The sequence below is a fragment of the Dermacentor silvarum genome, chromosome 11 (genome assembly GCF_013339745.2).
Source record: "Dermacentor silvarum isolate Dsil-2018 chromosome 11, BIME_Dsil_1.4, whole genome shotgun sequence".
NCBI lineage: Eukaryota > Metazoa > Arthropoda > Arachnida > Ixodida > Ixodidae > Dermacentor > Dermacentor silvarum.
Window position 1 is genome coordinate 14,101,171 of NC_051164.1, and position 121,575 is coordinate 14,222,745.

Below are 121,575 nucleotides of genomic sequence, written 5' to 3' on the forward strand. Positions count from 1 at the left end.
CTCTCTTCAATAGGGAACCCTTGATACTTATGGTATCACCAGACCCCCCTTAAACTTGGTAAACAGTTACCTTCTTAACCAGAGGTCGTTACCGGTAGCTCTTATTCAAACACCAAGATTACTAATCAATGTGTTCCTCAGGACCACATTGTAGGTCACCTACTCTTCATCATTTATATAAATCACCTCCCTGACGTCGTAAGTGCTGGACGTCGCGCGTTACATGCTGGCGACACTACGGTATCTTGCAGTGACAAAACGGTTTCCTCTCTAACAACGAAACAAAACTGTCTACTGAATGAAGTTGCTAACTGGTGCCTGTAGTCCCAAATGCGAAGGTTACAAAGTATAGGCCTATATCTATTCTCTCTTCAATAGGGAACCCTTGATACTTATGGTATCACCAGACCCCCCTTAAACTTGGTAAACAGTTACCTTCTTAACCAACAATAGGAGGTCGTCACCGGTGGCTCTTATTCAAACACCAAGATTACTAATCAATGTGTTCCTCAGGAGCACATTGCAGGTCGGCTATTCTTCATCATTTATATAATAGAAACTTTAATAGAAACTTCATTGTAATGGAAAATATATTAAGGAGGGGTGGTCGGCGCCTCTCAGTTCAGGGCCCCACTGGCCTCTGCCACCTGCCTGACCTGGATAATTAAAGACTTTTGTCTTACCAGGTCGGAGCGGGCGAGCTGTGCCTCCCACTGCTCCATTGTGTCACTGGTATTTGGTCTATGAGGGCGCTTAGCGCACCCCCAAGTTACATGAATTACTGTAGGTATGCCACCTCACCAAAGACAGTTGGCCCTATAACGAGTGGGATACATGGCGTTTAGCAATTTTAAATAGGGGAATACCCCAGTCTGTATTTACGCCAATCGGCGGCCTCTTCCCCTTTAAGTTGTGGGTGAGGCGGCGGGTATTTTCTGCGGACTCCGCGCTAATGAGCAAGCATGTCTGGCATTTAAATTGGTAGGATTTTGTGAGGGATAGTGCGACTGGTTGGGGTCAGAAGAGGACGCCGTCGCTCGGTTAGTAAAACGTCGAGCTAACGCGTTAGCCTTTTCGTTCCCCTGTACCCCCGCGTGGCTCGAGCACCAGAGTAGGCTATGACGGTGGTTGAAGGATTTGGGGATTATCGCGACGCTAGCCGCAGTCACGTGCCCCTTAAGAAACATGCGACACGTCTCCTGCGAGTCCGTGACAACGACCGAGCCCCTTTGCGAATGCTCCGCATGAGCGAGTGCGATCGCCACTGCTAATATTTCGGCCGAGGTGGGGGATCCCGCCGTGGCCGATGCGGTTATTTGCTGCTGGCAGATCACGTTCACGACTGCCAGTGCGTACCTCCTTTGATAGCGCTGCCCGGTCGCCTCTGTGTACACAGCTGTGTCCGTGTAGTACGTGTTGTACCTATGGTTATTAGAGTACGTTGATTGAATGTGTTGTGCGCGTGCTTTGCGCCTTTCTTTGTTGTACTCGGGATGCATATTCTTCGGGATTGGGGCTACTGTAATTTTGGATCTCTCCGAAGGATGGAGAGGTACGGCCTGTTCGGTGAGATACATGGGGGATGCTGGGATATTGAGTCTAGCCAATATTGCTCTACCAGTTTTTGTGAAGCTGAGGCGTTCCCTCTGTCGCATCAGAGTGGCCTGCCTCAGTTCTTCGAAAGTATTGTGCACTCCCAAAGCTAACATGCGCTCCGTGGAAGTACATTTAGGCAGGCCCAGAGCAGCTTTGAAAGCGGTTCGGATTATTGTGTTGGCCTGCCTTTCCTCCTCCCTGTTCAGGATTTGGTACGGTAAGCCATACGTGATTCGACTAACCACTAAGGCCTGTACGAGCCTTAGGGTATCGTCTTCTCGCATTCCTACTTTTCGATACGTCACGCGACGTATCATTTGAGCTATGTTGTGGGTTGTGGATTTTAGGGTTTTGAGCGTCTGTACTGCTCTCCCGTCGCTCTGCAGCCACAAACCCAGGACTCGCATCGTGGGTACCTCTCGGACTGATTGGCCCTCAACTACGATGTTAATGGATCCTCTGGATTTGTAGCCTTTCAGGTGTATCCGGATGACTTCAGATTTTTCGGGCGCGCACTTCAGGCCGCTCCATCTGGAAAATTTCTCTACCGCTAATACTGCGCTTTGGAGCGTATATTCCTTATCCCCTAGTGAACATCTGCTCGTCCACAGCGTGATGTCGTCCGCGTAGAGCGTGTAACCTAGGTCGGGTATCCGATCCAGATCGCGCGCGAGACGACACATCGCCATGTTGAAGAGCAGAGGAGATATCGCTCTTTGAGGTGTTCCTTTGTTAGGCATTTTAAATAAACCCGATGTGATTTGGCCAATACTGATGCTCGCCTCACGGTTGGAAAGAAATGCTCTTAAGTAATTGTATGTGCGCTCACCACAACGCGCGAGTTCGAGTTCCTCCAATATTGCGGCGTGAGAGACGTTGTCGAAGGCTCCTTTGAGGTCTAGTGCTAGGACTAATCTCTCGTCGCCGTACGGTATATTAGTTAGAAGTTCGTCTCTAAGTAGGAGGAACGCATCCTGGCAAGATAAACCCGTACGAAATCCTATCATGGAGTCCGGGAACCAGCTCCGCTCTTCCAGGTATCGCTGCAATCTGCTATGGATCACTCTTTCATAGAGCTTACCCAGGCAGGACGTGAGCGATACCGGCCGGAGCGTATCGATCCAGGGATTCTTTTTTGGTTTGGGGATCATGATTATTTTAGCCAATTTCCACTCTTGGGGCAAGTCTCCCTTGACCCAGCACTCGCTATGAAAAACCTTTGTTATTTTCGCTAGGGCTACCGAATCCATGTTTCGAATCATTGAATTTGTGATCGAGTCTGGGCCCGGTGCCGAGTTTTTAACTGCTGATTGTGCCGCCTCATACATTATATAAATCACCTCCCTGACGTCGTAAGTGCTGGACGTCGCGTGTTATATGCTGGCGACACTGCGGTATCTTGCAGTGACAAAACGGTTCCCTCTCTAACAACAAAACAAAACTGTCTACTGAATGAAGTTGCTAACTGGTGCCTGTAGTCCCAAAGGCGCTTATTGTTCTAGTTTGCCGCGTTTACCTCACTCAGGTTTTTCTCTTTCCTTCTTTTTGTACCAACTTGTTTTTTTTTAAATACGAAATCGTCAACTACCTTCTAAAACAAACTTAATTATATTCAGTTCCTTTCAAAAGCCAATATTTATTCCGGTAGTTCTGGCGCTACATTCCAATATAACCTCTGCTTGTGATTCTGTCTCATTTCTTGGAGTGCGTTTAGACGTACACCCATGAGAAAAAGTATACAGACCACAGGGTCGCCAAAAAAACTGAATTTCCTCATAATTAACATGCATAAACAGAAATTTACGAGTACACTGGAAACTTCGCAATGCCAAGTTTGGACTGCAGTCCTCAATTTCAAGTTGCATTCGCAGGTAGTTGAAAAAATCTGCTTTATCACGCAATCCCTGGTCCGTATACTTTTGCTCACGGGTGTACGTCTTAATTTTGATTCGCATGTGATCGACCTCAAGAAAAAAACTGCTTTTGGTATTCTTGCATTAATTAAAGCTAGGCCATATTTTTCTACTAATGCATTGTCATCTATTTTCCCTTCATCCACAGTCATTTAAACTGCGGTATAGCTACTTGCGAAAACACATATCAATCGCATATTTCACGGCCTAGCACATCCAGAACCAAGCAATCAGTATCATTGCTTTCAGTCCTCATCTGTCTAATGCTATTGCAGTATTTAGAATACAACAATCTTTGCCTTAGGAAGTTAAATCAATTTAATTGTACCTATTTGTTGGTTTTTTTAATAAAAAACCGTCAACTACCTCTCGAACTTCTCAACAGCGACTTATTAGAAAACACTAACCATACACGTTTCGCGTCAGAAGGAGGTTTATTATTAAGACGAGTTCGCACTAATTACGGAATAAAAACATTGTCATTTACAGCTATCTCATTATGGAACTATTTGCCACCACCTTTAAACATTTAAAAAAGCTCTGAAATTTTTCCTTACTGTCCTCTTTATCTTCCCATTATGGCCAGCCCTTATTGCCTTGCATTATTATGTGGAATTTTTCGTTCAATTCATTCATTGCTGTGTTATTTTATAGCCAAGTTTTTGCTGCATTTTGTTATAGCTACTGCTTCATAAGCGTTACTTTATGTAACTTTATGTACTTTATTCCTTGTATTTTTCATCATGGGTCCCCCTACAATATTCCTACTATGAGACCCTAGCCTGTAAAATGATTTTTCATGATCTGTACCGTTACTGCTACGCTAACAATAAACAAATTTTGAAATTTTGTAACGATATTTCAAGTATGTGTAACGGCATAATGCATTTTTACTCGCCGTCAAGGAAAATGCAAAAGAAGTCAAATTTCGCAGTGTGGTTTAGTTCGGAGCCATCAAAATTTAAATTTTTAAGACAGGTGTACCACGAGCGTTATACCGGAGCCAACATTTGGAAAGCAATTATCACGTCTCCTAAATTTATGTGCTTGTAGCAGTATTAATTGAGGTCCATCGAGAAGTTCTGGTATCGACGGGCAGCAGACGGCAAAAGCTGACGAAATGACAGCAGGTAGATTTGCCTATTGCACAATTATGCAACTAAATCTGGTTTGGCAAGAAAAATCTACGGGACAAACGACCTATTGCCACAGTTCAGGTGTTAATTTTGAGCAAATCTCGATGAACAAGATAGGTTCGAGGTCATCACACTAAAACGCTGAGGCCAAGCTTCAAGAAATCTTCATAGCTTATCGTGATAAAACCATCCCGATCAGTATCGTAGCTCTTGAAGGCATTCGTGATGGTCTGCAGAGTGATGCAACAAAGGATGTAGTCATCAAAGTTGATGGATCCTTTCTTTTCACGGTCGTACTTCCTGAGCAGAAGATCCACTGTTTCTACGCTCAGGCGGTAGCCAAAGCTGGTGAGCGCGTCACGAAGCTCATTCCTGTCGATGGAGCCCGAGCGGTCCTTGTCGAAGTCTTGGAAGCACCGGAGCCAGTCGTTGATGTATTTCCACAAAGACACGAACTCGTCGAAGCTCACCGTGCCCGTACGGCTGCGGTCGAAGATGTTTATCATCATGCGTACCGTTTCAGGGTTGAAGGGCTTCCAGCTGCCGTTGGACAGGCATTGCTGCAGCTCGACGCCGTCTACGCGACCACTGCGGTCCTTGTCGACTTCGTAGAAAATCTGGCGCAGGTAGTTGTCGTCCGATCTTTGCGGCTGTCTTTCGGGCGAGCCATACGAACTGCGCGACATCGGTGCCTGCCGAATAAAATGTGTTGTAGTGATGTCCCACTCTTTCGAGATTCAGAGACGAGTCATTCAGGAAGCCTCGGCGCGGGAGAAAAGAACGGAGACCGATAGACTTGCACAGCGGTCAATTTCCCATGTCAGGCACCGAACGAGCCCACCAAATATGATGGTAATGATGATGACTTGACCTGGCGTATCCCCACTGCTAGGCAAAGACCAATAATCAGGCTTTGCTAGCAAAAGAGAAGATCAATGATAATATACTGACTATAACAGAAACAAAGGAATGCGTAAAATGACACGGAGCCTAGGGGCCGTATATGCCCTGCTCCCCCCCCCCCCTCCCCTTACGTGACTCCTGTAGATCCATAAGATGCAGCAGCAGTGTTACAAACAAGAGGCTACGGACCATCATTCATCGTCACTTAGGACGACACTGGGACCATAGCCGGATATTGGCATCGCAAGGACAACGTTCAATGAAGTACAATATGTTTTAGAGGCGAAGCTCCTTAGGGGGTGGGTCTGTCCCTCCTCTGTAGTATGTAGTAGTAGTAGTAGTCGTCGTCGTAGTAGTAGTCGTCGTAGTAGGTAGCCACGTCTACTTTTATGAGAAAAAAATTTCCGAAAGTTGTGTCCGTAGCGGAATCGAACGAGGGACCCCTCGCTTCTGAACGCGCGGCGCTAACCACTACGCCACGAAGCTTTTTTTTTTTTTTCTTTTTTTTTTTACGCCACGAAGCGCACATGTACACACGCACCACGATGGCAATAAATACCCAACATTAACGAAAGACTGCGCGTTTCTAACGCGTTTGTGCTAGCGCGTTACGGCCCGTGTAAGAAGCTGGTGTAAGACGCTGTGGCCTCTCCGCCTTACCCCCGTATTCATAAACGCTTATGGCGTCGGCAAACGCGGCGAACGTTCCGGCATGTGTAAACGGCTGCCTAAGACGCTGTGGCCTCTTCCCCTTAGAGTACTGCACGTTTCTAACGCGTTTGTGCTAGCGTCCCCTTAAGCGGGAGATGGTGCAATTATAATGAAAGGCGCTGTTATAAAATAGGAATGACGTCACATATGGCGCGTTTCATTGGTGGAAGTGAATCGTTCGATTTAGGACTGGGCGAATTACACGGAAGATTCACGGTTTACCGATGATTCCCTCCGGAGTTTCGCCCACTCATCATCATTCACCCCGTGGATATGCGGTGTTTTTTTTTTTTTTTTTTTGTAGCGAAAGCTACACTGGCCGCATTCTCGCCGTTTCGCTGTGGCCGGTGGCAGCACCGCGAGCTGAGCCGTTGCCTAGCAACCACCGCAGCTGGCAGCGTTTCTTTTTTTCTCTATGGTCTGACCACCCCGCGACGCCTTACCGGCGTCTGGCCACGCCGCAAGCGGCGTCCCACACGCGTCTGTCGCCCGGCGACTGCTTCACTGGAGAGGGTCCGGAATGCCAAGCGCGCGAAGCTAGCGTCGGAGGCTGAGGAACAGGTAGCCGTTCGGCTCGGAAAACGCTTGGACTTGTCGGCTTATAATACAACTTAGCGGGGAAGAGGCCGCCGATTGGCGCAAGATACAGACCGGGGTATTCCCCCATCTAAAACTGCAAAACGCCATGTATCCCACCCGCTATAGGGCCACATGCCCTTGGTGCGGTGGCATACCTACATTAATACATGTAACCTGGGAGTGTACTAAGCACCCTCATAGCTCATCTAATAATATCACAATGGAGCAGTGGGAGGCACAGCTCGCCCGTTCCGACTTGGCAGGACAAAAGTCCTTAATTAGCCAGGTCAGGCAGGCGGCAGAGGCCAGTGGGGCCCTGGACTGAGGGGCTCCTACCACCGCTCCTTAAAATATTTACCAGCCAAATAAAGTTTCTATATATATATACATATATTCCTGGCTTATATCGATGACTGTATACCTAAGTATAGTAATTACAGCTAAATCAAAGGCTAATCAAGTGAAAGCAAGACTTAACTTGGCTAAACCAAGCTTACGCTTTGCATATCCAGGGTTAGCTGAGCTTTATGAATTAGAGTTTTCTTATGAATTGGAGGCTACAAAATTTATTGCTGAAGTGCTATACTCCTGTACAAATTGTCATTCTACGTGTTATTTTTTTTTATCACGGACACTTCGTTGACGTACTTTACTGTTGTAATACCGAGCTTCTATTTTGATAACTGCTGTTCAAATTATGTGTTTACCCGTTTTCTATGACTGACACTTTATTGATGTATTTTACTGCTGTAACACCCAGTTTGTATCTTTGATAACCTATTGTTGTAACACCGAAATTCTCTTTGTGATGCCTTAAAACCCACCCTGTAACGGCCTTATGGCCGACAGTATCGTAAATAAAAAAAAAAACCGCAGCCAATTTTTTCGTTATTACAGACATGGTATCAGAAATCTTGGACAGTTTTAAGCTTCAATTTGCGTTCTTTCTTGGTTTTTGTTCTTGTTTCTCGTCTTGAATATGCTCGCGCGTGTGCATGCTGAAGCATCATTTTTAAAGCCAAGCGTTCCTTGCTTCCTTGGACAGGTTTCACAAGCCTGCTTAATTGGCTACTGTTGGGTAGATCGCCAACTTGGCAGATATATTTCTGGAACAAAGATGGTATATTCGCCGAATAAAAACACCAGCGAATGGCCTTATAATAATCTTACATGGCGACCCAGTGTGCGCACATGTGGTCCGCGTAGCAAAATAAATAAATAAATAAAATAACTTCCTACATGAAAAATGAACACAATATGTCGGCTCATAGTAATCTCTAAAGCACACCAATCACTTATTGTAACTATTTATTACATTAAGCATTTATTTCCATTTTCCTTTATTTCCTTTGAATTAGCCACGCAGTATGTGCCCCTGGATGGGTGCGCGTTCGCTGCCAATCCCCCATAATGGGCATGTTTCACTGTGACACAAGCGGTATAGTGCCGGTATACAATATACTGGCTATATATAGTGTGCCGACCGCGGCCTCCCGGGCAGCAGAGCACGTAATGAATGTCGGTGGCAGTGGCGCACCGACGGGGGGGGGGGGAGGGGGGGGGGGGTTGTAAACCCCCCTCTGAGGCCGACCTAACCGCCCCCCCACCCCCCTTTTGTTTGACTTCTTTTCTTTCCTTGCGCATTTGAGTACTGCAACTAAGATGTAAGACGCGCAATCGTCTGCACACTCGCAAAGAGCGCATTTTTTGACAATTTCCCGGGAAGCACTTGAAATTAGTGCTGTTTAGATGGTAATGGCAAACTGTCAACCCCCTGTTAAGCTGATGTATATCAGCTTAACACTGTTTCAAGTGTCGAACCTTCGGTGGTTCAATGCAGGAAACCTTCGTTTTCTAGTCCAGCTCGTTGCAACGTAGGATTTTTTGAAGTACTTATTCGGTGACTTTATTCTAATAAAGAAAAAGAATGCCTAATTTATACTGACCTGTAAAGCTGGCTATATGAAGGGCGTTATTTTCTTTTTTTAAGAGAATGCAGATTTTTTATGAAAATGAGCGCAGCGAACGTGGTGATTTTGCAGCCGAGTTCCTGTCGAGGCGGACATCACCATCATCAGCCTATATTTATGTATATTTTTTATGGGTGCTTCAGGGACAGTTGTATAAATGGCAAATTTGGAGGCAATGACATTTTCTTTTAAATGACATCTTTTAAAGATCTTGAAAATCGCACCTAATCCGAGATATTCAAGAAGTGTGGGGCGAAGTTTGATAGTATGCCGCGGCAAACCCAGATCCGGCCCACAGCCGCACATGCTTGCCAGGCAAAGCGTGTGTGACGCATCAGTAGCTGCCGCGATTGGCCGACACGTTCGGTTTCCTATACTTCGTCGCGCTTATCTTCACGGGGCCTTTCGGTCTGATGTGATAGCGGGGCCGGCTTTCCTGCCCTCCCACGGCGCTCGATTTCGATATTGCCTGGATTTACCCTTGAAATTTGGCGATAAATATCTGGAATGAGGTGCGACATTGAATATTTTATTAAAAAAGGAGGGTGCGTTAAAATGTGATTGCCTTCATATGCGCCATTTAAACAACTGTCCTTAAGACATTAATGAAGAAGTTAATTAATAAAAGTTTGTTAATTAGTCTTCTGAATTACGTTATTAGGGGCAAAGTAGTCCGCCTAGGCTAGGAACTCGTCTACAAAGTTCGCTGCAGTTATAATAATAATAATAATAATAATAATAATAATAATAATAATAATAATAATAATAATAATAATAATAATAATAATACCTTGTATATTTCCACCGATGATGGAGGAGACTGCGGGCAAAAGACGCTTGACAAACAAGCAACTTGACTGAAGTCCACAGCCACCTCTACAAAGCAGGCAGCAATAGCATACATATTCAGAATACAAAAGATTCAGGTTAATGCACTTTCACATGAAACAGTCGCAGAAGTTAAATATGAAAAAAAGGGCAAGATAATACTCTTTATTTCTTATGTCAGCAAGGATTGATGAAATGTTCGCGTAGTGTTCGTACACAAGTTGTCTGTAAATAAATATCTGAATTATAAAATAAATTAAAAAGGGTTGGCAGTGTGTATCATGTTTCTCTGCTAAGAATAATTTGCCCACGCAGTGACCACATTCAACTGTTCTGCGTAACGAGTGGCTTATGAATGTGCGTTTTTACTGAGATTAAATAAATCATAAAAGCACTTTAAATTTTCCTTTACCTCCCGTTTTAACGCTAGACTTACATGGAGGTATAGCCTCTTTAAGAAAAATCTATATTGTCGATAAAAGCACCCGGTATACGACTATACATTTGACAATCCACTCACCATTGTATCGCATGCCATGATGCCATTTCCGTCGTGCAACAAGAAAAAAGTTATAGCTCTTGACAGCGAGCTGCTTGATGAGGGATTCGGCCTCATCACGATCAAGTTGTGAGGACTTGTTTTGACTTCTCTCTTCCTCCCAGGTACACTGTGGCTACCGCTGATTGTCGTTCAGACAAAAGCTTTTCTAACAATACCATTTTAACAATGAAAAGGCTAGCGAAGTTATTCATTTAGGCTTCACAAATAGCGTTAGCTACAGATTCTGCTCGAAGATATGGCACTTTCATCCAAGCGACCGGAATAGAGAGGCAGCAGAGCGGGTGGCGACTTTCACTAGTGGTTTGCGGGCGCTGCGCTCCATTATTTTGCGCACTTGCTGCTTCAGAGCTATAGCGTGGGTCTTCAGGTACAGCAGCATTCTGGTGGACACCACACCCTACGAGGCTCCCCGATTCGGCACTCTCAACGGCTGAGCACAGCTCGGAGGCAACTGACTCGGCACCCTTGCGCCGCTTTGCTGGAAGCTCTTGTTCGCGCAGATTTCTTGTTTTAACAGCGGAGCTCTACTTAGTCTACCCTTCGCCGTCCGGCGGCGTTACGCAGGTCACGTGGCCAGGAGATGACAGCCGCGTCGGGGGAGGGCCGGTCACGTGACCAGCAGAGGATGAGAGGTGCGCTGAGGGGAGGAGGCGACCAATGAGAGGCCGCGCTGCGCGCGAGGAAGAGAGGCGACGGGTATAAGAGAAGGTGTTTCTGCGCGGCGCGCCCTATCGGGTAACGAACGCGCATCGCACTATGGGGCGACCACGAGAAGTGCGTACTCCCGAGGAAGAGGCTGCCTATCGCGAGCATCCTTTTACCTTTTGTACGTCCATTTTATATGTGGCATAAATGAAATGGACAGCTTTTCTATAAGTTGCTTCCAGTTCTTGGACATCTTTCTTCCAGAAGGGATCTCAAATAACGCTAACATACTCGAGCTGAGGTCTTCACTTGCTTCTGACGAAGAAAGCATAGCTTTTAGGATGCAGTGGAGCAAATTTTGGTGATGTAGATAGACCACTTGAGGCGATGAGACTACTTCAAATGAACTTGCGCCAATGGGCAATCCTGCAGTCCGAAAGATAAGTCAAGCAGATTTTGTTTTCTTGTTATCTGCAGAAATAGAAATTTATCGGCAGGTAAGCTCATACACCACTCAGTGATACGACACGGATTAGCCTGCTAACATGTATGATCATTACCGTTGAAACAATCTTGAAAACAATGTATATCAGCAAATGATCTTAAGCGAATAGCAGAAGTGTCCACAGGCGTGGTATCGTTAATTACCGTCGATTAGAAAAAAGATGGGACCAAGGATGCTCCAGTGAGGCACTTCAGAAGTAACGAGAAGAACCACAGAGCAGCGTGTTTTAACCTAAATAAATTTGTTGCGTTATGTTTTCTGGAACGTCCGTGTTGTGAAGCTTACAGAACAATTACCTATGAGAAACGCGGTCAAAAGCCTCACTGAAATCTAAAAATACTGCGTCGATATGTGCTCCATTGTCAAGCGCCAAGGCCAATACGTGAACCATTGTGGCTGAGTGATAGTCCACAGATCCTTTCTGAATCTGCTGTAAAAGTGTAGTTAACTTTTTCTCCAAGGAAGCGGAGTAATGTCATGTGAACTGACGTGCTTACAGAGCACGTCGATTCAAAAGCGTACAAGTGGTGGAAGTAAGTGAGATCGGTCGGTAGCTTGAAACGTCTAAGCGACTTGGTGACTTGAAAAGAAGTACGACTTCTACAATTTGTCAATAATTCCAAAGAAGGCGTTTCGTCAAAGTTAAGAGTTGAATCAAGATATGTGCGAGTGGTTCAGCCTTGAGGTGTGAAAAGCGTTGGGTATTTTATTGGGTCCAACCAATGTATTAGGTTTTAATATTAAGAATCATTGCGTAGACGGGCCTTGAAAGGGTATAAAATTTGAAGGTATCACTTCAGAGGAGTTAATGTGAATTTTATGTTCCGGTCCGAGTTTGAGAATATCGAGCTAAAGGAATGATTGAAATGTTTGGTTACGACGGAAGTGTCCTCAATGAGGTAGCCGTTCAAAGATATGTGGTCTACTTTATTGCTATTCTCATAGAGGTAGGGCGAAACCTTTTGCGCATCATGTTTTACTAAGGCAGGGAGGAAGAAAACAAAGTAATTAGAGAGAGAGAGAGAGTAGATTTTAATGAAGAGAAGGGAGGAGAGGTCGGCCTGGAGAGCGTGTCTCTAGCCTGCTACTCCTCACTGGGGTAAGGGGAAGTGGGAGATACAGAGAGAGGTAGGTGACAGGTGACTATGATATCGTACAATGAGCTACTATTTACACACGTTGTCCAATACGCGGTTGTGCACTTTTCACACACTACACGCAGGAGTAGTGTTGTCCACACAGAATGTCATCCCACAAACACATTTCGCGCACTACACACTGCACAGTTCCTAGAGACGACCGTCTAAGCCCGTCTCACACATAAAGTTCAAAAGTGATCGTATGGTGCGCTGGGCATGATCAACGCTTCTCCATGCGCCTAAAACCTTGGCTTCCGAAAAGGGGCGGGAGTCCAAACAGTCAACACTACGTTTTAGTGTCCTTCGCTCGGTCGCATATTGAGGGCACACGCAAAGTATGTGTTCTATTGTCTCGGGAGTGTGACAGACGCTACAAGCAGGGTCCCGTTCTCGTCCAATCGTGTATGCATCTCACGATGACTGTAGGCTTTAATGCGATTAGCACTCAAGAAATGTAGTGACACACTGTTTCGCTGACGTCACGTTTATATAAAATTTGTAGTGGTCATTCTGAGTCTTCCGTTGCTTCGCCTTTATGCGACACACACTGTCTTAATATCGGCCAACTTTGGTATGCCATTGGCTTGACAAGGTCGCACATGAGCATGATGGCATGTCAATGACTTTATGACGCCGATGCACTGACAACGATGACAAAGTAATTAGCTTTCGCTTTACTTAATTTAAGTGCTAAATGAGTGTTAAGCGATTGCGAGCTGTTACGTTAGTTGCGCTTTTGAAGGCGTTTCCGTTTACGGTGTAAATGAATGATCTCTCTTATCATCCACGGGTTATTTTTGTTAGTACGAATACTCCTAACAGAAACAAAGTGTCTTATACAGACAGTAACAGTTGTTTTCAACATAACCCAGAGTGAGTAAAGGTGGGTGAAATTACCCGCCCCTGTGGCTCAGTCAGCTAAGGCGTTGCGCTGCTGAACACGAGATCACGGGATCGAATGCCGACCGCGGCGGCCGCATATCGATGGAGGCGCCATGCAAAAACGTTTTTGTGCTTGCGTTGTAGGGCACGTTAAAGAACCCGAGGTGATGGATTATGAACCCGAGGTGGGTGATTATGAGGCACTAAGGCGTGCCTCATAAGGCGTGCCTCATAATTATAACTGGTTTTGGCACGTAAAACCACAGAAAGAAGAAGAAGAGCGCAGAAAAACGAGAGGACAAAAACGTCCGATGTGTTTCAAATGAACATTCAAATGAACAAATTTCAGAGAATAATTCTCGTTTAGTATGAATATTATTGAGATCGGCATTCTTAGAAAACTTCACGCGCATTTCGGTATGATGACTGTTTCTAACCTCTTAAACACCAACTTGGACCGCTGTCTATGTGCCACTGTGTATGCTCCACGGGGTATGAGCATCTGCGCATAAATCCGAATAGGCTGTTTTGGTTTAGAACACTTGTGGCATTGGGTGTCCGTAACTGGGAACGTGCTACTGGTTTTCACATCAACTTGCGATAATGGTTATGTGCCACTCTTTCACCCCAACCTGGGTCATTGGGTATGTCATACTGGGTATGTGCGAAACTCTTCAAAAAAAATTACGACAGAATGCATCTCACGATGACTGTAGGCTTTAATGCGATTAGCACTCAAGAAATGTAGTGACACACTGTTTCGCTGACGTCACGTTTATATAAAATTTGTAGTGGTCATTCTGAGTCTTCCGTTGCTTCGCCTTTATGCGACACACACTGTCTTAATATCGGCCAACTTTGGTATGCCATTGGCTTCGACAAGGTCGCACATGAGCATGATGGCATGACAATGACTTTATGACGCCGATGCACTGACAACGATGTAATGACGAAGAAGGAATGGCATCGATGAGACGACAAATGCCGTATTACGGTGGTGGCATGAACACATCCAGATGAAAATTCCTAAATAATGGCTATGGCATAACGACGAGAACGCAACATCGACGGCATAAGGAGAACTGAACTGCGACGAGGGTATCACCACAACCATTTCACGAAGCAGGAATGGTGACAATGGTGGGGCCACGACGGGTTTACGACGGATGCATGACAACGACCGTCTGACAATGACGCAAAGATCACGACGGCATGATAACAGCGACATCATGACGACGGTAAGACAGCGAATGCATAACAACGACGTAATGGCTACGTTGAGATGACGACATTTAGAGGACAATGAAATGACAACGAGTGTACGACGACGATGGTGTAACGACTACTGCATCACTAAGAATGGATGACGACGACGGCGCGTTGACAACGGCACGACGACAGTCGGATGTCGAAGCTAGAGTGACAGTCATAGAGCAACCACGATGGCATCCCCACGACGGCATCGCCACTAATGTCTGACGACTGTTGGACGACAATAGCGGGACGACGACTGCATGAGAAGAGTCGGATGACAAAGCTAGAATGAGGATGATGGAAGGACCTCGACTTGCACCACAACCAGCAGCAGATATGTCATAAAGTATTGTCACATTGTAGTGACAATGAAGATCACAGTAGCAAAACTGAATAACGAAACGAACTATTTATTGGGATGAACCTGTGCCCACAACTCAAGTAGCACTCAAAGCACAACCATAACGGCGAGCGTAGTCGGTGATTATTGAAATCTGAACTGCGGGCGAAGCGCGTCGGCTTTCATACATGAATCGTAGAAGTTCGCTGGTGCCCGCGTGCCTTCCAGAGAGCACTACACAATTCGTGTCGTGCATAACAATCAGGTTACACAAGGTTTGGTGACAAGAGACAAACCATCGATAGCATTAGAGAAACTTCCGATACATGCAGGCGCGTCCTGCGCCGAGCGAAAACGCCTAACATTTGTTAGCCGGTGAAATGCAGTCCCATTCTTCTTCTTTCTAGGGCTTTACGTGCAAAACCAGTTCTGGTTATGAGGCACGCCGTAGTGGAGGGCTCAGGATTAATTTTGACCACCTGGGGTTCTTTAACGTGCACTACAACGCAAGCACACAGGCGTTTTTACATTTAGCCTCCATCGAAATGCGGCCGCCGCGGCCGGGATTCGAAAATGCAGTCCCAGAGAAACTGATAAGCACAGGTGTCAACGCCCCCTCTCAAGAAACATTGTCCCCACGCTACAAACATGAGCGCAAGAAACTAAAGCCACATGCTGTGAAGAAAAATAACAAAGTTCTAGATTTAGTTAGCGCTGGTAGAAAGCCTTAAGCCGCGCAACATGGTCAATTTCCGGCCGTGCTGCGCGCAACATGGTCAATTTCCGGCTGTGATTGCGAAATGCAGTCTGGTATGACCTCATAATTAAGTGTGCCAATAGGTCGGATGATATTGGATGGTCCGAAACAGCGTCGCAAATGTTTTTTGCTAAGTGTTCGTCAGCGTATTGGGGTCCAAACCAAAACACGGTCGCCAGTCTGGTATTCCACGTAGCGTCGTCGAAGATTGTAAAGTCGGCTGTCCGTCTTCTGCTGGTTCTTGATGCAGAGGCGGGCGAGCTGTCGGGCTACTTCGGCGCGCTGGAGATAGGCGGCGACGTCGAGATTCCTTCGTCTGTGACGTGCGGCAGCATGGCGTCGAGAGTCGTCGTAGGGTTCCTGCTGTAAACCAGCTTGAACGGCGTGATTTCCGTTGTTTCTTGCACCACCGTGGAATAAGCGAGATTGCGTATGGAAGGACCACATCCCAGGTCTTGGGTTCGACGTACATGACCATGTTCGACGTAAAATAAGACCCTTGCCGAACATGTCGGCAAGGGTCTTATTCAGGCGCTGTGTAAGTCAATTCTTCTGCGAGTGGTTGGCGGTTGTCCTGCGGTGAATTGTCTGGTTGTATTGCAGGATGACTTGAGTAAGCTCCACCGTAAAAGGAGTTCTTTTGTCGGGGATCAGTACTACTGGGGCACCATGTCGTCACAGGATGCTCTCGATGAAGAATTTTGCCACTTTGGCCGCAGTACCTTTTGGTAAGGCTTTCGTTTCGGCGTAGCGGGTACCGTAGTCGGTAGCCACGACAATCCACTTATTCCCGTATGCTGCATCAGAAATGGCCCCAACACGTTCACTCTGATCTGCTGGAATGGTCTGCAAGGTGGCTCAATTGGCTGCAGCAATCCCGCTGGCCTTGTTTGTGGTCTATTGCGTCGCTGGCAGTCTCGGCATGTCCTGACGTAGTGGGCAACGTCGGCTATCAGGCGCGGCCAGTAATACTTTTCTTGCATCCTGGATAGCGCACAGGAGAATAAGAGGTGCCCAGCGCTCAGATCACCATGTAGGGCGTACAGAACCTCTAGACGCAGTGCTGAGGGCACAGGAAGAATGTAGTTGGCACGGACTGGTGAGAAATTCTTAATGAGTATGTCGTTTTGTAGGAAAAACGAAGACAATCCTCGCCTAAATGGCCTAGGGGCAACGTTGGTGTTGCCATCGAAGTACTCGACGAGGTAGTTTACCTCCGAGTCGGCTCGTTGCTTTTCAGGGAAGTCTTCCGGCGCATATTGTTCACAGAAAAGCGTCTCCATCCTCATAGTCTTGCGGAGGCCGGTGAATAGGAACGCGTGATAGACAGATGACATCAGAGTGTTTCCGCGCTGACTTGTAGACGACAGGTGATGTCAAATTCCTGGGCTGTGTGACTCTATCGTGCGAGGCGCCCCGAACCTCCCAGCCCAACCGAATTCCCAAGCGAAATTTCCCAGCCAAGACAAGGCATGGGGGCCGCTTACGACTTTGAAGAGCCTGCCGTATAGGTAAGGGTGGAATTTTAGCGAGCCCAAATGATGGCAAGACATTTTTTTTCTGTCGTAGAATAGCTGGCTTCCGCTTTCGACAGCGACCAACTAGCATAAGGAATGGCCCTTTCAAATCAGTCTAGCTACTCTAGCGCTGAGGTCTAGGCTACTTGCGTCGGTGTGGATTTCGGTGTCGGCGTCTACATCGGAGTGGGAGAGTACTGGCAGTGACTGCAGGCATTGTTTAAGCTCTTCGAATTCTTCGATTGGCCGCGTTTCCCACTTGAACTCGACGTCGGACTTAGTGAGATATGTCAATGGCTCGGCGATGCCTGAAAAGTCTTTGACGAAGAGCCTGTATTAGGCACACAGGCCAAGGAATCTGCGCGCTTCCTTCTGGTCGGCTGGCTGTGGAAAGTCAGTGATGGCAGATGTCTTCGGCGGATCAGGCCGGGCTTCAGATTTGCTGATGATGTGGCCCAGGAACAGGCTCGTCCTAAGCAAAGCGACACTTTTCCGGCTTCTGATTGAGCCCTGACGACTAATGGCCTCTAGTACTTTCCCAAGCCGCCTAAGGTGATCGTCGAAATTCCTGGCGAAGACAACAACGTCATCCAAGTAGAAGAGACCAGTATTACACTTCAACCGTGTCAACACCGTGTCGACCACGCGCTGGAACGTTGCAGGTGCTGAACACAGTTCGAATGGTTTGACCACCTTGAACTCGTAGAGGCCGTCCGGCGTAATGAATGCCGTCTTCTCGCGATCCGTCTCGTCGGCATCTAATTGCCAGAAGCTAGTCTTGAAATCGATCGATATGAAGTACTTAACGTTGTAGAGCCAGTACGATGCATCATCTATCCATGAGAGCGGGTCCTTCGTCGCGATCTTGTTCAGCCGACGATATTCCACGCAGAAACGCAGGGTTCCGTCCTTTTTCTTGACCGAGACTTCAGGAGACGCTCTTGGAAGGCTGGATGATTTCGTCGTGTAGCATTTCATCGACTTAATGCTTTATGGCGTCTCGTTCTCACCTCGAAACTCGTTGCGGGCTCTGACGGAGTGGCCGAGCGCATTCTTCGGTTATTATGCGATGCTTTGCAACTAGTGTTTGTCGAATCCTCGATGACATCGAAAAGCAATATTTGCACCATCGGGGGAGATTTTTGAGCTGTTGCTGCTTATTAATGGGGAAACTGTGATTCATATACCAAAGCCTGGTTCGGGAACTATGGCCGTCGAGGTAGACGCGCCAGAATCCAAGAGGACAGACGCATTCCTGCTTTTCACAATTTCCTCGATGTAAGCAATTGTTGTGCCCTGGCGGAGGTGATTGCAGTCCTGGCTGAAGTTTGGCAACATTATTTTCGCTTTTCCTCCATGCAGTCGAGCCATTCCTGATCCGGCGCAAATTTCGTGGTCTACCGGTAGATGTTGGTCGCCCTCGACGACGCCTTCTACGTCAGCCAGCGTTTTAATGCCGACAGAAACAAGCATACAGCAGCGAGGCGGGACGCTGAATAGATCTTCGAGCACACTGAAGGTGACTCAGAGAACTCTCTGGTGGTATCGCTTCGTCTTCGGATAGCGTTATCGACTTGGACTTCAGGTCTATGATCGCGCATTATTAGTTCAGGAAGTCCATGGTGAGAATTACGTCTCACGAGCACTGTTGAAGAATAACGAATGTCGCAGGCTAAGCGCGGTCATGAGCCGTATATCTTGCCTTGCAGATTCTTGTCGGTGCTATCAGGTGTTCTCCAGCTGTCCGGATTTGAGGACCTTCCCATGCAGTCCTAACTTTCTTCAAATGGGCGGAGAAGGGTCCACTTATGATGGAGTAGTCGGCTCCTGTGTCCAAAACCGATGACAGCGTGGCCGTCAAGAAGCACGTCGCGGTTGGTGGTTCTTGTTCGTGATGTCGCTTCACGGCTGTGTCGCGTCGCGCCGTTATCTGACGCCGCGCCATTATAAATGTAAACACTTGTATAATAAATGTATCATCCATAATTTACACACTCATCAGTAGAAATATTGCTAATCGCATTAACGTTGCCAATCATCTACAACGTATCAATGAGCCACCAATATTCCAATAATATATTACGAATATTATATCTTTATATATTCTTCCAACTTACAAAATTTCATTTTAACTTTCCTTTTTTTTTCAAACTTACCGCCAGATTCATGCCTTACACCCCGTAGTGGATTGTGCCATATTGCCGGAGACTAACGCACCAACCAACTGCAGGAGGACAAGAAAGAAGAAGCCCAAACATGACAATGATTGCAATGATTGTTTTGAGGCAACAACAACAACAAGAACAACAACAACAACAACAATGATTGCAGTCCCGATGGTCTACTTGCTCTTGAAGCTCCTGCTGTCCACTCTGTTGTGCCAGGACGGCCAAAAGGCACCCCCGCTGACCCGTCGAGCTGCGGTCCGGCTTTCAGCACTTCGGAAGCTGGGGCCCTTGGACCCTGTCTGTGACCAGCGGGGTCGCGAGCGCAAATTTTGTCAGCGGGAACTCCGGGCGTCCTGGGAACCAGAAGCAGGCGGCGTTCGAGGCGAGTCTCACCCTAAGTGCGGTAGCCTCACGGGATCTCTCAACTCTCCGGGGAGGCGTGCAGGGGGCAACGAATCCTTCTCTTCCACGGCTGATCTGGCCATCAAGGGTGAGGCACTAATCGACTCCTCGCCGATTTGTGCAAAGGCAAGTGTTTCACATATTTCACAACGCGAAAGTTTCGATGGTGTAGCACACTTCCAGAATGCGCACCATAAGATTCACGAGACACACGTTACATCTTTCCTCTATGAAGCTATGAACCTGTTACATATACCCATTACCTATTTCTCCTCCTTTGCGGGGAACTAATTCAAATTGAATTTATTTTAATTGAATATCCACTTAGAACAAATTTTGAGGATGACACGTTTCAAGACATATAACTCCCAAAGTTTGAGCGGAAATGCACTGGTGTTCCAGTCCGTTTCGAGCCTCCATGCATAAAACAGCACTTTTATAAAGGCTCAACTGGGACAATTGCACATTTTTACAAGTTTGACTGTGCCTATCTCAAAAGGGTGCTAGTTCCAACATGTATTTCAATATGTGTGCCCAAGTAATTAGTTGAAATGCTAACTTTTGAATTTTCAGTTAGTTGATTACGCGTATTGATTTCTAGTGTGTGTAAAGTATACCTCTTCCAGTATTCTATCTCCATAAGTAGATTTGTGCGAAGTGCCACGGGCGATTTCTGAAAAAATGTCGCAGTTTCGCCCCGAAAGGTGAAGCATCGATTGCGATAGCAAATTAGTAGAGAGCTATTCGGAGTAGGGATAGTAGTTTTATCGGCTGCATAAAGTTGGACACATTGGCTTACTAACTGAATTAACAATCGTGGTGTCAGCGCACACAAGCAAACATGAATAGATCACGCTGAATGACCGCAGCAAAGGACTGCAAAAACGCTGGCAGCAAGCGCAGGTTCGCGCGGTCTATCGCTTCAACGGAAACTGAGCGGCGAATGCACAGCGCATACAAAGGTCAGCGCCGTGTGGAGTTAAGAGACGGTGCGGGCGACCGCCGGGCAGAGAAGAAGTTGTTGGCAGAGGAGAAGCTGCCCCCCCCCCTACCCCCTCTTCTCGTTTCTTGCTTTCGCGTGGGAGATTGAGTGGCAAGATACGCCTTTGTTGCCGGAGCACAGCCCCGCCTCCCTCCCTCCCATACCCCCACGGCCTTTCGCGTTTGCTTTCCGCCGAGCGTTCGCCCTCCGTGATAGCGCGCGTCCCCCGCGCGCTTTCGCTCGCGCATACGGCGCGCGGCAACGATTTTATCGCCTTTGGAATCTATACGGAACCTCACGGCGACGGCGACGGCAGAAATCCGGTTGAAGTGTCCATATAATTGCTATCGCAATAAATGTTACAGTGATGTTTCATTTCGTGAACGCGGGGGACGCGCATGCTATAACGCACACGAAGCTAACGGCCCTCGGTGCGCCTGGACACCTAAACTTTTCGCATCGCACATCGCTTTCAAGCTAGGGCTCGAAGACGGCGCGCTTCCTCACCGCTTTCCTTGCTTGCAAGCGCTAGATTGAGCCGCCTTTGTCGGCGCACCATTGCACGCTTTCACTCACCCATACAGCATACGGCGCGCGGGGACGATGTTATCACGAGACGAACCCTGTACGTTCATTCCGCACACAGCACCTGTAGCAACTGCCACAGGGGGTCAACACGGTGCGCATCCGCCGACGCTTGGATTTTTACAGTCAAGCTGTAAAATTCCGTCCGCCGGCGGCGGACGTCGTCCGCGAATAACCCGTGAACTGGCTTGTTGGCGCCCCTCAGCGGAACCGCGCGAACGCGCTCATGCCACTGCTCACGCGTTCGTCGTCATCGTCTCCTTGCACAGCTGGCTCTAGTGCCACTCATCATTCCAGCGTAGAATTTGACTACTCTTGTGTCGTCGTAACGGCGAGGCCGCGTTTACAGCGGTATGAGCCATTGCTTAGCGATGGCTCATACCGAGTCATTCGTTGTCTTACTTGATGAAAAATTTTAAAAACAGAGGTGAAACGCGAATGTGTGTGCGTCCCTACCGTCACGATGACCCTCAATAACGACAATGAGTATGTTCGTACCTTTGCTCAAAATTCGGTTTCACCTCCGTGTCGCGCCCTAAACAGCTTCGCTGGTCATCCACCTTCACACAGTTGAATGGCTCATGATTTTTTTCGCCTTTCCCGCTTCATTCAATGCCACCTAGACTTTCCTCTAGGTTAACATCATATTTGTAGCCCAAAAACTCGAAAAGAAAACAGTGATAAGGACGAGGGGACATGAAAGACGTGCACTTGTCTTTCCTTTCCTCTCGTCGCTATCACGGATCTTTTATGTTCGAGTTTCTGCGCTACAAAGATCATGTTAAGCAAGACATAAACTCACCCGAGAAGAAGTTTTTCTGAAGTACATTTCCTCTAGGTGGCGTTGCTTTGCCGCACGCTCAGCGCGCTCCTTCGTGCTTTTCCCGGCACATGATTCTCTTCCCCACCTTCAGGTGCCTTCCTCCTCCAGCGCTCACTTCCTTAGCGGCTACAAACATCCCATCGTCGAGTTCACTGGCGGGCCACTTACGCTTCTGCGTAACATTTTGTTAACTTTTGAATAAAACACCTTGTATATACACTACACGCGTGTTTGCGCCGTAGGTGCTGTTGCCGTGTTGTCTCACTACTGAGGTGCACGTACGGTTCACCCCATCGAGGGTTAGATTGTACTCACATGACATTTGAATGAAGGTCCTAGACCTTCATTCAAATCCGAAGACAGCTAAGCACTTCTTGAGTTCAATGTCCAATTGAACACCGCTGAGCGGTTCTTGGAGTTAGGAAGTCCTCGCGGGCAAGCGAGCGCGTTGAGAGCCTAGAGGCGCTGGTTAAGGCCAGAGGATAAGACACTCGGCTTCCGAGCGTAGCGTCGAAGGTTCGCAACTCACTATCGCCAATGTATTTTCTTTCGAATTTAGTCTGTTTTTTATAGGCTAATTTCTTTACAGCGCTTACCGAGGCAAAAAGTTAGAACACAGGCGAGAGCTTGCGCGGACAAGCTACGCACGGATAACACTGGCTTCCGATAGCGACGGTGATGTGGCTTGGCGGCGATGCCCTCTCCCCTCACGCAACACCTGCAGCGCCAGCGCGGCAGCAGATGTTCCGTTTCGCCCGCTCTGCTCCGTCGAGGCCAGCACGTAACGTGGCGTCGCAGCCAGTGGTAATTTAGATGCGTTTCGCTGTACGGACGGCAGCTTTTAGGGGCGAAGCTCCTTTGGGTGTGGGTCTGTCCCTCCTCTGTAGTAGTAGTAGTAGTTAGCCACGTCTACTTTTATGAGAAAAAAAATTCCGAGAATTGTGTCCGTAGCGGAATCGAACCAGGGACCCCTCGCTTCTGAACGCGTGGCGCTAACCACTACGCCACGAAGCGCACATGGACAGACGCACCACGATGGCAATAAATACCCAACATTAACGAAAGACTGCGCGTTTCTAACGCGTTTGTGCTAGCGCGTTACGGCCCGTGTAAGAAGCTGGTGTAAGACGCTGTGGCCTCTCCGCCTTACCCCCGTATTCATAAACGCTGATGGCGCCGGCAAACGCGGTGCACGTTCCCGCATGTGTAAACGGCTGCGTAAGACGCTATGGCCTCTTCCCCTTAGAGTACTGCACGTTTCTAACGCGTTCGTGCTAGCGTCCCCTTAAGCGGGAGATGGTGCAATTATAATGAACGGCGCTGTTATAAAATAGGAATTACGTCACATATGGCGCGTGTCATTGATGGAAGTCAATCGTTCGATTTAGTGCGGCGAGACTGGGCGAATTACACGGAAGATTCACGGTTTACCGATGATTCCCTCCGGAGCTTCGCCCACTCATCATCATTCACCCGTGGATATGCGGTGTTTTTTCGCTCAATGACCCATTGATGATTTCGCATCAAAATTGTTTCATGCCTCACAGCACCCTAAATGATTTAATAAGACAGCTTTTCCACAGCTACTTTCGGCGATTTCAGGATGCAGTATTTCGTCACATGAGAGTACAACATTGCGACGTTTTGAAACTCGCTACGACACGCTCGTCGTCCGATATGCTGCTACAGCGGCCCTCACAATGAGTAGCAGCATACGATGTGATCGAGCGAGCTTGAGCGAGTGTCAAAACATCGCAATGTCCTGCTTTCACGTGACCACATTCTGCTTTATGACGTTACAGAACAATATCCTCCTGGGTAACGAAACCGAAAATAACTATAGAAAAGGTAATATAATTAGGGGTTTGCGAATATTCGAACCTTTCGAATAACTAATCGAGTATTGTTCCATATGATTCGGTCTTCGATTCGAATAGTAACTATTCGTAAATTCAAATATTTTAATAGCGGATCTGTTTAAGCCGCAGGTTGGCCCGAATAGCGTAGACCAGAAACTGCGCCTGGCGATGACGTCACCGCGCGTTGTCTAGCAACCACTTGGCACACCTGCGCCACCACTCCACTACGCCGCGCCGAGCTGCTACGACCGCGAACCTGCTCCGTGTAGCACGTCACTTCGCTTCGCCCAGCAACCACATGTGCCTCGCTTCGTATAGACACGTCAATGCTTCGCCAGGCCGCGTCTTGAAGCGCGTCCTGCGGCCAAGCGAGAATCTGGGCGTTGGCGGCGAGCCGATCCGGAATACCGTGCCGAAGCGGCAGCCGAGAAGAGGCGTCGTCGAGTCGACGGTCCCGAGTTTCGAGAACGAGAACGCGAGAGTCGGCGTTTGAGTATCCATGCCGTCGGAATAAGCTAGGTCGATGACAAGCTCCGCTCTTTTCTCCAGCCTCGCACCACTCGTGCAAGCTGCACTTATTTTTTTCGGATACCTTTCGAATATTTCAAAACGTCAATTGCACCCAATTAAACATAAAATTGAAAGAAAAAACAGGAGGAACACGGTAGCATTGAAAGAACCATGAGTACTTGTCAGGCTTCCCTGCAACTGCAACTTTCTTTTTAAAGCGAATGCTACATGTATTTATCATCATCATCATCATCATCATCATCATCATCACCATCATCATAATCAACCTATATTTATGTCCACTGCAGGACGAAGGCCTCTCCCTGTGATCTCCAATTATCCCGGTCTTGCGCTAGCTGATTCCAACTTGCGCCTGCAAATTTCCTAACTTCATCACCCCACCTAGTTTTCTGCCGTCCTCGACTGCGCTTCCCTTATCTGGGTATCCATTCAGTAACTCTAATGATCCACCGGTTATCCATCCTACGCATTACATGGCCTGCCCAACTCCATTTTTTCCGCGTAATGTCAACTAGAATATCGGCTATCCCCGTTTGTTCTCTGATCCACACCGCTCTCTTCCTGTCTCTTAACGTTAGGCCTAACATTTTTCGGTCCATCGCTTCTTTGTGCCGTCCTTTACTTGTGCTCGATATATATATATATATATATATATATATATATAGGGTATGTCCGAAAAGTAATGTCAGTGAGTCAGTGAGTCAAATAAACAAAAATGTTATTAATCAGATCAGTACAACATATTAAAATGTTTCGAAATAGGCTCCTCTTTCGTCGATACATCGCTTCCAGCGAGATTTCCAGGCATCGAAGGCGTCACGTGAGGCCTCCTCCGGAATGTCCTTTAGAGCCTTGGTGCAAGCCTCTTTGACTTCGTAAACTGTCCCGAAATGATGTCTTTTCATGGGAGTTTTCAAGCGCCATTGGTAGACGACGTTCTGAGAAACAATTATCACCAAAGGCCGTCTTTATCATAGGAAATATTTCCACTGCGGACTTACGGAGTTTCACACAAGACTTGAAGGTAATCCTTTGGTCCAACGAGCACTGCATTGGGGCTTGCACGGGAAAAAAAGGAGATTCACGGAAAATCCTGTCCTTACTTTCCAGATGGTAGCAGACGATAGAGCAACCACGCGTGCGTAAGCTACTTCCCCCTCCACCAATCCCTACCGGTCCTAGCGCGCTGTGACGTGTAGTCGCTTGATAATGTAATCGCTTACATTACTTTGCGGAGAAACCTATATATATATATATATGGGGAGGTCAAACAAAACAGCGTCTGATATTCGCCTGTCCGCAGAACAGTCGCATTTGCACCCGAAAGGCGAAGCATCAATTGCGATAGCAAATTAGTAGAGTGCTATTGGGAGTAAGGATAGTAGTTTTATCGGCCGTATGAACAAAATTGGACACATTCGCTTACTCACGGAATTAACAAGCATGGTGTCAGTGCGCACAGGGGATCATGAATAGATTGCACTTGGTGACCGCAGACAACCACTGCCAAAACGCTGGCGTGAGCAAGCGCGGCTGGAGTAGCGAGCGAAGGTTCGTGCGGTCTATCGCTTCAAGGGAAACTGAGCGGCGAAAGCACAGTGCATACAAAGGTAGGAGCCGTGTGCAGATCGATTTCAAGATACGGTACGCGCGACCACCCGCACCCGCGGAAAGTACAAATACTCAGTTGTTGGCAGTGTAGAAGCCGCACCCCCTCCCTCCCACACTGGCTTCCGGCTTCCCTCCTTTCACGTGCGAGATTGAGTCGCCAGTTTCCCTTGCGCCAGGTCGCAAAATACGCAGTTATTGCCGCAGCACAACGTCACCTCCCCTCCCTCCCTCCATCCCATCTCCCCACGGCCTTTCCCGCGACGACAGACGTGGCGTCTGCTCTCCGCCGTGCGTTCACTCACCGTGAAAGTGGCAAAGCGTGCTTTCACTCCCACATACTGCGTACGGCGCATGGCGACGATTTTATCGCCCTTGTACTTTATACGGAACCTCTCGGTGACAGCCACGCTGATGGCAGAAATCCGAATTGAGTGTCCATATAATTTCTATCGCAATAAAAACTATCATCATTACCATTGGCTCGAGGGTTGTCGTCTTCTTCCGCAGCTGGCTCGTTGGCACCCCCCGAGTTGCGCTCGTGCTCGGCAGATGCTCCTGCCACCGCCCCCGCGCACGTCGTCGTCGCCGTCTTGCACAGCTGGCTGCTTTGCCGCTCATAATTCCAGCGTAGAATTTCACTTTTCTTCTGTCGTCGTAAGGAGGAGGCAGTGTTTACGAGGTTATGAGCCATTGCTTAAGGGGGGATGAGTCATTCGTTCTCTTACGTGACGGACATATTTAGTTTGAAGCCATTTAATTTCGAAGAATCGCAAGTGGCAATGGCCGGCGAATGCTGCTAACCACGCCGCCGAGCAAATTCGAGGCATCGAATGGAAGCGACAACGACGGACGGCGGGCGTCGTTCTCCCCGTCGCAGCTGAACGTGTGTAACCTCATAATTGAGAAATGCTTTAATGAACCGTCGGGATTAACCCAGTGATAAATACCGGGGCCGCACGTTTCAGCTTCGCTGGTTAAGCATCTTCACGGAGTGGAAGCGCCGACGAATTTTTACCGCGAAGCTCTCATAGGCTAGGTTCCAGGAGCTCGCGTCCGGCAACGGAAGTAGATAGATAGACCGGAAGTAGATCAACAATTTTGGCTCCATGTGCGTGGCGGTTTCCCGCTAGATGGGCCGTAGCACAGGTGTATGATGATGGATTAGCCACTGTTAAACCCCTCACCACCACCGATGCCTCTTTCACGAGTGTCGCGATGGTCGGCGGCGGCACGTCCCATCAATCGTTGTGCCCCCTTTTCTCGTGAAGTATAGATCGCGCTAGCACTGTTATCAGCAGTTTCCCTTTGGATTCCCTTTTGGACGGATGCTCGTTTAACCACATCTTCTAGGATCCTGACGTCTGGATCCTGACGATGCCGTGCAGTGTGCCACGGCTACGAGCGCTGTGGCTCAAAGGCTAGTCTATCCCGATGGGATGTACTTGGCGCAGCAAACGCACTTCTTGGCCGTCACGCCATGCGAAAACAAGCCGATGGTGTCCTTGCTCTTTGATGAGCATGCCGAAGACGCTAAATATTATAGTATATAAATTCACTATGGAAATATTCACTACAGCAGACCTATCATAGTCACACCTTCGCTAGCTTCCATCTTCACAGTAGTGGAAGGGCTCTGAATTTTTTCTCCCCCTCCGCCTCCGTGCGCCACTGCCGAGACGAGCGCCATCTTGATGGTGTTCTTGCAATGCTCCACAAGGCCTTACACATCAAGCCTTTGCCGAAGAATATGCATCCGATACATCATGAGGAACGCAGGAAGGCAAGAGCCAGAGCTTCACGTACTAAGTATGGGAAATACAACGTGGCAGACTATGTAGACATCGCGGAGTATAAGGACAACGATGCATTTGTGATTGCGGTGGTGGACGGGCGGGGACGCTCGGTTGCCTCTGGATAGGTCAAAATCCGCTCCTCAGAAACTGCAGAGAAAGGGGTGATAGCGCTAGATATAACTAATACTGAATCTGGCCTGATTCTCAGCGATTCAAAAAGAGCCATCCGAAATTTGGTGAGAGGCTGAACATGTCACTTCGGCACGATTGCTGTATCAGGCCACGAGGCGAGGGACTAGAGAGGTGGAAATTGTCTGGGTACCGCACACTCTGAGAATTCTGGAACGAGGTGGCTCACATGAATGCTGGAGGTTTCGTCAGCCGAGCAGGTGAGCCGGTCGTTCCAGGGAGATCCACGAGAGATGGGCTGTTGTCCTTTCACGACATTACGAGCCATTAAAAACTGCAGCGGAGTATTTATCCGTCCCCGGACAAGCAGTTGACCAAGGCGCAGGATTGCATCTGGAGAAGATTGAAGCCTAGGTCTCTCCCCAATCCATACGTTTTGAGTAAGATATACCTGGAGGAGATTAAGCCGGTATGCAGGTGGTGCCAGAAACTGGCAACCTATGACCACATCATATGGGAAGATATATCCACATCCCGAGCATAGATATACCACATCCCGAGCATAGTGCCGCCACCGGCGGTTATTATGCGTGATCTCGAGCAGTGGGAGGCCGTGTTCACCAGCGCAGACGCGGTCGTCCAGACCAGCGTCGTGGAGTGGGCCACCCAGGTCGCCGTCAACTATGGGCTGGTGGCCATCTAACGTGGAATCGTCCGCCCACATGCTTTTTGACAAAATAAAGTTTTCTCCGTCCATCCATGCAAGGAACCGACCAGGGCGCGCCCTGATTGAATGGTAGAAATGCTGGAGAAGGGGCTTGTGTTTGACTTTCCGCGTAACTGAAATATGTTTTCTCGTAAAGTCAAATTACAGTCCGACGCTACCATGTATGTAGGTTGTGTTTAAGTTGTGCTTTACGATTTCTCTGATGCATTTCACTTTGAATTAGTTCAATTAGTTCACTAGAGCCTCTGCGCTACGCGGAAGGCCTGCGTGGTCGGTGTGGTTCGGTTTCTCGGCCGCGGACGCCGACGCCAACGCTGACGCCGGATTTTCTGCGAAATGGGGCTCTATCGCGTTAAAATACCGCAAATTTCCGGCCCCGCGGGTGTAGTACAGACATAACACGGGGACCTTAACGCTGTCGCGTTAAAACATGAGCGCTTGCGTAGTAGAGCAGGCTACGTCGCTTAGGCAGCCATAGTTTACAGGCTATACAACGATCATTCTCGCTCTCTGAGGAGCCTGTGCATGCGAATAAACTACTTGTTTGCTCCTACTTCGCGCCATTTGTGCTTCTAATAAACAACATACGCTTCATAACGCACTATGTAACGAGAAAAACTTGCTTCCTTTAAAATATTAGGAGGTGAACGTCGCTTAATTTATAGTAATTGTGATAAAAGATGTTCGTTATTTGAAAACTATCCAATACTCGCCTCAATTCGATTCACTTCTGGCACTATTCTATTCGTATTATTCCGTCTCGGAAATCGCAATTCGCACGCCCCTAATTATGATTAATTATTAAGGAGCTGTGTGGCATGAACGAATGTTTTATGGATTTTTGAGGCACCGGACGTTCACTTAAACCAATAAACAGACTCAAAAATATATTGTCAATACCCTTTTAAGGTATCTGGAGAGGCAAGAGAAGCGCAGGTACGTTTGCCTGCAAAAACCGCGAAAACAAGTGTACGCACCCTCACGCTCCATTCAATCAGCTGTGAAATGTAACTCTGACACTTTAAATAATTGGTAGTTCTTTTTTTCTATTATGCAGTGTGTTCAGTGACAAATCGGTAGTCCTGTAACCAGATGTTTTTACTGTAGTACATATGACTCCCTTTAATTCGACTTCGGCTAATTTGACTTTATACTTAATTCGAACACACTACATTGTCCCAGCGAAAAGTCATACATTGCTATGGAAGGAAAAATCGTTTACGTCGAAGTCAACATCATGCCACTGAGACCAACTGCATCCACACCGAACCACACGGCACCTCATCAGGCACGTAGTGGTTACTATAAGCGTGTAAACAAGAAATTCAACCGATGATGCTACCGCCTACCTTGGCGTGAAGTTGTTTTTTTATTTGAATATGAATCTGAAACGTGAAACTGAATTTCAGCACGGGGCTGTGAACTAGTCAACGCTCTTCTAAAAGCAGTTTTTTTTTCTCAGTCATTTTATCTGCGTCTAAGCACGCCGTAAATAAATTTCGATTTGATTTGCCTCTCAAATGGAGCCAGGGCAGCCTTCTACCTTTTAATGCTGGCATGAGCATTGTGTTCACAAACACTAGCGTCCCCGATGAGCAGCTGCGTGCATAGCACACTGTGGTGCATGCAGTGGTCTCAGCGCTAAATACGCTGACGGTCTTCTTCCTGCTTCATTTTGTACACCATTAATATGCGACGCCTACAACGCCGGTGATGGCGCTGCTCACAACTTCAGCATAAAGTCCCTATACTTCAGCACAGAGACGTTTGAAGTATTGGTGGGAAAAATGCAGGGAAAATAGTGATACGACCGGATCCGTAACATATATGGGCAACCAGCGCTGAAACTTCACGTGCCAGCAGCAGCGCCATAACACACACCCTAGCGACCGCTAGAAACAGTTTTCAGCTGCACATGCTGCGATTTCGCGTTATCAATTCCACCGCTCATCTTGAGGTAGATGTTACCAGATTTTGGCCTGACTGGGAACCGGCCTGATAGAACGTATGAGCGCATGCGCTTTGTCCACCGCGTATCAGGTAGGGCCGTATGGCCAGAACTTGGCTCGATGCATAGAACGAAAGCAAACGTTGATACAGGCGGGCGTCTGCTATCATCCAAAATGTGGTACCATTTTCATGGTCTCCCTATCGGATGGGGTCAGCATATTTCAGCTGCACACCCAACCTGCCGTAGCGCCTCCTGTGACGTCTACAGCCTCTTGCATGGCGCTTTCCACTTGCCCTTCGCTACCACCGGTGCACCAGATCGTTATGTCGTCGGCGTAGATGGTGTATTTGATACCTCCAACCTGGGCCAGCTTCTTCGATAGGCCGACCATGCACATGTTGAAGAGAGTGGGCGAAATTACCGAGCCTTGCAGCGTGCCCCGTGGGCCCAGGAGCACCTCGTCGGAGACAAATTCGCCGATCCGCCGCTTCGCTTTCCTCCCCGTCAGGAACGAACGTAGTTATACAGCCTGGGGCCCAGCTCGAGGTCCGCGATGGAAGCCAGGATGTATTCGTGGAGAACGTTGTCAATTGCTTTCTCGAGGTCGAGTCCGAGCAGGGCCCTGGTGTCCCTGGTACTGCCGTCGATGATGTGATATTTGATCATCTTCATGGCGTCCTGCGTCGAGAGGCCGGCGCGGAAACCAATCATGTTGTGAGCATATATACGTTGTCATCGATATATCTGCTTAGTCTGTTGAAGACGACATGCTCCGCCACCTTCCCTACGCAGGACGTGAGAGAGATGGGTCGGAGATTGTCCACGTTCGGAGCCTTGCCGGGTTTGGGGATCAGGACGGTGTTGGCGGTCCTCCAGTTCTCTGGGACACTGCCATTTCTTTACGTCCCGTTGATCTTCTCGGTGAGGTATCCGATTGAACGGTCGTCAACGTTCCGCAGCAACTTGTTGGGGATGCCGTCGGGACCCGGCGCAGACTTGCCGTTGAGTGCAAAAATGGCTTGCCTGATTTCCGCCACGGTGAAGTCTTCGTCCAATTCCGGACGGGCCGGGCCGAGGTAGTCGGGAAACCCGACTTCCTCGTCTCCGGGCTTTACGGGCAGATACTTCCCCATGAGCTTGGCTACCAACTCGTCCCCGGAACAGGATCTGGTACCTTCGTGCAGGGCTCTGGCGAGCGTGTGTCTCTGGTTGGATCTGGTGCTGCCCTCGTTGAGGAGATGTTTGAGCATGCCCCACGTCTTGCCGTTGCGCATCTGCCCGTCGATCGAGTCGCAGACCTCGTCCCATTGCTGCTTGCCGAGGGTCTGACAGTGATCTTCGATGGCCTTGGTGAGCTCGGAGATCTTTTTCCTCAATCTTGGGTTTAACCTTTGTCCCTTCCATCGGAGGAGCAGCGCCTGCTTAGCCTCGATAAGATGGGCTAGCCTGATGTCCATCTTCTCTACCTCCAGGTCGGTGACGATCTTCTTGGTGGACAACTCCGCGTCACTCTTTATTCTCTCGCACCAGTCTTCCAGGTTTTGGGGATGGCTGCGCTTTAGTTGCCGTGGAAATTGCGAAAATGGTCGCAGTCTGTGATGGTGAAGCGGGTGTGGAGCACGTAATGGTCGCTACCGAACTCCATTGCGGTGTTACTCCACTCGGCTACCGCGACGTTCTTCCCGAACGCCAGATCGGGGGTGGTGTCCCGGCTCACCGAGTTGCCGATTCTGGTCGGGAACGCCTTGTCCGTGATGAACGTGAGGTCCATTTCGTTGGCGTCATGCCACAGACCCCGGCCCTAGCTCGTGTCGTAGATGTAGCCCCACAGTCCGTACGGGGCGTTGAAGTCGCCGACGACGACCAGGGGATGGGTGCCAGCCAGGTCAACGGACTTCTTAAATATCGTCTTGAACTGCTCTCGAGAGCCCCTGGGATTGCTGTAGATGTTGAGTATAAACACCCTGTTTTGCCGCTGGTTGCGTTGTCTCGTGATGAGCAGAACCTCCGCCATGACGTATTCGACCTTGCAACTCGGCAGCTTCAAATCGTTAGAAGTGTGTAAGCTTCTTGTCAATTAACGTGCATACTCCCCGACAACCGGGTTGACCGGAGACGGCCCGATAACCGGGAAGGGATGCTGCGGACACTAGGATTTCCTGTAATGCTATTACCTGTGGTTTGTTAGCTAGCGATCTAAAATATTGCTGCAATGGAGCCCTCTCATTGGAGTATCCCCTGCAGTTCCATTGCCAAATTCTGAACGCTTCTTTCGAACTATCAATGATTAGACACATTTTCCGTACTACCTGCTGTAAGCAAAGCCGCACGTAAAAAGTTCCCCCCAGTATGATGCGTCGATGTGCTCGTAGCCCTCATTATAGTCGACGACGCGTTCGGATCAACGACCTGCATCGGAGTTGTGGACATAGTACTTGGGATCACCAGGTGCTCGAGGGCGTCGATGCAATCGGCCAGCGCGCCTAGGCCTCTCTTCGGGTCTCCTAGGGCGACCTGCACCTGTGCTAAGCCTTGATGTGACTGCTGCACGCTCGTAGTGAGCGTGGCCAACATGCCCTTGATCTCATTTGTTTGCGAAACTGATTCTTCCTTACTGGAAACTGCCCTGTCCTTGGAGGCCCCGGCCGAGTCGCTGACCGGAACCGATACTTCGATGGCGGTCCGCGCCGACGCTTTGACCAAATCACTCTGACTGATTACCAATTTCTTAATCTCCGTCATTTCGCTAGCCATCCTTCTCACCGTTTCTTTTAAGTCTGCGTTTTCCTTCTGAAGGCGCGCTATCTCGGCGTCCCTAGCTAACTCTGGGAGCGGGTCGCGTGGGCCCCAGGAGAGTCCCGCTTCGCCGCCGCCACGAACCCTATCGGCCCAGGATAGGGTCGACTTACACTTCATCTGCTGGCCGACACTGGAACCGGACCGGGCCCTTGAGATTGAGCGGCTCCCGGAGCGGCGCCTGGAGCGGCGCCTGGATCTGCCCCTGGATCCCGATCTGCCCATGGACCTGGATCTTCCCCGGACGGGCACCAGGAACGCCCGGGTTGTAACCGGCGGAGAGGGAGGGGTTCCTGGATCTGCAGCTTCCGCGGGCCATGGAGCGACCGGCGATCTTCGGTAGCTGTCGCTCGCTCTTGGCGAAGGCCGGAGACTTGCGTCTATTGGCTCGGGATCGCTCCCCGCGCCTGCGTCTGACTAGGTACGGCATCTGGTACCTCTGCTTCCACTCCTTGGCGGCGGTGAAGTGTCGGCCACCGCACAGCCTGCACTTGGGGTTGCACTTGTGTTGTTCGCCGGGGTTGGCGACGCCGCATCCCTTACACACGGCTTAATCTGGAGAGGGGCAGACGTCTGCTCGATGCCCGAGGCGGCCACGTACAGGAGTAGCATACCTCCACTTGCTTTCGATATAAGGTACACTTGAAGATCGTACCACCATACGAGACGTCGTTTCGCACCTTCTAGCCGTCGAAGACCACAACCACGGTGCCCGTGCTCTTGATTCGTTTGGACCCCAAGGCGAGCGGGTTCTTCGAGTTAACAATCTTGCGGTCGAGCTCCTCCGGGCCATCACAGGGTGCGATGCCGCGGATGACACCCTTGCACGTGGAGTGGGGCGCCGCTTCGTACGCGTTGACGTCGTGCTGCTGACCGCCAACGGCGATGCACTCGACCCTGCCGTAGCGGGTCACGTTCTCTCTGCTGGGGGTGCTGACGACCATGATGTTTTGTTGAAAATTCGGGCACATCGTGCCCGAGTCCCGCTTTGCCGGGTCGATGCCGACCGCGTTCCTTATGGCCTCTGTCACAGCTATCGGGCCCACCTTGCTGATGTTCAGAGCTCACATCGGCCTGACGATGATCTTCGCGTCTTCTTTGGGCAGCGGAGGCATCCTTCCACCCCGAATAATCTTGGCTTTCGCCCTGCCACGGTCTCGACGACCCTTGGCGGCCAAGCTGTCGTTTGGCTTAGCGCCAGTTAAAATGCCACCAACTCGCTCAACGGGCACCAATTTGGCTCCGGAGCGCCTGACAGCAACTGTTTGCCATCCGGAATCCTTGGAAAACTCTTCGGGAGTCAGAAGCTCCCCTTCCACTTCAGTTTCCATGATTGCACAGTCTTAGACTATCCGCACAGGCGAGAAAAGAGGCGGGCGTTGCATCAGCACCTCGCCGCGCTAGCCCAAACACGGCACGCGTTAGCTTCGCAGCGGCGTGGTCCGGGCGAAAAAGGGCGATAAAATCGCAAAAAAGCCACCCACCTCCAAAAATTGGGTTTCGACGTGATTGCCACAACTTTACATGTCCGTAGGCATCAAAATCGTCGACCTAGAGAGAGAGAGAGAGAGAATAACTTTATTGAGAATGCCTGCAGAGTCGATTAGGCTCCCTCCACGCAGGGAGGACGAGCTTTCATCGCGACGCGGCCGCTACGTCAGTCTCGTGCGTTATGCTCCTCGAGGTCTTGCTCCCTCGCTACTTCCGCGGGTCCGAGAGGGCCGCCGCCCCCTTCCTGGGGGTGCCGCCCCCATATCCTCGGTTTCGCTAGGTCGCTGCCTTCCTAAAGCTGCCGAGACCTGCTGGACGGCCTTGAGTTGTGTCTCTTGATCGTAGATCCTCGTTGCAGCCTCTAGCTGCGGCGGGATCGTCGCCTTCTCACTGGCTTCTCTCGGATTTACACCACAGTCCCAAATTATGTGAGCCGCGGTAGCTCTCTCCTTCGCACACAGTCTACACACGTCACTCGTGTACACACTCGGACACACGTGCTTAGCTAGCACCGGGGTGAGCAGGGACCCTGTCTGTAATTGTCTGTATAACACTGCCTCCTTCCGGGTAAGCCCCGGGTGAGGTGGGGGCATAGTCTGTCTGTTCAGTCTGTACCATTTCACTATTTCATTGAAGGTGGTCATCTTGTCCTTGGCACTGTACCGCGACCAACACTCCGAGTCAGCCGTGTTTGCAGCCGCGCGGTTGGTTAGTCCTCGCGCGGCCGCGTTGGCCGTCTCGTTGTGGTTCGCGTTCCCGCGTTCCGACACGTCACTGCTCATGTGGGCCGGAAACCGCTTGATCACAGCAGCACTTTTGCGCCCGATGTCTTCGACCTTGCGCAGTATGCGCGCGGCCTCACTACATACCATACCGTTGGCATAGTTCTTCACTGCCGTTCTAGAGTCACACAGCACTGTAGTGCATCCGGGGTCGGAGACGGCCAAGGCGATAGCCACCTCCTCCGCTTGGTGCGCTTCTCGAGTCCGGACGTTCGCTGTGGTCTTCGTTGCACCCGTCAGTGCTCCGACGACCACAGCCGCGTATGCGTCGCTGCTGCCTCGATACTCCGCCGCGTCCACGTAGACGGCGCCTTCTTCTCTGGCGTGGAGGTCCACGAGAGCCCTGGCCCTCGCCAACCTCCGCTCCTTGTTGTGCTCGGGGTTGACGTTCTTCGGGATCGGGCAGACCCTGAGCTTTCTATTGATGCTATCCGGTATCGGTATGTTGTTCTGCTGCTTGCCTTCCCTCGGCTCGAGGCCAAGGTCCCGCAGTACGTGTCTTCCGGTTCTCGTTTCAGAGAGACGTTCGAGTTGCGCCGTTCTATGTGCCTCGGCCATTTCGTCCAGCGTGTTGTGGACTCCCAGCGCCATGAATTTTTCGGTGCTCGTGCTCCCGAGGAGACCGAGTGCCGCCTTATACGCCTTGCGTATGGTGGCGTCTATCTTGTTACGTTCACTCGGCCTCCAGTTGTGGAAGGCCGCGACGTACGTTATGTGGCTAACTGCAAAGGATTGAACGAGCCTAGTCAGGCTCTCCTCCTTCATGCCCGCTCTTCTGTTAGACACCCTCTTGATGAGTCTCATTGCCGCGGCCGCTTTGCCCGCGAGCTTGTTCACCGTTTCACCGTTGACTCGATTTCGCTCGATGAGCAGCCCGAGCACTCGAATCTTTTCGACCTAGGCACAAATTAAATCACCGAAATCATTTAAGAAGCGGGAGCCGGTCTTCGCACGTCCGCACTCCCCGCCGCTCCCTCACATGTGTGGTCACACAAACAACGCCCCCAACTGTTGTCGACGGCGGCGGCGATTTGCCCGCGTTCGCACCGAACGCGCGCGGCGTTGGTGACGTCTTTATGAAGAAAGTACCAACCTTTGCCGTTCACCCTACGGCGGTGTACCGTAGCAAGCATGAAACCATGGTTCCTGTGTTAACTAAATAAATGAAAACCACCGGATCATATATCTTTCTCATTCTTTAATAGTTAAAATAACCAATTACACCATCACATCTTAATAGCCCAAATTGGAAATACATAATTCCCACCTAGTACAGCTTCGCTGGTCTTCCATCTCCATCCCAGTGGAAGGGCTGACAGTTCTTTTTATTGGGCGAACCTGTGCCTACAAAAGCAAGTTGCACTCGAAGCACAACGAAAGCAGCGAACACAGTCGGCTATCGTCGAATTCTGATCAGCGGCGAAACGCGTCGGCTCTTATACATGAGTCATCGAAGGTTCGAAAGGAATCGCTGGTGCCCGCGTGTCTTCGAGAAAGTACTAGACAACTCATACAATCGTATTACGTCGCTCATACAATCATATTACATAAACGTCTGTGACAGCAGATAACGGATAAAAGCATCGATAACGTTCGAGAAACTTCCGATACAAGGAGGCACGTCCTGCGCCGAGCGATAACGTGTAACATTTTTTTGCCGGTGAAAAGCGATCACCGGTGAAAGATAAACAAGTACACGTGTCGCCATCTGCCTATTTATCTATCTTTCTATCTATCTAGCCGCCTACGTCTTGGTGCTCTCCTGGTCGTTTCGTTAACTTGCTATGTACCAAAATTGGCATAATATGACAAGAGTGCATGCCAAACCTAAATGATATGTCATGACACGAATGTAACAACATGCGTGTCATGTAGGTCATGAAGCAACTGTCTACGTCTTGGGGCTCTCACGGGTCAAAAAAAAGACAAAGTGCCAAAGGATTGAGAGTAAATGATGGTAATTGATTGAAGTATGATTATGATAGTGTCACGCCGCACAAGGAAGAGAATAGAAGAAGAAGTGGCGCGAGGTTTTTCGGGCATCGGCTGTTTCGGACCGTCCCATGTCTTCTCGGCCCCTTTCAGTGTAAATAAATCCATTCTACATCCTTCACAAGTGGTGGAGTTGCGGGGTACTGGACGCCCTGGACCACCCAGTTCTACCAGATCTTCGCAGAAGCAGACGCCTGGCCGGACTACCACCAGAGCAAACGAGCATGGCCGACGCCCAAGCAGGCCGGTCAATGAACACCGCCGAAGAGGGCATCGATCAAGTCAGCCTGAGACCAAGGCAACCGAGCTACTGGACGCCGGAACCACGCATATTCTCCGGTAAAACAGATGAATACGTGGATGACTGGCTGAGGCACTATGAAATAGTAAGCCGCCATAACGGGTGAGCGAGCACGTCCGCGCAGCTTGTGAACGTTGCATTTTTTCTCGCCGGTACCGCTCTTCTGTGGTTTGACAATCATGAACATGTGCTGACTACTTGGGAAACTTTTGTCCAGGAACTGAAAGCCTGCTTTGGCGACTCGAACTCCAAAAAGAAGAAAGCGGAACACACGCTCTCGCGCAGAGCGCAATTGCCTGGCGAAACGTGTACAACGTACATTGAAGAAATAATAAAGCTATGCGGAATTGTCAACGCGAATATGTCCGATGAAGACAAAGTGGGACATCTGTTAAAAGGCATCGCCGAAGACGTGTACAATTTTCTAATCACTAAAAAAAACCCGGACACTCCTTCCGCATTCCGGCAGCAATGTCGCGCGTTCGAAGCTCTCAAGACCCGCAGGATCTTACCGAAGTTCGGGCGTTTGGACAACGTAACCACAGTTGCAAATATGAACGTCGCTGCCTGCGAGGACATCGCCTCGATCGTGCGTCGAGTGGTTCAAGATGAGCTAGCACGACTTCAGGCAGTAGACGCTGGTTATCAGTGCGCGTTTGACGAGTGCTTTCCCGATACACCGCCATCCTGGTCGCGAGCACGTCGCATTGAGCGCCGACCGCCATCAGAAGAACCACGCTTAAACAACACGAGCTTTCGGTCCCTCCCGGCGAATCTCAGTCGCCGCCAGTCCTCACCAATCCGTCGTGATACTGCGGAGTACTACCCAACATCTCGACGTGTTCGTGCAGAATACTCGATGCTACGACATGCTCTTGCGGAATCATACCCGGCGCCACGCGTACCTGCTCCATTTAGTTCCAACCGCGACCTCCCTGTTTGCTACGCCTGCGGTTCCCGAGGACATATTGCGCGCTATTGTCGCCGCCGCCCGCAGCCAGCGCCACGTTTTTCGGCGTACCCAGCTCGTGAGCACGAAGACGCGTCTGCGCAATTCGGAGTCCATTCTTTGCGACAACAGTGGTCATACCAATCGCGCGATGAGTCCCCTGTCTCCGAGCGCAGCCTTACACCGCCACTGACCCGACTGCACCGTTGGCCATCCCCGCGCCGTCGTCGGTCGCCTTCCCCGCCGCAGCTGGGAAACGAGCTGGTGCGGCCGATGGAGGTGCGGTCGCGGGACGGTCAGACTCGCCAATTCCTGCGTCTGTTGTGATGCTGAAGAACAAGGTGTGTGTATGTATAGACGGTGTACAAACTACTGCTCTTGTCGATACTGGTGCCGCTATTTCTGTTATGAGCCTCCGCTTCAAAAAGCGCTTAGGACAGAAAGTTATGTTCACGTGTATCGCAAAGAAACTTTTCGTGGAGTTGGAGGTGAAATGTTGCGCCCTGTTGGTGTTTGTTCGGTTTTGGTTGCGATTGGTGGACAGAGTTTTAGAGCCGAGTTCACTGTGTTGCTCCACGCAACTCATGATGTTATTTTAGGCATAGATGCAGTGCTACCCTTGACTGCGGGACCAGAGAGATTTTATTACGGAGCACGTTACCAAGCGCCATACTTGATGATTTGCAGACTGATCAAGCCGACGTGTTTTCGCTGTCTCAAGACGTGTTCCTGCCTGGTCGCACAGCCATGTTTGTTCCGTGTGTTCTTCACGTGTCCGGATGGGATCATGCAGCGGTCTTGTCGAGCCAGACCACAACAACGCGCTTAAGAAGAATGTGTTGGTTCCCCGATCTATTGTTCAAGCCATCGACGGGCGCGGTTTCTTGTGGACAGTCAACGCTTCTATTGAGCCTGTTGCCCTGCCTGCCGGACTTAAATTGGGAACATTTGAGGAGCAAGTCACAATTGATGTGCGAACAGTTGCAGTGTCTTCAGACATCCGTCGTCCATTGCCGTACTATTCGGAGGACTTGCGACGTATGATCAACAAGTCGTTGCCGTCTTCCGAGCAAGATGTACTCTTACAAGTACTTGCCTGCCACACGTCGGTCTTTGATATTTGCTCAAGGCGAGCGTTCTCGGATGTTGCCGGAATCCCGCATGCACCATCGCATAAACACTGCGCAAGCGACTCGGATACGCCAGAAACCCTATCGCGTATCTCCAACGGAAAGAAAAGTGATCGCCGAACAGGTCGAAGACATGCTGCAGAAAGGCGTTATTCAGGAGTCTTGCAGTCCTTGGGCAGCTCCTGTTATACTAGTGAAAAAGAAAGACAACTCCTGGAGATTTTGTGTCGATTACCGCCGCCTGAATGCCGTCACAAAGAAAGACGTGTATCCCTTACCGCGAATCGACGATGCTGTAGACTGCCTTCACTCCACCTCGTACTTTTCGTCGGTTGACCTCCGGTCCGGATACTGGCAGATACCGATGCCAGTATCCAGTCTGACAGAGAAAAGACCGCTTTTGTGACGCCTGACGGACTCTTTGAGTTCAACGTCATGCCGTTTGGCTTATGTAATGCCCCAGCAACCTTCGAGCGGTTTATGGACTCCATCCACCGCGGTCTCAAATGGGAGATCTGCATGTGTTATTTTAGACGACGTGATTATTTTCGGCCGAACATTCCACGAGCACAACCAGTGGCTCGGCGTTGTTTTGGACTGCATCCAACAGGCTGGCCTTATTTTAAACTCTTAAGAAGTGCCATTTTGGTGAGCGTCAAGCCCTTGGGCTGGGATATCTCGTCGACAAGGACGGTATACGGCCAGATCCCCAAAAGATTTCTGCTGTTCGCAACTTTATGCAGCCGAAGACAGTGAAAGACCTCAGAAGTTTCCTGGGCCTTTGTTCTTATTTTCGCACGTTTATTAAAGACTTCGCCCAGCTTGCTTGTCCCCTGACTAACCTGCTTCGCAAGGACACTCCCTACGTATGGTCCACTCAGTGCGAGGCTGCCTTCGAGCAGCTCAAGTTTTTGCTCACCTCTGGGCCACTTCTCCGCCATTTCGATCCGAAGGCGGTCACCGAACTGCACACCGATGCAAGTGGTGTGGGCGTTGGTGCTGTGCTCGCCCAGTTTCACGACGCTCGCCAACACGTCGTTGCCTACGCAAGTCGTACTCTGACGAAAGCAGAGAGAAATTATACAATCACGGAACTGGAATGTGTTGCTGTAGTTTTCGCCATCCACAAGTTCAGACCATATTTATACTGCCGCCATTTTAAGATTGTTACCGACCATCATTCTCTCTGCTGGTTCGTTGGACTGCGTGACCCAGCTGGCCGGTTGGCTCGGCGGGCCTTGCGGCTCCAAGAATACAACTTTTCCGTTGCTTACAAGCGTGGTCGGTGCCGCATAAATGCCGACTGCTTATTTCGTCTTCCCTCTCAGAGCAACGGCACTGATGATGACGATTTCGACGACTACTTAACTACCATCTCATCCAACTTTCCTGACTTCGCCGTCTTCCAGAACGAACAACAGCGCGACCCTTCACTAAAACCGATTATTGATGCGACTCACCGATCCGAACGGCATACGCCATTTGTGGTTCAGGACGGTCTGCTCTACCACAAGAATTATTCTAACAATGGGGCTCCACTGCTCCTCGTCGTCCCAGAATGCCTGCGCCTTGTGGTACTTCGGGCCATGCACGACGACCTTACATCCGGGCACCTTGGATTCGCTCGAACGCTCCATCGCCTCCGACAACGTTTCTATTGGCCTCAATCGTGGAAGACAACCAAGCAGTATGTCGCCAGCTGTGATGTATGCCAACGCCACATACAACCGACTACAGCTTCTGCAGGAACGCTGCAACCAGTTAGACCGCCGACTTCACCTTTTGAGAAAGTGGGTATAGATTTACTCGGTCCCTTCCCCAAGTCTTCCACCAGCTGCCGCTGAATCATCGTGTGCGTGGATTATTTAACACGGTATGTTGAAATAATGGCACTTCTCGCAGCTACAGCAGCCGATGTTTCGGGGTTTCTTCTGCATTCGATTATCCTCCGCCACGGGGCCCCCTGTGTGCTGATAAGTGATCGCGGCCGGCAGTTCACCGCTGACGTCGTGGAAGAGTTACTACGCCTTTGTGGAACACAATATCGCCATTCTACGCCTTATCATCCGCAAACCAATGGTCTAACCGAGCGCACCAATCGTACACTCGTCAACATGCTTTCGATGTATGTCTCAGCGGATCATAAGAACTGGGATGCCGTATTACCCTTCATCACGTATGCATTTAACACAGCCAAACATGAAGTCACACGATACGCACCTTTCTTTCTCCCCTACGCTCGCCATCCTCAAAGTTTTCTCGACACCATACTTCCTCTTTCACCCAACGAAGATGCTTCTGTCGCGCAGATACTGTGTCGTGCCGAAGAAGCACGCCGACTTGCCCGGCTCAGAACTCTATCGTCGCATGCTCATGCTCAGGCTCGCTACGACGCACAACACTTGCCCGTCAGATTTGCCACCGGTGACTTCGTGTGGCTGTGGACACCGGTTCGGAAAAGGGGACTTTCCCAAAAGCTTCTTGCCAAGTATTCGGGCCCGTTCGTCATTCTGCGATGCTTGAGTGAAGTGACCTACGTCATCGCTAAACTGACGGCTGATAACCGCCGTTCACGCAAGACGCAAGTCGTGCACGTCGCACGGATGAAGCCGTACCATGAACGCGAACTCTGACTCGCTCGATGAGCTTCGTCTAACCCGGAGGAAAATGTCACGCCGCACAGGAAGAGAATAGAAGAAGCAGAAGTGGCGCGAGGGTTTTCGGGTATCGGCTGTTTCGGACGTTCCCATGTCTTCTCGGCCCCTTTCATTGTAAATAAATCCATTCTACATCCGTCACAATAGTAACGATAATGATAGTAGAATATAATAATGAATCAATAATGACCATGACTGCAAAAATGACAATGACTCAGCGAGAAAAGTTTAACACTCAAAAACCGCTAAAATGGGTTCTGGTGTAAAGGAAACATTAAAGGATGATGGCAGAAGTCATAGTCATGAGATTTACTAACCAAAAAAAGTCACAGGCCTGCGCGGCACGCGCAGCACAGTCACAGCGTAAGCTGGTGGAGCGGCTCAAGAGTAGCTCCAATTCGGGCACTACGCACGACAGGGTCTTCGCGGCAATCTCGTTACCTCGTTTTGTCGAGAACGATCTGAACGGTCCGCCCGGCGTCGACGGCGAGCTGCGGCTTGTAATGTTCTATGCACAGCAGTCTGCTGAGCCCGATCAAGCCTTACAACTGCAACTTACATGCAGAGCACGCTGCGTTTGCAGGCACCTTAACTAGATGGCGCCACCGTACTGGCGGAGGCTGGCGATCGCTTTTTTTTATTGCGCGCCTCGTCTGATTCGCATCCCGTCGTCTGCGCCTATGCACGCTGCGTTTTCAGGCGCCTTACCTAGGTGGCGCCACCATACTGGCGGAGGCTCGGGTCGTCTGCGCCTGCGCGTCTGCCTAGGGAGCATTTATAGGGCATTTTCCGCTGCCCGATCGCAAGCGTTTGCGTCGCTCAGTGGTAGATAGAGTATCTGGCTCCCAGGCAGCGGGCGCCGGTTCGATCCCGGCGAGAACCGGGTACTTTTTTCGCATATCCGGCGATAGCGGTTACGGCGGCGGATGCCATCGGCGGCAGACACCATCGCGAACCGATACGGTTCTTGGAAGGAGCCCATAACAGCTTACGCTGTAAAATGACAATGACTCAGCGGGAAACATTAACCCTCAAAAACCACTGAAATGGGTTCGGTGATGGGTAATAAGTGAAGGAAACACTGAAGGATGGTGGTAGAAGCCATAATCCGGAGCATGACTCAGCAAAAAAAAAAAGGTTGCACACGCAACCGTTGGCTTCGGCTGCGGTCGGACGATTTGTGGCAACTCCGTGCAGTTACAGAATGTAACTCAAATGCAGTTCCAATCCAGCTCAAATCCTGCTCAAATCCAGCGCTTGTGTAGTTCTAATCGAGCTCAAAACAGGCTCAAAGCAAGTACACAATTGATCAAAACCGGCTCAAAATAAACACGATTCAGAATAATTCAAAACACGGGAATATTGAAGCATTAGGCGCATTAATTAGCATAAACACGTTAAAATTGGTTCCGAAACGCCAGACTGGTACCAGCGTAGCGCAAGAGAGGGCTCCACCGACTCACAAGCGCTCGATTGCTCCTCCCTCCAGCGCTACTCCAGCACCGGCGCCTCACTGCTTCGCACTTCCCCCGGGTTCACGTTAGTGAAGCTGCATTACCACGATTTGAACTACACAAGCGCAAGATTTTTGTCAAATTCCGCTGCACGTTTCTTGTGGATATACGCCGAAATGTACTCATTCTTGTGCAGGGATATTTCCATTCATTTCGATGCCATGTACTGTACATGCAAGCATATTTGTGACTATTGCGTTCACTGTTCTCATGGCACTCAGCAGCCGCAGCTTCTCTGGAACCTTGCTTGGTTCGGAATCAAAGAAGTCCTAATGTTCTTGCGAACATTCGGCGGCACGGATCAAAACTACGCTTGTACGTTTTGAAGAGTTTAGTTTTCTCTCAGCCTAAATGCAAATTCATATTAACATCAGTTCAACTGTCCTGTAACGAGAGCATTTCTGCATTTTACATGTATTTGAATGGGGGAATCGGAGTTAGCCCTGAGCACTGCTTTTTCTCAACTGCGGTTATCCAAATTGCCATCGTCTTACCACAGGACCAGCTCCCACACTGCGACAAGGATTTCCTGGACGCTGGAGTGAGGCTGACGATGGACGAAGACTGCCTGAACGGACCGCAGAGGCTAGTCGCCGATGGACTGATGACCCAGAAGGAATGTGAAGTGCTGATAAAATTTGGCGTGAGTGTTCCTTTTTCCTAATGAACATATTTCCACCACCAACCTGCTTACGTGCTTTAGACTAAAAGAGACGCACGATTTACGAGATTAAACTCTTGAGAGCAATACTAAACTGGAACTCGTGTGTGTAAGCAATTTATGAATTTTTAGCAGTATTTGCGGTTCTATTAATAATCAAGCAACGCTTGAATTTTCATTGATTTTGCTAAATCATTTGATTCCCTTTGCCACAAGCTACTAGTTCTGAAACTGAGCTTGCTCAACATTGACCATCATGTCAATAAATGAAGCTTTATTTTTCATTGAACAATGAAAGAGGGGGAAAAAAAGCCGTAAAGAAACGTCTTGAAAACGTTCAACCCCCTGACCTCCACTCTCAACCCCCTGTCTCTAAATGGATCGAGTCCTTTCTAACCGCACGCCGTTCGTAACATCTAACGATAAGAAATCACTTTCGAAGAATGTTGCATCTGGCATGCCGCAAGATTTGGTATTGGGGCCCGTACTGTTTCTTATCCATATTAGCGACCTCACAAATGGTATCTCCTCAAGAAAAAAAAAGTGTTTGGCGGATGACTGCGTTATCTATATCAGAAATTTAACTCACTCAGATCGTCTTGCGCTCCAAGGTGGCCTGAATGAACTTTCTTTTTAGCGCGACTCTTGGTTAGTGAAACTTGAAAACGTTACTGTAAATGGATGAGAGTTTCACGTTGTATTTAAAACAATGAGCCTTGCATGTACTTTCTCAACAACGCTAGCTTAACGCATGTCAACACTTAAAATATCTCGGCGTTTATATCTTTCACAATCTTTCCTTGCAGACTCATATTGATTATGTAATCAGTAACGCTAACCTTTGGTCTTTGATACCTTCTGCGGAATTTTCCCCTTGTGCCCATTAAGCTGAAACTAATCTTATACAAAACACTCGACAATCCAAACTTCAGTATGCGTCATCTTAGACCCACATAATAGCACGCACATTCTTAACCTCGAATTAAGCCATTCGAAATCACGCTGATCGCTTAATATTATACAACTAGTTCCGCACTGCTACTGTTAGTCGAATGAAAGTAAATCTGCGCCTGTCTAACTGTTCCCTGCGCCTCAAAATCCCACGTCTTTGTCTTTTTCATTAAATTTATCGTTTTATCGCACGCTTACATGATTGTCTTTGCTTGCCTCCACCGTACATGTCACTTCGCAGTGACGATCAGTTCAAGATCGGCTTGCGGAACAGTCACACCAACGTGACATTTAATTCCTTCGTTCCAAAACCTAGCGCTAACTGGAACTGCCTCCTAGCCTCCATCACCTCTATAAGCAATGCCGATGACTTCAAAGCTGCTGTTTCTAAGTATTTCATGTATGGTTATTATTGTTTAGTAACGTGTTTGGGTGTGCACTTTGCTGTCTGTTATAAATTTATGTACTTTTGTAAAACCCACTGCTCTCTGAAATGCTACGGCCTTGAGAGTGAATAAATGAATAAAATTAAATGAAATACATAACTAGGGAACTGATGACATCCAGCCTTTAAGATATTAACCTAACATTCAGTATATTTGCGAGATAAGGCCTAATACGCAGTTAATACAAGCTAATACAACGAATAGTCTTATGATAAGCGCTACAGTGACTGTGTGTGCATGAACGCGGCATGTGAGCTCCTGTGTGCGCTTTTGTTTGTGTGTGTAGGGGGGGGGGGGGGGGGGGCGTGTGTAGGGACGTCTGTGTGTGCATGTGTGGACGTGTGTGTGTGCGTATGTCTGTGTGGAGGCCGTGTGCGTTCGTGTGCGCGTGTTGGCGTCTGTGCGTTTGTGCTGGTGGGTGTGTTTGCTTGGGTGTTCGGCGTCTGTGTGTGCATGTGTGGACGTGTGTGTGTGTGCGTATGTCTGTGTGGAGGCCGTGTGCGTTCGTGTGCGCGTGTTGGCGTCTGTGCGTTTGTGCTGGTGGGTGTGTTTGCTTGGGTGTTCGGTCTCTTGCTTGAGCGCGAGTGGGTGCATGTGTTGGAAGCCATCAATTTTTAGTGCTGACTGCACCTCATAATTTATTGTTTATTTTAGTGCACACTATATGAACAATAAAATAACATATATGTGACACCTACAGGGCTTATAGCACACGCGCTCATCGTTGAATCACAGGATCAGGCAGTGAAACAGGTCGAAGTATAGAAGCACGTAGGAAAAATACCACGATTTTACTGCTGTTTCGGCTGGGGACCAGCCTGTCCAGCACGTCAACCAGTGAAGCACGATTAAATCATTTATGGAAAGATTGGATAGTTAGAATTGCCCCACACAAGGCACCACTGGTAATAAAATGACCTCCAGCACCTGTCGAAAGATTGCCGCAGTGCTACAGTTGAAGTTGAACTGCCGAGGGTGGGCCGAGCCCCTCCTTGCAGAATATCCTGACTTTAAGCACTGAACACGTGAATACGTCAGCGCTCCAATCATCATCATCATCATCAGCCTATATATATGTCCACTGCAGGACAAAGGCCTCTCCCTGCGATCTCCAATTACCCCTGTCTTGCGCTAGCGTATTCCAACTTGCGCATGCGAATTTTCTAACTTCATCATCCCACCTGGTTTTCTGCCGTCCTTGACTGCGCTTCCCTTCTCTCGGTATCTATTCTGTAACCCTAATGGTCCCCCGGTTATCCATCCTACGCATTACATATGGCCTGCCCAGCTCCATTTCTTCCGCTTAATGTCAACTAGAATATCAGCTATCCCCGTTTGTTCTCTGATCCACACCGCTCTCTTCCTGTCTCTTAACGTTATTCCTAAGATTTTTCGTTCCATCGCTCTTTGGGCGGTCCTTAACTTGTTCTCGAGCTTCTCTGTTAACCTCCAAGTTTCTGCCCCATATTTTAGCACCGGTAGAGTGTTATCCGGTAGAACTATCGCACAATGGTCACGAACGATTAGTTGCCCCTTATTGGAGCGCTGGTCATTCTACCAGCGCTCCAATAAGGGGCAATTAATCGTTCGTGACCATTGTGCGATAGTTTCATAGTCGAAAGTTTACAAGGAACATTACTTTTTCAACGGCAAAAAAATCGGTTACCAGAGAAGCCCGAAACTATATGAATCTTTATTCGGTCTCATATCCATAAGACATCACTACGGAAGCTACGCAGGCAGTGAATTCATGTAGGTTTCACTCCACGCCTCTGGCAGTGCGGTTGTTTGCGATCTGCAACGCTTTCCATGGAAACAATATATTAACAATATTAACAATAGGAAATATTACCACTGCAACTTGTAAACTTTCGGTAACGTCAAATCACGTATTCTTTGTGCAACTTTGTCTTTAAAGTAAGCGACGCACTATGGCTTGGTCGCGAGCGCAAGCAGTCCGCTGAGGCCGTTGATCACTAATACGTGCCTCCCCGCTATTTCGGTGGTAAATAGGTTGACATGTGCGACGGCTTCCATGAAATAATTGCGGCATATTTGACCGGCAGAAACTAATGAGACTCCATCTTATGTAGGATGGCATAACGCAAAGTTACTTCTTTCTTCCATGTACGATGCAATATATTCTTTGATCCACAATGCGAGCAGTGAGAGAAATGTCACTACCCTTCCTAGCGTTATCGGCTATACAGGGTGTTTCAGCGAACACTTTCACAATTTATTTAAGGTTTCCTATGGCAGATAGCCGAATTTTAGTTAATGAGCTGGTCTACTCGAAGAGGCGGACATTACGTGCACAAAAAATTTAAATACATAATCGGCTAATTAACAAAAAATTCACTAATTAGGTTTTTAAGTAATTACCTGATGGCCCATATTGTAATTTACAAATTGTAGCCGTGGAGTTCGCAAGGCGGATCCACTTAGATTTATTTCTCAAGATGACACCAGTTTCGAGACATTATTTCCCAAACTTTGCGGATAAATGCATTGGCGTTCCAGTTAATCTTGTGCTTCAATGCATGCAGCGATGTTTTGTTAAGAACCTAACTGGAACGCCAATGCATTTCTCCGCAAAGTTCGGGAATTAATATCTCGAAACTGGTGTCATCCCGAGAATTCGTTCCAAGTTTATCCGCCTTGCAAACTCCACGGCTACAATTTGTAAATTGCAATATGGGCCATCAGGTAATTAGTTAAAAACTTACTTAGTGAATTTCTGTTAATTATTCGATTATGCATTTCAATTTCTTGTGCAAGTAATGTACGCCTCTTCGAGTAGAGCAGCTCATGAACTAGAATTGTGCTATCTGAATTGTGCTATCTGCTGGGAAATTTTGAGAATGTGCAATGTGAGGATAGAGAGTTCGCGTCGGTAACGGTGTACAACGCCTGCCGTGAAAACGTTATCAAGTCAAACGGTCTTGATAAAGTTAGTCTCGATGAAGACTTGCGGAAGGCATCTACTGCCAAAATCCTAAGTAAGATGACATTCAAAGCGGATTGTCATCAAGCTCTCTACCACGAATGGGAGCACAGTAAATGCTGCGCTGATAGCCTTAATGGCGAATGTTCTGGTTGGTGCTGGTTCGAGCATCATACAGAACAACAGGCAACCTTTAAGGATTTTTGAAAGTGTTCGCTGAAACACCCTGTATGTATGAAACGCAGGATAAACTAGGCACACACTAAACCAGCAAAGTCATATAATAATGTATCCTGTACAGTGACGAAAACTTTCTTTGTGGTAGCAGAGAATGCTCTTTTTGTGGCCAAAATCTTAGGTAGCAACAGATAAAGTTGAATGTTAGCATTTTTGCTAGAGTCAGAAGATTAACTCCAAATAAAACAACAAGTGAATCGCCGCCTACCTGATTCCATGGAGAACTGATGTGCAGTGCCTTTGAACGTATTTTGAGTCAACTGTGGCTGATTTTATATCAGGATTCGTACCTGTGAGAGAAAAACGAGGGAGAAAAGCAAATCCGTGGCAGCAGTTCATGAAAATTTTAGTGAGCGATCGTCTACATTTCGCGGTTACGTCCAGCGTACGGAAGGAGTCGGTCTTAGGACAGGCACTATTTCAACATATATCAATGATATAGCCGTGAATATTAACTCTTCGATTTAACTACGTCGGTTTGCAGGTAACTGTCTAATTTTCTGTCGAATAAAAAACGCCAGCGACTAAACTGTATTGAATGGGGACTTGTACAGCATTAATGATTTGTGTGTCATGGGACATGCAAATTAATTTTATGAAGTCTGCTTGCATGACCATATCAAATAAAAATAGCTCACTTTTTTATTTCACATATTAAGACGTACAAAAGCAATCAAGTACCTTGGTCTAACAATAACAAGTGATTTCAAAAGAAAAGTACCAATAACAAAAGTTGCATGTTGTCCTTTTTGTTAGAAATTTAAACAAAGCACGATAGTTACCCCCCTGATGTCTCATTGTTTTGTGATGTGTTGCCTAGATTGCACTTCCAAAAAACTTTCGTACTGAACTGTCCGTGTTAGTACTGTACCTTCTTTCTTTTAGTTTTGTTCTCTATGATATACTTGGCGTTGCTTTCTGGTCTTGATTTAATTGCCGTATTTGCCTGCATTATGAATATTTTTGTTATTTCCTAATCAACCGCCTCCCCTATGCAATGCCCTTCCGGGCCTTTAGGGTCTTTAGGGTATACCTGGACCTGATAGTATACCAAATGCATTCCTTCGCAGATACGCTAGCTGGATGGCCAAGTACTTATTAATAATTTTTAACAAATCACTGTCCTCAGGCGCCCTCCCTAAGGATTGGAAAACATCTAAAATAAAACCAATCCATAAATCAGGAAGCAAAACAGAACCCTCTAACTTCAGGCCAATCTCACTAACATCTACAGTCTGTAAACTACTGGAACACATTATATTAAAGCACATAACCAAACATCTTGAACAGGAACAAATACTAACAGCTTGTCAGCATGGTTTTCGCAGAGGAGTTTCCACGGTCACACAACTCATTGAGCTTGTTCACGATGTATCATCAAGCATTGATCAACAGAAACAAATAGACCTAATCTTTCTAGATTTTTCAAAAGCTTTCGATCGCGTAACACATAAGAAATTAATTTATAAACTCGAACTTACCTTGGGAAAAGGACCTATTCTCGATTGGGTCAAAGACTATCTTACTAATCGCACACAATTTGTAGAAGTAAATCAGCAACATTCAATTAAAAGAAGGGTCATATCCGGTGTTCCACAAGGAAGTGTTCTCGCTCCAGTTTTATTTCTTATATACACTAATGACCTACCATTTAATATTTCTGTCAATGTTAAACTTTTTGCTGACGATTGTGTTCTGTATCAGGTAATTAATTCGTATAAGGATCATCTAGCTTTGAATGAGGCTTTATCATTAGTACACAAATGGTGTAACGAATGGCAAATGACTTTGAACATTAAGAAATCGGCTACACTATCAATTACGAGGAAAAAACACAGATCAGAATTCAACTACACTATAAATAACGCCACACTTAACACAGTGAAGGAGTACAAGTACCTTGGCTTGACATTAACACACGACTTTAGGTGGGAACGCCATGTTAACAACGTTACCTCTACCGCACAAAAAAAATTGTTCTTTCTAAACAGACGTCTCAGACTAGCACCCCCAAACACAAAGCTACTAGCATATAACACATTTGTCAGATCAGTATTAGAATATGCTAATGTCGTTTGGTTTCCTTTCACTAAAGAACTCATTAACAAACTGGAAGCAGTTCAAAGGAAGGCACTAAGATGTATTTACAATAAATATAAGTTAACAGACTCACCCACAGAATTGCTAAAACAGGCCGGTATTCTTACCTTACAAAACCGAGCAAAGCTTGCGTGGTTTAAAATGATGTACCAACTTATTCATAACGAAATAAAAATAGACAGCTCAAAATACTTATCCACAACACAAACCCGACCCACCCGACATAAACACACTCTAACATTAAACGAACACCCAATTCATACGGAAAGTCATAAGCATTCCTTTTTCCTTTAATGACGCGTGAATGGAACAAGCTGGACCCTACCATTACAAACAGCCCAACCTTATCTGCTTTTTTAACATTAGTCGAAAACAAATTGCATGCTTCACAATTCTGACCTACATGTGTTACCATTAATTTCTGTGCCATTTATTCTATTTTATTGTATATAATATTCAAATTTATTTATAGATTATCACCTCTTGTGTAAACCTAATATTAATACCTTGTACTTTGTCATAGCTGAGTTCCTTTGTTTATTTATGCTAACTTTTACCTCTTTACCAGTTGTTTATTATAAAGTATTTTGCCTTGTATTATTCTGTTATTACTAACTACCATTCCTTACCGCTTATAATTGTTATCCTATTTCATTACCTCTTGCTATTCCAAAGCATATGCAATGTATATGTTGTAATTAATGCTACGATTTCGTTCACCTTTGACAATTGTCTCCCTTTCTCTGTACTCCTCGTTCATTTTTTAATACGATTTATTTGCTTTGTTATTTCTGCCAACCTTACTGTTTGTCTTTGCTAATTGTCAATATATTGTATGTAAACTAAATATTGTATTAATTGTTATCGTAATATTGTAAGACAACTATGTACATGCCCTTCTGTTATGATCCCTGATGGGATCGACAGTATTAATAAATAAATAAATAAATAAATAAATAAATAAATAAATAAATAAATAAATAAATAAATAAATAAATGAATGAAAAAGATTTAAACCGGCCTGTAGCGAACGTTTGTGGATCGGCGCAGAGAAAGCTTGGCTTGTTAAAAACAAACTTGATGTATGCCAGCTCCTACGTAAAACTAAATCCATATTTGGCAACTGTTCGCCCTAGCCTGGAGTACGCGTGTATGGCCTGGAATCCTTACGATCCCTACCTTATCGATAAGTGAGAGAGAGTACAACTTATTCCGGTAAAGTTCGTCTTCTCCTGCTACAAGAGAACTCATTCTGGTATAGGCTTAGTTCATCGAACGAACCTTCCGACACTTCCGACGCGTACGAATATTGCTAGGTGAAAATTTCTATTTCAATTGTATACGAGAAACCTAAACGTGGATCCCAGGCGATATGTGCGACCTCCCGGCAGAGTATCCCCCCGAATAAATCATAATTATGCCTTAATGCCTTCTTCATACAGAGTTGACATCTTTAAACATTCTTTCTTAGTAATGACCATTGCTGATTGGAATAAACTTAACTAAGAGGTGTTTGCAACTGCTGATTCTGTTGATTCTTTTGACAGAAATTTTCAAATGCTTTTTCACTGACTTTTGAATGTAAATGCGTATTGTACTTTCTTAACAAACTGTCTGTAACTAGCAATAATTATTTGTGTACATGCCATTTTTTTACTTTTTATCCCCACCCTGTAACAGCCCGGAAAGTGCTAACAGTATGGAGAAATAAATAAATAAACAAATAAATTAGTTCAGATGGCCTACGGTAACAACTAATTCACTTTGCATGACTACATCATTCTATAGTCATCTTTTGGTCTGTGCATTAGCTCGTAATTAGTCGCGTGCTACGTCTGACTTGGTTTTGCCAATCAGATACCATTTTTTGCCGCTGACAGCAGTCCTTTAAGTCTCCCTCCCTTTGCCACGGGCTCTACCTTCATTTCTTCTCTTTTTTTCATGCAGTGACCACAAGTATAAGCACTACAAAAGTGTGTAACTCGGCTGCAAACATGCCCATCTCAAGAATGTGCGCCCTCCAGTCGTAGCCATATTTCACAGCTGCGTTGTTTTGAACATATCCAAATGCAAGCATAAAATGCATCGTTTGCAATATTATTCAAGTACCTGACTCCACTAGGTTGCGTTTCAATGAAAGTTTAGCGTTCTATTCAGTTTTGTTCAAATATTTCTTCTACATACCCCGGCCCAATTCATGGTTTCTACCAGAAGTGGTATAGAAGCACTCAGAAACGCATACAAAGTACGAAATGAGCATACAATGGGAAAACATAGGTAAACGCAAAACAACATTTGTGTAACTGACAGAATATATGTGAAGCGGATGTTCCTTTTTAGGGTGACGCGATCATTATTAAACCACATTCTATTCTTGAAAGTGTTTGTACACAGTGCCCCATTTATTTGCAGGCGGCCGGATTTCATGGCAACGGTCATTACGATAATCCCCACCCGATGACTAATAAGGAACTTTTTGCTGGCTTTCGCACGATGGACCTCACGGGGGTACGTCCTAAAAAAAAAATCGCAAGCGCTTCAACGTGCGCGACAATGTTCACTTTCTTGCAGGAGAGTTACACAACACATTTGTATTTAACCGTGTTTCTTGTGCTAAGTGCCGCAAGGAGAGGGAGCACAGGTGTAGACCGACGCAGGCACGTTGGACAGAACATGACTTAACAAAGCGTCGAGCGTGATTCAGGCTGTCGAACCAAAAAACCACCTGCTCTGTCTGGGTTCAAGGCTCCGATTTTGTTCCAGTTAAGCTCCTGTTTAGAGAAACAAAACTATATAACGACTCGCGAATCGGATCAACACAGCAAACATTATCCTGTCCTACGGCGAAATGCTGCAGAGTGCTATCGACTTGTCTGCATGGCGCATGTGCAGGCTTTGTCAGGAACGCGGAACAAATAAGCTTTTTGGCATGTGCGAGTGAAAACTGCATTTTTTACAGCGAAACTGTTTATGGCTAGGTTTCTGTGCATTTTGTGTGTGCGTATGCAAAAATGTGGGCCAATCCTGAGGATTGTGGACAAATGGCCCATTCGCAATGGCACATACCCCTGTGGACTCCGGGTGGTGGGCTCCGGGACCTGTAAGGCGCCCTTTAACTACCCTTGTCACACCTGAGACCCAAACAAGTCCAGGTATAAGGGTAACAACAGATCGGATCTTAGCCCAAAAGGCCCACCTGGGTCGGCCATTTCTAGGTTCGCACCGCCCTCTCTTTGTCGGCGTTCCAGTCGCTTGCGTGCCTAGTTTCCTACCGCTCTTCCGGGGTGGCGGCACGTCGCGCGTGTGTGGAAGACAAGGTGTCGTTCTCCATTTTGAATTTCACTTCTCTTCTCCAGTCGTAATGGGGAGGCCGCGTGTAGTGCGCACTGCCGGTAGAGACTGCATTCTCGTCTCTTCCTCGGTTGCTCTTTGTAAGCGCGTTGCTCCTCGGGAGTCCGGACTATACGTGGCCTCTTCATTCTGTGTCACCTCTATGTCGTGTGCTAAACAGCTTCGCTGGTCGTCAAACTTCACAGAGTGGAGTGGCTCATGATTTTGTAATCGTTTTTTTACTTGAATTTCAAAAATAAATTATGGGGTTTTACGTCCCAAAACCGCGATCTGATTATGAGGCACGCCGTAGTGGGGGACTCTGGAATAATTTGGACCATCTGGGGTTCTATAACGTGCACCTATGTCTAAGTACACGGGCGTTTTCGCATTTCGCCCCCATCGAAATGCGGCCTGCCGTGGCCGGGACTCGATCCCGCGACCTCGTGCTTAGCAGCCCAACACCATAGCCACTAAGCAACCACGGCGGGTTACTTGAATTTCATTGAAGTTTAATGCTGTACAGCTACAACAGCCATACACTACAACATCATGAATTTAAGCAGTGTTCTCGCTCATTGACAGGTGTTTTTAATAAAGTTGTTCCTCCTCCTCGCAAGAGTGTGCGGCTGTATCGGGAGTTTTTCATGTTCCTCTACAACTTTCTCATTGACACTTCGATAATTAGGACAGTACTTCTCGAGTTAGATAATTAATTACAAATTATTAAATCTCAGTAACGAAAAAATTACTGGTGGCTACTCCACTGTACTGGAATCAATACGCACTAGGTTGGCTTCGCGTAACGCCGTTCCTCTTTTTTTTTTAAATCGTGCTGCGTGATAGCTGGGACACCCTGCATATCTTGTACATGCAGCAAAATTTGCACAAACTGCGGTGGCACATAGGAGGTTCTCTCTTCCGCAGCGGCTGTCGAGGTTTATTTGACTGTGCGAGGTTCTTTGTACAATTCGGAAATAAGGTGGGAACCCTTTTATCGAGCTCCGCGTAATTATGCCGTCGATATCGTATCCTCTGAAAAATGGATGGCGCAGACATGGTCTGTAGGCATTAGAGTTCGGTTTCTCAAATTTGTACGGCGCCACTGCTCTAGACGACCGCTGTCGGACGGCGCTATGAATAAAGGCACACGCTCCACGCAAGTCCGGTAGCCAGAATTGCAGTTCGGAACGAAGCACTTTCTAGCCATTTCAAACGCCCCTCAGAAGGGCGCTGCCACCTTTGTCGAGGGCCCGTGGCGACAATACCCAAGCATAAGCTCATGAAACGTACGCGAACAAACATCAATTGCGATAGCAAATTAGTAGAGAGCTATTCTGAGTAGGGATAGTAGTTTTATCGGCTGCATAAACTTGGACACATTTGGACTAACTGAATTAGCAAGCGTAGTGTCAGCGCGCACAAGCAAACAAGAATAGATCACACCGAATGACCGCAGACAACGACTGTTAAAACGCTGGCAGCAAGCGCAGCCGCTGCAGCGGGCGAATTGTTCGCGCGGTCAATCGCTTCAATGGAAACTGAGCGGCGAATGCACAGCGCATACAAAGGTCAGACGGCGCGGGTGACCGCCAGCGCCGGGCAAAGTGCAGAGGAGTTGTGCAGAGGAGTGTGATGTGTAGTGCGCGATGGTGTTATGTGTGGTGCGCGACGCGGTGCGGTGGTTGGAGACAACGAGCACACGACAAGTAGTGCGCGCGCCGAGGCGAATTCCATGCTGTTGGAAAACGACGACGCCGAAGACCGTCCGGGGCGTGAACACGCGGCGCAAGAAACAAAACAAAGAAAAAGGCATCCAATCGCAAAGTACCATGGAGCTTCAAGCAGCCAATGAACGAATGACAAATCGGCCAGTGCGACAGAAAAAGCGAGCCGCGCTGGCAGTAGGGGGGAAGAGTTCCAGAAGCGGCACCAGGAGAAGGTCGGCCACCGGAACGGGGGTTGAAGACGGCCATCGGTTTCCGGACCCGAGCCACCAGGACTTCATCCGGCCGGGGCCTCCTGCCAACCCATTCCTGGGCGTCGCTACTCCATCCGTTTGGGAACTCCTGCCCGAGGCCGGTGAGCGTCTGCGCCCGTGGGCAGAACGTGAGCTGTCGGGCTACGAGCCCGAGTGCCACAACCAGCTGCCCGGCCAGAACGCCACCGCCGTCTGCCCGTGCTGCCAAACCGCCTGTCTCCTCCCTCCGAGCCGGAGCTGCCACGCTCTGGCAGCCTGTACGACGGTCCGATACAGCGACCTTTTGGTGAGACCAGCACTGCTTCTCTCGTCGTCTTGTCTCCGCTGCTCTGCGTCGAGACTATAGTACGCACACACGCCTGCTTCGTGTCCTAACTTGCTGTCCGAACGTTTTGTGCCGTGATAGTCGTTTTAAGTGTTTGTTTTTATGCGTTAATTTTCGTTTCAGTTTTATAAAAGTTTGTGTGTTTTTCAACAAACAGCTTTGTCCTCGATTGGATTCTGGGAGGCTTCGCCTCAGAGAACCGTCAGAAAATATTAGACAAAAAAACCTGTCATTACAAGGAGAAGTTGTTGGTAGAGGAGAAGCTGCTCCCCCCCCTCCCTCCCGCGCTGCCTTCCCGCTTTCTTGCTTTCGCGTGGGAGATTGAGTGGCCAGTTCTCCTTGCGTCCGGTTGCAAGATAAGCATTTGGTGAAGCAGCACAGCGTCGCCCCGCCCTCCCTCCCTCCCATACCCCCACGACCTTTCGCGCGACGGTCCCGTTTGCTTTCCGCCGTGCGCGCGCGTCCTCCGTGCGCTTTCACTCGCGCATACGGCGCGCGGCGACGGTTTTATTGCCCTTGGAATCTATACGGAACCTCACGGCGACGGCGACGACGACGGTGACGACGACGGCAGAAATCCGGTTGAAGTGTCCACATAATTGCTATCGCAATAAAAGCGTGCTTTCAAAACAGCGCGGCCGCGCATGCAAGCAGAAAGATGAAGCAGCCGCAGCACACGCCTTGCCACCGAGTCTGGGACCGCATTCCCCAGCGCCCTCTACAACGGCGCTGACCGAGCTGTAACCGAGCCCAACATAATCTGGACGCGAGTGGGCGGCGCTATCGCGCGCGTTGTTTCGCGCGCGTTGTGTGAGTGTCAGCACCTCTCGTGCTTATTCTTACACTGTGGTATCTTGCAGCCAGGCGCAAGGAGAACTGGCGATGCAATCTCCCACGCGAAAGGAGGAAAGCGGGAAGGCAGCAGCGGGAGCGGGAGTGCGCGGATTCTACTCTGCCAGGAACTGCGTACTTTGCGCGGCTGAGGGCTGTCGCGCGCACCATATCTTGTAAGCGATCTCCACACGGCTCTGACCTTTGTATGCGCTTTGCTTTCGCCGCTCAGTTTCCGTTGAAGCGATAGACCGCACGAACCTTCGCTCGCTGCGGCGGCCGTGCTTGTTCACGCCAGCGTTCTCACAGTGGTTGTCTGAGGTCATCAAGTGTGATCTATTCATGTTTGCTTGCGTGCGCTGACACCATGCTTGTTAATTCAGTTAGTAAGCGAATGTGTCCAAGTTTACGCAGCCGATAAAACTACTATCCTCACTCCGTATATAGCTATCTACTAATATGCTGTCGCAATGGATGCTTCGCCTTTTGGGCATAACTGCGACCTTTTTTTTTATAAGCATGTACAGTGACCCGCATTGTTGCACGCCTCGGTGGCTCAGTCAGCAAGGGCGTTGCGCTACTGAGCATAACATCGCGGGATTGAACCCCGGCCACGGCGGCCGCATTTGGACGTAGGCGAAAAGCAAAAATGCCCGTGTGCTTGCGTTATAGCGCAGTGTTTGTCACACACCCCGTGAACGAGGCGCCAACGCCGGGCCTAATTTCAAAGCCGACTTACAGCTTCCGAAAATAACCCCACGAAAGCAAGGACTATTATTAAAAGGCCAGCGAACGCCGGTTATGGTCCAAAGACCGAGTCAGAGCCCAGAGTTGTCAAAACACAATAAAATATGTTCTTGAAACAGGGCAGTTTCATACACACGTGCACACTTCGGCCAGAGACATCACAATACAATTCAGATGGGTGTCAACAAAACACTGGAAGATAATTATCGACAAGCACTAAGACTCCAACACGTAATGTACAGAATGAATAGGAACACAGTGTCCAATCGTATTCACCGGTGTCGGTCTTGAGCCGGTCGATCACGGCGTAGCTCGAGGCAAATCTCAAAGAAGGAACTTCTTCCGGTTAACTTGCCGGGGAATCCCCATCCGCACACGTTCGGTCTTCACGTCACATCTTTTCACCGGCGCGGTCGGATCCCCCTTCCGATTCCCGCACGGCTCTCTTATAGCCTTCGCCGGCACTTCTCGAACCTTCCTATTGGAGTTGTGATCCTGTAGCATGAACGAAGCCTGGGAATCTTCTAGTCAATTCTCGCATCTTCAGCCGCGGCCGTCGAAGCGTCGATGAGGAGGGTGGTGACTCATCCGTTGGCGCGCGCTCGGGCTTCTCCGTCTCTCTCTCTCAACTTGCCGTTGGTGTCGGGGTCGGAGAGGGTGTTTCGGAGCTCTCTCTTTCTTTCGTTACCGTCGGCATCGTGTATCTCGTCGTAGCTTCTAGACTCCATTGATCGCGTCGGCTGTCTGTGGCGTATGCGCTCTCCCTCCCTCAGACGAAGCTGCCGCGGGGCCGTCTTGTTTCCTTCGTGCTTAGATTATGCGCTTATTTGTGACAACGTTAAAGAACCCCAGGTGGTCAAAATTAATCCGCAGCCCTCAACAACGGCGTTCCTTATAATCAAACAGGTTTTGGCACGTATAACCCCAGAAAGAAGAAGACCACCCGCATTTTGAACTTTACCATACGAGCGTCGATCACGTGCCATTTTAGCGGCTTACGACGGTGATAATCAGCGAGACCAGCAAAAGTACACATAGGCGCATAAAGCCCTCTCCAGTGCAACAATCGTCTTCGAGGCAGTTCTTTTCAGGATGGCGCACGCTCATTTCGTAGTGTGCTGGCGTGATATAGGTAAAATGCGGTAGGCTGTACACCGTCTAACAGTGCGTTAACATTTCGTGCACGACGACACTGAATGTAATAAAATAAAAAGGAACAGCAGGTTCTAAATGCTTGTAGTAGAGTGTGTAGCGCTCACTGAAAGAGCTAAGGGCAATAGTACAGCGCCGCGCACAGTTTTGAAGGAATGCAAACGTGACGAGATTGATCGAACAATATATTTATTTCTCGAAATCGAAACAACGAATTCACAGGATGCCTAGAACGAGCGATGCTTATTTAACGGATGGTCAGTGTTGGGCATAAGTGACCTCTCCCGTGTGTCGAGGAATTCGATCGTCTGCACTACAACTGTGATCCTGCTAAACAAGAATCATTCAGACGAGCCTCTGTTTGCATCATCCTTTCTCGCCGGTAGACTGCAAGCATTGTTGCCTCCCACAAAAGGTATTCGAACAAAACGAATATTCGGCAACCTCGAATAGTGAATTCTGAAATCGAGACTGCCAGATTCGTATTCGAATTTATAATATTCACACAAACCTGGTAAAAAATGTGTTTTCTAAGAAGTGTAAGTACACGAATTTTAGGCGCAAATTCTCATGGGCACAACCAAATTGCCGTAAGGTATTTGTCTTCACAAATTTGACATTTCAAATTGTAGACATACAGTGCAGACTTCGAAAACATTCGTCGGGATATATATTGAAACATGAAACGCATTAATAAGTCTAGCATGCTAGCATAGCGGCCGCAGAGGAATTAGAAGCGACCATTTTGAAGTGAAAGGAGCAATCTAATCTCGAGCATATATCCAAAGTGCGTTATTTTTATGCATCTCTATTTCTACAAGTCAGTTATAAAAATGAGTATATAACGAACATGCAGCGCGATCAAGCGTGCAGTTTAAAGTATCTCGTAGAAGAATAAACATTAACTGAAAAGAGAAAAGAGCTCCATCCTTGAGGATGTTCCCCAGCGTCGAGATGCTGATGAGGCGAACAGCGGCTGCGCGGTTCATTGCTGTGCCTCTTTTTTTTTTTCGGTACACTCGTTTCTTGCACACTTGTTCGAAGCACGATGCGCACCGCTCAGATAAACGTTTCGCATTGCCTCCATTACCACGATTCTAGAGATAGCGTTATTGAAAATTAGCTATCGAAAAGGAGCCTTAACGAAGTTTGTTTTTTCAACAACTTGCAGTTTACAAATGAATTCCACAGATACGAAAAAAATGCTTGTGTGCTTATCAAATTAAGAGTTATTTAGTGGTAATACAAGTGTGTTCATGGGGCAGTCCTATAGCCTTGCACGCCTTGACAGCCGCCTAGTTATTTTCAAGTGAAGCTTGTATTGCCTCACAAGTGTCGGTGCCGTCAGCTGTTGCAGCTGTGACAAAAAAAAAGAACGTCTCACGCAAGTGACCGAAAACTGCGGGAAAGGCCAAGAATAGACCACTGGTGAAACACGTGAGTCGCCCCGTAACACGTGACAGAAGTACCTAATAAGGAGCGGGCGCGCACCGGAGGAAGGGAAAGGAAATAAAAAGGGCTCGCGGGCGTTGCGTCGGCCCTCTGTCGACGAGAAACGCCGTCAACTTATCCGGGAGCAGGCTCGCTCTCGCCGTGCCAACCCTGTGTTCAAGGCAGCCCAAGGCCAGGCTCGGTTACAGCGGCAGGCAGCGGAACCCACGCTAAAAACCCGTCTTACCGAAGCCCATCGTCAACGATGGGCAGCGAACCCCGAGGCCAAAGAACGCCACACCCAGTTTTGAGGGTACAAGCTTCGCGCGCCCCCCTGTTCCGGTAGGGGAAGGCCGCCGAATTTTGTATTTTGCTTCGAATAATTGAGTAATTTGAGTAATTCACATTATATTACATAGATAACAACTCCCAACATCTACAGCGGAACCTGGATATATCGAACCCACATATAACGAATTATTGTGTATAATGAGCAGCAGTAAAATCCCCTTGAAAACTTTTGTATAACATTTTTATTTTACATATTGAATTACCTAATATCGAATTTTATTATGGACACTTCAACCAGATCTCTGCCGTCGGCGTCGTCGTCGCCGTCGCCGTGAGGTTCCGTATAGATTCCAAGGGCGGTAAAATCGTCGCCGCGCGCTGTATGCGCGAGCGAAAGCGAGCGGGGGACGCGCGCTATCACGGAGAGCGAACGCACGACGGAAAGCAAACGCGACCGTCGCGCGAGAGGCCGTGGGGGTATGGGAGGGAGGGAGGCGGGCGACGCGATGCTGCGGCACCAAATGCTTATCTTGCAACAGGCCGCAAGGGGAACTGGCCACTCCCACGCGAAGGCAAGAAAACGGGAATGGCAGCGCGGGAGGGCGGCAGCTTCTACGCTGCCAACAACTGCGTTTGTACTTTGCCTGCTTCTGGCGGTCGACCGCACCGTCTCTTATTTCCACACCGCTCTGACGCTTGTATGCGCTGTGCATTCGCCGCTCAGTTTCCGTTTAAGCGATAGACCCCACGAACCTTCGCCCACTGCGGCGGCTGCGCTTGCTGCCAGCGTTCTGACAGTTGTTTTCTGCGGTCATTCAGTGTGATCTATTCATTGAGCGAAGGTATGAAGTAACAGCGCGTAATGAACAAGGACGAGAAAGGAACGAAGACCACAGGACAAGCGCTGACTGCCAACTGAATGTTTATTGCAAGAAAACCAGCCTTTCTTATACATACTCAAAATACATGCGCACATCAAACACTCGCTAATCACAATGCCAATCTTTCTTTCAAGAAGTTTATTTCTTTCTCCGATAGTAGGATAGAAGGCGAACTGACACAATTGTCACCTTCGATGCTGATGAAAAAGGCCTCTAAAATTTCTCATTCCTTCTTAGATTTTCCTTTTCCTATAAATTTCGTTTGATTAAACATCGGAGCGCATGCATGTTTTTTTACAATGGTCAGCTAAATGGCTACCATATCCGTTCTTTACATTGTTGCAGTGTTGTCGAGCACCATCATTGAAACATTGTCCGGTTTGACCTATGTAAACTTTTCCACAATTCAAGGGAATCTGATACACTACGTTACTTGTGCAATCAGACAAAAATCGGGTTTTGTGATTGACAGTGCAAGTGGGGGGCCTGTATCTTGGTTTCATGCGTGCACAAATCGAAGACAGCTTGCAAGGGGCGTTGAAAAGCAAGTTGACATTATGCCTGTTTGAAACTTTCTTAAGGTTGTGTGATAGCTTGTGCACGTACGGAACAACGTGCACTGGTCTCCTGTCTTGATTGTTGTCTTTATTGCCTGGTTCTGTTTTTGCTCTCTGCAAGATTGTCTCACACACAGATGTGATGACATGTTGGGGAAAGCCTGCATCTCTTAACCTTGCCAGCTGACTCATCAGGCTACGCTCACATTCGTGCACGCACGACTTATTTAATGCTGCCTTGATACACGTGGTGGCTATGCCCCTCTTAATTAGTTTTGTCTGTGCGCTCTCATATGGCAACAAGGTTTTCTTGGATCTAGGCTGATAAGTCCAGCATATATGCTTACTTGATGAAAAGTATAGGTTAATGTCAAGGAATTGAATTCTGTTATTGATCGGCAACTCGTGCGTGAACTTGAGTCCTCCCGAAGATTTGATGAAAATGTCTAGAATGTTATTAACTTGGTGCAGTGAACGGGTGCAATCGCTGTTCTTCATAACAACTAGGTAATCGTCAACGTACCTGAACACTTGTGTTACAGGCGTGTCTACTAACTTATCGGCGATAGCATTGTCAAGAGATGATAAAAATATGTCACATAAAATCGGAGCTATGGCTGAACCACGTTAAGAGATGCAGGCTTTCCCCAACATGTCATCACATCTGTGTGTGAGACAATCTTGCAGAGAGCAAAAATAGAACCAGGCAATAAAGACAACAATCAAGACAGGAGACCAGTGCACGTTGTTCCGTACGTGCACAAGCTATCACACAACCTTAAGAAAGTTTCAAACAGGCATAATGTCAACTTGCTTTTCAACGCCCCTTGCAAGCTGTCTTCGATTTCTGCACGCATGAAACCAAGATACAGGCCCCCCACTTGCACTGTCAATCACAAAACCCGATTTTTGTCTGATTGCACAAGTAACGTAGTGTATCAGATTCCCTTGAATTGTGGAAAAGTTTACATAGGTCAAACCGGACAATGTTTCAATGATCGTGCTCGACAACACTGCAACAATGTAAAGAACGGATATGGTAGCCATTTAGCTGACCATTGTAAAAAACATGCCTGCGCTCCGATGTTTAATCAAACGAAATTTATAGGAAAAGGAAAATCTAAGAAGGAAAGAGAAATTTTAGAGGCCTTTTTCATCAGCATCGAAGGTGACAATTGTGTCAGTTCGCCTTCTCTTCTACTATCGGAGAAAGAAATAAACTTCTTGAAAGAAAGATTGGCGTTGTGATTAGCGAGTGTTTGATGTGCGCATGTATTTTGAGTATGTATAAGAAAGGCTGGTTTTCTTGCAATAAACATTCAGTTGGCAGTCAGCGCTTGTCCTGTGGTCTTCGTTCCTTTCTCGTCCTTGTTCATTACGCGCTGTTACTTCATACCTTCGCTCAACTATGAACCAACTAGCCCTCATCAAGTTGTTACTGATCTATTCATGTTTGCTTGTGCACGCTGACACCACGCTTGTTATTTCAGTTAGTAAGCGAATGTGTCCAAGTTTATGCAGCCGATAAAACTACTATCCCTACTCCGAATAGCTCTCTACTAATTTGCTGTCGCAATTGATGCTTCGCCTTTCGGGCGAAAGAGCGACTTTTCTTTTTAGCGATCCCCTTCAGATTCGTTAAATGCTGGTTCGACTGTAGTCCTTCAGAACGAAATAAGCCAGCAAGTCACATTTCGCTCAGTATTCTGCTTTTAAAAAAAAGCAGATAATGGCATTGGTGCTGCTGAATGAAGCAGAAGGATAGTTTATGCAAAACACCGCTGCGATATTCCCTACTCAACTGCACTCAACTGCCTCGCTAGCTGAACGATCCCAGCGCCGGATCTCTCTGGTAAGTGTGGAAGAAACTCAAAGGTGCAAGGACCTCCTTCGCCAGCAATCTAACTTTCTAAAAACGTCCCTTTAACAGTTGGAGAGAATCCTAACTGCACTGCCAATGCATATTTAGCCAATTTCGTAAACAGGTAACTCCAATTTTGACGGCGGGGCTAGCCTTAATTATATTTCGAATCGGGTATGACTTCGCTGCTGTTCAGCTTATATTTCGTTGCAACCTTCATTTTGAAGTAAATATCATCATCATCATCATCATCATCATCACCATCATCATCATCATCATCACCATCATCATCATCATCATCATCATCATCATCATCATCAGCCTATATTTTATGTCCACTGCAGGACGAAGGCCTCTCCCTGCGATCTCCAATTACCCCTGTCTTGCGCTAGCGTATTCAAACTTGCGCCTGCAAATTTCCTAACTTCATCCTCCCTACTGGTTTTCTGCCGACCTCGACTGCGCTTCCCTTCTCTTGGTATCCATTCTGTAACCCTAATGGTCCACCAGTTATCCATCCTACGCATTACATGGCCCGCCCAGCTCCATTTCTTCCGCTTAATGTCAACTAGAATATCGGCTATCCCCGTTTGTTCTCTGATCCACACCGCTCTCTTCCTGTCTCTTAACGCTTAACGTTAGTCCTAAGATTTTTCGTTCCATCGCTCTTTGTGTGGTCCTTAACTTGTTCTCGAGTTTCTTTGTTAACCTCCAAGTTTCTGCCCCATATGTTAGCACCGGTAGAATGCAATGATTGTACACTTTTCTTTTCAACGACAGTGGTAAGCTCCCAGTCAGGATTTGGTAATGCCTGGCGTATGCACTCCAACCCAATTTTATTCTTCTGTAAATTTCTTTCTCGCGATCAGGGTCCCCTGTGAGTAATTGACCTAGATAAACGTACTCCTTTACAGACTCTAGAGGCTGACTGGCGATCCTGAATTCTTGTTCCCTTGCCAGGCTATCGAACATTATCTTTGTCTTCTGCATATTCATCTTCAGCCCAATTCTTACACTTTCTCGATTAAGGTCCTCAATTATTTGTTGTAATTCGTCTCCATTGTTGCTGAATAGGACAATGTCATCTGCAAACCGAAGGTTGCTGAGATATTCGCCGTTGACCCTCCCTCCTAAGCCTTCCCAGTCTAAGAGCTTAAATACTTCTTCTAAGCATGCAGTGAATAGCATTGGAGAGATTGTGTCTCCTTGCCTGACCCCTTTCTTGATAGGTAACTTTCTACTTTTCTTGTGGAGAACCAAGGTAGCTGTGGAATCCTTGTAGATGTTTGCTAAGATATTCACGTATGCCTCCTGTACTCCTTGATTACGCAATGCCTCTATAACTGCTGGTATCTCTACTGAATCAAATGCCTTTTCATAATCTATGAAAGCCATGTAGAGAGGTTGATTGTACTCCGCAGATTTCTCGATTAACTGATTTATGACATGGATATGATCCATCGTAGAATATCCCTTCCTGAAGCCAGCCTGTTCTCTTGGTTGGCTGAAGTCAAGTGTTGCCCGTATTCTATTGGAAATTATCTTGGTGAATATTTTATACAATACTGAAAGCAAGCTAATGGGTCTATAATTCTTCAGTTCTTTAACGTCTCCCTTCTTATGGATTAGTATAATGTTGGCGTTCTTCCAGCTCTCTGGTACACATGAAGTTGTGAGGCATTGCGTATAAAAGGGCCGCAAGCTTTTCAAGCATGATATCTCCTCCATCTTTGATTAAATCTACTTTTATTCCATCTTCTCCAGCAGCTTTTCCCCTTGTCATGTCTTTCAAGGCCCTTCTAATCTCAGCGCTAGTTATAGAAGGAGCCTCTGTATCCGTTTCATCACTATTTTGAATGAAAGTAGCTTGGCTGTTTTGGGCACTGTACAGGTCAGTATAGAATTCTTCCGCTGCTTTTACTATGTCATCGAAATTGCTGATGATATTACCATGCTTATCTTTCAGTGCATACATCTTGCCTTGTCCTATGCCAAGCTTTCTTCTTACTGATTTAATACTGCGTCCATATTTTACGGCTTCCTCAATCTTTCCCACGTTATAATTTCGAATATCCCTTACTTTTTCTTGTTGATTAGTTTTGACAGTTCAGCGAATTCTATCTGATCTCTTGAGTTGGACATTTTCATCTTCTGTCGTTTCTTTATTAGTTCCTTTGTTTCTTGGGAAAGCTTACCTACTGGTTGCCTTGGTGCCCTACCTCCCACTTCAATTGCTGCTTCTGAGATCAACCTAGTTACGGTTTCATTCATTACCTCTATGTTGTCTTTATCTTCCTTTTCTAAAGCTGCATATTTGTTTGCAAGCACCAGCCTGAATTGGTCTGCTTTTACCCTTACTGCCTCTAGGTTGGCCTGTTTCCTCTTGACTAATTTCTCTCTCTCTCTCTCTCTTCAAATTGAGAGAAATCCTAGACCTCACTAACCTATGGTCACTGCATTTAACCTTACCTAAAACTTCTACATCCTGCACTATGCTTGGATCGGCAGAGAGTATGAAATCTATTTCATTCCTTGTTTCTCCATTAGGGCTTTTCCAGGTCCACTTCCTGTTGCTGCGCTTCCTGAAGAAGGTATTCATTATTCGGAGCCTATTCCTTTCCGAGAATTCTACTAACATCTCTCCTCTTGAATTCTTAGAATCGATGCCGTAGTTGCCAATTGCTTGCTCACCAACCTGCTTTTTCCACACTTTTGCATTGAAGTCGCCCATGACTATAGTATACTGAGTTTGCACCTTTCTCATTGCTAGTTCAACATCTTCATAAAACTGTTCTATTTCTTCATCATCGTGACTAGAGGTTGGGGCATAGGCTTGTACTACCTTCATTTTGTACCTCCTATTCAGCTTTATTATTGCGATATGGACACTCAAAAGCAGATTTCTGCCGTCGGCGTCGCCGTCGCCGTTGCCGTCGCCGTCGCCGTGAGGTTCCGTATGACGTCAATGAAGATGAAATCGTCGCCGCGCGCCGAACGCTGTATGTGCGAGTGAAAGGGCGCGAGGGGCGCGCGCTTTCACGGGGAGTGAGCGCACGGCGGAGAACAAACGCGCGTTCTGCGCCGTGCTCGCTTAAGGGCTGCAGAAGTAGGCGTCTCTTTCCTCCTTTACAATCACCATATATGTAGAGCAAACGCGCCTTCTTCCGACGCGCGAGAGTCCGTGGGGGAGGGGGGGAGGGAAGGGAGGCGGCGTTTAGCTGCGGCACCAAGTGCCTATTTATATCAGAGGCTCCGGCAGCAGTCACCAACGCCGCACGCATTTTGAGCGAACGCGGGCAAAACGCCGACGGCGTCGACAACAGTTGTGCGTGTTGCCGGTGCTGCTGCATGTCCAAGTTTATACACCTGATAAAGCTACTATTATTGCGATAGCAATTATATGGACACTCAAAAGCAGATTTCTGCCGTCGGCGTCGCCGTCGCCGTCGGCGTCGCCGTCGCCGTCGCCGTGAGGTTCCGTATGACGTCATTTGGAGATGAAATCGTCGCCGCGCGCCGAACGCTGTATGTGCGAGTGAAAGGGCGCGAGGGGCGCGTCTTTCACGGGGAGTGAACGCACGGCGGAGAACAAACGCGCGTTCTGCGCCGTGCTCGCTTAAGGGCTGCAGAAGTAGGCGTCGCTTTTCTCCTTTACAATCACCATATATGTAGAGCAAACGCGCCTTCTTCGGACGCGCGAGAGGCCGTGGGGGAGGGGGAGGGAAGGGAGGCGACGTTTAGCTGCGGCACCAAGTGCCTATTTATATCAGAGGCTCCAGCAACAGTCACCAACGCCGCACGCATTTTGAGCTAACGCGGGCAAAACGCCGATGGCGTCGACAACAGTTCTGCGTGTTGTTGCTACCAAAGCCGCTCACCTTACTTCGTATGACATTGCTGTGTTGCTATCGCATTCATTGCTTCGCCCTTAGGGCGAAACTGTGACATTTCATTACTGCGTATAGCTCTCTACAAATTTGCTATCGCAATTGACGCTTCGCCTTTCAGGTGAAACTGCGACAACTTTTTACGACGACTGCTACCGTCTCAGTAATGCTGTAGAATTCATCAATGTTGCCCGCTATGTCGTTATGCACTAGAAATCCTACCCCGGATTCTTTCTTATCTGGAAGACCTCTGTAACAAAGGACGTGGCCGTTAGTCAGCACTGTGTAAGCCTCACCAGTTCTTCTAACCTCACTAAGGCCAATAATATCCCAGGAAATGCCTGATAATTCTTCAAATAGTCGTGCTAAGCTAGCCTCACTCGAGAGGGTGCGCGTGTTGAACGTTGCCAGGTTCAGTTTCCATTGGCGGCCTGTCTTGACCCAGAGATTCTTAGCACCCTCTGCCGGTCTGACCGCCGCCTTGGTCAGGTGCTCCGCAGCCACTGGGAACTGAGGGCCATGGGTATATTGTCGGAGTCATGAGGGAGATAGTGGCTGAATACTGCACCAGGGAGGCCAATTCCTGTTCTGGTGAGGGGGTGCCTTTTTTTGATGAAGCTTAGTGGGCCTTCCTAGTTTGGTTGCACCTGAACTAGTATAGTCCCACCAGCTTTCGGCAATATATTTTTTTTTTCTTGCCGGTGTCAGGCACCACTCCATGCCTGAAGATGTGGTGGACTGGAGTAGGATTCGAACTTACGACCTTCAGATTTGAAGCCTGGTATTCTACCTCTGCTCCACGCAACCGCTCTTATATATATAATATATAAATCAGGAATGGGTAATTATTTCTTCTTAGGCAACCTGTGAATTGGGATTTGTCAAGCAGTTTTTGCTCATGTTTGGAGGTAACCCAACCGAATAGGTCAAGATGCGCTATGCACTTGGTGGCATTTTTTAAAAATCTGTTCAATCGGAAGAATTCACGCAGAAAGTCATCTAATAGTTGTCTAACCATGTGTAAGTATTGTGCTACTTGCTCATCTCCACGCAGCCGGATGTCATTATCAATGTTAAGAAACTTGATCCGACCAGTATAAACCCTTATCAACCTTTATCCGTCGCTCTCAACTTTATCCGACTAGATTCAATTCTTATCAAATCTCATCGTTTGTTGCAACCTTATCGGAGTCGATCCGAGCGTTATAAACCCTTTTATTGGTCGGTACCAAGCTTATCACAATTGATCCGGTCTTTATCAACCCTGATCTGTTCTTATCAACCTTATCGGACACGATATTACCCTTATCAACACTTATCGGGCCTTATCTACCTTACCTTAAAGCCCTTATCGCTCTGTAGCACTTTATCCATCTACGTCGAACCATTATCAAACGTGATGACACCAATATAACCGCTCATCACTGCTTATCATCCTTATGAACTCATTGACCGTTTATCTGTCAGTATTGCGCTACGCGGAGCGCATGAGCCTTCAGAGATCGGTGGCATTTTGGTAGGTGAAGGAACGCCCCAACAGAAGGTGCATCACGCGACCACCGAAACGCATTACGGATGCGACGTGTTAGGCATGACCGCTTTAAAAAATCGGAATTTTCCTAATTTCTGCAATGCTCCAAGTCGGCTCTACATGTGGTCCTGTAGATGGCTTTTATTACAGCATTACCAAAACTTTCAAGAAAGCCTTCATAGAAAATGTTCTCCTTTGACATTTGTTTTGTAGCGGCCGGTACAGCACATTCATATGGTTCAGATGTATTCACCTTCGGCAAGCGTAGGTGTTTAGCCCAGCGGGTAAGACGCACGGCTTCTGAGCGTAGGTTCGCAGGCTCCCCACCGCCAAGTTTTGTCTTTCAAATTTATTTTCTTTCCTACATTAATTTCTTTATAGTGATTCGTCTTACGAGACAGACGTACGGACGCACGAACGGGTTTCCTCGTTGGATAAGCGTAGAAATGCTTACGTATTTCTGCGCTTTCTTCCCGACTAAGCGCAGAAACTAAGCGCAAATCTTTCTTCACAACTAAGCGCCCGTTTGCACTACTGAGGTATACTTCAGCAGTGCAAACGGGCGCTTATAGTTATGAAGTACGGCTCCCGCGTTACCCCGATTTTACAGTGTAAGCTGTTATCGGCTCATTCTCATAGCCCCTTCGTTTGCAATGGTGTCCGCCGCCGACGCAGGTGACCGTAACCGCTTTCGCCGAAAATGAGAAACAATTCGCAGTTTCGTCCTGAAGACGAAGCATCGATTGCGATATCAAATTAGCAGAGAGCTATAGGAAGCAAGAATAGTAGTTCAGTCGGCCGTATGAAGTTGTAAACATTCTCTTACTAACTAGATAGACAGGCACGGTGTCGCGCGCGCACAGGTAAACATGAACACATCTCGCTCGATGAGCGCGGAAACTCGCTGTGAAAACGCCGGAGTGAGAAAGCGCGCTAGCAGCAACGGGCAAATTGACCTCCGCGCTGAGTCTTGTCTCGCTTCAAACGCGAACTATAAACGTCGAAAGCACAGCGCATACGAAGCTACCGGCACTCGGCGCCTGCACTTTGTCCCCATCGCAGATCGCTTTGTAGATAAGGCCCGCACGGGCGCGCACGTCGCCCACATCGCAGATCGCTTTTAAGGTACGGCGGCCACGCGGCCCCGCTGTGAGCAGCAGCCGACGGAGCAGAACGCAACCCCCCTCCCTTTTGCGCCGCCTCGGCCCCGTGCCTCGCGCGCGCAATAAGACCGCGCCCTTCCGACCTGCCTTCCTCCCTCGCGTGATGTACATTGAGCCGCGATTATTGCACCAGGTAAAGCGCCATGTCGCAGATGCACAGGTAACGCAGATAACAGTACAAGGCAGTTAGAGAAGGTTTGAAAAAAATAACTCCATCTCCCTCTAAAGGGAACCGTGTGTGGATGCGGAGCAGCGGGGAGATGGTTTCGCGGCAGCGGCCCGAGCGCTCATCGCGGCGCTGCATAGGAGAGAGAATAGAGTGTTTTAGTTGAGCGTCTTTACGGTCCGCTCCGCTCCGAGCTGCCCCACTAAGCCACAGCGGAGCGGCGGGCGATTTTCACGTTTTAGTTGTGCGTTTAGGGTAGCGGAGCGGACCTTTCGTAGTTACAGCGCCCTCTGGCCAAATTCAGCGCAGTGAAACAAAATAAAAAAACCGTTTGGTCACTTATACAAAGTAAGACAACTACATATAACTTATTTGTTCATGAAGTATCTAGACGGGTGCTTGTGATGCGTGACCGGTCCATTTTATCGAGTGGAAAATGAAGCGTCGACTTGGTGAACGCCACGTGATAACCAGCGAGTTTGCATTTCGAGTCCAATCCAATCCTTTCTGACGCCAATGCGCTGGCGACGTTTTGGGTAGGTGTGCTGTTCACTTTATTTCCTTAAAAAACAGTTGGAGGTGTATTACGTAAGTTATTCGTGCTCGCACGACTAGTGCTTCGATTCAAGGTGCTTCGATGCACGCGCCAGAGAGGGCGCGTGCATCGACCACACTCGCTAGCGGAAGACGGCAGCAACGCTCCGCGCTCCGCTTAGGCAGATTGTAAGCGGACCGTGTTTCTCGCTCCGCTAGCCCGCTAGCGGCTAAGTGGAGGGCGCATGCGCATTCGTGCATCCGCTCCGCTCAGCAGCTAAGCGGAGCGTAAAAGCGCTAAACTAACTCTCTAATGACGCGCGCGCGCTCCGTCATTTTCTTACCGCGGAACTACCGTGGCGCCCCCAGCGGAGTATGCAGCTGTCGCACCACCTGTCGGCCGCGCCGCTCCGGATTCCTAGAGGGAATGGGGGAGCGTAGGAGAGGAGAGAGAGGGGGAGGGGACGCGCATGCGCTGGGGTGTGTGGGACGCGGGCGCCGCTCTGTAGAATATTCCTAGAGGAGAGAAAGGGGGCGCGTAGGAGAGGAGAGAGAGGGGAGGGGACGCGTATGCGCTGTGGGGGTGTGGGACGCCGCGGGAGGGACGGACAAAGCCGCCGGCAAGAAATGCTTCGCATTTAAAAAGATGTTTAAGGAGCTGTATACAAGAATGCTAGAAAAATATATGGTTAGGGACACAACCTCATTAAATCAAGCTGGATAGCTGTCTATCAATCATCATCATCATCATCATTAACATCGTATCCGCCCACTTGTCTTCCGATGTGAGATACGTGCCGTGTAGCGTCTTTACGCTGCAGTAGCAAATTATTGTACCAGGTGGTTGCCGTGTAGCAGTTGCATAGGTAGCGTTTCAAGGTAGATAGAGAACTCTTGAGGAAGAAAAGAAGATTATGGAGATGTATAAATATTGAAATAATGAAAAACATGTATGGCATACCTGATTAATTCAAGCGGGCTAGGTGACTGTCACCGTTCCGTTTAAAGGAAATGTCATTATATGATAGTCATCATCATTAGCATCGTATCATGTCATTTGACACGATACGTAGCGTAGCTAGGAAAAGTACAAAATTTGCTTTGCAGTTCGGTAATATTCCACCATGTGTCCCGACATGTAGCTGCTGCATGTAACAGTTGCATGCTACATGGAGCTCGACCTGGTTAACTCAAGCAGGCTAGGTGACTGTTTCTCACCACCCCGTTTCGAAGATGCCAATAAACCATCAGCATCATCAACAACATTAACAACGTACCGTTGTTAATGTACATTTCAAGGGATGTGAGACGTGCGCCACGTATTCTCGATACCTCTTCGGTACAGGTTATGGCGCCTCTTCGCAAGGTACGAATCATTGCTGAAGAAGCGAATCATAGAGCTACGCGCGCGGCTGTAACTAGGCAACAATGGGCTCAGTAGACCGCTGCGCAGAGATCAGTACAAGCCGCAGCTCGCCATCGACGCTGGGCGGAGAGTTCAGATTGTTCTCGTGAAAAATTAAAGGACACTTTTAAATTCCAAAGTGTGTTCGGCGAAAGCCTGTGGCCATTCGACTGACTATGCCATGTCTTTATTTTATTGCGATAGCAATTATATGGACACTTCAACCGGATTTCTGCCGTCGTCGTCGGCGTCGCCGTGAGGTTCCGTATAGATTCCAAGGGCGATAAAATCGTCGCCGCGCGCCGTATGCGCGAGCGAAAGCGCGCGGGGGACGCACGCTATCACGGAGGGCGAACTCCCCCGCGCGCTATCACGGAGAGCGAACGCATGGTGAAAAGCAAACACGACCGTCGCGCGAAAGGCCGTGGCGGTATGGGAGGGAGGGAGGCGGGGCGGCGCTGTGCTCCGGCACCAAAGGCGTATCTTGCCACTCAATCTCTCACGCGAAAGCAAGAAACGGGAAGAGGGGGGAGGGGTCAGCTTCTCCTCTGCTAACAACTTCTCATCTGCCCTTTGCCCGGCGGTGCCCGTCGCCCGCACCGTCTCTTATCTCCACACGGCTCTGACCTTTCTATGCGCTGTGCATTCGCCGCTCAGTTTCCGTTGAAGCGATAGACCGCGCGAACCTGCGCTTGCTGCCAGCGTTTTGACAGTCGTTGCCTGCAGTCATTCAGTGTGATCTATTCATGTTTGCTTGTGCGCGCTGACACCACGATTGTTAATTCAGTTAGTAAGCCAATGTGTCCAAGTTTATGCAGCCGATAAAATTACTATCCCTACTCCGAATAGCTCTCAACTAATTTGCTATCGCAAACGATGCTTCGCCTTTCGGGCGAAACTGCATCATTTTTTTTGTGCATGACACTCCCAGTGGAATGAATTGCTGAGAGAGTGTAAGGGGGAGAGGCCACAGCTGTGGCGGCGCAACTGTTTCTATGCGCCGCTGTGCCATTACGTGATTGCTGAGAGAGTGTGAGGGGGAGAGGCCACAGCTGGCACCGTTCCTGGGCACGGATGGATGCACGGACGGTCGGACGCCGCGAGTACAAGCCATTAAAGGCTTTCGCCTTAAATTGAAGCGAAGCGACTTCTCCGCGAAGTCGTGCGTGGGGCCGAAATTGGAGCTACTCTTGAGCCGCTCCTCCAGCTTACACTGCGACTGTGCGGTGTTTGCCGCGCAGGCCTGTGTCTTTTTAAATCGATAACTTGTTTCGCGCTTCTTGATTTCTGCGACAGAGAACGTTTCATAAGAATATGAACGAAGGACATAACGAAGGACAGTTAATACTAAAGATTCAGACAGAGCAGGTAACTACAACGATGAAATTCACTGGCGTATTGACACATCTGCCCTTTGAGGGTCACTTGTCGCTACATTTTTTTTACCTGTAACTGACCCCAGTTCCTTTCTGTCCGCAGAAATTGAAAAGCTCTAGTGAGATCGCCACCGCCATGAAAGTCATGCTGGCAGCATCGGACAGGGCTCGGCTCTACAGCGAAGCCTACTTCCGGCTGAAAAGAAGGCTCTACATGCACCTCGTTCAGACGAATTGCAGGACTGCAGAGCAAGGTTTGTGAAGGGCACTGTAGCATACAACAATTTGAAATCATATAATTTCTAATCTTATAAACTGAGGTCAAAGCAATGCATCTTGAGCAGTTTTCGGAAGTTATTCTACTAACACATCTTAGCTATTGCATTTTGCAATATGTAGCAAAATGAAAGTGCAGTCATCTGCAAAGGAAAGGACTAGTAATCATTTGGCTGCTAATCATTCGGAAACAAAAGCCGGAATATTTTGACGGGCGAAGCATATATAATATGCTAGGGAAAATGCACAATCATTTAGTACAACAAGATTGGCGCGAGGTCTGTTGTTTGCCGCCACAGAAGGATAGACAAACGAGCTAGTTTTTATATATTCACTCTACTGAAGCTCGCGGAAAGGCGCGCAAGAACGAAGATAGAAAGGGAAAAAAGCTTTCCATATTGGTATTTATCTGAGCCGCTGTACTTGTAACACGTCGGGCAGCGCTTTTGGACCGAGACGGGACAAGTGCCCCAATCGAAATTTGTTCGCTTTTGCACTACAACGTCCTCTTCCATGCCTTAACATGGGCTGAGACTTTTCATATTTTTCGTTGTACTCCCCCCGCCTTTGTATCGGTGATGTCCATCATCAGTCTTGAACTGTGCACATTATTCTTAACTTTAAGTTCTCGCGACAAGGAAGAAATGGCCGAGCCCTGTAGTGGCCCATGGCGCAGTCTGCCGTACTGGTGGCAAGTCAGTTTCACGTGGAAAACATCAGCTTTCTGTGCACCTTCACCTAATACAAAAGCTCGTGCGTTTTAACCAGCCTATGCAACCAATGGAACGAAATCAATCAGGATGTTAGACTTTGCGAAAATTTACAACTAATGTAGCGGTAATGACTTTCGCCACAGCATGAGTTTCTGGTTCTTCTTTGTCTCTGCGTCTGACATGGTTCAATACAAAGACCTCTCTCTAGGACATCTCACCGCTCAACTAGTTTGACCTGCCATCGACCATGTGTTTTCGAAAACCTGTGACGCCCTTCTATCGGCATGCAGCTTACGCACAATCTCGACAGTCCCTAGACAGAGGTCACGCGGCTGCCTATCTCCTTGGCCACTCTATGTGGTGTATCCTGCAAACTTCTATACCCTCACGAAAAAAGTGCTGCCTTTCGTCTTTCGAGCTCGCCCGTATTAGTGCTACCATTGCTATATCAATATCGCTTCCGAAAGTTTTCCAGTTAATCATTTTAACAAACCAGACGACACGGCTATTTTCCTCCCCACTACCGCCTGTTTTATTTAATTTGGTATGGCAATAAGCCTGTCTTTATTTTAATAAATGGCGCCGCTATTTATAAAACGAACTGCTGGCAAGTCTGTCTGCTTTCAACGTCCTCCTACAATGCCATTCTTAAGCGTAAGTAAATTTGCTCATTACTATCATCACTTCCTCCGTGATTTGTTCATCTTATTGCTTGAACAAAGTTTTGAGGAGTTGAAGCAGTGATACGAAGTCTTTAGAGGTTTTTCATTTCGTCGCCCTTCTGGAACATTTTAATTATTCAGGAATTTTATTTTTTAGCCATGTATTATAAGTAATCTATCTACACTACATGTTCGCATTCGTGACAATGAAAGCACGGAAAGAAGCTGTAATGCAAAGTGCTAATCCAGTGTTCTTAAGCAGCATTGTGTCTTGTAGGTTTTTAAAGGCCACGAAAATACACCAGCACCTCCTGCTTGCAAGTTTCTTGAAGCTTCACATCTTATCAACGGCAATTATTTTCTGGGTGTACAAAAGTGGAAGTTAAGCCGAACGTAAACTTTACTTGTTAACCAGAATACTAGCAAGTTCCTAAAATTATGCGAAGGCTTGAAACAAATGAATGTGATATTTATGAAAAAAACTGTTTACTCGTTTGCCGTTTTTTTTTTTATTACGTTCGACGTAAAATCTGCAAGGTGCCAAATCGTCAAGATTTATTTAATTTAAGGAACATTGAGATCGCTTATGTAAAACCGGCATTGGTGCCAATTGATACCTCACACATTTGCTAACGCTGCGATCATTTTGATGTTCATTGAACCATGAAATCATCAAAGTTCCCATATATGTGGGTCTGGCAGCGGCATGGCGAATGGTTGCTGTAGTTACATCTTTTTCGTCTTGTAGATTGCCGCTTTCTTGGATGGCTGCGAAGTCGAGGGAGATGTCGCACCAGTTTGGCACCAGCGCAGTTCATCATCTGATGTGGATGGTGCTTCTTGCGTATTCAAGGACACGTGTGCTGCACCGATACACTACGAGTGCATGTCAGCAGTATTTCTCGGTCTTCCGTCCTCGTCAAGATGGCACTTCCGCGCACTACCTGACTCTACTGGGACATCGACTGGGCTGCCGCACTTCAAAAGGACCTGTACAAGCGCTCTGCTCTTCAGTGGGTCCGGCAGCGGCATGGCGAATGGTTGCTGTAGTTACATCTTTTTCGTCTTGCAGATTGCCGCTTTCTTGGATGGCTGCGACGTCGAGTGAGATGTCGCACCAGTTTGGCACCAGTGCAGTTCATCATCTGATGTGGATGGTGCTTCTTGCGTATTCAAGGGCAGGTGTGCTGCACCGATACATTACGAGTGCATGTCAGCAGTATTTCTTGCTCTTCCGTCCTCGTCAAGATGGCACTTCCGCGCACTACCTGACTCTACTGGGACATCGACTGGGCTGCCGCACTTCAAAAGGACCTGTACAAGCGCTCTGCTCTTCAGTGGGTCCGGCAGCGGCATGGCGAATGGTTGCTGTAGTTACATCTTTTTCGTCTTGCAGATTGCCGCTTTCTTGGATGGTTGCGACGTCGAGGGAGATGTCACACCAGTTTGGCACCTGCGCAGTTCATCATCTGATGTGGATGGCGCTTCTTGCGTATTCAAGGGCAGGTGTGCTGCACCGATACATTACGAGTGCATGTCAGCAGTATTTCTTGCTCTTCCGTCCTCGTCAAGATGGCACTTCCGCGCACTACCTGACTCTACTGGGACATCGACTGGGCTGCCGCACTTCAAAAGGACCTGTACAAGCGCTCTGCTCTTCAGTGGGTCCGGCAGCGGCATGGCGAATGGTTGCTGTAGTCACATCTTTTTCGTCTTGCAGGTTGCCGCTTTCTTGGATGGTTGCGACGTCGAGGGAGATGTCACACCAGTTTGGCACCTGCGCAGTTCATCATCTGATTTGGATGGCGCTTCTTGCGTATTCAAGGGCAGGTGTGCTGCACCGATACATTACGAGTGCATGTCAGCAGTATTTCTTGGTCTTCCGTCCTCGTCAAGATGGCACTTCCGCGCACTACCTGACTCTACTGGGACATCGACTGTGCTGCCGCACTTCAAAAGGACCTGTACAAGCGCTCTGCTCTTCAGTGGGTCCGGCAGCGGCATGGCGAATGGTTGCTGTAGTCACATCTTTTTCGTCTTGCAGGTTGCCGCTTTCTTGGATGGTTGCGACGTCGAGGGAGATGTCACACCAGTTTGGCACCTGCGCAGTTCATCATCTGATGTGGATGGCGCTTCTTGCGTATTCAAGGGCAGGTGTGCTGCACCGATACATTACGAGTGCATGTCAGCAGTATTTCTTGCTCTTCCGTCCTCGTCAAGATGGCACTTCCGCGCACTACCTGACTCTACTGGGACATCGACTGTGCTGCCGCACTTCAAAAGGACCTGTACAAGCGCTCTGCTCTTCAGTGGGTCCGGCAGCGGCATGGCGAATGGTTGCTGTAGTCACATCTTTTTCGTCTTGCAGGTTGCCGCTTTCTTGGATGGTTGCGACGTCGAGGGAGATGTCACACCAGTTTGGCACCTGCGCAGTTCATCATCTGATGTGGATGGTGCTTCTTGCGTATTCAAGGGACACGTGTGCTGCACCGATACATTACGAGTGCATGTCAGCAGTATTTCTTGGTCTTCCGTCCTCGTCAAGATGGCACTTCCGCGCACTACCTGACTCTACTGGGACATCGACTGTGCTGCCGCACTTCAAAAGGAACTGTACAAGCGCTCTGCTCTTCAGTGGGTCCGGAAGTGGCATGGCGAATGGTTGCTGTAGTCACATCTTTTTCGTCTTGCAGGTTGCCGCTTTCTTGGATGGTTGCGACGTCGAGGGAGATGTCACACCAGTTTGGCACCTGCGCAGTTCATCATCTGATGTGGATGGTGCTTCTTGCGTATTCAAGGACACGTGTGCTGCACCGATACATTACGAGTGCATGTCAGCAGTATTTCTTGGTCTTCCGTCCTCGTCAAGATGGCACTTCCGCGCACTACCTGACTCTACTGGGACATCGACTGTGCTGCCGCACTTCAAAAGGACCTGTACAAGCGCTCTGCTCTTCAGTGGGTCCGGCAGCGGCATGGCGAATGGTTGCTGTAGTCACATCTTTTTCGTCTTGCAGGTTGCCGCTTTCTTGGATGGTTGCGACGTCGAGGGAGATGTCACACCAGTTTGGCACCTGCGCAGTTCATCATCTGATGTGGATGGTGCTTCTTGCGTATTCAAGGACACGTGTGCTGCACCGATACATTACGAGTGCATGTCAGCAGTATTTCTTGGTCTTCCGTCCTCGTCAAGATGGCACTTCCGCGCACTACCTGACTCTACTGGGACATCGACTGTGCTGCCGCACTTCAAAAGGAACTGTACAAGCGCTCTGCTCTTCAGTGGGTCCGGAAGTGGCATGGCGAATGGTTGCTGTAGTCACATCTTTTTCGTCTTGCAGGTTGCCGCTTTCTTGGATGGTTGCGACGTCGAGGGAGATGTCACACCAGTTTGGCACCTGCGCAGTTCATCATCTGATGTGGATGGTGCTTCTTGCGTATTCAAGGACACGTGTGCTGCACCGATACATTACGAGTGCATGTCAGCAGTATTTCTTGGTCTTCCGTCCTCGTCAAGATGGCACTTCCGCGCACTACCTGACTCTACTGGGACATCGACTGTGCTGCCGCACTTCAAAAGGAACTGTACAAGCGCTCTGCTCTTCAGTGGGTCCGGCAGCGGCATGGCGAATGGTTGCTGTAGTCACATCTTTTTCGTCTTGCAGGTTGCCGCTTTCTTGGATGGTTGCGACGTCGAGGGAGATATCACACCAGTTTGGCACCTGCGCAGTTCATCATCTGATGTGGATGGTGCTTCTTGCGTATTCAAGGACACGTGTGCTGCACCGATACATTACGAGTGCATGTCAGCAGTATTTCTTGCTCTTCCGTCCTCGTCAAGATGGCACTTCCGCGCACTACCTGACTCTACTGGGACATCGACTGTGCTGCCGCACTTCAAAAGGAACTGTACAAGCGCTCTGCTCTTCAGTGGGTCCGGAAGTGGCATGGCGAATGGTTGCTGTAGTCACATCTTTTTCGGCTTGCAGATTGCCGCTTTCTTGGATGGTTGCGACGTCGAGGGAGATGTCACACCAGTTTGGCACCTGCGCAGTTCATCATCTGATGTGGATGGTGCTTCTTGCGTATTCAAGGACACGTGTGCTGCACCGATACATTACGAGTGCATGTCAGCAGTATTTCTTGGTCTTCCGTCCTCGTCAAGATGGCACTTCCGCGCACTACCTGACTCTACTGGGACATCGACTGTGCTGCCGCACTTCAAAAGGACCTGTACAAGCGCTCTGCTCTTCAGTGGGTCCGGAAGTGGCATGGCGAATGGTTGCTGTAGTCACATCTTTTTCGTCTTGCAGGTTGCCGCTTTCTTGGATGGTTGCGACGTCGAGGGAGATATCACACCAGTTTGGCACCTGCGCAGTTCATCATCTGATGTGGATGGTGCTTCTTGCGTATTCAAGGACACGTGTGCTGCACCGATACATTACGAGTGCATGTCAGCAGTATTTCTTGCTCTTCCGTCCTCGTCAAGATGGCACTTCCGCGCACTACCTGACTCTACTGGGACATCGACTGTGCTGCCGCACTTCAAAAGGAACTGTACAAGCGCTCTGCTCTTCAGTGGGTCCGGAAGTGGCATGGCGAATGGTTGCTGTAGTCACATCTTTTTCGTCTTGCAGGTTGCCGCTTTCTTGGATGGTTGCGACGTCGAGGGAGATGTCACACCAGTTTGGCACCTGCGCAGTTCATCATCTGATGTGGATGGTGCTTCTTGCGTATTCAAGGACACGTGTGCTGCACCGATACATTACGAGTGCATGTCAGCAGTATTTCTTGGTCTTCCGTCCTCGTCAAGATGGCACTTCCGCGCACTACCTGACTCTACTGGGACATCGACTGGCTGCCGCACTTCAAAAGGACCTGTACAAGCGCTCTGCTCTTCAGTGGGTCCGGAAGTGGCATGGCGAATGGTTGCTGTAGTCACATCTTTTTCGTCTTGCAGGTTGCCGCTTTCTTGGATGGTTGGGACGTCTAGGGAGATGTCACACCAGTTTGGCACCTGCGCAGTTCATCATCTGATGTGGATGGTGCTTCTTGCGTATTCAAGGACACGTGTGCTGCACCGATACATTACGAGTGCATGTCAGCAGTATTTCTTGGTCTTCCGTCCTCGTCAAGATGGCACTTCCGCGCACTACCTGACTCTACTGGGACATCGACTGTGCTGCCGCACTTCAAAAGGACCTGTACAAGCGCTCTGCTCTTCAGTGGGTCCGGAAGTGGCATGGCGAATGGTTGCTGTAGTCACATCTTTTTCGTCTTGCAGGTTGCCGCTTTCTTGGATGGTTGCGACGTCGAGGGAGATGTCACACCAGTTTGGCACCTGCGCAGTTCATCATCTGATGTGGATGGTGCTTCTTGCGTATTCAAGGACACGTGTGCTGAACCGATACATTACGAGTGCATGTCAGCAGTATTTCTTGGTCTTCCGTCCTCGTCAAGATGGCACTTCCGCGCACTACCTGACTCTACTGGGACATCGACTGTGCTGCCGCACTTCAAAAGGAACTGTACAAGCGCTCTGCTCTTCAGTGGGTCCGGAAGTGGCATGGCGAATGGTTGCTGTAGTCACATCTTTTTCGTCTTGCAGGTTGCCGCTTTCTTGGATGGTTGGGACGTCGAGGGAGATGTCACACCAGTTTGGCACCTGCGCAGTTCATCATCTGATGTGGATGGTGCTTCTTGCGTATTCAAGGACACGTGTGCTGCACCGATACATTACGAGTGCATGTCAGCAGTATTTCTTGGTCTTCCGTCCTCGTCAAGATGGCACTTCCGCGCACTACCTGACTCTACTGGGACATCGACTGGCTGCCGCACTTCAAAAGGACCTGTACAAGCGCTCTGCTCTTCAGTGGGTCCGGAAGTGGCATGGCGAATGGTTGCTGTAGTCACATCTTTTTCGTCTTGCAGGTTGCCGCTTTCTTGGATGGTTGCGACGTCGAGGGAGATGTCACACCAGTTTGGCACCTGCGCAGTTCATCATCTGATGTGGATGGTGCTTCTTGCGTATTCAAGGACACGTGTGCTGCACCGATACATTACGAGTGCATGTCAGCAGTATTTCTTGGTCTTCCGTCCTCGTCAAGATGGCACTTCCGCGCACTACCTGACTCTACTGGGACATCGACTGGGCTGCCGCACTTCAAAAGGACCTGTACAAGCGCTCTGCTCTTCAGTGGGGCCGGCAAAACATGGCGAATGGTTGCTGTAGTCACATCTTTTTCGTCTTGCAGATTGCCGCTTTCTTGGATGGTTGCGACGTCGAGGGAGATGTCACACCAGTTTGGCACCTGCGCAGTTCATCATCTGATGTGGATGGTGCTTCTTGCGTATTCAAGGACACGTGTGCTGCACCGATACATTACGAGTGCATGTCAGCAGTATTTCTTGGTCTTCCGTCCTCGTCAAGATGGCACTTCCGCGCACTACCTGACTCTACTGGGACATCGACTGTGCTGCCGCACTTCAAAAGGAACTGTACAAGCGCTCTGCTCTTCAGTGGGTCCGGAAGTGGCATGGCGAATGGTTGCTGTAGTCACATCTTTTTCGTCTTGCAGGTTGCCGCTTTCTTGGATGGTTGCGACGTCGAGGGAGATGTCACACCAGTTTGGCACCTGCGCAGTTCATCATCTGATGTGGATGGTGCTTCTTGCGTATTCAAGGACACGTGTGCTGCACCGATACATTACGAGTGCATGTCAGCAGTATTTCTTGGTCTTCCGTCCTCGTCAAGATGGCACTTCCGCGCACTACCTGACTCTACTGGGACATCGACTGGCTGCCGCACTTCAAAAGGACCTGTACAAGCGCTCTGCTCTTCAGTGGGTCCGGAAGTGGCATGGCGAATGGTTGCTGTAGTCACATCTTTTTCGTCTTGCAGGTTGCCGCTTTCTTGGATGGTTGCGACGTCGAGGGAGATGTCACACCAGTTTGGCACCTGCGCAGTTCATCATCTGATGTGGATGGTGCTTCTTGCGTATTCAAGGACACGTGTGCTGCACCGATACATTACGAGTGCAGGTCAGCAGTATTTCTTGGTCTTCCGTCCTCGTCAAGATGGCACTTCCGCGCACTACCTGACTCTACTGGGACATCGACTGTGCTGCCGCACTTCAAAAGGACCTGCACAAGCGCTCTGCCCTGCAGTGGCTCCGGCAGCGGCATGGCGAATCATTGCTGTAGATACGTCTTTTTCGTCTTGCAGGTAGGCAATGTTTTTAATTACAAATGCTACAAAAGTGATGATCGTTGTCTCTTATTGTTCCCGGAGCCTGTACGCTTTCTCTCCTATGCCGTCATGTGTGTTGCACTCCCTAAGAAAATTATTGTTTCTTTCGGGAGACATTGAGTTGAACCCCGGCCCGAATACTAAGACAATGTTAATGGAATTGCTGGCGGGACAGGCTCGAATCGGTCAAGACATAGCTGCCCTAACTGATAAGAAATCCTGATTCGATGATCGTTTGACCAAACTCGAGTCGCTTGCTTCCAGCAATAACGACGCTCTCCAGCACCTGCAATATCTCGAGCAGAGCGTTACCAGTTTAAAGAGCACAATACAAAAATTAGACTTGAAGAATGACGACCTATAAAACAGGTCGCGAAGAAATAACTTGGTAATTCATGGCTTGCCCGAGTTGTCGCGTGATACCCCGGAAAACCTTGTAGCCTCTATCACCGACCTTCTGTAAACCAAGCTAGGCGTTCATTGCGATGTTATAGAGCAGCTGCCACAGACTCGGTTCTCGTAGGCAGGACAAAGAACGACCGGTGATAACAAAGCTACTCGATTACAGGACTAAAATTGAAACATTGAAAAAATCACGGAAACTCCAGACCACTCATACATTTATTAATGAGGATTTCTCGGCGCATGTCCGCCAGCTGCGCTGAAATGTATGGCAGAACTCGTCTGATTTAAGAAAAAAAATGTGGTTGATCCCTCTTATATAGGAATCGGTATAGAACACGAAAGTGAAACGTGTCTTCACAGAAGTAGTGTAATGTTTATTGCACATTGATATATAATGTCTATTGGTGTTTTGTGGCTAAAGCGCCCTTAGGCGTTGATGCACCCACGCTGACGCCTGGTGGCACGTCTCCTCCATCACGACTACCAACGTCGATGACCATGAGCAACCGTCGTGCATATGGAAGCTGCACTACGCTGCACACGCTAGCACAACGCGAAAGACGAAGCACGTAACTGACACACTAATACAACGCGCAAGACAAAGCACGTAACTGAATCGTCACCGAGTCAAATCAGCGCGTACAGCGCGTCGTAATTGCAGCCTCCGCGATCAACTTCAGAAACATTTTCAGAGCTAATTGCGGAGGCCACGCTCCGCTGTGCTGAGTACGGTGAACGCCACCTGGCGTTGGTAGTGCTTCTTGATGCCAGCGTCCCTTCGAATGCTGGCATCGAGGCGCGTAGTGCTGAGACCACCGAAGCGTTCACTGTCGGTGCGCGTTAGTGTCATAATGCAGTACTTCTCTTTTCTGCTCGTAGGCGGCGGCACCGCCCCGAGCAAGAGCGCGGGTACACGGAGGAGTGTTAGATATATAAGGCGCGTCTTTGTAGCTCTCTGCAAATGCGTTTGTGGCGCAATGGGTTAAACGCTCGGCGATCTATCGTCGCGGACCGAGAGGTCGTGGGTTCGATTTCCAGATTTTGCATGTTTGTGGAACTTTTTCTTCTGGTTTCTTTCTTTGTATTATGTTCGTGTACATTGTAAGCTGACGTATTTCCGTGACGGAAATACGTCAGTGAAGTCTTGGTGGACCCCGGCATAAAACACTTTCGTGTTAAAAGCGCAAAGTCAGTTCAGCGGCGTTTCGATACCCTGATCATTGATAACGCTCGGTACAAGTAGGACGAATTGAAACAGTGTATTTTCAAAGCACCAGCTTCTCGACGCACTGACTGACTGTCTCCTGAAAATCAGCTAACAGTCTTGAATGTAAATGCGCGAAGCCTGGTCAACAAGGGCGTCGATTTTAACTGTCTCGTTGAATCGCATAATCGGACTTTAATATGCGTTACGGAAACTTGCTTGCACGATGCAATAACGGACAGTGAATTTTCGCCCCCAGGTTATGCTGTGCTAAGAAAGGACAGAGTCGGTAGCCGAGGGTGTGGCGTAGCGATTTTTATTTAGAAAGGCATTGATTTCTTCGTACTACCTGATCTTCCTGATACCGAGTCACTTTGGTGTAAGGAAAGATTCGATCTCTGGTTATTGCAATGGGTGCAATTTATCGTCCCCCTGATGCCCCTGGTGATATTTTTTTGCCTTTTCAGAAACTATATTGCACAGCAGAGGCTACACAATGGGAAATTGGTAGTTACAGGTGACTTCAATCTTCCACATATCGACTGGCAATTGCTCAAGCCAACTGGTCGCGATAAACAGTTTTGTGAGCCGGTTATCGACATTTCTTTGTCATTTGATCTGACCCAACTTGTTGATTGTCCAACACGCGAGAATGCTATCGTAGACCTTGTTTTTGTAAACCACGAACTTGTACAGAATGGACAACATTGCTTCAACACCTTCAACTGCACACCTTCACTGCGCATCTTCAACTGCGCACCTTCAACTGGACAACTGGACACCTTCAACTGCACTGTTGCAGGCTTGTCTGATCAGAAGGCAGTGATCGTGAGTGTGAATGTTACGTGCTAAGCTAGAAAGCCAGTGTTTAAATGCGTACCAGACTTCGTCAAAGCAGGGGATGCATCCATTGTAAATGTGGTTGCTTCTGCGTACGAAATTTGTTTTGTTTTGCAGTGCCCAGTGCGACTTTGATTCTTTAGTGAGCATGTTTTACGGTATTGTGCGCAGCTGTATCTCTAGTCATGTTTTTAAGAAATGTATAAATCGCAATCGGCGTCATTCATGGTACAATCGCGAAATTATTCACCTGTTGCGCAGAATCAAACGAGCTCGTAAGCGTCGTCAGAAAGGCCATGCTTTTGTCAGTCTACTAAGTACGTGGAAGACGACACTAAAAAGCCAAAATGTACGAGGCGAAACGCTTTTACTACAATGTGACCCTAGCGACTGTTGTCAAAGAAAATCCTTCGAGGTTTTGGAAAACCATCAATCTTAATGATTCTAGTTCTTTGTCATTTATTATCAACGGTATCCCCTCTACCGAGCCTTCCAGCATCTCAGAGGCTTTCAATAATTTCTTTGAATTCGTTTTTGTCACCGACGATGGTCTTAATCCACCTTTCAACCCTCTTGCCCTCAGAGCGCTTCCCGATATTACCATAACTGTCGAAGGTGTGCTTAATATTTTACTCAACATCAACACAACTAAAAGCTGTGGTCCAGACCAGATTCCAAACAGTTTTCTTAAGCGATATTCTGAGTGCAACGCACGTTACCTTACAATTATCTTCAGGAAATCTATTCTGGCATCTACTGTTCCGAGCATTTCGAAAACCGCTAACGTGGTCCCAGTCTTAAACCTGGTAAAAAGCAAATCATTTCTAACTACAAGCCAATTTCCTTGTTATGTACTAATTGTAAGTTATTTGAACACATTATCCACAAACACATTGTTAATGACTTAACAAAGAACAACGTTATCTCATCGTGTCAACATGGTTTTCGGCCCGGTTTCTCGACAATAACACAACTTATTGAGTTTTCGCATGATATTGCTACGGTACTAAATAGCCGAGGCCATCTGGATGCTATATTTATAGACTATGCTATAGCTTTCGACTCTTGCTGTCATAGAAAAGTGCTTCTAAAGCTTCGTGAGGTTACTAAAAATGACCAACTACTTACTTGGATTGCTGATTACTTGCATCACAGAAGCCAGTACGTTTCATTTAATAAAATTAAGTCCAATACATCTGGTGTGCCCCAAGAATCTGTGTTAGGCCCGCTCTTATTTATAATCTATATCAATGACGCCGTGAAGGTCACTGAAAACTCTCCAATTAAACTGCGATTATACGCAGATGATTGTGTATTGTATTCCGAAGTCTCGAATGCAAATAACCAGTCACTATTAAATGAAGTGTTTTCTAAGTTCTGTGCTTGGAGCGATACTTCCCAACTAGCACCTGACCTAATGAAGACAGTCTCGATGACCTTCAGGAATAAGAAAACACCTTTGCTCTTTAATTATGGTTTCGGCGAGACTAAAATTGCACATGTAGACGAATTCAAGTATCTCGGAGTAACTTTTGCTTATAACATGAAATGGCAGAAACACATAAACTGCATCCACTCAAAGGCACTTTTCAAATTAGCATATTTAAAACGTACATTAAAGGATGCTACTAAGTATTGCAAGCTAACTGCATAGAAGACACTGATCAGGACAGTTTTGGAGTATGCGTCTGTAGTCTGGTCTCCCTATTCTTGCTTCTTGTGACGCTAACAAATTGTAATCTCTGCAAAACAAAGCGATAAGATATATTTATAACAGATATGACCACCATTTTTCACCTTCTTCACATGCCCATGGCCTATCGCTTGACACATTTGAACACAGACACACGTGTGAACATCTTATCACTTTGCATAAGATCATACATGGGTCGTCAGTTATTGCAGCACCGGTTTCATTTGTGAAGTGTCCTGCGCGTGCAACTCGAAGCAGTCACCCCCTTAACCTTGTTTCATTCCAATCACGCTCGAACACTTAAATTTTCATTTTTCCCGTCAGCAGTCGAACTCTGGAATGGCCTTGACGGCTCACTGCGACAGTTACTTCCCGCACAATTCGCCAAAGAAATCTATCACATCTCTCATTAGTTCTAGGACCTGCTGGTGCACTCTTTATTTTTTGTACCTTTGAATACATGCCTTTCTTCACACGCAATACTTTTTGTACTCACCATGCACATATGTAACATGCTCTACTGATTGTGTGCTGTATAATGTTTGATTTTACTTATTTAGGCTACTTATGTACCCACCCCTGCAATGTCTCACACTGAGACGGCAGTATTTGTGAATAAATAAAATAAATAAATAAACTATCAAGAACAACAGGCATCGCTTGTCACGCGGCATCGAATCTAACCTTGCAGGAAAGTAACGAGGAACGTCCCGGTTGTCGTGCCCAGAGTGTGCAAACTCTCTTCTAAGACCGTTAAACCTCTTTTCTTGTATTTTTTCATGCTTTGACCAGCACAAAGAACTTTTGGCACTTCGTCTTTCTTATTTTGTTGAGAAAAGGCCCGAACCGTGACTAACAAAGGACAATGTTATATATTTAGTCTACTTTAGAAAAGATTATAAAGGACGCTCACCGTATGTCGGCATCTGTTCGTGTTGTTCTGGAATGCCTCGATCACTTGATGACACGCGCAGTCTGTTATCTCAGTTCATCTTGGATTTGCGGTCAAATTTCACAACGAAAGCAAGGGCTCCAATTAAATTGTTTCTTTTCTATGGGTCTCTGCTTCTTTTCAAGCCCTCATCGTGTCTCTTTGCTATGGCAGGTTGTAAGGTTACAATCACTTGAACTGGCGGAGTTGACGAGTTCTTGAACATGACGCTTCAGATAAGCATTCGCTAGGCTTCACCTCACGGACACTTTCTGAATCCTATCAACCATAACCCCATGCGGTGCCCAGCAGAGAGAGATAAGATGAAAAGGAAAGCGGATGACAAAAGGGAATCTATTTAAGGCTGGACCTCTCTGCGAATTCAGGAAGTCTATATTGGTCCCAGACTTTTCACAGCGGTTTAACCGTAAAAAACCCATGACATTCGATTGACCCTTAGCGCCGCCCACTATGTTTGCATGAATTGCTGCGAAAAACTTGAGCACCACAAAAACAACCAACGTGAATGCCTCAATTGTCCAAAGGGCAGATTTCTAGGTCAGCTCAGGAAAATTACGAAAGCTACTAGAGACACCTGAGCAAACAAAACTAGCTTAGTTACATATGTCTACGTCCTTGCCACAGCTGGTAAAATGTTTTGTTTAACACACCGTTACATTTCTTTGTATTAAGCTGATACATAATGTTTTCATACATACATGATACATATTGTTTTCATAAAATTAGATTTTCTTTTTTTTATGCGTTGAACATTTTGTAACGAGTTGCATCTCTTTGCTATAACCCCAGGACAAACCTCTTCCTGTTTTCATGACAAAGCGCGTACCAAGGTACGCGGATGCAAACCAGCAGACGAAAAATAGACATGGGCAAAAAAGACGTGCTTTACGACTAAGTGTCACCAAATAGACCTGTTTAGGGCAACGACGATTCCTGGCGCAGATTCGACCACCAACAGGACCGATATGAGTCACCCGATCCACGCGGACAACTGTCAGTACCAGGAAAACGCCAGCTGCCCAGCGCTGAACTGGCAGTTCAGCTGGCGCGACTTCAGTGCTGCCGTCTACCTCAACGACGATGCGCATGGCGGAGAGATTGTGTTTGCCACGACACCCCGCACGAGCATACGGGTGTGTGAGTCACTAACTAGTGCAAATGTGCATTATTATTAGGTGGCAATCATACGGAAACTCGAGGCGCGTTCGTGCCGTCGGTGTCGCTGAGCTGTGCCGGGTGGGACGGCGTGCGTGGCGCCCATGCGCTTAGTGTTGTAGGTCACGTGATCTGCTGCGGAGGTAGAAGCAAGCCAAAAAGGCTAGCGTAATATATAACTTAACGCATTAAAAGGGATTCCACACAGTATAAAGGTAGTCATTTTATTTTTAATGATCTTTCTGCTCCTTTGCTTGGAGCTTGTTGACTGGAGAAGATCACACTGTGATGGTTTCAAGACATGTAACGTTGAGAAACTCGTAAAATTCAAGATCAATAGAGCACAGTAGTGATGAACGGCTGCAGAATTTCCTCACTTAAACCTAATGCTTAAGTTAGCATAAACCTCGGAGCGCTATAAATAGCTCTCAGACAAGAAGACACTAAGAAATCCAGTGTCGTTTCAGGCGTTGTACAAGTACGAGAAAGTCCTCCTAGAGCCTTTTTTTCCCACTTGTCTGTGTAGGGGGGGGGGGGGGGGATATTTAATCGCTGCCAAGTGAAGCAGCTGTTGCTCTAGCTAAGACAAGTCCTCTAATCGATACTTTGGGTCCAGCGACATCCGCCACTGTTAATCCGCCAGTTAATCCGACATCCGCCAGTTAATCCACCACTGCCACCGATGTAAAAAGGAGTGAAAGCAGCTTTGCATAGAACGAGTTCTTAAGGTAATACTTTCTGTAACATGTTCACGTGTCTCCTTTCGCACGAGGGCGCTGGCGTAGTCACCAATCGACGCTTCAGGTGCGCAATGACGAACCTGCGCATTAATGTTGGAAACCTACTAAGGGACTTCCACAGGATTATGTGTGTACTGCAGCGCATTATTGAGGTGCGATCTAGCATATGCACTCAGTGAATTACGGCTCCTGCCTCCTAAATACCAGTGCACATATGCGCCTGTATTCCCGTGTTGTCCCGTCGCTCTTTTGTCTCTTTTTTAATGCTAGCAGCCGATAAAAAAGCAAGCTAACAACCATACAAGAAATTAACCAATGATTACGATACTCCCTAATGCGAAATCTAAGCGCCGCTCTATCATCATCATCATCATTATCATCATCAGCCTATATTTATGTCCACTGCAGGATGAATTCCTCTCACTGTGATCTCCAATTAGCCCTGTCTTGCGCTAGCTTATTCCAGCTTGCGCCTGCAAACTTCCTAGCTTCATCACCCCACCTAGTTTTCTGCCGTCCTCAACTGTGCTTCCCTTCTCTTGGTAGCCATTCTGTAACTTTAATGGTCCACCGGTTATCCATCCTTCGCATTACATGGCCTGCCCAGCTCCATTTTTTACGTTTATTATCAACTAGAATATCGGTTATCCCCGTTTGTTCTCTGATCCACACCTCTCTCCCCCTGTCTCTTAACGCTATAGGCCTAACATTTTTCGTTCCATCACTCTTTGTGCGGTCCTTAACTTGTTATCGAGCTTCTTTGTTAACCTCCAAGTTTCCGCTCCATATGTTAGTACCGGTAGAATGCAATGATTGTACACTTTTCTTTTCAATGACAGTGATAACCTCGCAGTCAGGATTTCGCAATGCTTGCCGTATGCACTCCAACCCAATTTCATTCTTCTGTAAATTTCTTTCTCATGATCAAGGTCCCCTCTAAGTAATTGACCTAGATAAATGTACTCCTTTAGAGACTCTAGAGGCTAACTGGTGATCCTGAATTCTTGTTCCCTTGCCAGGCTATTTAACGTTATTTTTGTATTCAGCATGTTAATCTTCAGCTCCACTCTTACACTTTCTCGGTTAAAGTCCTCAATAATTTGTTGTAATTCTTCCCCATTGTGGCTGAACAGGACAATGTCATCTGCAAAGCGAAGGTTGGTGACATATTCGCCGTTGATCCTCACTCCTAAGCCTTTCCTGTCTAAGAGCTTGAATACTTCTTCCAAGCATGCAGTGAATAGAATTGGAGAAATTGTGTCTCCTTGCCAGACCGCTTTCTTGATAGGTAACTTTCTACTTTTCTTGTGGAGAACCAAGGTTGCTGTGCAATCCTTGTAGACATTTGTCAAGATATTCACGTATGCCTCCTGTACTCCTTAATTTCGCAGTGCCTTTATGACTGCTGGTATCTCCAATGAATCAAATGCTTTTTCATAATCTATGAAAGCATATAGAGAGGCTGATTGTACTCTGCAGATTTCTCTATTACCTGATTGATGACATGGATATGATCCATCGTAGAATATCCCTTCGTGAAGCCAGCCTGTTCTCTTGGTTTGCTAAAGTCCTGGTTGCCCTGATTCTATTGGAAATTATCTTGGTGAATATTTTATACAATACTGAAAGCAAGCTAATGGGTCTATAATTCTTCAATTCTTTAACTTCTCCCTTCTTATGGATGAGTATAATATTGGCGTTCTTCCAGCTTTCTGGTACCCTTGAAGTCGTGAGCCATTGCGTATAAAGGGCCGCAAGCTTTTCAAGCATGATATCTCCTCCATCTTTGAATAAATTGACTGTTATTTCATCTTCTCCGGCAGCTTTTCGCCTGGTCATGTCTTTCAAGGCCATTCTAACTTCATCGCTAGTTATAGAAGGAGCCTCTGTATCCTGTTCATTACTACTTCGAATGAAAGTAACTTGGCTGCTCTGGGAACCGTACAGGTCAGTATAGAATTCTTCCGCTGCTTTTACTATTGTCATTGAAATTGCTGATGATATTACCCTGCTTATCGTTCAGTGCATACATTTTCTCTTGTTCTATGCCAAGTTTTCCTGTCAGTGATTTCAGGCTGCGTCCATATTTTACTGCTTCCTCAATCTTTTCCACTTTATAAGTTCGATATCCCTTACTTTCTTCTTGTTGATCAGTTTCGACAGTTCAACGAATTCTATCTGATCTCTCGAGTTTTCTACGTGTTTTCATTTCGCTATATACTATATTGGCTGGTGCAGACAATCTGTCCCGTGCGGCACGTTGCAAACGGAGCAAAGTGTGGCTCGACTGCTTCGGTAATCGGCAGATTGCGAGAGGCAGCGCGTGGGAACGATTCAACGCAGCCACCGCAGACAGACCTCCGCTCATGCAGTGCTTTGTTTCCATATATGGTATCGTGGTGTCACCTGTGAACAGACGAAGTGCGCTACTCTGGCACCCTATCATAGCCATCGTCGCCGCAGATCCCGTCTTGCGTGACACTACGCTTTTCTTCTCACGGTTTCGCCATACCATCCTCTTCCCCTTACAGCCTCGTGGTTCCGCTGCATCCACCTCCTCCGCTTCCCTCCTCACATTCTCTTCGCTATCTCGCTCATCCCCCGGTGCACTCCACGTTCGCTCATTCATCCTTCGCTGTGCTCGTTCGCTCGGTTACGAGGGACGCCGACGCTCACCGCAGAAACGGGTGCCTAAGCGCTATAGAAAGCATGCAACTTGAGATGATGGGCGTTGCCTTGAGGCTCTTAAAAATGACATATTTTGGAGACGGCTTTAATAAATATAAATTCAAATTCATGCAATTACTGTCAGAAAAAATAGCAGTGCGAATTTCAAAGCGAACATGGGTAGATAATTTTGTAGTTGTGAAAGAGAAGAAAAAGTCCAGTTGGGCAGGTCGCGTAATGCGCTACGAACAAAACTAAACTATTTGGATTCGCGTGCCAAAACTACAATCAGATTAAGAAGAGACCCACCGTACTTGGAGGGACACTGGATTCATTTTTATCACCAGAAGATTATTATTATGCACCTAAATATAAGTATCCTTGTCTTATAAATGTAAGAATTCCCGGGAAAAAATCAGGCTCCGAATAATAAATACATTCTCCAGGAAGCGCAGTAACAGGAAGTGTGCCTGGAAAAGCCCTAATAGACAAACAAGAAGTGAAAAATATTTCATATGTCTGCCGATCCTAGCATGGGGCGGGATGAAGATGTGTTAGGTAGGGTAAAGGGCAGCAACCACTGGTTAATCAGTTCTAGGATTTCTCTCAATTTGAAGAGACAAGGAGTAAAAGTTGTCAAGAAGAAACAGGCCAACCTAGACGCAGTAAGGCTAAAAACAGACCAATTGAGGCTGGTGCTGGCAAACAATTATGTAGCTTTAGAACAGGAACATGAAAATAACATAGAGCTAATGAATGAAATCCTAACTAGGCTTATTTCAGAAGCAGCAATTGAAGTGGGAGGTAGGGCACCAAGGCAACCAGTCGGTACGCTCTCCCAAGAAACAAAGGACCTAATAAAGAAACGACAAAACATGAAAATGTCCAACTCAAGCGATCAGATAGAATTCGCTGAACCGTCAAAACTAATCAACAAGAAGCAAGTAAGGAATATACGAAACTAAAACATGGGACAGATTGTGGAAGCAGTAAAAACTGGACGCAGCATGACATTAGAAGAAAACTTGGCGTAGGACAAGGCAAGATGTATGCAGTGAAAGATAAGCCGGGTAATGTGATCAGCAATAAGGATGATATAGTAAAAGCAGCAGTATGATAGTATACTGACCTGTACAGGACCCAAAGCAGCCACTCTACCTGATTGGAAGTAGTGATGAAGTGGCAGGAAAGGCTCCTTGTATAACTATCAATGAAGTTAGAAGGGCCTTGTAAGACATGTCCAGGGAAAAGTGGCAAAAGATGGAATAACAGTCGATTATCACAAAGATCGAGGGTATATTATGCTGGAAACGTTCGCGGTCTCATATGCGCACTGGCTCACGGCTTCGAGAGTACCGGAGAGCTACAAGAATGCCAGCATTATAACTAATCCTTAAGAAGCGAGACATTAACCCATTAACGCCCAATGCACTTTTTAAAGTACAGCAACATTTTCGTTTGTTAAAATTCGCTGTAGAAACGCACTAGTTTCCTTAGTATGCCATTTTGCTAAGCGGCCTCTTGCCAAGGTGGCCACATGTTAGTTTTAAATGCATAAGCATTTCCATGCCAACCCTACTAGGAAACCGTCTCACTATGTCCGTCTCACTATGATATATTTAAGGAGATTAATGTTGCATTACCCTAATGATTCAGGTTAGTGCTCAGTTTTACACTGTGAAAATGAACACTTACTGAACCGAAACTGAGCACAGTGAAACTGAACCGAGCACGCTGAGTCTGTGTGCTCAGTTGCTGCGTTCTTTTCATGGAATATTCAGCCATGTCTCGATATTTGTCGAGGGGAATTCGGAGGTAGAGACTGGGTGTTCTCGATCAGTGGACGTTTTCACACACGGACACCTGGAATGACCATTCGCCATGGAAAGACCATGGAAGGGCTTATTTATTGCGGTCTTGGTTTTCTACTACATCGATGTCAGCACTTTCTCAGCGCTCAAAGACCACGTTTCTGGAATTCCGCGCATACACCACCTATTTTTAATAATCAGAGCAAGATTGTCAATAAGAAAATTGTAGGCCATCATAAGAAATTCCCGATACGTCCTTCTTTACATGATACGTACTACATAAAAGTTTTTTTTAAAGCGCTAAAGCCCTAAAAGACATGAATAAGTGCCAAGAAACTAGCCACATCTCACGTTCTTTTGCGGGCTTCATTCAGGATTAGAAAAAACTTCTATGTAGCACGTACTCTGCAACAGAAAGATGGTTTGGGAATTTTTCATGCCGGCCTACAATTTTCTGATTGGCAATTCCGAAAGTGTGTAAAGTACTCCACGCATTAAAATGCCAGGCAGAACGAGTCCTTTGCAGATGATCTCGATGGTAATGCGATTTGCACTGTAGTGAGGGTACTGATGTAATGTGGTGATGGTAAATTAATCATTGGAAGAGATTTTATGTTTATGAAATTTAAGTTAATGGTGAAATGTAAGTTGCTTGCTCGGGCACCCAGTGACACAGGTTGCAGAACAGTTCGTGGTTACCGAAGGCGACGGGTCACGTGTCGCTGTACTCGCCAAATACATATATACCCCCAATGACCTAGTGAACATCATCTAGGCTCTAGGATTGTGGAATGTGAGGTTTTAACGTCCCCACGCGGCTTAGACTATGCGTGACGCCGTAGTGCAGGGCTCCGGATTAATTTATACCGCCCCGGTTTCTTTACCATTCTCTTCTCTATAACGTGCTAATCTGGCCTCCGGTGTTTCAGCAGCCAGCTTTGTTTGAGATTTCACAGCCTGCCGTCTAGCGATATCTGTACTGGATGATTGGATTCAGCCTGTCGCTTGCGTTGAAGCGGACGCACAGACCGCCCGGCCAGCGCGCCGCGAGACTGAGCGACCAAGCGTGGCGAACACGGTGTAAGAATAAGGAGAGGTGCTGACACTCTGCCCCCAACGCGCGCGAAAGCGCCGCTCGCTCGCGTCCAGATTATGTTCGGCTTGGTTGCAGCTGGTTCGGCGCCGTCGTAGAGGGCGCTGCGGTATGCGATCCCAGCCTCGGCGGCAAGGCGCGTGCAGCCGCTGCTTCGTCTTCCTGCTTGCATGTGCGGTTGCGCTGTTTTGAAGGCACGATTTTTGTTCGCGTTCGTTTCATGAGCTTGTGCTTGGGTATTGTCGCCAGGGGCCCTCGACGAAGGTGGCAGCGGCCTTCTGAGGGGCGTTTGAAATGGCTAGAAAGTTCTTCGTTCCGAACTGCAATTCTGGATACCGGGGCGCGTGCCATTATTCAAAGCGCCGTCCGACAGCGGTCGTCTAGAGCAGTGGCGCCGTGCAAATCTGAGGGCAGACCAAACTCTAACGCCTACCGACCATGTCTGCACCAGCCATTTTTCAGAGGATACGATATCGATGGCATATTACGCGGAGCGCTCGATAAAAGGATTCCCACCTTATTTCCAAACTGTCCAAAGAACCTCACATGGTCAAATAAACCTCGAAAGCCGCTGCAGAAGAGAGAACCTCCTGTGTGCCACAGTAGTTTGTGCAAATTTTGCTGCATGCACAAGATATATACTGGGTGGTTTACTATAATGCACCAAGATTTGAAAATATGTAAATGTCACGTAGCTGGACAGAACCAAGGTAATGTTGTCTGCCGTCGCTTGGAGATACTCAGATTATTTTTTTATTCCGCTTAATTACATAATTATTTTCATAATTGATTAATCAACTTTTTTAATGGTATAATTGGATAAAAAGTGTGAACGAGAGAATTGTACAGCAGCATGGAAAACTCCCAATATAACTTTCTGTTGCTCAATACGCGATACATAAAAGTGTTTTCCGAGAGTGAACGAAACCCGCGAATACAGCAATATTGCCGCGCGACTGGCCGCTCGAGGCACTTTGCGTGTATTCGTGAGCTTCTTTCATGCTCGGAAAAACACTTCTACGTAGCGCGTATTGAGCAATACAAAGCTGTATCGGGAGTCTTTCATGTTGCTCTACAATTTTCTCACTGACACTTTTAATCTAATTATAATAATTCAGAAGTTGATCAATAAATACGACTAATTATCTAATTAGGCGGAATGTAAAAAATAACTGAATATCTCCAAGGGACGGCAACAACATTACTATGGTTCTGTCCAGCTACGTGACATTTGCATATTTTGAAATATTTGTGCACCCTGTAAAATACTGCTGTTTTCTGTGCAGATGTGTGATTGATTTTCAAATTTGTTTCATCCTGGCTACTGAATTTTTTTTACAATGCGCGTGCGGTGTATATTACACGCTTGCATGTTTTTATACATTTTTCCATTGTGGGAGTGTATGAGACCGCAAGCTTCTGGGAAGGTTATCACCTATTAAAATTATCGAGCTGCTTCATGCACAAGTTTTTTTGTTTTGTGTCTATGCAAAAAAAAAAGGTCTATGGGATTATTGTGTGGTAGGTGTAAGTGTATTTGTGGACAGGCTGTAGCATGCATTGTCAAACACGCTTACATTGGCACATTCTCATATGCAATTTAAGAAAAAAGAAAGTCACCTCTTTTTTTAGATCTTGCAAGAGCCACTCAGTCCTCAATGGACGAAAGTCCAATGAATAATATACACGGTCTATGTTAAGTGGAATTGGAATAAAAAAGGCATTTGCTCAGGTTTTCATCAGTAAACTGTGGTAGTGATGCTCTAATTCAAGATAGACGCCCGCCTTCGTCCCGCCTAATAAATTCCCATTTGAAAGAGTTTTTACATAGCTGATGTGCATTCTCATCTTAAGTTCTAGCCATGAACAGCCACTTTGCTCTAGTGCATTGCATATCGGAAGCTTGCGCCGTTTCATTCCTTAATTTATATCGCGGCCACATTGAATTCGCGCAATGATGATTGAGCGGTTTTCTGAGTGTGAATGGAAGCAGCGATAAGCATGAAATACATTTTCTGGTGCAGTCACTATTTTCTTCTGATCGAGGGGTAGCACGTGGGCTAACACTTTCATTTTTTTATGCTTGGATGAACGGCTAGACCGTACGAAACAAATTGCGCGCGCGAGGTTAACTTCAGTCGGCTTTGAGTGCTGCCCGATTGATCCGTGTTCACGTCATCCACGCCCTGCACAAGGAACCTTTATGTTAGCGAAGCCTGGTACACTTATCACTTTAATGTGAAATAACGATTTTTTTTTTCGCGCTTTGAGATTTACTCACTCCACTATGAACGAAAATGTAGCGGAGGCAGAGGAATGCCAAGCCGCCGGCGCCGCTAAGCTGGGACCGCTGGCCGCGGCGCCCTCTATCTGCTCGCAGCAGAGCTACTCGGTGCGCCCGCGCGCGGCCGAACATAATCTGGACGCTCGCTCGCGCGCAGTGTCAACACCTAAATATTCTTCCACCGTGGTGGCGAAGCAGCCATTAAACCCAACGTTACTAGACTAGCTTCAGTTGGAAAACTGCCCGCCCGTGCGTTTACCACCGCCGTCGCCACTCCTTGGGCAGCCGCCAGATGGCGGCGGCGTTCCATCGCGCTCCACTGCAGACGCCTCGCCGCAGCCTTGAGCTCGTGCGGACGGGCAGCTTGCGCGTGTTTCACGCTCGCTGGCGCTCTCCCTATAGTCCGAATTAGTGACAGCATGAGAAAGCGGTATCCACCTACAGCAATAAGATATATCGGGCTAGTTGGTTCATACTGAAAGAAGGGTAGACTGCACGATAGGAAGAAACGCATACGACGAAGCGCAGAAGCTGTGTTTTTAAGTGTCGTGTTTCTTCCTGCCGCCTAAACCTTTCACGCAGTTTACTTTTCCCATACAGCAGCTTGGTAACATTTTCTCACAGCTTTTACTTGCTTAACACTTTGGTCTGGGGCAGTTATACGCCAGCTAGCGAGACCAAATTTGTTATCCACAAAAATAACAGCACAACTTTCTTGTAAACCAATGAATACTTTATCAAAGAAAACGAACTAAAAAACAACTGTATGCCCCTATATACAGGGTGTCCCAGCTATCACGCAGCACGATATTAAAAAAGAGGAACGGCGTTACGCGAAGCAAACCTAGTGCGTATTGTTTCCAGTACAGTGGAGTTTCCGCCCGTATTTTTTGCGTTACTGTGATTTAATTATTTATTGTAATTAATTATCTAACTCGAGATGTACTGTACTAATTATCAAAGTGTCAATGAGAAAGTTGTAGAGCAACATGAAAAACTCCCGATACAGCTTTCTGTATCTCGATACGTGCTACATAAATGTGTTTTTCCGAGTGTGAAAGGAAGCCCGCGAATAAACGCAGAATTGCCGCACGACTGGCCGCTCGAGGCACTTTGCGTGTATTCGCGGGCTTCTTTCACGCTCGGAAAAACCCTTTTATGTAGCACGTATTGAGCAACAGACAGCTGTATCGGGAGTTTTTCATGTTGCTCTACAACTTTCTCATTGACACTTTGATAATTAGGACAGTACATCTCGAGTTAGATAATTAATTACAATAAATAATTAAATCTCAGTAACGCAAAAAATACGGGCGGAAACTCCACTGTACTGGAAACAACACGCACTAGGTTTGCTTCGCGTAACGCCGTTCCTCTTTATTTAAATCGTGCTGCGTGATAGCTGGGACACCCTGTATAGCTAAAATTTAAACTGTCAGAAGGAACGTTTCCTCGCTGCCTTTACTTCAAGACTGGATCCCCGCCGCTGCTCCAGGAACCTTGCCTAAGAATGCATTTTTATGCAAGGTTCCTGCAAGGTATACGTGTATGCATGCGCGTGACTAAATAAAAATTAGCGTAGCTTGCACAAGCGGCGCAAGGCTAAAGAAACAGCGGAGCTGATCGGCACCTAGCTGGTCCTGGCCTTACGGGTTATGCTTTTCCGGAATTTATTGATTATTGATCGATTGTATATTACCTATTCATTGTTTATCGCCAGGTATTCGCCACGTATTTGGGCTAGGCTAATCACTACCAAGTCATCCCCAGCATTTCCCGCAATTTATTGTTTATAGTATCGATTATCGATTAGCTATTCATTGCCTATCGCAAGGTGATGCGAGGCGCAGCTGTGCGCAGTGACGTCATCGCTAGGCGAGTTTTTGCGAACACTAGCTAGTTTAGCAAAAAGCTTAAACAGCTCCGCTGTTAAAAATTTAATGATGCGTGCACTCACTTCCTGAAAGTGCAAGGGGCACCCAACACGACTCTGACAGCTCTTCTAAGATGGCCCAGAAACAGGTCACCAAACATCTGTCTTCGTTCGCGCGGTTTTTTTTTTTTTTTTGTTCTTTTCCCCCGGTTGGTTCGACAGATATATGGGGAGGTTCGGGAACACTTTCAGCACCACAACCTCGGCAAGTGTCCATTTGTCTCGTGGTACCTGAACCGTCTGTCCATTGATAATATGCACAAACGCTTTAAGATGTCCTGCTCATGAAAGTGTAAATGACACACCATGAATTTCGCAGAGAGTTCCCGGTCGGCTCGAGGAATCGCTCTGTTCAACGCCGAGCGAAGTGTCGCATTGCTGGGAGCACACAAGAAGGGGCGCGGCGAACTGTCGATATCGTTCGATAGCCGCTTGTTGCAGGCAGGAACGCAGCACGTGCGCATCGTCTGCTAATAACCTTAACAAACGCGGCGAAGGCTACAGTTTCGCGGATGACATGCTTCCTGAAATCCGCCGTCAACAACCAACCACAGAATACACCAACGCTGCACTGCGTGTTTCGTCCGGCCAGTTCACGTAGCCGGCTAGTGGGGAAGTGAAGCTGGGGGCGACGGCAGCGCCATGAATGCCCGGGCGCCTGGCGGTTGCGCGCAACGCCACCGAGTTTTAGAAGTGAAGCTAGTCTAGTAACGTTGGTTAAACCCTCGCCTAGTCACGCGGTACCGTAGTGGCTGAGCGAGCACAGTTACGACGCCGGTGGCTCAAAGTCATTACGATAGAATGAATGAGTGTGTGGCGCGTGACCCCGTCTACCAATAGTTTCGGAACGCCAATGAGAGTCGCGCGTGCGCCCGCCTAGCGCGCGGCGCGGCGTTGGCCTTGGATACCACGTGGCTCGACGATAGAGGGTAGAGGAGGAGGAGTACGGGCGAGGAGGTACGGGCGAGGAGAAATTGGTTACGCCAGCGAGGAATTTACCGCGTTGACATCCATACCTTGACGCTATCGGAGCGCATCTGTTTTGCGAAAACTATCATTTAAATCACCATGGTACGGTGAAACCCCGTGTATTCACAGTGTAACAAATTGTAATTACTCCGTTTAACTAAGTAACCCATTGTTTGTTTTTCATTTCTGAAAGTGTTCTTTCCCACCAGTTTGCCAATATGTAAAGGGGGCCAGGGACCACTCAAGCTGCCAGTAAGCAGCTTTTACCTTAGCCCCCTCCATTTGCTTGTAAGTGGGCCCATATAAACTGAAATGAAATAAAATATCTGTAGAGAAGAATGTGAGGATTTAGGATGAAAAGGTAGCGTTAAAAATTAGGTTTTATGATATTCAATGAAAACAGTGAACAGCCAGTGTTGATACAGGGCGAGGAGATACCTCTGGTAAATTATGTATGGATAAACGAAGGCGACAGATATCTGAAGACACAGGAAAAAAGAATAGCAAAAGGGAAGCGAAATGCACCCATAATGAAGCACAGAGCGCTATGGCGATACAATAGGTACGAGGTGCTCCGGCTTGTGTGGAAAGGTGCAATGGTCCCAGGGCTTACATTTGGAAATGCGGTTGTTTGCTTGAAGTCAAGGGTACAATCAGGACTCGATGGCAACCAAAGGTCAGTGGGACGCCTTGCATTGGGCGCTCACGGGAAGACTACTAGAGAAGCTGTGCAGGGTGATATGGGCTGGACAAATTTTGAAGTAAGGTAGGCTCAGAGTAAAATTCATTTTGAAGAACGACTGAGGAATACGGAAGAAAGTAGAACGGGTGCAAGGGGTGTTCAGGTATTTGTACAGGAAAAAGATTGACTCACCGGGAGGAAAATAACTAGGAAGCTTACCAGCAAGTATGCGACCGGTAGGGTCAGCAACACGGCAACAAAGCACGGCAAACGCAAATTGAGAGAGGCTAAGACAATGTCACGGGTGGCGACAATGGAAAAGAAATCTGCTATGACTAACTACCTCAACGGAAAAAAACAAAATCAGGAAAGAAACAATTTATGAAATCTCAAAGGGAAGCTGCTTACTCTTCGAAGCGAGATCAGGATACCTTAGAACGCGTAGTTATAAAGCGAGGTACACCAAGGACGAAGACGCATGTGCTTGTTGTGCTAAAGCTAGGAAAACGACGGAACATGTTTGGTTGGAATGTGATGAAATCTATCCAGTAGCCAGTCTAGGCTCCTCTGACCTCCTTGAAGCCCTTGGGTTCAGGGATAGCAGGGGCAAAGTAAACATGTCCGCTGTAGAGATTAGTAAGAGGCGGCTGGTCTTTTGGTGGCAGAAAAGTAGGCAGACAAACAATGGAGACGTACAGAAACAGAGTTCCCAGTAATGGTTCAAAAAGTTTGATTCTTGGAATTCTTTGTATTTGTGTTTTCTCAAAAATAAAGGTAAGACATTAGGCAAAATAATAACAAGAGCTTGGTGCCGCAACCCACCACCCCGTTTCAAAGGGGACGCTCATAGCATCCATCCATGCACCCGCGATAGCACGTCTGAAGCTACGCGTCTCTTCCTCAGCCAACTTGACATTATCACGACAAGGGCTCGCGCTTGTGCCGGCGCATAGTTTCACCTCCTATTCACCTCCTATATGGCCGCGGCTGAAGGCGGTTGCTGCGACGGAGTGGAGCGCGCGTTGAGTGCTTCTGCCATGGAGGAAGGAAACCCAGGAGAGGGGGCCCGTTCAGTGCGGACGTATTGGAGAAAAAGTGGCGGAAGCCACGTTCTGTTTTTCGCAAAGGAGCACTGGGACGGGTACCCCAAATGTCAACGTTGCCATGGCAACCGCGCTCCTGCAGCTTTCGCTGCTGCTCTCGGTCTCTGAAAAGTGAGATAAGATTTTCCCGCCGGTGTGAAACTCGCAGCGCCTTTTGTTCGTGAGAAAAGCTGACTTGGGAGTGTGGTTTGTAAGCTTGAAAGTTGTGTTTTTGGTCTGTGAGTGCCAGTGTCAGCCAACAACAGATAGATTCAAGCAGTCACGGCGTGGGTCTTTGTCGTCTTCTTCAACGTGGCACTGAAAAACACGGGAGCGCGTCTGCTTCCCTAAAAGTGCTACCGAAGTTTCCTAGGCTTTGTTTTGACGCGCGTCGGCAGCACACACTTCCGGCGGCTCGTAACAATGCAAGTTCAAAGTTCGTGGCCATCTGCTCCGGCGAGCTGCAGAACCCCTGATTGGAGGCGCAAAGGGAGAGGGCACACCAACATGGCTTCACTTCGTGCTTCAAAAGCGTGACGTCAGGGCCTCTCCTGATTTCTTTCTTTCCACCATGGTTCCTGCGGAAGGCGTTGGCGCCGGCTTCGATTTCGGTGGGAGAAGTGACGTGCTTTCCGGACTCGGATTTTGCGGAAGCCTTTTGCGGATGACAGCTGGGTGCGCGCTTTCGCCAACCTAGCCATGAAACGCTTTCGCGTTAAAATCTTGTGGTGCCGCGTCCAAGTGAAACGCCAATTCTTTTCTTTTTTTCTGTGCAATCATCATGCCCAAAAGTTTCTTTTCTTTCAGTTCACGCCACAAGTGTTCATTTACATACGCAGCACAAAACTTTTTTCTAGTGAGGATCAGAGGTCGACAGTCGCTTCTTTCGGAGTTTTGTTGAGGACTGCGTCGCGTTCTGACTGGCTGCGGAAACTCTACCACAATGTTGGACTGCCCGGAGTCCCTCGTCAGAACTGTGCGACAGAACTCAACATCATTTTCACTAATTGGCTCGCTTAGAACTTCTCCGACTTTTTTCAGAATGGTAGACAGGCTTTCGCCCTATGAAGTTGGAACACCTTTGATTTCCAGAGTTTTATTTCTGGAGTATTGTTCTAGCTGTACAATTTTCAGCTCAGCTTCCAGTTCACGCTTCTTCAGTACTGCGCACTCGGAAATGAGGGAAGCGTTATCCGCCTTGATTTCAGCGTTTTCTTTCTGAATATAAATCAAGGTGGTACACATTTCGTCAAAACATTTGTTCAAATGATCAAGACTATTTCTCATCTCTCTGTTTTCCTTCCTAAATTCCCTTTCTGGAAATGTGCGCACATCGCGAATTTTCTGTTCAGTCTTTCAGCATTTCTCGCTCTTCATGGGACATAGTAGCAAAAACAAAAAGACAAAACGAAAAAAAAAAACACTTGGTAAGCAGCAACAGCAGTACTATAAGCAATGTGAACATCTCCGTCGGACATATCGTCTAACCTGCGAGGCATAAAAGAGGAGACACAGGGAAAGCCGTGCCATCCCGCTGCTGCCGCCGCTCCCAAGTTACATATAGCATGACATTTTAGCCGTGATAATAATACTTTAGAAAACATGTTTACTAATACCTTCGAAGGGTGGCCAATTTTAACATGGTAAGGAGAGTGTGTATTTTGAGTCTACTACATACCACTTGTGCTACCTTGGCACATTCATTACGGAGGATTGGTGAAGAATAGACACATACCAATATCACATATGCAGCTACTGACGAAATTGTATGTTCAGCCACCTATCCAGTAGCACATACCAGCTGATCCAAGATTGTCTACTAGGCTAGACAGCAGCCAAAAGTTGTCAATTCGGCCACATACTCGGTGGCCTACATTGTCTGCTTGGCAAGAGCAACCCACGCATACCTGGTGACCGAATCTCATAGACAACTTGGGTCCCCATGTATATGAAAGAGATTAGGTACATACTGCAAAGCGAGCAAAATTGCCAAAGAATGCTAATCGCATTAAACAAAGAAGAGGGCAGCGATTGAAGCAAATGCTGCCACCGAAATGGCGCAATAGGCGCAATTCATCGAGTACGTTAACTACTTCTCAGCGCAGATGGGAGTTGTAACCCTACCTATGCGCCCCTTGCTAAGCACACAGGCACACTAGGGGGTCCCACCACCCACCGGCAGCAGGTGACGCTCCCTACCTCCCCGAGCTAAAGTCCCTATATCGTAAAAGTACCGCCATCTACTCTCTCCTCCACCGTCTCCTCTCCTAAAACGCTTATTTTTTTTTCTTTACTTTTTGCTTGCGAAAGCAAGTCGACCGGGCGCCCCCCGAAAGCTCCCGTTCAAGCTTTCAGGCCGGGCGCGCGTCGCCACCGCCGCCGTCGACGGCGGCTGCGCAGAGTGACTTTCGACATGGCTCTGGGGCGAGAAAACAACATATAAGGAAGTGAATGCGCATGCTATCATCGTCCAATCGGAGATATAGGAGAGACAGAAGCGGCGTTGTTCAAAGGATGGCGGTATTTTTCCGAAGATATATGGACTTTACCCTGAGCCACTCCAGCCAATTATCCTATACACTAGGCCATGGGTCAGGTTATGTTCACTAGGTTATTGGGGGTATGTATGTGTTTGGCGAGTACAGCGACACCTCACCCGTCGCCTTGGCGATAACCACGAACTGTTCGGCAACCTGTGTCACTGGGTGCCCGGCAAGCAACTTACAATTCACCATTAACTTAAATTTCATAAACGTAAAATATATTCCAATAATTAATTTACCATCACCACATTACATCAGTACCCTCACTAGAGTGCTAATCGTAATAACATAGATATCATCCCCAAAGGACTCGTTCTGCCTGGCATTTTAATGCGTGGAGTACTTTACACACTTTCTGAATTGCCAATCAGAAAATTGTAGGCCGGCATGAAAAATTCCCAAACCATCTTTCTGTTGCTGATTACGTGCTACATAAAAGTTTTTCCTAATCCTGAATGACGCCCACAAAAGCACGTGAGATGTGGCTACTTTCATGCCACTTTTTCATGTTTTTAGGGCTTTAGGGCTTTGAAAAAACTTTTATGTAGTACGTATTAAGCAAAGAAGGACGTATCGGGAATTTTTCATGATGACCTACAATTTTCTTATTGTCAATTTTGCTATGATTATAAAATTTGATTGGTTGAATAATAATTATGTGATTTGGCTAAATAAAAAAATTATCTGACTTGCTCCAATCGACGGCAAACGACACTGCCTTGGTTCACCTACGCGGTACTCGCATATTTTTCAATTTTGGCACAAGTTACGTGGGTCACCCTGCGTATGTACTTTTCAATGCCAGCAATGTACAGTACATTTCGAAACGGGAAGTAGGTGGTGTATGCGCGCGATTCCAGAAACGCGGTCCTTGGGCGCTGAGAAAGTGCTGACGTCGATGTAGCAGAAAACCAAGACCTCAATAAATGCGCCCTTCCATGGTATTTCCATGGCGAATGGTCATTCCTGGTGTCTGTGTGTGAAAACGTCCATTGATCGACAACCCCCAGTCTACCTCCGAATTCCCCTCGACAAATAACGAGACATGGCTGAATATTCCATGGAAAGAACGCAGCAATTGAGCACACAGACTCAGCGTGTTCGGTTCAGTTTCACTGTGCTCAGTTTTGGTTCAGTTAGTGCTCATTTTCACAGTGTAAAACTGAGCACTAACTTGAATCATTAGGGTAAGGCAACATTAATCTCCATAAATATGTCGTAGTGAGACGGACATAGTGAGACGGTTTCCTCGTTGGGTTGGCATAGAAATGCTTATGTACTTAAAACTAGCATGTGGCCATCTTGGCAAGAGCCCGCTTAGCAAAATGGCATACTTAGGAAACCAGTGCGTTTCTACAACACATTTTAACAGATCAAAATGGTGCTGTACTTTCAAAAGTACACTGGGCGCTGATGGGTTAAAGAATTGAAGAATTGTAGGCCTAATAACTTCCTTTCAGTATCGTATAAAATTTACACAAAGATGTTTTTCAATAGAAACAGGGTAACCCTTGACTTCAATCAACCGGGCGAACAGGCTGGCTTCAGGAAGGATACTCTACAATGGATCAATCCATGTCATCAATCGGGTAACTGAAAAATCTGCAGAGTACAACCAAAACCTCTATATGGCGTTCGTCGAATATAAAAGGCATCTGATTCAGTATAGATGCCAGCTGTCCCACAGACATTGCTTAATCGAACAGTACAGGAGGCATACCTGAATATCTTGGAAAATACCTACAAAGATTCCACAGCTACTTTGGTTCTCCACAAGAAAAGTAGAAAATTACCTATCAAGAAAGTGGTCAGGCAAGGAGACACACTCTCTCCGTTGCTATTCACTACATGCTCAGAAGAACTATTCAAGCTATTAGACTGGGATCAACGGCGGATAACTGAGCAACCTTTGGTTTGCAGATTACCTTATCCTGTTCGGCAATGCTGGGGACTAACTGCAACGAGTGATGGAGGACTTGAACTGAGAAAGTATAAGAGTATGTTTGAGAATTGATATGCAGAAGTCAATGGTAATGTTCAATAACCTGGCAAGGGAACAAGAATTCATCACCACCACTCAGTCTCTAGAGTCTGTAGAGTAGTACGTTTATCTATGTCATATACTCACATGGGACCCGGACCACATGAAACGAGTTCACAGAAGAATAAAAATGCGTTCGAGTGCATACGGTTGGCATTACCAAGTACTGACTGGGAGCTTACCACTGTCGTTGAAAAGAAAAGTGTGCAATCATTGCATTCTAACAGTGCTAACATAAACGACAGAAACTTGGAGGTTACCAAAGAAGGTCGAGAACAAGTTAAGGAACTCGCCAAGAGTGATGGAATGAAACATGCTAGGCGTAACATTAAGAGACAGGGAGACAGTGGTATGGAACAGTGAGCAAACGGGGATCGCGGATTGACGTTAAGTTAACGTTAAGAGTAAAAAAAAATTAGAGCTGGCCAGTTCATGCAATGCGCAGGGTAGATAAGTGGCGGAAGATTAGAGTTACAGAATTTGTGCCAAGGCAAGGGAAGCGCAGTTGAGGACAGCAGTAAAAAAAGCGGGTTGATGAAACCAGGAAATTTGCAGGCGCAAATTAGAATCAGCTAGCGAAAGACAAGAGTACTTGGAGATAGTTGGGAGAGGCCTTCATCCTGCAGAGGACATAAAAATTGTCTGATGATGATGGTGATGGTTCTACGTGCTAAAACCACTATTTGATTCTGAGTCACGCTGCAGTGGGAGATTCCGGAATAATTTTGACCATCTCCTGGTGGTCAAAATTATTCCGGAGTCCCCCACTGCAGCGTGCTCCCAATGCACGGGACACGGGAGTTCTTGCACTTCGCCCCAATCGAAATGCGGCCGCCGCGGCTGGGATTTCATCCCGTGACCTCGTGCTTAACGTCGCGACACCATAGCCGCTAAGCCACCGCGGCGGGTAAGGGTGGAAGGCGCATATGCGAGGACGATAAAGGATTAGGTGGGAGCGAATGGTACTCTGGAGTGGCGCCACTGTTCCAGTCATAACAAACATGTTGTTGCTAAAACATGGTCGATTTTCGCCATGTGGTGCTTCTCAAGGCTGAATGACTGCTTTTCTTCCTCTCTGCTGTTGGCCTCTTCGTGCCCACTCCGTTGCTTCCGCATGAAATTTGGTAAACAGTGACCGAAAACTGGGAAGTGACGCCGGCTAAGTGGTTCTCGGTCAGGACGTCAGTAGGCATGCATTGAAAAAAATACAAAATGTTATGAGTGGAATAATGAGAGTATACAATTTGCATGGCATAGGAAAGAGTAGTTTGACGTGATGCAGGCAGAGGTAAGGACTGCAACATATTGGCGGTAAGGTTCGCGCAATCGCGTGCCGCGTGGCGGCAACGTCACGCGGCTTGCAGTGGCTCGCTGGCCACACCGTACTTAATTTTTGCCGGCGAGGGAGTCAGGTGCACACGATTTGAGATCGCTCGCGCACGCACAGTTGTCGATATCGACACTCCATAGCGCGCCTCGAATTCCGCGATGTCCACCACGTCTGACGCAACGAAGTGACAGGCAATCAGGTCACGGATGCACCCTCGCCCGTGTCAGATGCTTGTTGGTGCTTCGCTAGGGCGGTAGTGGGGTAAATAACGCTCGGAGCCATTTTCTAGGCTGGCAGCGAAACTTTGCCGCTTTGCGAGACAACTGATGAGAAGCGGCAGCTTCAGTACGGTAAGCAGCAGGCGTCAAGGTGCCGCGCCGCTAGTGTGTTCGTACCCTAACCGGGAGTTGTTGGGAGGGGTCGTCATTCTATAGATGGGCTAGAAAATTATCACGGTAATGACGACGACAAAGATGATGAGAAGCAGTTAAACTGAGTTTCGCAGAAGGAAACGCTAGAGAAGCACAAGTACTGGTCATAGCATCTGTCAGGGTTGTCTGTGACTTCGTATTGCGACTAGAAGGCAGTGCGGTCGCAGGTATCTCACTGCAGGTTCCATACTTTGGTTGTTGGTGATGTGCGTTGCTTTCTACGGGGCAACAACATCATATATAATGACTACAACTGAGGACGTGTGGTTACATTGAAATATGTATTATGTGTACACGTCTGTGCTTCCAGTATGCGACGTACGTACTGCTTAAGTCGCCAGCGCAAGCGGTGCCCTGCGGCCGCTGGTCATAGAAACATTTTAATCATTCATTTTGTTGATCAATATATTTAAATCTGTGACGCCTTCTATATAATATATGCTATATATTTTACGGTATCAAAAGATAAAACTTAAAGTTACGTCATATTGCATGATGCAATACCGATGCGCTCGTTTCATATGTGGCGCAGTAGAAATGACGTATAGATATTTATTCTGCCAACGCTTCAGTTATCTGTTATTGCTATGCTGGCAGCTGCAAGTTCCCGACTCTTCCTTTGCAGTCCATCGTCCGGCCAAAGTGCGGACGACTGGTATCCTTCAACAGCAGAAACCCGCACGGCGTCCTCCCCGTGTTCTCCGGCCGGCGGTGTGCCCTACTTGTGTGGATGACGCACACCAGGGAGCAGCAGGAAGCAATCAGGATCGAAACTGAAAACATACTGGGCTACAGTGTGGCTAACAGCAGCCACCGATACGCCTAAGCGCTTGTAATATTGCTGCTTCCTGGAACACGGCTGTGCACGAGAGCACTGTATTGCAACTTTCTTGGCGTCATCTACGCTGAACACTGTCTGCAAGTTTGAATCTTACTTCACTAAATTTTGTTATACGTATTTTTCAGTCATTCTGGCATATATCTCACGTTTTGGTATTTGCAGCTGCATCTTGGAAGCAATAAAGCGTATACATGCTCAACCATCTCAGGTCCTTTCAATGGGCTGAGACGGTTGTTCTCACTATTCTCAGTGTATAATTGTACCTTAGAGCAGAGAGGCCAAAATGGCTGCACACAAATAAAATCTGAGCTCTCGGTGTACATTTTAACCTAGAATTTCAATTTAAAATCTATACTGAAGAAAATAGGTGCCGTTTCTTTTAAAACTCTGTCTAGCTAGATAGGTCCTATACAACAATTTTATAGCTCTCTTAAACAACCGACGCCTACCTAAATTTGTTCGAACCACCACTTTTAATCGACCTAACTGAATTCGGTCGTCAACTTAAAATATATGACACGCTTCTGCCTAAATCTCCTAGCACCATAAATCATTATTAATCACCAAATCTCTACCTCAAAGCCCCTTCCACCGACGGACAGCGACTGTCATTTTGGCATCGATTGTGCGAAATGAAGTGCGCGGCCACTGCTGTATCATCTGCTCTGAAGCATTCGGAAACCACATGCGAGGTCTCATGTTCCGTGCACGCCATGGCACCCAAGATCAAGGCAAGGGCTTCGCCGATAAAAGCAACGCAAGCCGGGGAACGCCTGCGTAAACTATCGTCCCCTAAAAATGGTTGAAAAGTTTATTGAAATGTCATTGCTTAGCGTCAACAAATGACATTGAAAGTGCATTGCGAAAACGAAAGTGAAAGTCTTTATTTCTTCTGCATTTTTACAGAAACGGTGTCATGAGCAAAAGGCATCGAGGCCTCACAGAGGCTCCTGCTCCGTGGAAAGTGTTTGGCAACAGTGAAAGTTTACATGCAGCACAAAAGTAAATACAACAATGTCGTTTTACGATATTCTAACAAAGAAGACAGCATTGTCAACTAAGAGAATACTTGCTAAATAAACACTAGAATTGAAATTATACGCTGCTTCGTGACATTGAGATATTGTTACTACATTACATACACTCAATATAAACATAAAAACATCATTGAGGAAGTTGTTGACAAGTGTTGATAACTGACCCGCAACATTTTGTCGAAAAATCACTGACGCTTTTCAGTTTTGGGAACCATTAATGTATTGTTGAAACCATGTTGTATTTCAATATTGAAAGCCCATTTATGTATTGTTGAACATGAGTCTCACCATTCAAAGCACATTGAACCATTGTTGGAATGGGTTGCACGTCAATATTGAAAGCTCATTGAAATATTGTTGAAGGCATGTTGAACGTCAACATTGAAAGGATGTTGCAAACCCATTGAATTATGTCCCCAATGTATACTGAGCAGTGCTGAAAACGGCACATTCTTAAAACACTGCTGAACAATTTTGTCACGTAGCATTTCCTTTGATGTCATGTTGACATAGTCCTTGCATATGAGAGGACAGGGGCAAATTTAAATACACGTGCTTGTGTATTGCATGCCTCGGTCACCCTTAGCTCAAAAGCATGTTCTTGACAGCCTGTAATAAACGATATTGTGATGTGGCTAGCAGAACCGTCATGCCAGTTTTTCAATTGGCCTAACACAGCAAAGTCAATGCTACTTCACTAAATCAACAGTGCAAGATTGATGAGGACCAAAACCATTTTTCTAGGTGAATTGTTCATTTATATCCAATTATCTGTGTAAATGTACAACCATTAGTCGCTTTAGAACATCAGAAACTTCTTAAAACGTATCGCAAAGAACCCATAGGCTACATGAGCGACGATTTATAATAACCCTGTAAACAGGCAAGTGTACTCATGAAGTAAGAAAGCAGGAGAAACTTCCAGCAATTTCAGAAAACAATTTTGGACATGTCCCATGGTCTGTAAGAAGCTTTAAACAATAGTCGCCAAGGGCCTATTCAGTGCTGTTCAATTTATTTAAACATGTGGGGATAAGCCGCGTAATTGTATTTTTTACCATATCTTAGAATACAAAGTAATAAAGTGTATGTTGATAAATAGGTTAGGTGCTTAGAGTGAATGAGCATTCTCTAAGCATATTATTGACAGTGATGCTGGAAACTCTGTCCTATTGTTACTTTGATTGGAACAAAACAAAAATGCCCCAGAACTTATGTTCCCTCGGCTGAAAATTTGCTGTCTGGCACCAGATGGACTTCCTTCAAGAAAGTAGCAACTTTATTTCAATGTGGTCTGTTAAAATAGGTGAAACCACTGTGTTTTGCGTGACATAACCTGGAGGGCCATTTTGATTGCTGTAATTAGGAGGAAGTGCTGTCCCTCGAGTTTAGCAGTAACTGCACTTGAACATAGCTTCTCCACAGTTACTATATAGCAACGCTTTCACGCTACTTAAGCACATCATCCATGCCGCTAGATTGGTAGCGTGCTTCACAGATAACTATTCATTGCAATGGCAGTCAAGTAGCACAACTAATCCGCAAATGAACCTCATTTTGTCTGGTGGTGCCACCAAGAACTTTGGCAGTTGAGGCTGCTTTTAAAATTTAGAAGCATTTGAGTATGGAGGCGTTAGGCACTGAAGATTATATGAACAGTCATTCCAAATGATAGGTTATTGTTGCACGCAGCTGCAGACACAGCCTACTAGAAAGTTATTTGTTATGCGAATGGCAAGTTGGCAATTTAAAATACAAAATAATAATAAAAAACTGCAACGGGAAAGGATGCACGGTCCAAAGGATGCAATCGCCTCCAAAGGATGGTTGCACTGCCAATGTTTTTAATGTGGACTGAAACACTGGGGAAACTGAAAACCATATGTGGTACTATACTAAGGAGGCCATGTCAGTAGCTATACCAGAACTTTTGTAGACACTTATATTTGCTGTTTACTAAACCTTTATAAGAATACCTTGAGTGCAAGTTATTGCAGAGATAATGAATGCTACAGCTTTGAAGAACGCTAAAGAGACATTAAATTAATTCTAGGATTTTACATGTCAAAACCACATATTATTATTAGGCACGCTGTAGTGGGAGAGTATACATTAATTCTGACCTCCTGGGGTTGCAAGGTACAGGAGTGGTTTTGCATTTGATCTCCATCAAAATGAGGTGATTTGATCCCGCGACTTCAAGCCTAGCAGCCCAATGCCAAAACAACTTAGCAATCGCGGCTAGTGAGCACTAAAGAAGAAAATAATTCCAGACGTATCTGTGAATGGCCTTCTTACTATACAAAAAGATTCACTCGTACCGTGACAAAAGGCTGAGTAAACTGTAAAACACGCAAGACAAAAGATTCATGGCCTTGAAGTTCCCACATCGTCTTGCTGTGACGTCATGGATATTGCTATGTAATTTTACATATGTCTATGTAATTGTTTACAAATAAAGCTGTTCTTCGTTGTACTCCAAAAACCTACTGCCAAAAAATAATAGACATAGAGATATAAAAAGATGCGTTTTCAGTTTAAATTGATTTAGGGTGTCTTTAGTGTCTCCTTGCATGTTATCAGTGATAACGTGCATCACTGATTTTCATCAAGGTGGGATTACCAGTATTGCAGAGGGCATACACTGGTCGATCCAGAGGGGAGTCCTGCCGCCGCTCCCCCACCACCCAATTGCGAATTGTTTAATGAGAAGCGATCCGGTTTCTGTATCTTAAGAAACACAATGCCAAGGAGATTCATGCCCAGCTCGTTACGGTATGTAGCGATCGACACTGCACACCGTCCAACTCGGCATCAATCTCTTCGGAATTTTGCTCCCTTCAAATGCCAGAAAGCCCGGATCACTGCTCGTTCTTCAACCAACTTTCTCAATGGACGCGGCTGTTGTTGGTTTGCAGTGAATTGCAGTACTACTTTGCACATAATATTTTTATACTGATAGCACATGAAAGACTTGCACTAATGTTGACACCTAATGTGTACACCTCTTCCAAACTTAAGGTACCGATAATACCAAGTTTCTGAACGCCCCTCGTATATCAGGCATATACTCTAAAAAGGCCCATTCTACAAGTATTTTGTTCACAAATGACCCGGAAATTTACTACCAGTCCCAGTGCAATTGTAAAGTCTCTGAGCTTAGTGATTAAAATCAACATGCTGCTACTCAAGGCACTGTGCAAGAACTGATTAATGAAGGAAATGCTTGCGGTTGCGTCAGCAATATTTTTTTCTGCTCCCTGCAATACATTTTCAGGGCGTCACTGCATTTGATCATGGGGACGCTAGACGATGAGTGGTAAAAGAATTCACCTTTGGCATTCCGTCTGTGGCACCTCGAGGCTCATTTTGAATTTGAAAACAGATGTCAGTATTAAAATGTGAAACCTCGATACGTCCAAAACACCAATAAAATAGGCTACGTGGACCATTGGGCTAACGTAAATGGATGGATATAATTGACTGCTTGAAAAAAATTAAGTGTGGGTGTGCTCTTGCCACTGGCAGTGTGAGGGGGGCATATAATTTATTTTTAATTGCTCTCCAAATTTTTAAAATTATTTCTGCTCATCTATTGAACTGTTGTGGCCACATCTTCAATGCAGATCTTCATATAAAACCAGTGTTGCATTATTGCTCCCCGTCTAGCTGCTATTACTAAAGTTTGCTTACTCTCAGAGAAAGTTTTTCATAGAACTGTTCCACCAACAAAACACTGCTGTAAGCTTGTGGCAAAGCGTGATTTCGTTCATAAGGATGCGCTAACCTTTCACTCTGTGCTCTTTATAGTGGGCCAATTCAAAGAAAAATTAACTTGTTGACATATCGACTTCTATAGCCATAAAACCTTTGCAATTTCGTCACGTTTATGTTGTCCATAACGCATAAATGCCACTGGAAGCACAGAGGGACGACACGGCACATATGCCCAAGCATCTCGTTCCTTTACTGATTTCCGAACTTTAGTTAATCAATGAGTTACTCAAGTGCTAAAGGCTGAAATTTCACCCGATTAGATTATTTTGAATGTTCTATCCTACTGAAACAGAACCTAGAATCCCATGGAACCTGCGTTTTCAGTGAATGCCAAAAGCTCCTACACGAAGCACTCCATGGCGCCGAACCGAGAACATGTATAAAAAAAGTTGAACGTGCGCGTACCAGTAGCAAATAAAACAGGTAAACAACACGTGGTTGGCAAGGCACATAACTTAATGATTTCGCAGCAGTCGCTGGCACCACGTCTTTTTAGGCTCGCCTCTAATATAGAATCGCATATGCACCCTTGCAATTCTTTACTATTATCGCGCTTCGTGCTCGTTTTTATTAGTAGTGCTATCTTTCCGTATGTGTGATACTGAAGGTGGAGTTTTGTCCTTGTTTAATCTAACAGCCTCCTCCATGTTTTCTGAACGCGCAAGCCTCGACCGCAACGCGTGTCAGCGCCCTTGCAGCAACGCGGGGCACTCGATCCTTTTTCGATACATTCGAAAAATCGCCCCCCCCCCCCTCGCATATTTCCCCGATCCCACCGCCCCTCGTTACTAGAAATCCGCTGACAGGCTATGTAGTAGACTCACGACATGGGACGGCATGGCGCGAAAGAAATATAGTTGATTACACTACAGATCGGATGATTTCACGTCGCATTGTTCTACACTAAAACGCCAGAGCACGAGCCCTCATTATTGAGGTTAATTCAGTCGGTGCTGGAACATCGTACAAGAATCGTGGCGCACAACATGCCCAGTTCGCTGGCGCCAAATAGCTGCTTTAAGTCGCCCCGAGCACAATGTTAGGTTAAACCAGGACAAAACTCCATGTTCAGTATCACACATACGAAAGGATAGCATTACTAATGAAAACGAGCACGAAGGTGCGCGGAAGACACGCACGGCCACTGTACGCGCTTTCGAGCTTTTGTTGAATGCGTCGCAATGAACGAGCAAGGGGAGCTCGAAACACTGACTCACCTTTGATGTGGCTGATTCGGTGGCGATCATGATCTTCGAGGCTATAAGAATACAATAAAAGCGAGCAACAACTAGGAATATACCATAGAGGTCAGAGTGAGGCGAACAAAGGGCGCAGAAAACGCAGGAAACTCAAGCAAACCGCACGCATAAGCCGCACGCACGAACTCCATGAACAATCCAGGAATGCGCCAGAGAGTCAACAGCCCAAACGCGAATTCATACAAGTACACGCATACAAATATGTGCTTTCACGGACATGAATTTTAATATTTATTATTTAATAACAAATTTTGCCATATAACGGTATTGCTTAACAGTTTCAGCGGTTCTCAAGTGTATGAAAATTTTCTGCTTAGCGTTTTTGATGAACTATTTTTTTTATAACGCGGGAACGCAATGCACCAGCCGGCCGCGCAGCGCACGCGCAGGAAATTGGGCAAAGTTCGGTCGGCACAACCATCGCGCTCTGTGTGCGTGCGCCGCTTTCATCGTATGCATTTCATTTATGTCTATATATATATATATATATATATATATATATATATATATATATATATATATATATATGTTCTAAAACAGAACCGCATATGCACCCGCATTTATATATATATATATATATATATACATTTATTTATTTATTTATCGCGGTAACGCAGTGCGCCAGCCGGCCGCGTACCGAACGCGCAGGGAATGGTGAAAAATTCAGACGTGGCAAGCATCGCGCCCTGTGTGCGTGCACCGTTTTTATCGTATGGTTTTAATAAATCATCATCATCATCCTGTATTTATGTCCACTGCAGGACGAAGGCCTCTCCCTGTGATCTCCAATTACCCCTGTCATGCGCTAGCTGATTCTAACTTGTGCCTGCAAATTCCCTAATTTCATCACCCCACCTAGTTTTCTGCCGTCCTCGACTGTGCTTCCCTTCTCTTCGTATCCATTCTGTAACTCTACTGGTCCACCGGTTGCGGAGCAAAAGCCGTTGCCGAGCAAAAGCGCTGGGCCCACTAGAGCCGGACCCACTAGCATCTCTCTTCGCTACAATATATATATATATATATATATATATATATATATATATATATATATATATGTTACTGGCAGCAACCAGAGCGAACTGCCCTATTGACCAGAAAAGTACATAATTGTCGCTGCTTGTGCTAAGTTCGACATCATGACAAACCATAGACGGCATGTCATCCCATTCTTTAAATATTTGTGCGTGTGTGTCTGTGTTACGATTTGTCAACCGCAAAGTGTAGCAGCACAGATTGTGCTTGGTCACCAAGCAGTTTCCCCGCACATTGGCCAGCACCTCGCCTGTGTTACAGAATAGCTAGACCCTGGGTTTCTATAGACCCTCGGAAAGTTTCTATATTTCCGCGAGGGCCTGCGACCCGACCAGGTTTCCGAACACAATATATATATATATATATATATATATATGTGTTCGGAAACCTGGCCTATATATATATATATATATATCATGGTAATTATCAGCTTATATTTATTTCCACTGCAGGCAGAAGGCCTCTCCTTGCGATCTCCAATTACCCCTGTCTTGCGCTAGCCGATTCCAACTTGCGCCTGCAAATTTACTAACTTCATCACCCCACCGAGTTTTCTGCCGTCCTCGCTTGCGCTTCCCTTCTCTTGGTACCCATTCTGTTGGGTACATTCTAATGGTACAACGTTTATCCATCCTCCAATTTTTTCTTTTAATGTGATGTAGAATATCAGCTATCGCCGATTGCTCTCTGATCCACATTGCTCTCCTCCGGTTTCTTGAGGTTACGCCTCACATTTTTCGAGCTTCTGTGTTAAACTCAAAGTTTCTGCCCCATATGTTAGCACCGGTAGAATGCAATGATTGTACACTTTTCTTTTCAACGACAGTGGTAAGCTCCCAGTCAGGATTTGGCGATGCCTGCCGTATGCACTCCAACCCAATTTTATTCTTCAGTAAATTTCTTTCTCGCGCTCAGGGTCCCCTGTGAGTAATTGACCTAGATAAACGTACTCCTTTACAGACTCTAGAGGCTGACTGGCGATCCTGAATTCTTGTTCCCTTGCCAGGCTATTGAACATTACATTTCATTTATCTTCTGCACATTAATCTTCAACCCCATACTTACACTTTCGCGGTTAAGGTCCTCAATCATTTGTTGTATTCGTTCCCATTGTTGCTGAATAGGACAAAGTCATCTGCAAACCGAAGGTTGCTGAGATATTCGCCGCTGATCCTCACTCCTAAGCCTTCCCAGTCTAAAGCTTGAATACTTCTTAGCATGGTTTGCATAGTATTGGAGAGATTGTGTCTCCTTGCCTCACGCCTTTCTTGATAGGTAAGTTTCTACTTTTCTTGTGGAGAACCAATGTAGCTGTGGAATCTTTGTAGATATTTCCTAAGATTTTCGCTTATGCCTCCTGTACTCCTTGATTTCGCAGTGCCTCTATGACTGCTGGTATCTTTACTGAATCAAATGCCTTTTCATAATATATAATAGTCATATAGAGATGTTGGTAGTACTCCGCAGATTTCTTCATTACCTGATTGATGGCATAGATGTGATCGATTGTAGAATATCCCTTTCTGAAGCCAGCCCGCTCTCTTGGTTGATTGAAGTGAAGTGTTCTCCTGATTGTATTGGAAAATATCTTGGTGAATATTTTACACAGTACTGAAAGCAAGCTAATGGACCTATATTTTTTTTCAATTCTGTAACCTCTCCTTTCGTATGGATTAGTATAATGGTGGCATTCTTTCAGTACTCTGGTACAGCTGAAGTCGAGAAGCATTGCGTATAAAGGGTTGCAAGCTTTTCAAGCATGATATCTCCTGCGTTTTTTATTAAATAAACTGTTATTCTATCTCCTCCAGCCGCTTTTCCCCTGGTCATGTCTAGCAAGGCCTTTCTAACTTCATCGCTAGTTATAGAAGGAGCCTCTGTATCCTGTTCATCACTACTACGAATGAAAGTAGCTTGGCTGCTCTAAGAACTGTACAGATGAGTAAAGAATTCTTCCACTGCTTTTACTATGTTATAGAAATTACCGATTACCCTGCTTATATTTCAGTGCATACATCTTGCCGTGTCCTAGGCTAAGTTTTCGTCTCACTGATTTCATGCTGCCTCCATAATTTTACGGCTTCTTTAATCTCTCCCACGTTATAATTTCGAATATTTTTTACTTTCTTTTTGATCAGTTTTGACATTTCAGCGAATCTTATCTGATCTCTAGAGTTTGACATTTTCATGCTTTGTCATTTCTTTATTAGGTCCTTGGTTACTTGGGATAGCTTACTTACCTATTGCCCTTGGTGCCTTACCTCCCACTTGAACTGCTTCAACTGCTTCTGACATCAGTCCTATTTACGGTTTCATTCATTACCTTGATGTTAACGTCATTTTCCTCTTCTGAAGCGGCATATTTCTTTGTGAGCACCAGCCTGAATTGCTTTGCGGTTTACCCTCACTGCATCTAGGTTGGCCTGTTTCTTCTTGACTAATTTTACTCTTTCTTTCTTCAAATTGAGAGAAATCCTAGACCTCATTAACCTAAGGTCACTACACTTTACCCTGCACTTCTACATCCTGCAATAGGCTGGGATCAGCAGAGAGCATGAAATCTATTTCATTTCTTTTTACGCCATTATAAGGCTTTTCCAGGTCCACTTTCTGTTCCTACGCTTCCTGAAGAAGGTATTCATTATTCGGAGCCTGTTCCTTTCCGCGAATTCTACCAACATCTCTCCTCGTGTGTTCCTAGAATGGATGCCCTAGTTGCCAACTGCCTGTCCACCAGCCTGCTTTTCCCCCGCTTTTGCACTGAGGTCGCCCATGACGACATTATATTGAGTTTGCACATTTCTCGCCGCTAATTCAACATCTTCATAAAACTTCTGCTTCATCATCATGACCGGAACTAGGGGCGTAGGCATGTACTACCTGTGTTCTATAGCTGCTGTTCAGCTTCCTACCCTCTCATTAATGCTGTAGAATTCAACAATGTTGCCCGCGTTATATATATATATATATATATATATACATATGACCGTTGTACTCGGAGACGTTTCGTGTGACCACGAATAATTGTTCACTGAATTCACTGAAAGGACGGCCTTATATGAGTTAATTAAGACTTCATAGTCGGAGACAGTTCAGTTTCCCAGCCTGAGTGCCGTCGCACCACCAAGAAATTGGCGCTTCACGCATTTGCTTTTTCATTGTGAGTCCGAGTATAAGTGCTGCTGCGCATGCCTTCTATTGATTCTGATTTGGAGTGAATCTGGCTAGGCCTCATTTCGGCTACTGAGTGCATTATATTTATTTATGACCTCCCCATGCAAGTGCCGATGTTTCCATCCGTAATAAATATTGTGAATTATTAGAAGAGTTTTTTTTTCGTCAGTCGTTAGCATTGTCTACTGACAAAAGAAACAATCATCAGCAGCAGCAGCAGCAGCCTATATTTAAGTCCACTGCAGGACGAAGGCCTCTCCCTGCGATCTCCAATTACGCCTGTCTTGCGCTAGCGTATTCCAACTTGCGCCTGCAAATTTCCTAACTTCATCATCCCACCTGGTTTCCTGCCGTCCTAAAGGGCCGTTTATAGACACATATAATTCATGATAAACTACTCAACCGAAGGGGTCACTGAAGTCTACATTTTTTCAGAGTCAAGAAACACGCAAATGAATTGGGAGCGAAGTGATACAGCAACATATTCGTTTTCTAGGGCCGG

The 121,575-nt window shown here is 47.1% G+C and overlaps 2 protein-coding genes across 2 annotated transcripts; one reads left to right on the top strand and one right to left on the bottom strand.

Moving 5' to 3' along the window:
- Nucleotides 1-4,540: 4,540 nt before the first annotated feature.
- Nucleotides 4,541-5,469, bottom strand: LOC119433284 (programmed cell death protein 6). Its single transcript, XM_037700431.2, has one exon. The coding sequence runs from the start codon at nucleotides 5,329-5,331 to the stop codon at nucleotides 4,774-4,776; it is 558 nt and encodes a 185-aa protein (XP_037556359.1). The 5' UTR covers nucleotides 5,332-5,469; the 3' UTR covers nucleotides 4,541-4,773.
- Nucleotides 5,470-44,913: 39,444 nt separating this feature from the next.
- Nucleotides 44,914-111,115, top strand: LOC119433674 (prolyl 3-hydroxylase 3-like). The gene is made up of 5 exons (XM_037700924.2): nucleotides 44,914-45,053; nucleotides 54,162-54,257; nucleotides 75,302-75,452; nucleotides 90,135-90,325; nucleotides 110,579-111,115. The coding sequence occupies exons 1-5, from the start codon at nucleotides 44,964-44,966 to the stop codon at nucleotides 110,777-110,779; spliced, it is 729 nt and encodes a 242-aa protein (XP_037556852.2). The 5' UTR covers nucleotides 44,914-44,963; the 3' UTR covers nucleotides 110,780-111,115.
- Nucleotides 111,116-121,575: the final 10,460 nt, after the last annotated feature.

Bases quoted from the DNA above. Each gene is read 5' to 3' on its own strand.
- LOC119433284 (XM_037700431.2), bottom strand. From the start codon at position 5,331: ATGTCGCGCAGTTCGTATGGCTCGCCCGAAAGACAGCCGCAAAGATCG.
- LOC119433674 (XM_037700924.2), top strand. From the start codon at position 44,964: ATGGACGAAGACTGCCTGAACGGACCGCAGAGGCTAGTCGCCGATGGA. The intron at 45,054-54,161 runs GTGAGTGTTCCT...ATTTATTTGCAG, and splicing joins AAGTGCTGATAAAATTTGGC to GCGGCCGGATTTCATGGCAA. The intron at 90,326-110,578 runs GTGTGTGAGTCA...CTTCCTTTGCAG, and splicing joins CACCCCGCACGAGCATACGG to TCCATCGTCCGGCCAAAGTG.